Consider the following 144,179-nt stretch of genomic DNA (forward strand, 5'->3'; position numbering starts at 1 on the left):
ACTTAGACCGCTCAAGCAAGATTTTTTCCTAGCAAACATTGCTCTTGCTAAGAAGCTATTTTAGTTCAATTATTTTTTTTTTTTATTGCAAACAATCACAGTAAGGAACTTAAATGTTACCCATTAATGATTTGATATTTAGATAAAGGCGGTTGCACCGGGCCTTTAACACTCCCATGCCCTAGGCTCTAGTCTATCACTGTACTAGTTAAACAGCTTGGGAAACATTAGTGCGGATGAGTTGAATAACCTCCTCTTGATATTATTTTTTACAAGAGCTTGACAGCAGAACCTGACATCATTCTTTAAATCTTACACAATCTGTTCCTGAATAGAAGTGTTGAACGTTTGTACTCTAGAATGAATGGTGGCCAGTGCTTGAGAGAAAAAATATCTGAGTACAAAAGTTACTCGCACTTAAACCACAAAAAAAAAACAAGGAGGCCGAGATGCAAAAATATATTTAATGTAATCCATGCTCTAAAGAATGCAAACGGAGAAAGTGCATAGTGCCAAACAAAAAAAACAGCATACATTTAGGCTTTTACGCCTTCATCAGTGCTGTACAAACGAATTAAGAGGAGACACATACTTAAGACGCACCTGTCACAGGCGCAACAGGTGCAGGTAACGAGACGCACAGGTACGTCTTCTTAAGTATGTGTCTCCTCTTAATTAGTTTGTACAGCACTGATGAAGGTGTAAAAGCCTAAATGTATGCTGCTTTTTCTTTAGCACTTTTTAGCACTTTGCACTTTAGCCTTTTGTATTCTTTTGAGCATGGATTAAATTAAGTATATTTTTGCATCTCTGCCTCCTTGTTTTTTTTCCTCCTTCATGGTTTGTATAGAAGTGTTGAAAGTAATTTAATCCCTACAATCTTCCCTTTTAATTTGGATGTTTCCTCTTCAACTTTCCTCTTCATCTAGGCAATGTAAGCAAAAACAAAGCACTTAAACGACTCCTTATAAATGACAACAGAGGTTGAACATACAGTACTGGAGGGGAAATACGGTCTGGCTGTCCATGCTGCTTTTAAATCAAATGGCATCATCAGCCATGAATCAAATCTCTGCATTCCTACCGTACTAATCATACAAACTGATGAAGGCTGTACTGTACAGAACAGAAGGCTGTCATCGATAACTAAAAAGAGGGACAGGCCCTATACGTAGTCTGAATTTATAATTAACACCAGAACATGTATGAACAAGTGTTACGGAAGAGAGAGAGAGAGCATATAAGAGGTGATATAGGAGTGTATAATGCAAGGCCCTGTGTCCCAAGTCTTATCATGTTTCGTGAATCTTTAACTAGTGTTCTACAGGAAGTAGTGTGACCTGATGGTGTACAAGTACAGTAATTATATTGTCACATTATAGAAACGTTGGTTCCACTATAGACCATATACTATGGTAATGTGATGGTTATATTCATGTAAACTGAAAACAGGTATAAGAGTACTAGTTAGCTACCGGCAATGTAATTGCACAGTACTTACATGGGTATTACCCTGTAACTACTAGGGTAAAAAGAGTATGTTCAGTACAGTAGTACTGAAGGAGTAAGGAAGGAAGTTGGCCTGTCCAGATAAGAGATGAGATACTCTCCTTTGGTTACCTTTGTCTCGAAACCTATAATCCAATAACAACCGGCCCTGATTGGTGTATCACTGCCAATAGCGAGTGAGTGCATTGATTATTCCAGTTACTGTACTGTGTTCCTCATTGGTCCTCCTCACTATGACTCGTCCAGAAGTAAACCTGTTGATACACTAATCCCATCTCTTCCTGCTGTGAGGGCTGTGTTGCACAGCTAAATCTGGGATGTGTTCAATAAGCATAAAACAGAAAGAAACCACTTCCTACCTGCTAGTGTAGAGCGATTAACCAAAATGTTGGTTCTTTTTCATTTTTTAAAGAACTAATTGACCAACATCAGTTCAATTATTTTAAATCCATTTAATTTTCTGTTCTTTTTCTGTGAGCTCAATGTGCACATTGCACAGTTTCTCTAGAAATAAATCCGATCCAGCCCGAACTGTGCAATGTAGTAGGGAGTTCTAGTTTCCAACAAGCAAATGTACTACATAGTTAAGCGTATATAACGTGGTAATTAACTACAATGATCATAATCCATTGAGCATCTACGTGTCTGGTCTGTGTTTCTTTTACGACTGCTATGGAAGAGACAGAAGAATGCATGATCATGAGATGATATAGAGAGCAGTTGTTGCTTCATGAGGTACACTATATATACAAGAGTATGTGGACACCCCTTCAAATTAATGGAATCAGATATTTCAGCCACACCCATTAATGACGGGTGTATAAACTCGAGCACACAGCCATGCAATCTCCAAAGACAAACATTGCCTTAGTAGAATGGCCTTACTGAAGAGACTTTAAACGTGGCACCGTCATAGGATGCCACCTTTATAACAAGTCAGTTCATCAAATTTCTGCCCTCAGCCGCAAAGTGGTAGGCCACACAAGCTCACAGAACGGGACCGCAGAGTGCTGAAGCGCAGCGTGCAAAAATCTGTCTGTCCTCGGTTGCAAAACTCACTACCGAGTTCCAAACTGTAAGCACAAGGGCTTTTGGAAGTAACGTCAGCACAAGAACTCATCATCAGGAGCTTCATGAAATGGGTTTCCATGGCCAAGCAGCTGCACACGAGCCTAAGATCACCATGCGTCAGCTGGAGTTGTCACGTTCTGACCTTAATCCCTTTGTTATGTCTTTGTTTTAGTTTGGTCAGGGCGTGAGTTGGGTTGGGTAGTCTATGGTCTTTTTTCTATGTTGTGTTTATGTGTTTGACCTGGTATGATTCTCAATCAGAGGCAGGTGTCGTTCATTGTCTCTGATTGAGAATCATACTTAGGTAGCCTTTTCCCACCTGTGTTTTGTGGGTGATTATTTTTCCGTGTTTGTTCCACATGGGACTGTGTCGGTTTTCATTTATTTATCTTGTTCCTTTTGTTTTCTGTGTCCAGTGATATTTCATTAAAATATATCATGAACACATACCACGCTGCGCTTTGGTCCTCCTCTCCTTCCACCGAAGACAACAGTTACAGAAGTGGTGTAAAGCTCACCGCCATTGGATTCTGGAGCAGTGGAAACGCATTCTCTGGAGGGATGAATCATGACCTCTACCCCATCGAACACTTTTGGGATGAATACCGATCAGTGCCCGACCTCAGTAATGATCTTGTGGCTGAATGTAGCAAGTCCCAACAGCAATGTTCTAACATCTAGTGGAAAGCCTTACCAGACATAAATGCATGAAGTGAAAATATGTTTTCAGTGGATGTTATGATTCTCTCCTAAATAAAGTTTAAATCAAGTTAAATTACTAAAATTAAAGGCTTGTTTGGGAGTGATCCCAAGCCCCTGGGAGGCCTTCTGCAGCTGGCCCTCTAACCAGGCCAGGTCTCTCCGGTCCGGGCAGGCTGACACACCAAAGAACAGCTGGGTTGGGATTACAGTACATGTTAATGTTATTTAGATAATGTCATTATCAAGCTTTATGTATACAGAACATTTCAGACATGGAATGCAGAGCAATGTGCTTTACAGAAAAAAAACAAATAAAAAATATTGAAACTTTTACTACACAACAAACATAAGAGGAAAAAAAACCTAAAGAATAACAATAAAAACTGAACGACTAAAAAGCACACTAATATCTCTTTACATTTCCACAGTTTTGGCCCCTTTAGGTTCTCTGGCAGGCTATTCCAGAGGCTGGGGGCATAGTAACTAAAGGCTGCCTCTCCATGCCTCTTGGTCCCAGGCGTTGGGATAGTTAAAAGGCCAGTGCAAGGGAACCTGAGGGACCTACTGGGTACATAACTTAAAAGTATGTCTGACATATATTGGGGTGCACAATTGTGGATTGATTTAAAAACCAATAGAAGAATCTTAAAATGAATTCTAAAACTCATTGGCAGTCAGTGTTGTGTGCTCTCCCACTGGTCTTGGTCACTACCCATGCTGCAGCACTCTGTATATTCTGCAGTTGACCAATGACTTTCCTGGGTAGACCAGACAGGAGACCATGACAGTAGTCAAGCCTGCTTGTAATAAAATCATGGATGAGTCTCTCTGTATCAGCCTGAGAGAGAAACAGCCGCACAATCGAAATAGAGTTCAGAATCTAAAATGACACCTAGGTTTTTTACCCTTTCGGAGCATCATTTGTGTGACTGTCCTTTGTGTGACTGTCAGTTTTTTGTTACTTGTCATGTGTTGTGTTATTTGTGGACCCCAGGAAGAGTAGCTGCTGCTTCTGCAAAAGCTAATGGGGATCCAAATAAACAAACAAAACAGTAGTAGCCTAATTCATATTGGATTAAAGTGTTAGCTAAGGGGTGGCACTCTGCCCCTGCCATTCATGCTATAGACCAATTGTTTCTATCTGGGTCAAAATTACCAGTGTTTATATAAGGGACTGTAAGGGTTTTGTATAATCTCCTTCTACAATATGTTTTCATCTCACTCTAGCCACCCACCAAGAAGCTGAAGTAGTCATCTCCCCAGGCGTTGCCTGGGCTACAGTCTGCTGGGTTGGTGTGTTACCCAGGTCATGGTTCTCACTGACAAACACCAGAGGGATGGAGCGGTCTGTACCCCTCGGAGCCACCTTCAAGTCCCGCGCCTGCCCCTCCCGGAACGGGGTGCCTGCGTGGGGGAGAGAGGACACACTCACTGTTAGGGGTCGGTAAGTGGCGACCTGTGGGCTAGAAATAGCCCAAGCCTGCCTTTTATCCGGCTTGAGAATTGGTGGTATTATTTCTAACTTCCAAGGTTTTTTTTCTCCATTTAAAGTTTCGATGGATATTATGCCCCCCTGCCTGTTTACAACATTCATTACCATCCACATATTAAAAACTGAGAAATTGAACAAAGTGAATATATCTGCTCTGTGAATAAAGTAAGGAGAAAGAGTAAAATAAGTCTATTTATAATTTACAATCAAACAAACCCATCAATGCATAGCAAAGTATTTCTTCCTTCCTTTCTTCCGGTTTTTATTTTTCCATTTAAGTAATTATTTTACTGCCCTACTTTTGGAGATAAAAAATCCTTAGAAGTTTGGATAGGGTTGGTTTCATAAGACGAGCATTTCCGGCAAAAAAAACAAGTGACCTTTACCCTCCTTGCTATAATTAAGTGAACCTTTCTATACTCCGACACACGCATGCGCACAAGCACACACACACACACACACACACACACACACACACACACACACACACACACACACACACACACACACACACACACACACACACACACACACACACACACACACACACACACACACACACACACACACACACACACACAAATGGGGAAAATAGGATAGCTCCTTCTGTCATTTAAATCTGGTGCTTGTATTCCCCATTCAAGCAGCTGTGGTGTCTGTACTGTATCATCAATCCCTGCATGCATTGACTTTATTAACATTTGGGGATCCTCGTGGGGTGGGGAGCCAATCAGCCCATATGTCCTGCAGAAAGGAATGGACGAGCATCTAATTATCTGATGACTGATGTGGAGACCGGAGAGACTAAACCAAATCAGAGAGCCATCTGGACTAATAGTTACAAGACACTAACATGATTTAGACGAGAGGAACATTTATCATATAGAGCAACAAAAATAGTCAAGTAAGAAAGAATAAGAATTAAATGAGGTACAACGACTGCCAACTGACTGCTGATTGCTGCTGTGAACAAAGGGACAATACAGGGAGTCTGGTCTGAGGCTTTCAACAATGTGTCATTATGTTAAATCCAACTGGTAAATAAATGCTCCTGTCCTCTTAAATACATTTTCAAAACAATAATACAATTATAAAAAAAGGAGCCTTCACATACAGACACCAATAGACAAACAGGCTACTGTTGTTAGATCCACCACACTACACCATACAAGGCTACTGTTGTTAGATTTGCATCTTTTAGTACAAACTCAAAAAAGTTCTGGGACACTGTAAAGTCCATGGAGAATAAGAGCACCTCCTCCCAGCTGCCCACTGCACTGAGACTAGGAAACACTGTCACTACCGATAAATCCACAATAATTGAGAATTTCAATAAGCATTTTTCTACGGCTGGCCATGCTTTCCACCTGGTTACCCCTACCCCGGTCAACAGCCCTGCGCTCCCCACAGCAACTCGCCCAAACCTCCTCCACTTCTCCTTCATCCAAATCCAGATAGCCGATGTTCTGTAAGAGCTGCAAAATCTGGACCTCTACAAATCAGCCGGGCTAGACAATCTGGACCCTCTCTTTCTAAAATTATCTGCCAAAATTGTTGCAACCCCTATTAGTAGTCTGTTCAACCTCTCTTTCGTATTGTCTGAGATTCCCATAGATTGGAAAGCTGCAGCGGTCATCCCCCTCTTCATAGGGGGAGACACTCTAGAACCAAACTGCTACAGACCTATATCTATTATAGCCGGCCTTTGTAAGGTCTTTGAAAGCCTGACTTAGAATATGTGGACAACTACAAATACCTAGGTGTCTGGTTAGACTGTAAACTCTCCTTCCAGACTCACATTAAGCATCTCCAATACAAAATTAAATCTAGAATCGGCTTCATATTTCGCAACAAAGCATCATTCACTCATGCTGCCAAACATACTCTAGTAAAACTGAAGATCCTACCGATCCTCGACTTCGGTGATGTCATTTACAAAATAGCCTCCAACACTTTACTCAAGAAATTGGATGCAGTCTATCACAGTGCCATCCGTTTTGTCACCAAAGCCCCATATACTACCCACCACTGCGACCTGTATGCTCTCGTTGGCTGGCCCTCGCTTCATACTCGTTGGCTCCAGGTCATCTACAAGTCTTTGCTAGGTAAAGCTCCACCTTCTCTCAGCTCACTGGTCACCATAGCAGCACCCACCTGTAGCAGGTATATCTCACTGGTCACCCCCAAAGCCAATTCTTCCTTTGGCGCCTCTCCTTCCAGTTCTCTGCTGCCAATGACCGGAACGAACTGCAAAAATCTCTGAAGCTGGAGACTCTTACCTCCCTCACGAGCTTTAAGCACCAGCTGTCAGAGCAGCTCACAGATCACTGCACCTGTGCATAGCTCATCTGTAAATAGCCCATCCAATCTACCTCATCCCTATACTGTATTTATTTATTTTTCTTGCTCCTTTGCACCCCAGTATCTCTACTTGCACATTCATCTTCTGCACATCCTACCATTCCAGCATTTAATATCTATATTGTAATTACTTCTCCACCATGGCCTATTTATTGCCTTACCTCTCTTATCCTACCTCATTTGCACATGCTGTATATAGATGTTTCTACTGTATTATTGATTGTATGTTTGTTTATTCCATGTGTAACTCTGTGTTGTTGTATGTGTCGAACTGCTTTGCTTTATCTTCGCCAGGTCGCAGTTGCAAATGAGACATTTTTCTCAACTCGCCTACCTTGTTAAATAAAATGTAAAAACTTTCTCCACACTACACCATACTGCTGTTAGATCCACCACACTACACCATACTGCTGTTAGATCCACCACACTACACCATACTGCTGTTAGATCCACCACACTACACCATACTGCTGTTAGATCCACCACACTACACCATACTGCTGTTAGATCCACCACACTACACCATACTGCTGTTAGATCCACCACACTACACCATACTGCTGTTAGATCCACCACACTACACCATACTGCTGTTAGATCCACCACACTACACCATACTGCTGTTAGATCCATCACACTACACCATACTGCTGTTAGATCCACCACACTACACCATACTGCTGTTAGATCCACCACACTACACCATACAAGGCTACTGTTGTTAGGTTCACCATACCACACCATACAAGCATTAGCTGCTATGACACGTCCATGGATCAGCAGCCCCAAACCTGCTCAGCTACAGGTCCTGACAGAGATCGTTGCGGCGAGGTCAGCATTTTTCATGCAGCAGTTAGGAACGGGTGGCCAGACAGACAATTTTGGGATTCAAATATTTTTGTTGTCCCGCAGATAATTTGGAAACGACTTTCTGATTGGAATGCGTTAGCCTAGGCCTACTTATTGTATTGAAAGCACATCTTTGTCACATTATACACACGCTGCGTCAAGTTAAGGAGCTTACCTCTACTCTCCTAGTTGTGTGTGCAAGATCAGGTAAACCCAGTATATGTGTGGTCTAAATGAAATAGAGTAGGCTGCCTATGCATGGGTGGAGAATGTCATGGCAGTTATCTTTCCAAGGAAATTTAATTAAATATGATGAGTCTATAGTTTACTACAGTGTCTATAACTAAATAGTGTTAATGGACAGAAGTGGAGGGCGCTCAACCAACGTGAGTTGAGTTGCAATCCATTTTTTAAATCATAGTTTAAAAGGAAAAGGTGCATCGCCAGCATAGGCTACCCAGGGAGATCGTTCAAGACTGACATCGACATTGAGGACGTTGGGAAATGCCCAACCATAGGGGCAACAGTGAGAGCTATTGCATAAAGCAGGCTTGAGTTTTGCTCGGGCATTGTGGTGGTGGGTGTTGGAGGGGCTGGCGGTTGAGCATAATTCCATGACTCTGGATCAAAAGCTTTTGTGTTCAATCCCAGTTGTGGATAAGGATAATTCCATGACGCTGGATCAACAATGATTGTGTTTACCATTCAGAATGAGTGCCTAAACTTAACCCTTAAGTTCTAAATTTGACGTTTGGAGAAATGGAACGATACAGAGCAGCAGGAGCAACAGGAACACTTAAATTTGACCTTTGGAGAACGTGGATGAACGTCTAACTGAAGGGAGACTGTGAGAACTTGTTAGCGTGTGGTCTCAATTAAATAGAGTAGTCTAGCCTATGCATGGGAGGACAAGCACCTGGCAGTTAAGCACCTGACCAAGGAGCTATTGAAATTAGAAAGTTAAAAAATGTCATGTAATAAGGTGTGAGATGAAAATGGACAAACTGAAGGGTGTGCAATATAGAAGTGTAGTCAGTGGTCATTCTGAACCTTGTTTGAGGTCAGTAGGTCACATGACCAAGGAGCTATTGAAATTAGAAACATTGAAATTCATGTAAAAACATGTGAGATGAAAATGGACAAACTAAAGGGTGTGCAACACAGAAATGCCACGGATCCTGTGAGAGCAAGATGTACATATAGGGAGAAACATAACACTGTACCACAAGAGAAAGATACACTTAGAGTGCATTTGCCATTCTGGTAAAATGCATTGTCTATTGTATAGGACAGGAAGCCAAATTAAGGCCATGAAAGCATAGGACAGCTGGACATACCAAGGTCAGAGGGACACACAAAGGAGGGGGTCAGCCAAATGACCAACGGATGGACTATAGACATAGGACATATATTTTTAGGACATGAAGAGATGAGACACAGTCTACTAGTCCTAATAAGGACAAGCCAAACATAAGGGGCCCATAGGATAAGATGGGCATGTATTATTTTTGGGACATGAAGAGGTCCTGTCACCATTACAACTTGACTGAAAGCAGATATGGGCGTTATTGGGCGTGAACAAGCAGGATGCACAGATTAGGATATAATGGTGGCAGATGGACTGAGGGAAATAACTTCATTTGCATGTGGGATGCACTCATATGTTGTATGTGTATAAATACAGAGCCATTGTTCTGGAAAGGGTGTGTTCCGCGGACCATCTAGGCTTCTGATATGTTTGTATTAAAAGCCTATATTGAATTCACAAGTTCTTGTCAGTGTTATATTTTGTAACGATCCTCCACGACAATCCCTCTGGAACTTTCATTGCGCACACCTGGCCCCTATTCCCACTGATTGCATTTGTATAAATGTGCCCTTTGTTTACCATGGTGCTGTCGATGATTGTTACTATGTCCGATGGTGTGTGTGTGTGTGTGTGTGTGTGTGTGTGTGTGTGTGTGTGTGTGTGTGTGTGTGTGTGTGTGTGTGTGTGTGTGTGTGTGTGTGTGTGTGTGTGTGAGTGAGTACCTGTGCTGTGTGTTTTGGGCTTTCGCACCCTTGGGGATTGCGCAGATGATGACGGGTCTCGTCCCGTGTTCTAATCATCGTGCGTGTGTGTATTTATTCAAGGTTCTTCTCGCTCTTTTGTTTGGGTTTCAACCCTGTGTTTCTGTTACTTGTTTGTTTGGTCTTCGTCCCCGTGCCTTTACGCGGCACTCCGTAATTGGGTGGAATAAAAAAAACTATTACGCATTCTTGCGCCTGTCTCTCAAATAAATCATGCCAACGTGACAAGAAGGATAGTCAGTGGACATTCTGAACTTTGTTTGAGGTCAGTATGTCACATGACCAAGGAGCTATTGAAATTTGAAAGTTTTTAAAAATGATGTAAAAACGTGTGAGATGAAAATTGACACACTAAAGGGTGTACAATGTGTAGGGTCATTGAGTGTACATGCTGAACCTTGTTTAAAGTCAGTAGGTCACATGACCAAGGAGCTATTGAAATTCAAAAATGTAAATAAATAACTTAAAATAGTGTGAGATGTAAATCGACAAAAAAACAGTGTGTGCAATGTGTGCCTATGCCGTCGGGTTAGCTATAACCAGTTTGGAAAGTTTTAGGAGTAATGGTTAAAGAGCTATTGAAATTTGAAAAATTTGATTTGTCACTATGTTGACGGTCCCTAACTGCTGTTGGTAGACCTAAGGGAAACTACAGGTGAATATCCAACCTGAATCTGTCTTTACCTCGGTGGTGGGCGTCAGACAGAAATCCAGAGGGTGTGGGCAGGTGCGATATGAAAAGTTGTGTGCCGGAGCAGGATGAATAAATCGGTTCTGTGCAGCTGTAGCTCCAGTCCTGCTACAGTTATACCTCATCAATCTGCATTTGGGACAAGTCAATACCACGGTATCGGTGAGTGATGATGAGACTAAGATTTTTCACATTAGGGTACTAGGGGGTAACTAGCTGCCCCTAACAACAATGTCTAATTGCTGGCACAAAAAAAGCAATGTTTAGGGAAAAAAAGTGTATCTGGATGAAGGTCATGCTTTGGCGAATAAACTATAAAGGGACATAAATGGCTATTAAATGTTATTATTTACAAATTTGTAAGTAAGTAATACTTAAAATCTAAGTCTAGTTGTCATATTTTAATTATTTAAATCAAATGTGGGGGAAAAAATGGTGTTGCACATGTTACTATTAATATCTTCACTATGAGGAGATTTCATGTCAAGTCCCTCTTTAAAACTCACAGGCACATTCATTTTCTTTGTTGTTCCTTTTCCTAACAATCCATTATGTACAATTGCACTAAATATCTATTTGAATAATACAAGATTTTAAATCCCAGCAGCCTTTAAAATGACAATCAGGAGCAAAAGGTTTTCAATAGTTGTAACATTGTTGTTGCATCACTTATGCTCTGCTATTACACAATTCTAATTTGTACCTAGGTCACAAATAAAGCTATCCCCAGTACAATTGGAGCACAACTCATGAGCCCACCTCCTGCATTGCTCACACCTAATCCAGTCCTGTGACTGAAAACAGCTCCTCACAGAAAATACATTCCGCATCACCTTCTTTGGTGGCTGATGTGCTGCAACAACCTTCTTTGGTGGCTGATGTGGCTTGTTGTGCTGCAACAACCTTCTTTGAGACAACTTTTATTTGAAGAACCTGCACCATTTTCTTTCTCTCTCTCTCTTCTTGTTGATGTTTCTTTCGAGCCTTTTCCTCCAGCAACCTTTTGTAAGGCGAGGCTGTCAGTACAGCCGCAGACTCTGCCTTCCTCTTCCTCAGCCTCGACTCCTGTAGCCTCGACCTCAGAGACAGCTCCAATAGAAAAGCTGCAGCTGTTGGTTGTTGGTTTAAGCAAAAACAAACAAACAACAAGAATACATGAGTATTGGTACAATAAACACTTCTAACAGACTTTATTATTTTATTACCAACATTTGGACATAGGTAGGCTGCAGGGTGGAGGTTGTGGCGAAGATAGATGTGGTCGAGGTAGAGGTTTTGGCATTAGAGCTAGTGGCGGTGAAGGTAGAGCTAGTGATGGTGCTGGTAGAGGTGGCGGCGGTAGAGCTGGGGGCCGTATCGGTAGAGGTGGCAGTAGAGCACTGTTGAATGAATTCTTTACATTGAAAATAAACAACAGGGGGATCACGTGACCCTTGAACGAGATGGCCGCATGAACTAAGAGCTCCGCACAAGTAGTTTCCAATTCCTAATCTTACCTCCACTTTAAACTCCTTTAGCTTTAGTCAAAAAGTCATGGCTATATTACAGGTAACATTTTTACCCGGACTCGGGCATTAGCAACGGAAAAGGCCTCCAAGAAGCAGCTAGCTTCAGAAAAAGCTAGCGCCATTAGCAAAGAGCAAGAGGACCCGTTCCCTCCCGAAGCCCAACGAATGCCAACCCCACACTCTGTCGAAAACATCCTTTATGAGTTGAGATCCCAACGTACAGAACTCAACATTAAATTAGATGCCATTAACTCTCAGCTCAGTGCGATAGGGGGCAAGGTGACAATCCTGGAAAATGCCTTGCCTGACATCAACAACAAGAACCATAAACGCGGGGCACCTGGACGAGGCAGAGGGACGAATCTTATCCATGGAAAACTTATTGACAGACGCCATGGAAACAATAGCATATGCTAAAAAGAAAATAGAGCATCTGGAAGAGAAAACATAGGACCTGGAAAACAGGGAGCGAAGGAATAATGGTGTTCTATTAAATCTGGGCGAAAAAGAAGAGGGAAACATGCCACTGATCCGCTACTTGCAAGACAAACTTCCCGAGTGGCTCCACATGTCCACCGACAGGCCCATAGAACTCGAGAGAGCTCACCGAGCACTGAGGCCCCCACCAGCAGCCAGACAACCACCGCGCCCAATCACCATACGTTTCCTGAGATTCACCGACAAGGAACGAGTCCTACAGGCGGCGAAAATCAACACCATTACAGTGGGAAATGCCAAACTCACTTTACACCAGGAACTGTCAGCTGGAATACGCCGAAAGCGCAGAGAGTTTGACGAGGTGGGGGAGGGTTCGGAACACGGAATTGAGACTGAGCGAGGGAGGTGTTCAGAGATTGTTATTTTATGTACACCATTTATTTTCCTTTTATGTGAACACAGCTGTAACTATTATCCACCTTTACCCAGAGATGACTTGCACTAAAGTTTGATTACTGTTCGATGACGATGACTAGCACCTTAAATCTATTGACATGGAACTGCCATGGTCTAGGCCATGCAATTAAACGGAAAAAGATACTATGTGCTCTAAAAAAGGAAAAAGCAGACACCTCTGTGATGCTGAACATGCCAAACTCCGTAGAGCTTGGGTGTGACAGGTGTATTTCTCATCTTTCAAATCAAACCGTAGAGGTACAGCCATACTTATCCATACACATGTTCCATTCATAATTGACAAATACATATCTGATCCAGAGGGGAGATTTATTTTGATAACTGGGTCACTGTATGGACAACCAATTACTATCTTAAACATATACGCCCCTAACACAGATACTCCTGCTTTCATGTCAAAAATGATAAACCTGTTCAATGATCATTTTGTTTCCTTTTGCGTGGTGGCCGGAGATTTTAATTGTACGCTTAACCCAACCCTAGACAAATCATCTCAAATCCCCACCACAAATCCTAGATCTGCAAAGATGTTGAACTCTCTTACTAAAGAGATGGGACTGATATCTGGAGAGAGACTAATAGCTCATCTATGGACTATACATACTACTCTAATGTTCATAGCAGCTACTCCCGTATAGATTACATTTTTATCCCAAAGAGTTTCATAAATTCAGCCACGTGTACAATCAGACCCATAGCACTTTCAGATCACGCCTTTGTCCACCTCCGCTTGGACCTCTGCAAAAACATCCCGAGGTCAAAGAGCTGGCAATTCAACACCTCCATGTTATCAAACGAAGCGTTCCATACATTGGTAACTACATGGATAGACAACTACACACAAGACAACAAAGATTCTCCTGTTTCTCCGGCCACAATGTGGGACGCTGCTAAAGCCACACTAAGAGGTCATCTAATTGCATATGCTTCCTCTAAGAATGGAAGCACACAGGCTAGATCTTGAGAGGGAGCTAGAAAGCTGTGAAAGAGGACATAAACAATCCCCAGACAGCACCTCCTGGAGTCAACTTAAAGCAGCCAAAGCCAAACTGAATTTGGACTATACTTGGGAGATAAAATAAATAAGTTTTCTTTACTAAACAGAAATACCATGAGTATAGCAATAGGCCAAGTAGATTGCTTGCTTACCAATTAAAAAAAGAGCAGTCAGAGCGTACAATCATGGCTATCCAAACAGCAGAGGACGAGGTCACATACGACCCTTTTCATGATTTTTACTGCAAACTATATACCTCTGAGAGAAAACACACGGAGACAGAACTCCACTCCTTCCTAGAGGGAATCTCGCTACCTAAACTATCAGATACCGACCAAGAAGATCTCAACTCCCCCTTCACTCCTGAGGAGATCCTGGAGGCAATTACCTCCATGCCACCGAACAAGTCCCCAGGCCCAGATGGATTCCCCAGAGAGTTCTACCAAGCTTGTTGGCCCCAGCTTAGCCCTATCTTCATGCCAATGCTGGATTAATTTTGCAAAAACGGAGTTCTCCCAGACTCAATATACACAGCTCGCATTACAGTGTTGCTCAAAAAAGACAAGGACCCTCTATCCTGCTCGTCCTTTCGGTCCATAAGCTTGTTGGATTACGATTACAAAATAATTACCAAATTGCTCACCAAAAGACTAAACACTCTTCTTCCCAAAATAATAAAAGCAGACCAAACTGGATTTCTTAGAGACATATACTCTTCTGATAACATTCACCGTCTTTTTGATATTATTGATCAAGTAAACGCACAGAAGACCGCTGTCCTGCTGGCTTCACTGGATGCTGAGAAGGCATTCAACAGGATGGAGTGGAGCTTTCTGTTCTCAGTCGTAGAAAAGTTCAATATGGGCCTAAACTATATTAAATTGATCAAATCACCATACTCTCATCCAAATGCCATGGTGACTACAAACAGACTGAATCCTGACAGATTCGCTTTGGGACGGGGCACAAGACAAGGGTGCTCGCTGTCCCCCCTGCTCTACTTGTTGGGGACGGAGCCGCTGGCAGAGTTGATAAGGAGCAATCCAAGTATTACGGGTGTTTCTGCAGGCGGCCTGCAGCACAAGATTTCGCTTTACGCGGATGATGTCTTGCTCTACATATCCTCCCATTTGAGACACAATTGCTCAGTATGGCAAGTTTTGAAGTTATAAGATACATTTGAACAAATTCACTGTCTGTCCTCTCAATCTTACACTCACCAGCTCTATGAAGACATTCCAATGGAAGACACAGGTCTGAATAGCCTTTTCAAGGAAAACTGTCTTTCCCTCCTGGATCGAATCAAGAATGATCTCCAAACCTGGATCTCCCTCCCAATTAGCTTAGTAGGAAGAATTAATGTCATCCGAATGAACATCCTCCCTAGACTGAAATATTTATTTCAGATGCTCCCATGCCATCTCCCAGTTTCCTTTTTCAAAACAACTAACCAAAGCATCACCAAATGTATATGGGGCAATAAAAAACCTAGGATCAGGGTCTCCACTCTATCGAAACCTGAATCTAAGGTCTTGCCCTTCCCTCCCTTCAATTGTACTACTGGTCTGCCCAAATCCGCAACATGCTAACATGGATCACAAACAGACAAGAGTCAACATGGATTCAGATCGAAGCCTAATCCTGTGGTTCATTGCCACTAAGCTCAATTATCTTCATTAATAACTTTAGTGAAGTGGGCAACATAGCCAAAACCTTTGTAATTTACAGCACCCTACTAGCGTGGAGGGACTGTAAGAAATACCTGGGCATTTCCTCCCAAATATGTTCTCACTCGCCTATAGTAGGCAACCCAGACTTGCCAAAAGTCCTGAAGGATGCCAACTTTAATCTTTGGCATACTCTAGAAATCAGGACCTTTTCAGACCTATTTCATCAGAACACCACTACACTAAAATCCTTTCAAGAACTCTGCAGTGAATTCAATGTGCCAAGATCCCTTTTTTTATATCTTCAAATTAGACATGTCATTTCTTAATTTACCTCCAAGAGGAGGTTTAGAACTCAGTTGAATGAAGTTGAAACACTTCTTGTCACAGCACAATCCATTAAAGGCAAAATGTATTATATCTATAGACTCCTTTCTGAGAAAGGAGGCTCCTCCTTTACTCCTTTGAAAATAATCTGGGAAAAGGACCTTGGTCTGACTATCAGTGATGAGTTATGGGCGGAGGTTTGCGACAGGGTATACTGCTCCTCTACTAATGTAAAAATGAAAGAATCTAATTACACATTTTTGTACAAATTGTATTACACTCCTTTGAGACTCCATAGAATGAAAACGGACATCTCTCCTAACTGTAAAAGATGTACCTCTGAAAGTGGAACCTATATGCATGTATTTTGGAACTGTAGAAAGATTGCCAAAATCTGGCAATCTATACATACTGCTGCACAGAAAATACTAGATGTACAGTTTGATATGACCCCGTGTATCTATCTTCTTCATGCTCAGCAGGACTTTGTTCTTGATCCTGACAGAGAAAATTTGCTTATGACTATTACATACTTTGCTAAGAAATGTATTATTATATTGTAGGCCTCTAATACCCCTATTGTGGGCCTCAAATACCCCTCCTACATTTAAAATGTGGATTGACCAGATTGTTGACTTTCTCCCTCTTGAAAAGCTCACTTATGACCTCCACCTCCAGTTTGATAGACTCTGGTCTCCACTACTCAACTATATTTCAAATTGGACAGAGTGAATGGGGTGATTAGGGAAATGAGCAGATACATGTTGTGTAAGGTGCTGTAAAATCTAAAAACTAATTATTTGCTCGTTGTCTCAGCTAAGGCTGGAAATAGCTAATAAGAACCTTGATAGTGCTGCTGCAAGTTTTATATTGTTTTTTAAAAATAATTATATATAATTATATATATATTTTATTTGTAATTTTTATAATTATTATAGTTTTTTTTATATAAATTATTATTTTGTATTTCTATCTTTTAAAAGTCTGTCACATTAGTGAATGTGGAATGTGTTTTGTTGGTTGATTGAAAAACAAGAAACTTAATTTAATAAAACTTTAAATTGAAAAAAAATAAAATAAACAACAAAAACAATACATTGGTGTTAGTACAATAAACACTTTCTACCAAGTACGTGCTGCTTCTACCAAGTACATGCTGCTTCTGCAACGTTTCGTTAATTTGGATTATTTTTTCTTACCGGCAATGGGCCACTCTATAACCTCAGCGGACACAAAGTCTGCTTCTGTGAAGATGTCCTTCTCCAAAGGCTACAGCCCACTGGCCCGGAAGCCCCCCACTCCTCTCTCCACACTGGCCAACTTCTTATAGGCCTTTGCGAAGAGGCCAGACATTAGGTATATACCTATCGTTTTCCCAGGATGGGTCGTCATACACTACTGCCCTGTTGTAAAAGGCCTTCAGACCCTTGAAGACGTTACGGTCTAACGGCTGCATCTTGTGGCTGCAGTGGGTGGCAGAGTGATGAGAATCACACCCTGGCTTCTTGCCGTCAGAATAACCTCCAGGGTCTAACGGGAGGGGTGCCCATCGGGGATGAGGATGTGGGGTTCCTCAGGGATGCAACCAAAACTATGGGTGAAGTGGTGGAGCCAGACGACAAAGATGGTCCTGTCGACCCAGCCTGAGTCACTCACCCTTCCAACGGACCCTGGAGGGTCTCCAACCAGCAGCTGTTCTTTCATCCTCTTCCGGGGGAAGATGAAGAGGGGCGGTACGTACTGCCCCGCTTCACTGATAGCACAAATTACTGTGACTGTGAAGCCCCTCTCTGTGCTGGTCTTCCGTGCAACCTGTTTTTCTCCCTGGGTGGCCACCACAGGCAACGGTTTCTGGACACTTTGTTTTCCCATCTCATCCATGTTCCCAATCCTCATTGGCGAAATGTCCCTGACGCTGTTTTTAAATGTCCTCATAGGCCGTAAAAAAAACGGGTCAACCTAAAGCTCATTAAAGCCCACGGCCCTCAGAAGACCGGTTGGTTACAGTACTCAAACTGATAGTTGAGAGTTGCGCTTCGTTAAGCCACTGCACCAATCGAGCCCTGCATACCCCGTTCCTTTGCTGAACCTGTGCTCAATTCCCAACCTCTCTGTCAGATGGAAGGCGAGTCTTCTCACGTCCCATGATGTTAAGCCAAATAGGGCTCTTTCCATTTGTTGAATGTGGTTGACAAGGTCACTTTCATGCGTGGAAGAGAAGGCTGGCACCCCACCCATTTGGCTGAAGCCTGGGTTTTTCTCCTCCTTTCCTCTGTGGTGCTGTAGGGTTCTTGGTGGAATGTTGAGCACCCTGGTAGCCCCCTTTAAGGTCTGCCAATTTTCTACTGCCTTCAGGGCATGTTGTATCACCTCAGAGCCATAGCTTCCATAGTCTGTTTTCTTCTTGTATTGTCTCATCTGCAAATAAAAACATGAAATTATTTTAGGAACTGTAAGGAACTGACGCCTAATCTAACAGATGGCCCCTAACCCTAACTACCCCACACAGGACTGTGTACCTTAAGACAGGGCGGTTTCTTTCAAACCACCTGACTCAAAGTATTAATATTAACCTGCAGGGGGAAGAGGTGCCAATTTAATAGCCCTCTTAAAAACGTAGCTTGCTATCTAGCTATATGACATAAAATGCTGTGTAAAATAGCTAAAAGGCTATAAAGTACGACTAACTGTAAAGCTATCAGTCACTAGTGAAAACATTTACAACTGCAATTAAGTTATGTTATATTTTTTTATGTATCTTACCTCAGATGATCTTGTAGTAAGGTTGCTAGCTATCACTGCTAGCAGCTTACTGCTAGTGAGGTTGCTAGATAGCAGGTAAGAAACAACCATAACCATAAAGGGGCCAGTTACCCCCTAGTAGAGTGGGGCGAGTTGCTCCCAACACACTCATCCAACATATTACAACTTCACTCAAAAATGATCTAAATTTTTCTGGCTAAACAAGTTGATTATTAATCTTAAGGCTTCCCTACTTGTATAGTTTACAATTGGCACATTCATCCCACTACTCTCCTCTGTAACTGTTCCCCAGGTCATTACTGCAAATGAGAACGTGTTCTCAGTCAACTTACCTGGTAAAATAACAAATAAAATAAAATAAATATATATATACAATTGAAGTAGGAAGTTTACATACACCTTAGCCAAATACATTTAAACTCAGTTTTTCACAATTCCTGACATTTAATCCGAATAAACATTCCCTGTCTTAGGTCAGTTATGATCACCACTTTATCTTAAGAATGTGAAATGTCAGAATAATAGTAGAGAGAATGATTTGTTTCAGCTTCACATTCCCAGTGGGTCAGAAGTTTACATACACTCAACTAGTATTTGGTAGAATTGCATTTAAATTGTTTAACTTGGGCCAAATGTTTCAGGTAGCCTTCCACAAGCTTCCCACAATAAGTTGGGTGAATTTTGGCCCTTTCCTCCTGACAGAGCTGGTGTACCTGACTCAGGTTTGTAGGCCTCTTTGCTCGCACATGTTTTTTTCAGTTCTGCCCACAAATTTTCTATAGGATTGAGGTCAAGGGTTTTGTGATGGCCACACCAATACCTCAACTTTGTTGTCCTTAAGCCATTTTGCCACAACTTTGGAAGTATGTTTGGGGTCATTGTCCATTTGGAAGACCCATTTGCGACCAAGCTTTAACTTCCTGACTGATGTCTTGAGATGTTGCTTCAATATATCCACGTTATTTTCCTCCCTCATAAGCCATCTATTTTGTGACGTGCAAACCCTCCGGCAGCAATCCATCTCCAAAACATGATGCTGCCACCCCTATGCTTCACGGTTGGGATGGTGTTCTTCAGCTTGCAAGCCTCCCCCTTTTTCCTCCAAACATAATGATGGTCATTATGGCCAAACAGTTCTATTTTTGTTTCATAAGACCAGAGGACATTTCTCCCAAAATTACGATCTTTGTCCCCGTGTGCAGTTGCAAATGGCAGTCTGTCTTTTTTCTGGCGATTTTGGAGCAGTGGCTTCATCCTTGCTGAGCAGCCTTTCAGGTTATGTTGATATATGACTCATTTTACTGTGGATATAGATACCTGTTGTACCTGTTTCCTCCAGCATCTTCACAAGGTCCTTTGCTGTTGTTCGGGGATTGATTTGCACTTTTCGCACCACAGTACGTTCATCTCTAGGAGACAGTGTCTCCTTCCTGAGTGGTATGACGGCTGCGTGGTCCCATGGTGTTTATACTTGCATACTATTCTTTGTACAGATGAACGTGGTACCTTCAGGAGTTTGGAAATTGCTCCTTCAGGAGTTTGGAAATGTCAAGCAAAGAAGCACTGAATGTGAAGGTAGGCCTCCACAGGTACACCTTCAATTGACTCAGATGATGTCAATTAGCCTATCAGAAGCTTCTAAAGCCATGACATAATTTTCTGGAATTTTCCAAGCTGTTTAAAGGCACAGTCAACTTAGTGTATGTAAACTTCTGACCCACTGGAATTGTGATAGAGTGAATGATGAGTGAAATAATCTGTCTGTAAACAATTGTTGGAAAAATTTCTTGTGTCATGCACAAAGTAGATGTCCTAAACGACTTGCCAAAACTATAGTTTGTTAACAAGAAATATGTGGAGTGGTTGAAAAACGAGTTTTAAGGACTTCAACCTAAGTGTATGTAAACTTCCGACTTCAACTGTATATATACAGTATATATATATATTTATATATATATATATATATATAAAAAAAAAATTACATGAAAAATTGATCAACTTACCACAAAATTATTTTGTAGAAATATATCCAAAAGTTGTGATGCCACAGATGACATTTTTGGTTGAGCAAGAGCAGTGGCAGCCAGGTAAAGTGTTGGGGAAATAATTTGGTGACATCTTGTGGTCTTAATGTGAATTACAGGAGGGGGGGCAGCTACCCCAGGGGGCTAGTTACCCCCCTAGTACCCTAAAATGTGAAATGATTACAAAGTTAAAGAAACAATACAACTCTATGCACATGACTAATATTTTCAATTTCCACTGCAAATTTTACAAAAACATATTTAGGTTCACTTGAAGAACAGTGCAGATGCAAAGATGGGTAACAGGATGACACTTTGTGTTGTTTTAGTGCCATCATTCTGTTACAAAACTTTGCATCAGCACTGTTCTAAAAAAAATGAATGTGTAATACATTTTAAAGTGAAATATCGGAGTCTCAGCATTATTACCATGAAATTGCCCAACACGTCAATTGAGATTCATGAACCATGGCGAGCTGTGATTTCTGTAGACACAACCCCATTAAGGCATTGACAGCAACTGTAACCTAGAACCACATGTCTAGCTGTGATGCTGTGTTTCATTCACCCATTGATTTCTGATATTAAAGTTATGATGTATGTGGACAAAAGGAAGAGTAGCTGCTGCTTTTGCAGCGGCTAATGCGGATCCCAATAAATACCCTTAAATACCAAATATTGCAACGTTAGCTTCTATGAGGCCACTAGCTTCTATGATGGTATCTGAGCTGAGCTCAGAGAATATCTGAGAAAGAAAGGATTTTGACAGGTCTGGATAAACACATTCCGTTGGGACTCTGCTGAGAAAACTATAGTACTGTACTGTATACCACATCGTTGGCTCAAGCATTTAGGAGATTGAAGGGTTCTCCAGCTTCTCGTCCTTCAGTCAAGCCAAATACTGTATATAACCTATGTATCCATATTCATCAGACTGCATACTGTGCTTAACTTCATGTGCGTACAACCTTGTCCTTGAGAAAAAGTACAAAAATATGCATCACAATTAGTCTAAAAGATAAAAACTATATAAAAATGAATACATAATAGGCAATTCACAAGAGCTATAACAAAACAAGGGCACCGGCAGTATTACAAAGTATTGTATTGACTTCACTATGAATCAACTGAGCCAGCCAGTACATTCTGACACAGATGTACCAGAGACAGTTAGTTCTAACTCCTCTCTGTAGGGGTCCCCCCTACATAGTCTCCTCTCTCCTCCTCTCCTTTCCTCTCCACTGTCCCCAAACCCCTCATAAACACATTAGAAGCTCTTCCCATTGGACATCCCCATCAGCAAAACACACACACACACACACACACTCAGACACACACACACACACACACACACACACACACACACACACACACACACACACACACACACACACACACACACACACACACACACACACACACACACACACACACACACACACACACACACACACACACACACACACACAGTGCTGTGCACACACACAGAGCCTGATTTCCCCACTCTTTCTCCTGTCCAAATTATGCGCTGCTGCTGCTCAATTCCACAGAGTCCCACTTTATCTGCCTTCAACTACAATTAGAAGGCTTCCGCATGGGTGGAGGGGGACTGTATGGCTCAGTTGGTATAGCGTGGTGTTTGCATCACCAGGATTGTGGGTTCAATTCCCGGGGCCACCCATACGTAAAATGTATGCACACATGACTGGATAAATGCATCTGCGAAATGGCATTCAGCATATTATTATATTCTATACTACTGGGAGTCAGAGACTAGCCTCACTCTTCCCTTCCCCCATTCATGTGCCCTTCTGTCGTCCCCTAACCAACTGCTGAAGTCTTTTGTAGTGCTCATTAGGAGTGTGTTTAGTCCAGCATGTTGCTTTAATCTAATCATCCTTCCTTCTCTGAACGTTTCACGGCTCTTCATTCTCTGTGAGAGTCCTTGATGGGTCTCTCCCTCAGTCTCTCCTGGGATGGGATTACATTTTACTCATTTAGCAGACACTCTTATCCAAAGCGATTTAGAGGAGCAATTATGGTTAAGTGCCTTGCTCAAGGGCACATCAAGGGATTTAAAAGAGCAACCTTTCGGTTACCGGCCCAATGCTCTTAACCACGAGGCTACCTGCCGCCATGGGATCAGCGAGATTTGTCAATAATAGCAGCACGGAAAGGGATGGTGACAGGGGATATGTTTCCTCTGACAGCTGCTAGTTAGGGAGACCTGTGGATTTCTGGAGTAGGGGGTCAGGGATGGGCATTTTCATTGGGCCCAGCATGGAGCCTTGTGGCATACCACAGGTAGTTAACAAAGGTGATGGATGATCAAACTGTCAGTCGCTGAATCCTTCAAGGCCCTGTGTTTTCCTGATCACTACAGTGATAATGTACGTTGTTGAAGGATACAAGTAGAGAATTTAATTAATTATATAGCTTTTCTCCCTTTGTGGTGACTGAAGAATGGTGAAATAAGAGATATTTTCACACAATAAAGTGAGGTATGCAAACAAGTTGGGGAGGGAGATATTTACTCAAAGACACACCCAGCCAGGAGACATTTGGGGCCAATTTCCTGTCTTTCCCTGACAGCACTGTTTGTGGAAAGGCAACTTCCCCTGGCCAGCAAAAAAATTTTTTTTCTGTTTGTAAATAAACACAAACAGCTTTTTGGGGATTTCAAATGCCATTTGGGGAGTGTTGCCTGGCAGTGCCCCCCCCCCCCCCCGGCAGTGGGAGCCGTGGAAACGGCAGTGCATGTGACGGACGTAGCTTGTAATGCACCTGGCACACACAACCTGCTTAGGCTGCCTGACGGTAACTAAGAGAGACGGCAGGCCATTTAAAATGTCCCCAAACCCTGGGCGGTTAAACTATCACTATGCATTTGGTAGGGACATGTGAAATCACAGTGACCTATAAATGCAACTGATCAGGGAGGGATGGAGGGATAAAGGGGAATGAGAGGAAATCGTGCCCTACTTATCAAAATCAAATCAAAGTTTATTTGTCACGTGCGCCGAATACAAGTCAAATGTGCACCAGTGAAATGCTTACTCACAGGCTCTAACCAATAGTGGGAAAGAAAAAGGTGTGTGTGTGTGTGTAAGTAAAGAAATAAAACAACAGTAAAAAGACATTTGAAAATAACAGTAGCAAGGCTATATACAGACACCGGTTAGTCAGGCTTATTGAGGTAGTATGTACATATGTGTATGGTTAAAATGGCTGCAATCCCGTTAACAGAATGATATAACAACAGCCAGTGAAAGTGCAGGGCGCCAAATTCAAAGCAACAGAAATCTGTTGAAATTAAAATTCCTCAAACATACAGTACATGTATCTTATACCATTTTAAAGGTAATCTTGTTGTTAATCCTACCACAGTGTCCGATTTCAAATATGCTTTACAGCGAAAGGACCACAAACGATAATGTTAGGTCACCACCAAGCCACAGCCATTTTTCCAGCCAAAGAAAAGGTCACAAAAAGCACAAATGGAGATAAGATCAATCACTAACCTTTGATGATCTTCATCAGATGACACTCATATGACTTCATGTTACACAATACATGTATGTTTTGTTTGATAAAGTTCATATTTATATAAAACAAAATCTGAGTTTACATTGGCGCGTTACATTCACCAGTTCCAAAAACATCCAGTGATTTTGCATAGCCACATGGATTCAACAGAAATGCTCATCATAAATGTAGATGATAATACAAGTTATACACATGGAATTATAGATATACCTCTCCTTAATGCAACCGCTGTGTCAGATTTCAAAAACTCTTTACGGAAAAAGCAAACCATGCAATAATCTAAGACGGCGCTCAGAAAAATAATCAAATTTGCTGCAATGTTGGAGTCAACAGAAACCAGAAATTACATGATAAATATTCCCTTACCTTTGATGATCTTCATCAGAAGAAGAATCCTAGTTCCACAATAAATGCTTGATTTGTTCGATAATGTCCGTTATTTATGTCCAAGTAGCTACTTTTGTTAGCGCGTTAGGTATACAAATCCAAATGCTTGTGCAGGTCAAGCATTATTTTGGACAAAAACTTCAAAAAGTTATATTACAGGTCGAAGAAACATTTCAAACTAAGTATATAATCAATCATTAGGATGTTTTAATCATAAGGATGTTTTAATCAGGGGACTGAGCACGCAACCCTGGGGTGCTCCAGTGTTGAAGATCAGCGTGGCAGATGTGTTGCTACAGTGCCTTGCGAAAATATTCGGCCCCCTTGAACTTTGCGACCTTTTGCCACATTTCAGGCTTCAAACATAAAGATATAAAACTGTATTTTTTTGTGAAGAATCAACAACAAGTGGGACACAATCATGAAGTGGAACAACATTTATTGGATATTTCAAACTTTTTTAACAAATCAAAAACTGAAAAATTGGGCGTGCAAAAAGAGGGTAGCTCTGGGGTCATCTGTATGCACAGCATTTGTTATGTAAGCAGAAGTAAGATTTTTTTTAGCTAAATGTGCATTCTTCAAAATGTGAACAAACACTACAGAAAAATGATACCTTTTTATATAGTAGTAATAAAATCATGTTCATGAGAACTATATTGGACACATATAGTATACATCCCAGAGAAGACAGACAGACAAGCCTGGTGACTTCTGCAGATGCACATTAGAGCCAAATATTCCACAGATCCACCCTTGGAAGGCAAAGCACCCCACAGTCCCTAATTGTCAGGCAAAGGTAGTAGGGAAGCAGCACGTTGGCGTGCAACAATATTATCTCTGCAGTGGGTCTAGCCTTCCGATTCCTCTTACCCTGTTATCAAATTAGTCAGCTGGACATCAAACACTCACCAAGCTATAGCCGCTCACTTAATTACATTCACCACCAGCACCTGTTTCCCTGCTAATGCCTCTCAGGCATACAGAGAACACCACTCAAACTTGTTCTCCTCTTTAAAACCACATAGGGAAGGATTGGGTTTTACTGCATTTTTTCTTACATTGACAAATGGGAGTTTAGTTTTCCTTAAGGCCTTCTGCTTTCTCCCAAGCCAGACTCAGATCTATTTGAGTAGATAAAACTCATCATTTTTCCAAGATCTACCATTTGTGAAAAATTTCCTAGAGGCAAATACTTCCCTCATATATTTTTGATAAAGCATCACACAGATACAGTAGTGGGAGGGAGTCTACTGTTAAATCCGCCGGTATCAAGATGCGGCTCATTCTTCTGCCTCTCATAGAGAACATTCTGTAATGATTCCAAACACTCTTAACGTTCTCAAGAGTGCATACATTTAATCAGAACAATCTCAGTGGGGAAGGGGAATCCATTAATCATTATATAACAGCCATATTCCATTCCCTTTATAGACCCATATAATATCAGAGACTTTCAAACTGATTTATCAGAATGTCAGTAACAGTGCATCTGCATAGCTGCTGGGCATAAGACTGTTGTGGTCACACAACTGCAATGAAATGTGCCGTAGCAAAACTATACTCGTCCACTCCCAGTTGTTGTTATGAATACAAACGATGGCATCATGTCGGGGACAGTGACACAAAAAGGATCCCATCATTGTCAAAGCATGACTGGACTGCTCTCTTCTATACGGTATGTCTACCATATGAATAGAGGAAATATTCTCATGTTCACACCTTTTAAGGCTCAGGTGTCTTTCCTTTGAACTTTGTCTTACCTTGCATGGACCATGTCCCCACACAGCACCACGAACTTGGGCCTGCGGCACAGCTTTTTGACGGCCTCCACAGCCTGCTGGGTCAGTTGGACCTCTTCGGCCCACTCGTCCCCTCCCCTGTCACAGTCCCTGAAGCAGGATGGACCTCTCCATTCCTTCTGCTCTTCTGGGAAGGTAGGGGAACAGGGGAGAGTCATGCCAGAGTCATTGAAGAAAAGATACACTCAACATACGTTTTTTGACACCCAGTCTCTCCTCTGTTCGTGAAAGTAATGCTGGGGTTATAGTCCTAATAGCAGTATTCTTACAAAATGGTCCTGTAGACCCACAGGGGATTTTGTTCTAGCCCTTACTAATCAATTAATCATCAAGCCCTTGAATCGTTTAGTCTGGTATGTTACTACTGTCTGTAACAAAAAGCCTACAAACCCTGTGGGTCCAGGGCCAGGAGTAGAGAACAACACTGATGAAACAGTTATTGTCATAGACGTGTTTCCCCTCTCAATAAAGAAAAAGGTTAAATAATTGGGCCTAACAGAACTATGGATATTGATGTGTGCATGGCAAAGTGTTTCAAATAATCTGGACATTACATAAGGTGACCATAACCTACAATAATCTCACTCAAATGTTAATTTAAAAAGGCATTTGTTTTCACAGAGATAGGCAGGCATGCTGCGCCGCTAGTGAGTAGCAGTCAGGAGGACCCAAGACGAATCTAACATTGTTTTTAATGGATTGCCCTTGTTGCATAAAAATGGCCAGCAGAAACAGACATCCGCTGTTTGTACAATGTGTTAAGAGGAAGGACAAACAAACTCTCTCTAGTCTGGTCTGCATCCCTCATTCTGTTCTAGAAGCTCAAAAAGCTACACGCTGTGTATACACACACACACACACACACACACACACACACACACACACACACACACACACACACACACACACACACACACACACACACACACACAATACAGTACAGCATACACTCTCTCTCACACACATTGACACACACACACACTGTACACAGCAGGACTTCCTTTCTCATCAGAATCTTCAATGTTTAACAAGCAGCAAATGAGTGATGGTGATTCACAGTACTTGGAACAACAAGTCTTTGTATCTTCGTTTAGGAAATAATGAGGAACATTCCCTGCTTCTATGGTTAACAGTAAGGGCAATTCTGCTACATTTTGACCTCATATTAATTATCTCCAGCACCATACCAGTGTTTACATAATGTGACAATGGCACGTTTCTATGATCTGTTGTAAAAAAACAATAAGAAGAAAGGTCCTAAAAAAATGCTTCTCTGTGACTTCACAGGGTAGAATTAAAAGTAAGGAAAACTGCGATTTTTAAAACGTGCCACAAGCTTCTAGCCAGAGGGAGGTATTTTCTTGCTCCCCAAGTCACCACGAATGTCATACTTTGAAAATCACTGTTTTTAAAATATTGTATAAATATACCATTTTCATATATGTAGACACTGGTATTGTGCTGGAGATAATGAAAATGATGTTGAAAAGAGTTGGAATTGCCTTAACATGTCTTACTTGCAGGGTATTTGGAGGGATCAAGGTTAAGGCAATGTAAGGTCTGCTTCCAACTCACACCCTCAAACACGTAGATCCCCTGAACGCAGCTCACTTTCCAGACCACTTTCCAGCTCACACTCTCAAACACCTAGATACCCTGAACGAAGCACCCTCTCCAGATCCCAATCACATGAATTCTGATCACCTGTTCACACACCTGTATCTCTTTGTCACACACTATTTAGTTCAGTTCTTTGCACCCCATCACTGTGAGGTATTGTTTGTTTTGTGACACATGGCTTTTGGAGTGATGGGTTTCCTGTGAGTTACTCTTCCTGTGTATGGTAGTTTTTGCCTGCCTCACTAACGACGCCTATTCCCTGCCTGTTCTTTAGCATATTAGATTTCCTGTTATCTATCTATTGCCTGATCTCCCAGACTACGTTACTAGCCTTTTCCCTGCCTGTACTGTTGCCGTTTTGGACCCCCTGTGCATGACCTTCTGCCTGCCCCTGGACCCAGCAACCTGCCTCCTCCTGTGGTCCTTTGCAATAAACACCTTCTGTGCCCTGCACTTGAAACCAGCTCTCGGTCTCCCTCGTGTTCCTTACTGGCAAATACTAACTAATTTTTACATTACAATTTTCAGTTGAAGTTTATATCATTTTCACTGAAGACAGAATGTTGCTTGGGTACTTTTCATAGGTTGAAAACTTCCACGAACTTCTACAATTCAGCAAAATCCTTATGCTGTAAAGGTTTATGCTGCAATATAATGGAATATCCTGCATCAGCATATGGGCCTTAGTTCACTGATCTCTCCAGCACCAATTGGATATATGTGTTTCCTCCCAACCCTAGATATGTAACAGGCTAAGCCCTCTCTTTTTTACTGCCTCATATGAGACAGACGCATGATTTGTAAAGCTTTCATACTAGCCTTTAATCTCTCATTCTAGCCAAGCCTGGTACCTTTTAACATTAAACAACCTTTACAGTAGTGTGCGTCTCAGGAATCGCTGCTGTATGAACTATTTTAGAGGCAACTTTTTTTTTAAAGCATAAATAGTTTTTTACACAAGGAGCCAAAGCTCCCATGACCGCTGATAAGTACACGCAACTTTGTGCGGATGCACTGAGCGAGCACCACTTCAAACATAAATCGGAGAGATTTCTCAGGTGGTAGATGATATGTTCAAACAATGTTAATCATAATTCAACATGAAGCACTGAGGGGCTTTTTAATAAAAAATAAGAGGAATGAAATTTGGAACTTATATGGAATTTTCAATGAAGAGAAAAACCTATTAATTCCACCATCAGTTTGAGGTGCTGAAAAACTAACAATGTGTTAGAGATGTGATGGTGCAATCAGCAAAGCTGTCAGAGGAAGAGATTAGTCTGCAAATCTGATTAGTTTGAACACTCAAATGCCTCAGTCTGTAAGCGTGGCTAGAAATGGGACTATTCAGCCTAGTCCATTCACTGGTCAAAGGTCAAATGTCTAAGGTAGATAGGGTCTTCACTAGTTACCACAACTACAAAGTCATTATTAAGGCTAAACCTAAATTTAACCACACTTCTAACCTTATGCCTAACCTTAAATTAATGCCAAATAGCAAAATTTTTTTTTCATACATTTTTATGATATAGCTGATATACACCGAACAAAAATATAAACACAACATGTAAAGTGTTGGTCCCATGTTCCATGAGCTGAAATAAAAGATCCCAGAAATGTTTCATATGCACAAGAAGCTTATTTCTCTCAAATAAAATGCTCAAATTTGTTTACATCCCTGTTAGAGTTGGCATATCAGAAGCTGATTAAACAGCATGATCATTACGCAGGTGCACCTTGTGCTGGGGACAATAAAAGGCCACTCTAATGTGCAGTTTTGTCACACAATGCCACAGAGTTCTCAAATTTCGAGTGAGTGTGCAATTGGCAAGCTGACTGCAAGAATGTCCATCAGAGCTGTTGCCAGAGAAATTAATGTTAATTTCTCTACCAATGTCGTAATAGACCGCAGACCACGTGTATGGTGTCTTGAGGGCGAGCGGTTTTCTGATGTCAACGTTGTGAACAGAGTGCCCCATGGTGGCGGTGGGGTTAAGGTATGGGCAGGCATAAGCTACGGGCAATGAAAGCAATTGCATTTTATTGATGGCAATTTGAATGCACACGAGATACCGTGATGAGATCCTGAGGCCCATTGTCTTGCCATTCATCCGCCGCCATCCCCTCATGTTTGAGAATGATATCCCTTTTGCAAGGATCTGTACACATTTCCTGGAAGCTGAAAATGTTCCAGGTCTTCCATGGCCTGCATACCCACCAGACATGTCACCCATTGAGCAGGTTCGGGATGCTCTGGGTCAACTTGTTTCGACAGCGTATTCCAGTTCCCGCCAATATTGAGCAACTTTGCACAGCCATTGAAGAGGACTGGGAAACATTCCACAAACCACAATAAACCGCCTGATAAACTCTATGTGAAAGAGATGTGTCGCGCTGCATGAGACAAATGGTGGTCACACCAGAAACGGACTGTTTTTCTGATCTGCACCCCTACCTTTCTTTATGATATCTGTGACCAACAGATGCATATCTGTATTCCCAGTCATGTGAAATCCATAGATTAGGGCCTAATGAATTTATTTCAATTGACTGATTTCCTTATATAAAATCTTTGAAATTGTTGCACGTTGCATTTATATTTTTGTTCAGTATATATTTTTACTTTGTGTCTGTGGTAACTAGTGACAACCGATAGACAGTGAGTGGGTTCGATTAATCTCGCCCGTGTAGCCATGTTTTGCATCGGCTGAAAGTTGATTTTAATTTGAAACCGGGCTGCTTCCCGGGCATGAACCAGGTGTCCCGCTTTGTCCGACGGCGACGTCTGCTCAAAACAAAAGTTACTTAATTAAGCACGTGTTGTAATTAGTAACGATTCTGTGTTTTTACATGAAAAAGTGATTGCTTTTGATTAAAACCCTTTATCTGCCTTCCCAATGAAAACTAGTTTGAAAATTGTAAATGTATTTGATAGAAAGGAGTAGATGTATGTTTAAGCAATAAGGCCAGAGGCTATATGGCCTATATACCACGGCTAAGTGCTGTTCTTAGCCGTGGTATATTGGCCATATATCACAAACCCCACAAGTGCCTTATTTCTATTATAAACTGGTGACTAATTAGAGCAGTAAAAATAAATGTTTTATCATACCCATGGTATACTGTCTGATATACCATGGTTGTTAGCCAATCAGCATTCAGTGCTCAAACCAGACAGTTTATAATTCTGGACAATGCACCATGCTGCCTTGTTGACAACATGACCGAGCGGTGCAGATTACTGTTCGACTTGAGACGGGCAGTCCTCCTTCCCCACTTTCGCCCAATGATGTGACAAGCATTGCCCGGTTCAGCCCGGGCCAGCAGAAAAGAACTCCCACCCTGACTGACTTCCTATCACACCATGACTAACCAATCCTAACATAGGCCTGTTTAAAGTTAAAATCCTAAGTTGCTACAGCCATTTTTGGACTTATAAATTAATGATATATACCCATTGAATCTTGAAGAATGTAACTTATAAATGCCTCGTAAAATTGGTTAAACTGTCATACTCCATCAGAACCCCAAATATAAGCTTATTTTTCTTTAATGTTTCGAAACAATGTAAATTGAAACTAACACTGCATAGCCTCAAAACATGTTTAAAACTAGCTTATACATTTAATATCATCGAAGGTCAGTACTTGCATCCATAGCTCTGTCTATGAATTTGAGAGTGGTCACATTTTCTCCAGCCCTTCCCTTAGCTTTTTAACAAAACAGGGGTGGGGATGTTTTCTTATGATTTCAATTAGGGATTCTAGCTTAAAAAATATGATTTGAAGGTATTCCTAATGTGTTAATAAGTTTTCCATACAACACCACATGTAATATGCCATTGGTTTTGGGCAGAGACTCATTTTGAGGTTATGATAAGGTAGCTAAACGGCAATAATGCAACTCACATTTACAGCCATAGGCATTTGTAAATTATAACCTCTTGAAACTAGGGGGCACTATTACAGCCATAGGCATTTGTAAATCATAATCTTCAAAATCAAGGGGTATAACTCAGCAAAACAAAATTGCAAAACAAATGGATGTTAGCTAGCCTACTATATGGGTGGCTAGTTAGTTAGCTTGCTAGCTAGTTGGCTAGTTTTAGGTAGCAACCTTCAGTCAGTCTTGATGTTGTTCTTTTTTTGTCAATGTACAATGAGGTATTTGTGAATCCCAAACAAGGTGAAAGTCACTATCTGGCTAAGTAGCATAACAACAATGTCCGAACCCCTGCCTAGTTCTACAATTTCTACAACAACCCCCGGCCTTGTTGCTGACAAAACTCAGAGGGAGACTTCCAGAGAGTGACAATACACTCGTGAATTTAATTATATCATTCATATGAATTAATAAACGAGCATGAAATTCATATTTGTGATTCAGCCATAGACTCGTCGCTCGTGTTGAATCGACTATATCATCTATCTATTAACTTTGCTTGGCTGCATAACTTTTCTGTAGCAGCCCGTGTGAATGACTGACCGCATCTGGGAGCTGTACCTTGACTTTCTCTCTCTCTCTCTCTCTCTCTCTCTCTCTCTCTCTCTCTCTCTCTCTATATATCACATATGTCAGAGTCAAGGCCCGCGGGCCACATCCGGCCCGCGAGAAGGTTTTTTACGGCCCCTGGGATGATCTTGATTTATTATTAGAACCGGCCCGCAGACCGCAGCAAGCCGGCAGCCCGCAGATCTTTTACACGCACCAATACTACATTTCCCACAATGCAACGGTGACGCACCGAGCAGTAGGCTGCTTCATTTCAATATTTATTGGCACAGCAGTCGTCAGCATCACAGTAAAATTAACTTTCAGATACCCATCAAAAATGGCAAAACGGAAGGTGGACACTGAGAACCGGGGTTTCAAACAAGGTGGGAGTCGGAGTATATGTTCACGGAGGTAGCTGGAAAACCTGTGTGTCTTCTGTGTGGAGAAAGTGTGGCGGTACTGAAAGAGTATAATCTGAGACGACATTATGAAACGAAACACGCGGACAAAAACAAGAATATGGACATGGAACAAAGGCTACAAAAGGCAGAGGAATTAAAACGAGGCCTCAAATCTCGACAGGCTCTGTTCAAAAAAGCCAAATCACAAGGCCAGGCTGCTGTCAAGGCCAGTTTTATTTTGGCAGAAGAGATCGCTACATCAGCCCGGCCATTTACGGAGGGGGATTTCATCAAAAACTGCATGATTAAAGTTTGTGACGAAGTTTGCCCAGAAAAAAGGCAACTCTTTTTAAATGTGAGTCTGAGCAGAAACACCATTGCCGAGAGAGTAGACCAGTTGTCCATCAATCTAAAAGAGCAGCTTGTGAAAAAGGGAAAAGATTTCATTGCATATTCCTTGGCTGTGGATGAGAGCACCGACATTTCTGACATTGCCCAGTTGTCAATTTTCATCCGCGGAGTGGACTCCAGCCTAAGCGTGACAGAGGAGTTTTTGGCTTTACGTCCTATGCATGGCACAACTACGGGGCATGATTTGTATGAAGAGGTGTCAATATGTGTAAATGAGATGGAGCTGCCTTGGGAAAAACTCGTGGGTTTGACAACCGACAGAGCACCTGCGATGTGTGGACACAGGAGCGGACTGGTGGCGAAGATACGGGAAAAGATGCAAGAGGAAAACGCGACAGGTGAGCTGACAGCTTATCATTGTATCATACACCAGGAAGCGTTGTGCGGTAAAGCCTTGAAAATGGAGCATGTAATGAGCATCATCACGCGCACAGTTAACTTTATCAGAGCCAAAGGTTTGAATCACCGCCAGTTCAAGGCATTTCTGACGGAGTTAGAAACGGAGCATGGTGATTTGCCTTATCACACAGAGGTGCGATGGCTAAGCCAGGGAAAGGTGCTTCAAAGATGTTTCGAGCTTCGTGAGGAGATTTGTCTGTTCTTGGACAGCAAAGGGAAAGACACAACACAACTCCGAGACGAAATGTTTCTGTGTGAAATGGCTTTTCTGTGTGACATTACGAGTCATCTGAATGCAATGAACTTGCAGCTGCAGGGTCGGGATCATGTCATCTCTGATATGTACAGTACAGTGAAGGCATTTAAAACCAAACTGACTCTGTGGGAGACGCAGATGCGGAAAGAAAATTTGAGCCACTTTCCCAGCTGCCAGACCATGAAAGAGAAGCTCTCTACCAGTGCGTTCCCGAGCGCACAGTTGGCTGATAAAATAGGTATGCTTGCCGCTGACTTTCGACGCCGATTTGCTGACTTTGAAGCACAAAAAAGCAGGTTGGAACTGCTCGGTAACCCATTTGCTGTTGACGTGGAAAGCTCACCACCAAACCTCCAAATGGAGTTGATTGACCTCCAATGCAATGATGCACTGAGGGCAAAATATGCGGCAGTGGGTGCTGCGGAGTTCGCCCGTTTCCTCCCCGACACAATGCCCCAGCTGCGCATCCAGGCTGCTCAAACGTTGTCTATGTTTGGCAGCACATACCTGTGTGAACAACTTTTTTCTTTGATGAACCTGAACAAAACATCACACAGAAGTCGACTTACTGCTGAACACCTCCACTCAATTCTGAGGATTTCCTCAGCTCAGAGCCTTACCCGAACATTGATGAACTTGTGGAAAAGATGGGACACCACCAAGTATCACCCTCAACCTCAAACAAGTGAACATTACTGTGCAATCACATATTTAGAGTTTTTACTCAGTTCAAGTTTAAAAGTTAAAGTTTAATATTTGTTTTCACTGCATGTTACTTCTCCTTAAACAAAGTGTTGTTTTTGATTAATAGATTTTTGCACTTTATTTTATTGTATTTCAATCCAATTATATTTTAAAAATATTTCAGTTGAGTGGATGATAGAAAATTGCTATTATTGTTTTTTTCTTTGAAGTAAATTTAGCCCACTTTTGCTAAAATAGAAAATATAGGCTACTGATGGTGCCTTGAATACCGGTTTCTTTCATTTAATGTTCATGTTATGGGGATTTTTATATAAAGGAAATTTGTCTTTTGTGTCTGTTGAAAATTAAAGATTACTGACAGAGCCATAAGAAAATATTGCTTTATTTATCTGATCATATTGGAATATATTTGTTAGGTTTTCAGTAGGTTCAATTAGGTTCACTAGACTATATGCGTCATTTAAAAATTTTTCAATGAACATTCGAACAGTCCGGCCCTCGGCTTGTAGCTAAATTTTTTATTTGGCCCTCCGTCCATTTGACTTTGACACCCCTGCTCATAAAACTCAGCAAAGAAAACGTCCCTTTTTCAGAAGCCTGTCTTTCAAAGGTAATTCGTAAAAATCCAAATAACTTCACAGATCTTCATTGTGGAGGGTTTAAACACAGTTTCACATGCTTGTTCAATGAACCATAAACAATTCATGAACATGCACCTGTGGAATGGTCGTTAAGACACTAACAGCTTACAGATGTTAGGCAATTAAGGTCACAGTTATGAAAGAGGCCTTTCAGACTTTGAAAAACATCAAAAGAAAGATGCCCAGGGTCCCTGCTCATCTGCGTGAACGTACCTTAGGCATGCTGCAAGGAGGCATGAGGACTGCAGATGTGGCCAGGGTAATAAATTGAACATCACACCTGCGGGACAGGTACAGGGAGTGCAACAACTGCCCGAGTTACACCAGGAATGCACAATCCTTCCATCAGTGCTCAGACTGTCCGCAATAAGCTGAGAGAGGCTGGACTGAGGGCTTGTAGGCCTGTTGTAAGGCAGGTCCTCACCTTACCTGCAACAATGTCACCTATGGGCACAAACCCACCGTCGCTGGACCAGACAGGACTGGCAAACAGTGTTCTTCACTGACCAGTCTCACCAGGGGTGATGGTCGGATTTGCCTTTATCGTCAAAGGAATGAGCGTTACACCGAGGCGTGTACTCTGGAGCGGGATTGATTTGGAGGTGGAGGGTCTGTCATGGTCTGGGGCAGTGTGTCATAGCATCATTGGACTGAGCTTGTTGTCATTGCTGGCAATCTCAATGCTGTGTGTTGCAGGGAAGACATCCTCCTCCCTCATGTGGTACCCTTCCTGAAGGCTCATCCTGACATGACCCTTCAGCATGACAATGCCACCAGCCATACTGCTCGTTCTGTGCATGATTTCCTGCAAGACAGGAATGTCAGTGTTCCGCCATGGCCAGCAAAGAGCCCAGATCTCAATCCCATTGAGCACGTATGGGACCTGTTGGATTGGAGGGTGAGGGATAGGGCCATTCTCCTCAAAAAGGTCCGGGAACTTGCAGGTGCTTTGGTGGAAGGGTGGGGTAACATCTCACAGCAAGAACTAAAGCACCTTATACCACCCACCACTGCGACCTGTATGCTCTAGTCGGCTGGCCCTCCCTACATATTCGTCGCCAGACACACTGGCTCCAGGTCATCTACAAGTCCATGCTAGGTAAAGCTCCGCCTTATCTCAGTTCACTGGTCCCGATGGCAACACCCACCCGTAGCAGCTCCAGCAGGTGTATCTCACTGATCATCCCTAAAGCCAACACCTCATTTGGCTGCCTTTCCTTCCAGTTCTCTGCTGCCTGTGACTGGAACGAATTGCAAAAATCATTGAAGTTTGAGACTTTTATCTCCCTCACCAACTTTAAAGATCTGCTATCTGAGCAGCTAACTGATCGCTGCAGCTGTACATAGTCCATCGGTAAATAGCCCACCCAATTTACCTACCTCAACCCCATACTGTTTTTATTTATTTACTTTTCTGCTCTTTTGCACACCAGTATCTCTACCTGCACATGACCATCTGATCATTTATCACTCCAGTGTTAATCTGCTAAATTGTAATTATTCGCCTATGTCCTCATGCCTTTTGCACACAATGTATATAGACTCTTTTTTTATGTTTTTTTTCTACTGTGTTATTGACTTGTTTATTGTTGACTCCATGTGTAACTCTGTGTTGCTGTCTGTTCACACTGCTATGTTTTATCTTGGCCAGGTCGCAGTTGTAAATGAGAACTTGTTCTCAACTTGCCTACCTGGTTAAATAAAGGTGAAATAAAAATAAAATAAAATAGAACTGGCAAATCTGGCGCAGCCCATGAGGAGGAGAAATACTGCAATACTTAATGCAGCTGGTGGCCACACCAGATACTGACTGTTACTTTGATTTTGACCCCCCTGTTCAGGAACACATTATCCAATTTCTGTTTTCACATGTTTGTTCAGTTTATGTATCCGTTGTTGAATGGTGTTATGTTCATACAAATATTTACACATGTTAAGTTTGCTAATAATAAACGCAGTTGACAGTTGAGTTTATATACACACTACCATTCAAAAGTTTGGGGTCACTTAGAAATGTCTTTGTTTTCCATAAAAACATACTTGAAATGAGTTGTAAATATAGTCAAGACATTGACAAGGTTATAAATAATGATTTTAATATTTTAAAAAAAATTGTATCCAAACTTTGCGCTTGTCAAAGAATCCTCCATTTGCAGCAATTACAGCCTTGCAGACCTTTGGCATTCTAGTTGTCAATTTGTTGAGGTAATCTGAAGAGATTTCATCCCATGCTTCCTGAAGCACCTCCCACAAGTGTAGACATTGTTAATGTTGTAAATGACTATTGAACCTGGAAATGGCAGATTATTTAATGGAATATCTACATAGGCGTACAGAGGCCCATTATCAGCAACCATCATTCCTGTGTTCCAATGGCACGTTGTGTTAGCTAATCCAAGTTTATCATTTTAAAAGGTTAATTGATCATTAGAAAACCCTTTTGCAATTATGTTAGCACAGTATCTGGAGCATCAGCATTTGTGGGTTCAATTAAAGGCTCAAAATGGCCAGAAACAAATACATTTCTTTGGAAACTCGTCAGTCTATTCTTGTTCTGAGAAATGAAGGCTATTCCATGTGAGAAATTGCCAAGAAACTGAAGATCTCGTACAATTCTGTGTACTACTCATTACAGTGCAAACTGGCCCTAACCAGAATAGAAAGAGGAGTGGGAGGCCCCGGTGCACAACTGAGCAAGGGGACAAGTATATGAGTGTCTAGTTTGAGAAACAGACTCCTCACAAGTCCTCAACTGGCAGCTTCATTAAATGGTACCCGCAAAACACCTGTCTCAACATCAACAGTGAAGAGGCGACTCCGGTATGCTGGCCTTCTAGGCAGAGTTCCTCTGTCTAGTGTTTGTGATCTTTTGCCAATCTTGATCTTTCTTTTTATTGGCCAGTCTGAGAGATGGCTTTTTCTTTGCAACTCTACCTAGAAGACAAGCATCCCAGAGTACGCACTTCACTGTCACTGTTGTTTTGCAGGTACAGACATGGTTTTGCACAGTATTTTGATGAGTTGAGCTTTTTGAACAGGTGAAAGGCAGCGAGTAGAATATGATAGAATATGGGAAATATTAATTGTATATATGGGAAATCATTCCTAAAGGAAATCAATCCACAGAACTCTATAATCCAACGTTTGTGAGGCATAACAAATATAATTTTGTGATGAATAGAGAAACGTCTCTGTGTATGATGTCACTGTGCATGGAAAGAGAAGAGTGTTTGTGTGGACTCTTAGTCAGGCCAGTGTATAAAAGCATTAGTCTTCGAGTGTAAAAAATAAATACATACGGGTAGCCTATGCAACTCAGGTTGGCAAAACAACCCCTCTATAACCCTCTCTCTAATCTAATTTGGAAGTTACCATAACGGAAATGTCTGCATCCCGTGACCATGTTTTGTCCGTGCGCAAATTATAAGAAGGAAAAAAATGAATTGCTAGGCAGCACAACTCGATCCACAAATCGTAATGCGCGTTTTGGGCTGTCACAGACTCACAGATATGTTTAACAATACAGTAATCTCTCTTTCTTCTTCGGAATTCCTCCTTACCTTCTCTCCTCCTATCATTTTGCGCACCATGCTCTCCCACCTCAGCTCTTATTCGCTCACTCCAGCTCAAAACATTTGTGCAGTTAGTTCTAGCTCCATCGACTCCTGTGTGTGAGAGCGTGCTGATGGATGTGAGAAGTGAAGTATCCTAGATTTGATAACATCATGGAATTATTTTTCTAAGAACACCTGTAGAAAGATTGTGCACTGGGGAACTATTCTAAGAAGGACAATATCCATATAAATGCAACGTTTTATTTGGGAAAAATAACAACAAATGGTTATCTTTACCTTCATGGATGTCGAGGACATTAGTGAAAACAATCTCCAACACTGATGGCAGTGTTCTGCAATTTGCATCTATGTTTTTGGACTTTTCATAATACCAAGACCGTAAGCTCTTCTTCTTCTTCTTCGGGTGTCTTCTGAAATGCGTTAGAGGAGCTGAAAGGAAGGGGAGAAGGACAACACTATGAGGGGGAAATACTTTCTGCTCGGTTACTTGTTGGTCAAAGTTATAGCGCTGGTCTGCAAGGCGGACGGAGAACCAGGACAACTGGATGGCTTTGTCATGATGACGACCTCCAACGGATCTAGGGAGGACGAGGGCGCAGGCTTCTCAGAGCCCCCACACACGGAGGACCGGTGCCGGGGATACTATGATGTGATGGGCCAGTGGGACCCGCCGTTCGTTTGCAAAACGGGCGATTATCTGTATTGCTGCGGCACCTGTGGCTTTCGGTTCTGCTGCTCCTACAAGACCTCGCGGCTGGATCAGAGCACCTGTAAAAACTACGACACTCCGGTGTGGATGATGACAGGTCAAACCCCGTTTAAGAAAAATGACCTCCGGCACGACCCCACCAAAGATAAAACTAATTTAATCGTGTATATAATCTGTGGAGTAGTCGCTATCATGGCACTTGTTGGGATATTCACCAAACTCGGCCTGGAAAAGGCGCACCGACCCCAGAGAGAGAATATGGCTAGGTGGGTTTCTGGGGTTCTGCTGCTGTTGAGCGCGCCGCGAGCTCCTTTCATGCGCTTGTTTTCAAGGAGCTCGCTTGGTGCGCACGTGTAGGCTAGAGCGCGCGCAACAATAATTTTTAAAGCTCCTGTTCTAGACTCGTGCTTGCCAGTTTTATATTGGTAAACGACTCTATTGTAATTACCTTGTCACTGATAGTAGGAAGGATCCAATCTAAATGTGGCTCGTTTAAAATTATAATAAGAAATCCCCCGTATAAATTACTTTTACGCGCACAATAAGACCTCTTCGATGGACAGAAAGTAGCTGTCATCGACAGTTTATCAATTGGACTAGATTGCATAATGTCATCAGACACTTGGCTCACCTGTGTGGGTTGCTTGCCTGCTTCACTCGCAGAGAGCACGGGGGCGTGTGTCTCTTACAGTTGTGAGCAAGGCCACAATGCCCTCCACAACATGCGCATGCTATACCTTTATTTGGAGATCTTTCTCTAACAATGGACAAATTATGCCTATTAGTTTTCATCATCACCACTTATTTATTCTTAGAATTTAATATTTTCGAAATGATGTGGAACCCATTCAATTAACTAGTCAAATTAACTTATTCATTTGAAAATGTTAAATTTAGCTTTCTCTTGAACTCCCTGCCCTGTGCCTGGTCTCATAGACTAGACATATCATAGTAAATGTAAATCTGAGACACTAAAATGAGCATGATATGTTATGTTTGGTATGGTTACATAAGACAGGTGGTTACTGTTTGGTCAGGGTAGTCTAGCAACTGAAAGGTTGCGATTTTGAATCTCATCACGGACAAATTTATAATTTTAGCTATTTAGCAACTTTTCAATTACTTACTTATTTTTTCCTAATTTGCAACTACTTAGCATGTTAGCTAACCCTTCCACTAACCTTAACTCTTTTAGCTAACCCTATAACCTAACTCCTAAACTTTACCCTAACCCTAATCCCTAGCCTAGCCACCTAACCACCTAGCTATTATTCGTAACATATCATACGTTTTGAAAATTCGTAACATATTGTGCATTTTGCTAATTCATAACATATAATACGAATTGTAATTCGTAACATATACAAAATGGATGATGGACATCCACAAATGAATACATACTATACGAAACATAGCATATCATATTAAATGGATTGTCTCAGATTTCCTTACAGAATAATACAAAATGCTCTGAGACCAGGTTGCAGCACAGCGGTGTTCAGCATGAAATCATGCATTAGGCGCAATTCTTCATTCTTCATTCTCTCTCTCTCTCTCTCTCTCTCTCTCTCTCTCTCTCTCTCTCTCTCTCTCTCTCCCTCTCACACACACACACAGGGCTGTCCAAAGCGTGTTACAGGTCGGCTGTCCAGGTGAGCAGTTCCAGGGGGAGGACACCCTTGGCATGCAGGCACAGCACTATGACACAAGGGCCAACAACCTCCGTAAGTTTCACTGTTTTGGCCCCTATAAGCAGAGGTTTTTGGTGGTGATGGTTGTGGACAGCTGTGTGTGGATGTATCTGCAACTTCAGAGAAATTTGAGACTGGGAGGGTTGGCCATGAGGGCCCCAAACAGATAATAGCAAACGTAATGTGGGCAGGTTGCATTGTTGCATATTGTACACTGACTCTCAATGAAGCATTTGGTCTCTGTAAGGGTATGGGTATGATGCTTGTATCATAGCCAGATGTATTCGTTTCAAGTGTGGCATTCATTTTATAATCTTAGATGGAGTCAAGTGGAGGGAAACAAACCGCCTTATGCTTTAGAAATCCAGTGGTAATTCACAGTTTTATTTTGTCCCATGCCTACATGATTCAATGATTCAAAATGTGTAGGAGAGGGGTAGAGAGAGAGAGAGAGAGAAAGAGAGAGAGAGATAGAGAGAGAGAGAGAGAGAGAGAGAGAGAGAGAGAGAGAAAGAAAGAAAGAGAGACAGAGAGAGAGAGAGAGAGAGAAAGAAAGAGAGACAGAGAGAGAGAGAGAGAGAGAGAGAGAGAGAGAGAGAGAGAGAGAGAGAGAGAGAAAGAGAGAGAGAGAGAGCGCGCTGTGAATGGCATCTATTTCTGTTGCATCATGTGGGCAGCACAGTTATGGGCTTTGTGTAAACAACTCAGAAACACAGGAGAGGCTTAATCTGGAGTATTTCATACACATTCCATACCGCTGTACCAAGTGATTCTGATTCCAGTATGATTACATCACCACCTTTTGTGGCTGCATGTGTTTCATCCTAAAAATTGAAAAATTATTAAAACACAAAGCAAGCGGCACATCTAAGCCCCCTTCAACTTGAAAGGATGTATTTTGAGACATGCAGACTGAAACGGAGAGTGTAGCTGACAGTGCTGTTGTCAGTGGGATTTGTCCTATTTTCTTGATACTATCAAACACAATCTGACTGACACACCTTGTGATCCGGTGTGACTGTACTGGGCTCCTAACAGCTCTCCTTCGAATAATTTTAAAGTAGTGTCCTTTGTCTCTAATGTCTTCTGGGGTGCTGGTGTCTTCTGTCATCAATATCTATAAATAACTGCCACTGATGTTTCGAAGAGGCAGATGCACCAGGTCTACCTCAAAAGAAATAAAGGTTAAATATATAGAGATAGAAGTACCAAACATGGGGAGACGTGTGGAAATCTTAAACAAGTCTCTAGTCTAAAGCCAGGCTCTCTGAAGTATGCATAGTAATATATGTCTTCTGCTGCTGTGAGGGAACACAGAAATAGGATATTATCACCTGGGAGGCCTGGCTGGTGAAATAGTGATTATTATTGATGTGGAACCCTGCTTCACTCTTTAGTCTGGGGTCTTGTGGGTAATCATGTGGAGTGTTATTAACCCCTATGATCTGATTAGATCTCCAGAGAGGCTTCATATGGGTTTAGAGGTCTCGACCAGCCGGGAGACGGATTTATCATAGAGAGGGGGATGGATGAAGAGAGTTCAGCTGTGTACGTCTCTTGTTGATCACATTCTATTTTTAGAGTAGACCATCTATTGATTATAGCTTATGTCCAGATTACCCTATTACTGACATTATCAGTAGATCCCCATCTTAACTGTCCTCACCCAGCTTTGGAGAAGAATGACGAGGGCAGTTTGTATGGCTGATAGCCATAACAATGCCTCTTTCAGCATGGCAATGGTGGATAACAGCTTGGGATGAGCTACTTTCTCCCCCAAGCATTTTCTTCAAGCACCTCTGAGTATTAGCTAAGGACAAGACTAGAGCAATCGTTTTGTTCCTTACGTGGCTTTGTTTTGACATCATATGGGATGTAATGCGTAAAAACCCTTTATCATGTATCGCACATGTGACATGTCTCACACACCACATCAATGAGTAATACGTCAGATCTCTCCATGTTATGTTAGACCCCATGAGGACTGGGGCCTCTGCTCTGTACCCCTCTACATATGAAAAATTAACCGTTTAATCTTGGTGGCTCCACGGCCATGAACCAAGCAGCCCTCCCAAGCCCTGCTGGGCTGGTGATAACACTTTCATGTCATCTCAAAATGGGATACTTTTTAGAAATTCTTAAAGAGCTCAAAATCCCATGTCTCCGAGCCTTCAGCATCAAAGCACAAAGTGAGAAATGGAGTGAGAGACGGAGACAGAAATAAAGAGGCAGCGAGACACAGAGAAGGAGAAGGGGGAATTGGGAGAGAGAAAGAAAGAGAAGGAGAGAGAGAGAAAAGGAGAGAGGACAACATGTCAAGACTGTCGGAGAGGATCAGTGCAATGTCAACAGTCAAATATCTTTAGAGTGACAAAGTTGACAAACTGCAGGCAGAATGTAACCTCGTTTACATCTGTGAAGGGAAAAGTGTCATACAAACGACATAAAGTCACTGCTGCTTCTGGTAGATTTGTCCGACCTCAACCTAAACTCATGAGGTGGGACATTGAGAAAAATAGAAGATAGAAACGGTACTCCGGAAAAAATGAAATGTTATTACATGAGAGCCCCAGGAAGAGAGCAGGGTAGGCTTTCCATCCGTGAGCTGACTGAGAGTGATCTGTATTTACAACTCACGGTCACAAAGGTAATTACCTGCCCAGCAGTTCTAATCTTCCCTTAAACATCTCCAGATATGAAGTATGAAATTGCTAATAAGTAATTGCTTGGAGATTACAAAGCATGAAGAAAGGCTCTGTCTCCAAAACTCTTGATTTCTCTAACCTCATCTACTGTTGATTAATTATGCTGAAATATATCACCTGCAGCAATAGTGTGTGTGTGTGTGTGTGTGTGTGTGTGTGTGTGTGTCTGTCTGTCTGTCTGTCTGTCTGTCTGTCTGTCTGTCTGTCTGTCTGTCTGTCTGTCTGTCTGTCTGTCTGTCTGTCTGTGTGTGCAAGTGGGGGTGTGAGTGTGTCTAAAAAAATCAGATCACACAGTTCTGTTGAGAGATACAACTTTACCCTGACCTCTAAGTCACCCATCACCTAAGACTCCACACTCTTTCATCCTGAATCCTACACAGACAGGTATCCAGGGAAGCAGCTACAGACAGGCACAAAGCAAAGGAAAATAAAGAAAATTGTCATTTTCCAATCAAGGTGCAGGAACAGGAGCAAGCTAAAAAAAAATATAAAAAATATTCAGCAACTCTAGGGAGGACAATAAGAGTTCCAATCAAAAATAGTTCTTTATTATTGGCAAAAAACAACAATACAGAAAAAAAATCGATCCTATGTAGCAAAATTTGAAATCGTTTTTTACATTGGATAAAAGTACAGAATCCGAGCTAGAAAATGGTATATCATACTCTGCAGTTGAGGAACAATGAGAAAGTAATTCTGTTTCGAAAGTTGACCAATTTGTAGCCCGGTTTTGAGAAAATGGCCTGTGAATAGGTTGGTACTCTTCTTTGTCTACACCCATTCAGCAATGTTCACCCCATCTCTTTAAGGATTCATAGTGTAGTAAACAACCAAACATTTCAAGTAGTGAAAGTAGCAGCAAAAAGTAGCAGTAAAAATAAACTTCATCTAGTCCTTGGCCTATATTCTAATCTGACTTTGGTGCAGGTCATGATGTTCTTCACGTTACCATCTCTGGTAAACACACTATATCAAATCAAATCAAAGTTTATTTGTCACATGCACAGGATACAGAAGGTGTAAACGCTACAGTGAAATGGTTACTTGCATAACGGAGTCTTTTTGGCTAGCTAGTTGTAACGTTCATCGTCCTCGTCTGAGGAGGAGTAGGAGAGATCGGACCAATATGCAGCGTGGTACGTGTCCATGTTCATATTTATTAAACAGAGAACACTAAACAAAATAACAACGGCGAATGAAACGAAACAGTTCTGTAAGGTGACATACACTAAACAGAAAACAACTACCCACAAATCAAGTGGGAAAAGCAGGCTACCTAAATATGGTTCTCAATCAGAGACAACGATTGACAACTGCCTCTGATTGAGAACCATACCAGGCCAAACACATAGAAAACCAAAACTAGAACAACACATAGAATGCCCACCCCAACTCACGCCCTGACCAACCTAAACAAGAAACATAACAAAAGAACTAAGGTCAGGACGTGACACTAGCTAAAAAGTGAACCATAATCTCAACTCTAATGCCGCATTCAAAACAACTGGGAAGTCAGAAGAAAAAAACTTTACCTGTGAAAAATCTATTTGAACGGTCATCCAACTCGGAATTCCAACTCAGGAACTCGGGCCTCTTTCTAGAGCTCCTACACAGATCATACACATAACTTTAACTAGCGAGCCAGCCAGCTAACATTAGCTAGCTAGCTAACAGCACGCTTTAACTTGCAATGAAAATGATTTTCTGACAAAATTTGAAATTTATAATATCTGAAAATGTAGAGACTTACCCCTCCCTATACATGGATGGACGCTTCTCCCTCTGTCATGGATGCCATGGTTGCCCTTAGTTTGAAGATGTAATCTGGAGACAGGTGTTTTATACAACAGCCTTCTTTCTATGTTCTCTTTTTGGACTCTCTCCGCATTTGGCAATCATTGGGCATTCCACTGATTTCAAAACTCGGTTCACTTATTCCCTGACAACGACACCGTTTAGTCCCCAGCATTGTCATCAGAAGACTATACAATGTCTGGTTCAATGAAAATGCTTTTACCTAAATCAGGGATTTCCACATTCTCTGATTCATTTTCAGTCAGGTGGGAGTCAGCATGACACGATCATCGTCCAGAAAGTAGTCCATCACAATGTTTTCCCACTGATCTGTCGATAGCGCTATTAACTTCGGGGCAGCAATGTTGAGAGCAGTAGCAACTTTTTCAGTTCTACATGATATCTTTATAAAAAGCTACTGTAGACAGGATTATCCACACATACTTAGCAGCTCATGTTAAAGACAGACCAATCCGAACTCATATTTTGGCATGTCCAGCCCATCCATTATCTCGGCCAATCATGGCTAGCAGGAAGGTGCCTGTATTTTTCCTTGGCTAAACCAACTATGCTCATCATTTACCAATTTGATTCGCATTTACAGATGGCATACAAGTTTGTTATAAAGGCACATGAAAGTTTGCATGTTCCAGAAGGCCCCCCCCCCCCCCCGAAAAAACGTTCAAATGCTTCTCCTGTGAAGTAGTAATGAGAGACATACGCCTAGTTTCTTGGAACAGGTCACAAGTGTATACTGTGAACTTCCATTGTGTTTTTTTTAATCCATTGTCCTCCTAAAAGTTACAGAATGTTTTTTAATCTACAGACAGACCCAGGTCCAGACGTGCTCCTCCTGAGCCTCGTTCCCGTGCCCTTGCTAAGGCTAATTACACTAATATGGGTCCCCTCAGCAGCATCGGAGATCCATTAGGCTGTGTTCATTAGGGCTGTGGGCCTCCCAGCCTCCTCAGACGGCTCTGATCGACCAGACACAGTAATCAGAGTCATACACATGGGGAGGCTGGGACTCACTGCTCTTTGGAAGAAGTAGAGTAGAAAACATAGAAAAAGGAAGTGAGCTAAAGTTGAACAAGGGAAGTAGAATAGCCACACTCTGTTTAAATTAATTTAGGGATTAGTTAACCATCTAAGGATTTTTTTCATGGAGGGAAGTTCTTCTGTATGTCCTAATTGTCCTCTTTCTGACTGATTACTGATTAACGTATGACTCTGTTCCAATGTACTGTATAATCTGCCCTCTTGTTGTCATGGTGTAACAACAAAAGAAGCTCTAAGAAGGCTGAATATCTCAGGGTGTAATCAGCAGACTGCCCTCTGTCCTTGTACGACCCTGGGGAATATTAATCAGTTAATTTACAGCCTCCAATCAAATTTTTGACAGATAATTACGTGTGTGTTTGGCTTCTGCATGTGTGCGTGTTTGGCTTGTGCGTGCGTGCGTGAGTGGGTGTGTGCGTAAGTGGGTGTGTGCGTGCATGTGTATCTGCTCATGTGTGTGTGGATTGGGTCTGAGGAGGGCAAGTGAATAAGAGTCTGTCATGTCTTCGAGAGAGCGACTCATCAGACATTTGTATTACTACACCCATCTACATCAATATCAATAAAACGATGAGCATTCCTCCTTTGTATGTTTGAACAGAGGGAAATCCTTTGGATTGTAATTAAATGCTACAGTGAGTATATCTTATTACACAGTTTAATTCATTTGAATTAAGATCTTCACAAATATTAGGATTATGTGTTTAATCTGCAAAAGGAAATGATTTTTTCCAGATGTCCTCTGATTTGAAATGTCTTAAGTTTTAATGTAATGTAATGTAATACCCCAAGGAAATTAGGGCGGAAAATTGTTATTGATTGAGGCTCAGATTATGATGCATATGGAATACATCAATGTAGCTCCTACCGAAAGAAAAAAAAGATGCTCAAATGTCTGTTTTGATCCTCTGGGGTCCAAACAATTGGGGATCCTAATAAAATACAAATAGTGAAGCGAGGCAAATCTGAGAGAGACATTCTACCACTATTTAGCTTCTGTATGTGGCTACACAGTAGTATTTAGCTTGCCAAACATGTGGATGAGTTAGTATTAGTCCCCCTAGCATGTGGCTGTGCTACACAGTGAGAAATCCCCTTAATGTCTTACATCAAAATTCCATTTGAATTTCCATTCATTACATTTACATTATGTTGATGAACGCCTCTGTATGGAGGTTTGCATTGCAAAATTGTATTGTGCAGAAAGACTATACATGTTGGTTCTAAGCTCTGACGCTACAGAACATACCGGCACTTCTGGTTCAATCTCTGTTCATGGACTGAGACGTTTGGCTCACTTGCCCACTCAATCAATCACACACACACACACACACTCACTCACTCACTCTCTCACATACACTCAAACTCTCCCTCCCTCAGGATTTGCCCTGGGGGCAGGCAGCAGATTCTTTTGGCTAACTGACTAACGCCACCAGCGATGTCATATTATTGGCAGGGGGACCACCCACTGAGGGCAAATTTTGTGATGCACCACCTCCCTCTCTCTTAGGGCACGGCTCTATGGAGAGTTGGCCCCTTCTCCCCCGCCTAGAGATTCTCTGGCAGCAGCTCTCTGTATGCCTCCTGGGCTCTGGCCCAGCCCGGGAAACAGGGACATGTGGTGGCAGTGAGAAGTGCGTCACGGAGCTGGGCACATTCACAGGTCTACTGCTGATCTTATCTATTTAGGATTGGTGGTTACACACACTGAATCCTGCTGCTTTCTGGGTTTTGGTTTTGACAGACTTTGATCTGTAATTAGCTTGCAATTGATTTGGGAAACATTATCAGGTATCAAATCAAACTTTATTTGTCACATGCGCCGAATACAACAAGTGTAGGCTTTACCGTGAAATGCATACTTACAAGCCCTTAACCAACTGTGCAGTTCAAGAAGAGTTAAGAAGATATTTACCAAGTAGACAAAAATAAAAAGTAATAATAATAAAGTAACAATAAGAATAACAATAAGGAGGTTATATACAGGGGGCACCGGTACCGAGTTAGTGTGCAGGGGTACAGGCTAGTTGAGGTAATCTGTACATGTAGGTGGGGGTGAAGTGACTATACATAGATAATAAACAGCGAGTAGCAGCAGTGTACAAAAGGGGGGGTAGAAGCTGTTGAGGAGCCACTTGGTCCTAGACTTGGCGCTCCGGTACCGATTGTTGTGTGGTAGCAGAGAAAACGGTCTATAACTTGGGTGACTGGAGTCTCTGACAATTTTATGGGCTTTCCTCTGACACCGCCTATTATATAGGTCCTGGATGGCAGGAAGCTTGGCCCCAGTGATGTACTGGGCCATTCGCACTACCCTCTGTAGCTCCTTGCGGTCAGATGCCGAGCAGTTGCCATACCAGGCGGTGATGCAACCGGTCAGGATGCTCTCGATGGTGCAGCTGTAGAACTTGGGGCCCATGCCAAGTCTTTTCAGTCTCTTGAAGGGGAAAAGGTTTTGTCATGCCCTGTTCACGACTGTCTTGGTATGTTTAGACCATGATAGTTTGTTGGTGATCCCCAGGTATGTAGGGAGGTTTGTAGGAAGGTTCCATAAAGCATTTGTAAGTTATGCTGTACTTTGTTTTTTGGACCTTTTTGATTGATGTTTTTAATAAACTAGTAGTTTCTTTCATCAGTCGTGTATGACGATAAAACCTGCCACCCATGGCTAATCAATCAATCAAAGGTATTTATAAAGCCCTTTTTACATCAGCAGATGTCACAATGTGCTATACAGAAACCCAGCCTAAATTCCTCAAACAGCAAGCAATGCAGATGTAAAAGCACGGTGGCAGCCGTGTTTAGCACTAACTGATGTTTATTTTGTGCTTTATCTGGGTAAGCGGAGAGTAGAACATTGCAGTAGTCTAATCTAGATGTGACAAAATCATGGATTAGCTTTTCTGTATAATTTTTGGACAAAAAAGTTTCTGATTTTTGCAATGTTATGAAGATGTAAAAAAGCTGTCCTTAATATATTCTTGATATGTTCATCAAAAGAGAGATCAGGGTCCAGAGTAACGCCGAGGTCATTCAGAGTTTTATTTGAGATGACTGTACAACCATCAAGATTAATTGTCAGATCCAACAGAACATTTCTTTGTTTATTGGGACCTAGAACTAGCTTCTCTGTTTTGTCTGAGTTTAAAATTTAAACATTTGCCACCATCCACTTCCTTATGTTTGAAACACAGACTTCCAGGGTAGGCAATTCTTGGGCTTCACCATGTTTTATCGAAATGTACAGCTGTGTGTTGTGAGCATAGCACATAAAGTTGTCATTGTGTTTTGCATTTTTTTTTTTTTTTTACCTTTATTTAACTAGGCAAGTCAGTTAAGAACAAATTCTTATTTTCAATGACGGCCTAGGAACAGTGGGTTAACAGTGGGTTAAATTACATCACCAAGAGGTAGAATATATAGTGAACACAATAGTGGTCCTAAAACAGAACCTTGAGGAACGCCAAAACATACAACTGATTTGTCAGAGGAAACCATCCACAGAGACGGACTAATATCTTTCCGAGAGATAAGATCTAAACCAGGCAAGAACTTGTCTATGTAGACCAATTTGGTGTTCTTATCGCTTCAAAATAATGTGGTGATCGATGATGTGAAAAGCAGCACTAAGGTCTAAGAGCACAAGGACAGATGCAGAGCCTTGGTCTGACGCGATTAAAAAGCAATTTACCACCTTCACGAGTCTCAGTGCTATGAGGGGTCTAAAACCAGACAGAAGCTTTTTAGATGCATTATTCGTCTTCAGGAAAGCAGTGAGTTGCTGCTCAACAGCTTTTTCTAAACATTTTTGAGAGGAATGGGAGATTCAATAAAGGCCGATAGTTTTTTGACATTTTCCAGGTCAAGGTTTGGCTTTTTCAAGAGATGCTTTATTACTGCCACTTTTAGTGAGTTTGGTACACATCCAGTGGATAGGGAGACATGTATTACATTCAACATAGGAGGGCCAAGCACAGGAATTAGCTCTTTCAGTAGTTTAGTTGGAATAGGGTCCAGTATGCAGCTTGAGGGTTTAGAGGCCATGACTATTTTCATGAATGTGTCAAGAGATGCAGGATTAAAAAACATGAGTTGATCCTAGGTCCGGGCAGTTCTGTGCAGACTCAGGACAACTGAGCTTTGGAGAAATACGCAGGTTCAAAGAGGAATCCGTAATTTGCTTTCTAATGATCATGATCTTTTCATTGAAGAGGTTCATGAATTCATCACTGCTGAAGTGAAAGCGATCGTCTCTTGTTGAATACTGCGTTTTAGTTAGCTTTGCAACAGTATCAAAAATACATTTTGGATTGTTCTTATTCTCCTCAGGTAGGTTGGAAAAATAGGATGATTGAACAACAGTGAGGGCTCTTCGATATTGCATGGTACTGTCTTTCCAAGATAGTCGGGAAGACTTACAGTTTGGTGGAGAGCCATTCCAATTTTCTGGAAGCTTGCTTCAGGGCTCAGGTATTTTATGTATACCAGGGAGCAAATTTCTTGTGACAAATGTTTTTAGTTTTTTGCGGGGTGACGGCATCTAGGGTATTACGCAAGTTTACATTTAGATCCTCAGTTAGGTGGTTTACCATTTTTTATACTCTGACGTCCTTTGGTAGGTGGAGGGAGTCTGGAAGGGCATCTAGAGAATTTATAGCAAGGCTTTTGATGATCCTTTGTTGGTGTCTGAGCAGATTATTTGTTTGCGATTGCAAATGTAATAAAATGATGGTCCGATAGTCCAGGATTATGAGGAAAAACATTTAGATCCACAATATTTATCCCACGAGACAAAACGTCCTCTCACTGTCAACTGTGTTTATTTTAAGCAAACTTAACATGTGTAAATATTTGTATGAACATAATAAGATTCAACAACTGAGACATAAACTGAACAAGTTCCACAGACATGTAACTAACAGAAATGGAATAATGTGTTCCTGGACAAAGGGGGGGGGGGTTAACATCAAAAGTAACAGTCAGTATCTGGTGTGGCCACCAGCTGCATTAAGTACTGCAGTGCATCTCCTCCTCATGGGCTGCACCAGATTTGCCAGTTCTTGCTGTGAGATGTTACCGCACTCTTCCACCAAAGCACCTGCAAGTTCCCGGACCTTTCTGAGGTGAATGGCCCAAGCCCTTACCCTCCAATCCAACAGGTCCCATACGTGCTCAATGGGATTGAGATCCGGGCTCTTCGCTGGCCATGGCAGAACACTGACATTCCTGTCTTGCAGGAAATCACGCACAGAACGAGCAGTATGGCTGGTGGCATTGTCATGCTGGAGGGTCATGTCAGGATGAGCCTGCAGGAAGGGTACCACATGAGGGAGGAGGATGTCTTCCCTGTAACGCACAGCGTTGAGATTGCCTGCAATGAAAACAAGCTCAGTCCGATGATGCTGTGACACACCGCCCCAGACCATGACGGACCCTCCACCTCCAAATCGATTTCGCTCCAGAGTACAGGCCTTTTTACCAGTCCTGTCTGGTCCAGCGACGGTGGGTTTGTACCCATAGGTGACGTTGTTGCCGGTGATGTCTGGTGAGGACCTGCCTTACAACAGGAGGCCTGTAAACAATAGCTATAAAAAGTGATTGAGTAGGCTTCATAGATTTCATGACATGTTTTTTTCTAAATCTAAATTTGCTGTCGTAAATGTTAGCAAAACCTTTGCGGGATGCGACGGGAATATGGTCACCAGTGTAACTGGGAGGAGAGGCCTCATTTAGCAAAGTAAATTCATCAGGCTTGAGCCATGTTACAGTCAGGCCAATCACATCAAGAATATGATCATTGAGTATGACTGCCTTGGAAGTGAGGGATCTAACATTAAGTAGTCCTATTTTGAGATGTGAGATATCACAATGTCTTTCAATAATGACAGGAAGGGAGAGGGTCTTTATTCCAGTGAGATTGCTAAAGTGAACACCACCATGTTTAGTTTTACTCAACCTAGATTGAGGCACAAACTCATTCTCAATGGGGATAGCTGAGCTGACTACACTGAGTGTGCTAGTGGCAGACTCCACTAATCCTGCCTGTGGAGCTAGAGGAGTTAGAGCCCCGTTTATGTTGATAGATAAGATGAGAGCACCCCTCCAGCTAGGATGGAGTCCGTCACTCCTCAGCAGGCCAGGCTTGGTCCTGTTTGTGGGTGAGTCCCAGAAAGTGGGCCAATTATCTACATATTCTATCTTTTGGGAGGGGCAGAATACAGTTTTCAACCAGAGATTGAGTTGTGAGACTCTGCTGTTGAGCTCATCACTCCCCCTAACTGGGAGGGGGCCAGAGACTCTGCTGTTGAGCTCATCTCTCCCACTTACTGGGAAGGGGCCAGAGACTCTGCTGGAGAGCTCATCACTCCCACTTACTGGGAGGGGGCCAGAGACTCTGCTGTAGAGCTCATCACTCCCCCTAACTGGGAGGGGGCCAGAGACTCTGCTGTAGAGCTCATCACTCCCACTTACTGGGAGGGGGCCAGAGACTCTGCTGTAGAGCTCATCACTCCCCCTAACTGGGAGGAGGCCAGAGACTCTGCTGTAGAGCTCATCACTCCCACTTACTGGGAGGGGGCCAGAGACTCTGCTGTAGAGCTCATCACTCCCCCTAACTGGGAGGGGGCCAGAGACTCTGCTGTAGAGCTCATCACTCCCCCTAACTGGGAGGGGGCCAGAGACTCTGCTGTAGAGCTCATCACTCCCCCTAACTGGGAGGGGGCCAGAGCCTCTGCTGGAGAGCTCATCACTCCCACTTACTGGGAGGGGGCCAGAGACTCTGCTGTTGAGCTCATCACACCCACTTACTGGGAGAGGGCCAGAGACTCTGCTGTAGAGCTCATCACTCCCCCTAACTGGGAGGGGGCCAGAGACTCTGCTGTAGAGCTCATCACTCCCCATAACTGGGAGGGGGCCAGAGTCTCTGCTGTAGAGCTCATCACTCCCACTTACTGGGAGGGGGCCAGAGACTCTGCTCGAGAGCTCATCACTCCCCCTAACTGGGAGGGGGCCAGAGACTCTGCTGTTGAGCTCATCACTCCCCCTAACTGGGAGGGGGCCAGAGACTCTGCTGTTGAGCTCATCACTCCCCCTAACTGGGAGGGGGCCAGAGACTCTGCTGTAGAGCTCATCACTCCCTACGGTGAGGGGGCCATAGACAATTACTTGATGCCGACACATCTTTCTGGCTAATTTGTACGCTGAAGCTATGTTACTCTTGGTGACCTCTGACTATTTCATCCTAACATCATTGGTGCCAAACGTGGATAACAATATCCCTATACTCTCTACTATACTCTACTACACTCTCTAGCCAGCACTATCTTCAGATGAGCCTTTATGTCAGTAGCTCTGCTCCCTGGTAAACAGTGTATGGTCGCTGGATGATTATTTAATTTTTATTGCAGGTAATGGAATCGCCAATGACTAGGGTTTTCAATTTGTCATCGCTAATGGTGGGCCACTTCGGAGGCTCAGACCCCGTAACGGGTGGAGGAGAGAGCTGAGAAGGCTCGACCTCTGACTCCGACTCGTTGCTTAATGGTACAATATGATATTATTACAGGTTGAAAGTTCCTGTTGACTGAATGAGCGACACTGGTTGAGCCTCACCATAAGGTGATAGTTCTCCTGTATATTATGAGTACAGCAACTGCAATTGGATGGCATAGTGTTAATGTTACTACTCAGCTTTTTCAGCGGGTGGAGGTCCTGTAGAAACATATATAGCGTCCGGGGTGAAAACCTTTAATGAAAAAAGTTGAGCGAGGAAAAAAACGAAATGTTTGGCAGATAAATAGTCAAGTAGCAACAAATAGCACAGCAGCATGGTAACAAGTCCGGAAGTTTGTTAGGACTGTCTGGGAATGTTCAAAAATCAAAATAGCTGCTGTACAGAACTCATCCAAAGCGCTAAGTAGCTAGTAAACATGTTTTACAATTAACAGAGACATATACTGTATTTTACATTTTTATAGTGTCCTTTAAAGTAATAATATTTCTTCATACTGTCAGGTCGTAACAGTATCTCATTTAAAGCCAGATTTTCTCAGAGTGAAAAAAGTGTTTTGTTTGACAGATAATACTTCTATCAAAGGTCAGGACTGTCCTTCAGAAACTTTGATACCTGCCTCCTTGAATCTGAGACAATCACTCACAGAGACGCAGTATCAAAGAGATTGGTCAAAGTGTTTATTGTTACCCTTCCTGATTGCATGTATAACATCAAAGACATTCATATGACCCTGCCTTCAAAAGAAATCCAGGGATAAAATCTGTTTGAATAGATAATATCAAATAATATAATCTCAACCCATTATCATCTCTACATAGCTTGATCAATTATCATGTACAGTATATCATCCCCTTCACTCTTCTAATAGATTTCTGAGTGTGTGTTTGTGAATCTGGTGACTGTTCTGGAAATGCTGGCAGTTTCTCTGCCTTTTTGTCACCCACTATATTTCGTCTCATGCATATATGCAAATGCTACTACATGATACACCAATGTTCCCTATACCCATCATGAGTATGCTACAACCTAGCCTATGAATAAATGTTTACAATGTAGGTGCACACAGGTTGAGAGAAAATTTGATTTGACAGACAGTGACACATGGACAGACACATTCAATACCGCCTTGCATACTCTTTTCTGCATTTAGTTGATCTAGGGTGTAATCATTAGTCGAACAGTTGCGAACGAGAATTTTTATATTGGACAAATTCAGGTAAGTTTATCCTCATTTCGTTCCGTTTGCATCCGTTTAAGATTTCTTTTTAAACAGAATCGTCAGAATGAATACACCCCTGATCACTGGTAAACACAGTTCCCTTTCATAGCAGCCACGTTGTATTCCTTCTCACATCTATGCACTCGCCTCCTCTCACCTTTTCCCTTTGCTTGTGAACTTCAATGCACAACACATCAGCTGTATGTGACCAGGCAAAAACAACTTTCCATGCCAAACCACATCATAACCGCTACAGACAGCCTACATTGTTGCCACCATATTAGCTAAATTAACGACAGTCAGCATAGCTAATAGAACTAACGAGTTAGTAAACCCGCTACAACCATGCAGTAACATTACAGTGTACTGTCAGTAAGCAATTTAGAACTTACACCAGCGGCCCCGGTGGCAATATTTTTGAAAAACCAAAAGCTTACCTTGACTTGGAAGACTTTTAGTGTTGTGTTGGATATTCATAGACAGCTAGCTAACATAGCATCTCTCTGTTTGAGCAGGATGTTTGAGTGGGCTAAACTAGCTCTCTGCATTTGTTAGCTAAGTAAAAGTGAAACTGAAAGTTTAAAAAAATGGCCGTCTATATCTCTCTCTTGCTTGTCCTTTATTTTAGAAGGAGTTAATTTGTTCAAAACTGTTTAACTATTGTCTTTCTCTGTCTTTGAGTCAACTACTCACCACATTTTATGCACTGCAGTGCTAGTGGCTGTAGCTTATGCTTTCAGTACTAGATTCATTCTCTGATCCTTTGATGGTGCACCATGGTGCTACCCTACAGAGTGCTGTTGAGGCTACTGTAGACCTTCATTGCAGAACAGTGTGTTTTTATCAATAATTTGGTGATGTGAATATATTTAGTATAGTTTTATCTAAAAAGGATTTTTTTAAATTATGTTTTGCAATTTTAAAAAATACATGAAATCCACTGAGGAGGATAGTCCTCCCCTTCCTCCTCTAAGGAGCCTCCACTAATACAATATGATATTATTGCAGGTTGATTAATTACTTTATCTAGCACTGTCACATCATACTGTATCCAGCACGGTGACATATTGACACGTTTTGACTCTGACATTTTTTCTGTCTTTCAGTAGTACGTTTCTCTCTGCGACTTTACAGCGAATTTCCCCTTGGGGATCAATAACATCTGAATCTGCCTATCTATCTGTCAGTATGGCACACTGCAGAATACTCCAACCCTACTTTTAGGATTTCTGCCCTTTCCTCAAAGTGAAACATGCCCATTGTCTGAACATGCACAGGCTAAACTCAAGCAGGCAGTAAGTATACCACTCCCGCGGTCACACAACGTATAATCAAACATCTAGACATCTTGAAATCATAGAACAGAGAGTGACTGAGAAGGTACAAGTACTCTGTACAGTTGAAATTCAAACAGGGCTTGGGGAGAAAGAGCTCCAAAGGGAGAAGAATACCTTGGACGTCACTGTCATTCTCTCTCGAAATTATATCGAGTTTGCCCCTAGGATTCCTGGAAAATAAAAGAATACAGGACTTGAAAGGATCTTTTTCCCCGATATGGTTTGCAGCCCGAAGGGGAGTAAGACGTGTCACACACCCTCAGGAGCACCTCTCTTCAGAATATTGATCTGGGAGCCATGCTTTGCAGAGTGCCTGACAGCTCAGCTCGGTCACCTGGTGCTGGATTCTGACACAATGGGTGTTGTTTTGGTGACGGCTTCGACTGTCCTTACGTTAAAAAAAAACATGTTTTCATGTGATCACATGATCTCATGTGAAGTTAATGTGATAACATGTGACAACATGTAACACAACATGTGAAAACGTGATCACATGAGAAGTGTTCCAAAAATACGTTTTCATATGAAATTTCACATGAAATCAAATTATTTTCCATATGTGAAATCATGTGGTTTTTCTGTAAGGGTTTATAATTAGTCAATTATTCTCAGTAGGTAAAGAACTGCCCGAGCCCAATAGGAAATCCCTATTATGTCAAGTGTAAACACATTTGACAGGTAGATTTGACTGGCTGCGTCAGTCTATTAGAATTTCATTTGAAAAGATAGCAGCCAGTTGTATGACTGATTCCTTCAAGGCCTGCTGGGCAGTGTGTCTGTGGACGTCGTGAACTATTCTTGTGGGGTCCCCACATGAATATTGAACAAACAACAATTTTACCAACTGGGGACGTTTTGTTGGTCCCCGCAAGGTCAATTGCTGTTTCTAGGGGGTTTAGGGTTAAGGTTCAACTTAAAACTAAGTTTAGAGTTAGTAGCTAGGGTTAGTTTTGGTGTTAGGGTCAGGAGTTAGGGTTAAGTTTAGGGTTAGGGTGAAGGTTAGGCTTTTTGGTTATGGTTATGGTTAGGGTTAGGTTTAGGGTTAGGGGCTAGTGAAAATAGGATTTTGAATGGGGGCTGAATTGTGTGTCATCACAAGGTTAGCTGTACAAAACTGTGTGTGTGTGTGTGTGTGTGTGTGTGTGTGTGTGTGTGTGTGTGTGTGTGTGTGTGTGTGTGTGTGTGTGTGTGTGTGTGTGTGTGTGTGTGTGTGTGTGTGTGTGTGTGTGTGTGTGTGTGTGTGTGTGTGTGTGTGTGTGTGTGTGTGTGTGTGTGTGTGTGCGTGCGTGTGACGGTGTTGGTGTTTGTGTCGGTGTGCTCATGTGTGCAATTTGTTTGTGTGTGTCGGTGTGCTCACATTTGCAATTATTTTAGGATCATATAGAATTGCATCTATCCTGACCTCAGTCACTTAGCAGGTGTATGTGTGTATTGATTTTAATCTGTATTCCACCCCCCCCCCCCACACACACACACACACACACATCTCGGGTAAATGACTGATTGTGTGCCAGGATCAGCAGTCCTCATAAAAACGTAAATCATGTATAATTCATAGCATGTGCTGTATGTCTGGTTTCTGTTTTTGACCTAGAATATTTATCTTGTGGAAACTCTCTAGATTTTAATGTATTACTCACTTTTCTTGGGTGAAGTAAGAGAAACGGGAATATTATTTTACATGTTGTCATAGGAATTCTGCACTTGCTCTGGTTTTCTGTATTTAATCAACACTATAGCACAGTACTACAGTACTTACCGTGTACCCCTCAGTTTGGTAATCATGTAAATACGATTAACAAACATCAATGTTTCTCAATTATCTCCAAAATTGGCAGCATGTATGTTTATGTACCCAATTATAATTCATTACATACAGTATCATAACTTACATTGACATATCGTCCCGATAAAAAAAACAAGGACGTTGCATGTCTCTATTCTTCTGTCTCTCCTCTCCTGGACCACAACAGACAGCTGAGGGTTTGTTTATTTGTTAGTTTATTATCTAAAATGATTTACTAGCAGCAGGAGAAGGCCACAGGTTGTGAATGGTAATGAGTAGAGAGTCTGAAGTTCTACCATTGTGGCAGCATGTAATTTTCTCCCGAGGCAGTGATTGGCATTAATTACCTAACAGGTGTTAACTGGGATGAATCTCATAATTAACTATTTTAGAATTTTGTTCACTCGGAGTGTGTATCTTTGTGTGTGTGCGTGCATGTGTGCACTTGTGCGTGCGTGTGTTTGTGTGAATGAAAGCATGCATACCGTACATACACAGTTCCTTGCTGAAGGCGCTGAGTTAGTTTTGCAGCCCTGAAGGCAGTGGGGTTGAGCCGAACGGCCCAGGGATCCATATGGGGTTTCCTAGCGACCCACTTCTTCCTCCATAAAAAAAGTAGTCCCTCCCTGGCGCTGCTTCATGTTAGGAAGAAGGAGATCCTTTGTCTTGGACCAATATATTTTTCTCACCATAGCCAAGATGCCGCAATGGCAAAGCACACCCAAAACTACTGCTCATTCTGCTTGTGCCTTCACCAACAGAGCCACACGCTGTGTTCAGTAACCTAGTTTTCTCTCTGCTAAATGTGCCTGCTTGTATTTTTCTCCAAGGGAGTATAGTTGTCTTCTTTGAATTGATTTTCATCTCTCAGATCGCCACTAAGATACATGTTCAGTTTTAGCTAATAATAAAAATAATGTGCATCCATCTAGAATGTAGATGGATAGGCTTGTCCGATGCAGGGTGGACATCACTGGTGAGCTAATATGCCCTTCTCATTGCTGCATTCCTTTGGGATGCTTCTGCTCCTCCTGAAAGATATGCCTCTGCATCTTTTATGAGCTGTAGGAGAGGAAAGGTATCTGCTTCTGGAGTGTTGACCTCGTCTCTCTGTGTCAACAGACTTTGCAGCAACCTTCAACACACAGTGGCCCATCACTGCTTACCAAACAGAGAGAGAAATGAGAGCAAAGCGAACAGACGGACAAGTAGACACCCATGGACAGGTTGACAGACATATAAGTAGTCACACACGTGAACACACACACACACACGCACGCACACACGCACGCACGCACGCACGCACGCACACACACACACACACACACACACACACACACACACACACACACACACACACACACACACACACACACACACACACACACACACACACACACACACACACACACACACACACACACACACACACACACATCAAGCTCCCTATGTCCTTAAAACACAGTCCTGAGGTTTTAGTGTCTCTTATTATGATGTTTTTTAATAATAGCACTTTCTCTCAGTAATGGAAAGTGAACCTGTAAAAAGAGCAGCTTAATCATGTTCAATTTCAGCTAATTATAGTTTCACTGCTGCCTTTCACAAATGCTAATCCCCATGCTGGGTAAAACCTCTCCAGAAGATTCCTACCCAACTACCCTGTCTGGGCTGATTTAGAAAAACATCAGAACACAGATTAAAAGCATGAAGTAGCCTGAGGGCCCGAACAGGAAGAGATTGACAGTGTCGTTTAAAGAACAGGGGGACAGACGTACAGTATTATCTAAGTCAGATCTCACGGTTTTACCAATTTGATTCTGACGTTTATCCACGTTTCTCCAAGCGTCAAATTTCAAAGTTAAGGGTTGAGGTTTTTTATAGGGTTAAAACGTTACTTTTAGGCATTCATTCCGAATGGTTAAGTTTAGGGTTAAGGTTTGGGATAGGGTTCAAACAAATGTGTGTGTATCACTGGGATCAAACACGCAGCCTTTCAGATCTGGAGTCATGGATTTATGCCTAACCACCCTAGCAAAATCCAAACCTACTTGATGTAATAGCACTCACCGTTGGCCATAGTGGTCAGTTTTGAAGACCTTTCCTGACTTCCTCAGGACACAGACAGGCGTCCAATTTTAAAGTCAATCTTGAGCGATCTGCCTGGTACTGAAAGGCAAGCGGATGCTTTTGACTCACTTGTTTGGGATTTCACTCCGTTTTTTTTAACCAGAGATAAAATATATGTATTTATTCAGGTTTTTCCCAGTTTTCATATTTCATATTTTAATTGATTACACATTTCATGATTTACAATTTCAGAGGACTTCTTCCAGAGACATACTGTACATTTAGATGGGTCAGAGGGTCAGGTCTATTCAAGGTCATGTACACTTTAAAAGTCAGTGAGAGTATTACCAGAGATGATTTGATGTGAGTTTGAGTGCTAGGGTTTTGATGCTACCACCACACATTTCTAAACAGCCCCCCCCCCTTTATGATCCCTATGTAGATTCACTGGTGCATTTATTGATGAGTAGATTATGATACTTCAATGGACTGTAGGCTATCTCCAGCCTATCACCTCAAACTGTGCAATAAGAAGCAAGTTTGTAGAATCAATTGGTTTTTGTAAAACATTACAGACGTTTTTTTTGGACCTGGTGAAAGATCAGTTTGCAGCGTTGCCGTGTAAATAGTGGGCCCGTTTATTGTTTATTCCTGTTTGTCCCCTAAACCCACGTATAATCACTTGCCTCTCTCATCCAGCTTCTGTTGCTGAGGGATTTTTAAAAATATTTGTATTTTATTTAACTAGGCACGTCAGTTAAGAACAAATTCTTATTTACAATCAATCAATCAAATGTACAGTGCCTTGCGAAAGTATTCGGCCCCCTTGAACTTTGCGACCTTTTGCCACATTTCAGGCTTCACACATAAAGATATGAAACTGTATTTTTTTTGTGATGAATCAACAACAAGTGGGACACAATCATGAAGTGGAACGACATTTATTGGATATTTCAAACTTTAACAAATCAAAAACTGAAAAATTGGGCGTGCAAAATTATTCAGCCCCCTTAAGTTAATACTTTGTAGCGCCACCTTTTGCTGCGATTACAGCTGTAAGTCACTTGGGGTATGTCACTATCAGTTTTGCACATCGAGAGACTGAAATTTTTTCCCATTCCTCCTTGCAAAACAGCTCGAGCTCAGTGAGGTTGGATGGAGAGCATTTGTGAACAGCAGTTTTCAGTTCTTTCCACAGATTCTCGATTGGATTCAGGTCTGGACTTTGACTTGGCCATTCTAACACCTGGATATGTTTATTTTTGAACCATTCCATTGTAGATTTTGCTTTATGTTTTGGATCATTGTCTTGTTGGAAGACAAATCTCCGTCCCAGTCTCAGGTCTTTTGCAGACTCCATCAGGTTTTCTTCCAGAATGGACCTGTATTTGGCTCCATCCATCTTCCCATCAATTTTAACCATCTTCCCTGTCCCTGCTGAAGAAAAGCAGGCCCAAACCATGATGCTGCCACCACCATGTTTTACAGTGGGGATGGGGTGATGAGCTGTGTTGCTTTTACGCCAAACATAACGTTTTGCATTGTTGCCAAAAAGTTAAATTTTGGTTTCATCTGACCAGAGCACCTTCTTCCACATGTTTGGTGTGTCTCCCAGGTGGCTTGTGGCAAACTTTAAACAACACTTTTTATGGATATCTTTAAGAAATGGCTTTCTTCTTGCCACTCTTCCATAAAGGCCAGATTTGTGCAATATACGACTGATTGTTATCCTATGGACAGAGTCTCCCACCTCAACTGTAGATCTCTGCAGTTCATCCAGAGTGATCATGGGCCTCTTGGCTGCATCTCTGATCAGTCTTCTCCTTGTATGAGCTGAAAGTTTAGAGGCACGGCCAGGTCTTGGTAGATTTGCAGTGGTCTGATACTCCTTCCATTTCAATATTATCGCTTGCACAGTGCTCCTTGGGATGTTTAAAGCGTGGGAAATCTTTTTGTATCCAAATCCGGCTTTAAACTTCTTCACATAAGTATCTCGGACCTGCCTGGTGTGTTCCTTGTTCTTCATGATGCTCTCTGCGCTTTTAACGGACCTCTGAGACTATCACAGTGCAGGTGCATTTATACGGAGACTTGATTATACACAGGTGGATTGTATTTATCATCATTAGTCATTTAGGTCAACATTGGATCATTCAGAGATCCTCACTGAACTTCTGGAGAGAGTTTGCTGCACTGAAAGTAAAGGGGCTGAATAATTTTGCACGCCCAATTTTTCAGTTTTTGATTTGTTAAAAAAGTTTGAAATATCCAATAAATGTCGTTCCACTTCATGATTGTGTCCCACTTGTTGTTGATTCATCACAAAAAAATACAGTTTTATATCTTTATGTTTGAAGCCTGAAATGTGGCAAAAGGTCGCAAAGTTCAAGGGGGCCGAATACTTTTGCAAGGCACTGTATTTATAAAGCCCTTTTTACATCAGCTGATGTCACAAAGTGCTATAAAGAAGTCTAAAACCCCAAACAACAAGCAATGCAGATGTAAAAGCACAGTGGCTAGGAAAAACTCCCTGGAAAGGCAGGAACCTAGGAAGAAATAAGGCTGTCAGGGGTGGCAAGTCCGCTTCTGGCTGTGCCGGGATGAGATTATAACAGAACATGGCCAAGATTTTCAATTGTTCATAGATGACCAGCAGGGTCAAATAATAATCAATGACGGGCCTACCCCTGCCAAACAATAACCCGGACAACTCTGGGACAATTGTGCGCCGCCCTATGGGACTCCCAGTCACAGCCAGTTGTGATACAGCCTGGAATTGAACCAGGGTCTGTAGTGATGCCTTTTGCACTGAGATGCAGTGCCTTAGACCGCTGCGCTACTCGGGAGCCCAGCTTGGGATGAACTTCAGAACTGCTGGCAATTGAACCACTCTGCTCTGTCTTCTCTTCTCAGAGCCAAGAAACTCCCTCAGAGAATGGGCTTTGCCTGGCACTCTCTCACACCTGCCAAGGCCTACAACACAAGGCCATGCCGGCTGAGGCTGTCGGTATTAGTTATTCAACGCACAGTCGTTTCACAGGAGCCAGACTGTTACACTCTTGGTCAGGGATGGGCAACTTTGATAGGGATGGGGTCCAAAGAAAACCAGAGCTCATATCTCTCTGAGGATATTTATATCACGTCATATCCCTGCCTGTCTGTCTGTCTAAGGATGTTTTTGTCACTTCAATCCATGCCTGTCTGTCTTGCTGAGGATGTTTCCGTCACATCCCTGTCTGTCTCTCTGACGGCGAGGATGTTTTCATCACATCTCATCCCTGTCTGTCTCTCTGACGGAGAGGATGTTGTCATCACATCACATCCCTGTCTGTCTCTCTGACGGAGAGGATGTTTACATCACATCTTATCCCTGCCTGTCTGTCTCTCTCCGAGACCTGTAGGATGTTTTTATCAGCTGTTATTACGAAGGGTTGCTGGCTGCTGACTCATACAGCTGTCCAGGGACTTTGAGCAGGCAGGGAATATAACTCACCCTGACGGTGGCAAAGAGCTACTCAGAAGGCCAAAACAAAATGCTCTCAGCAGACCACTCAGGGAAAACCAAAGATGAACAACTGAACAGGGGTGACTGTCTGCCAGGCTGGCCCCCTTTAAACTCACAGAAACTCACAGAAACTCACAGAAACAACCATGGACCTTTTCTACGCATGTAGGGCCTGGAGAGAACACCTTGAACAATACGAACTGGACAGTTGTTGCTCCGGTCTCTGTGGTGCTGTGGTGGTCCATCACTATGATGAACGAGCTGCTCTTTGTCAATCCTATTGTTTAGTGGACCATTGTTTATCTATCTGTCTGACTGATGAGGCTGTCAAGGAGGAGACACAAAGGCTAGTCACAGGGGAAACAAGAGGGGGTTCCTGTTCAGTGTCCTACCTGCCCGGAAACCAGAGCATTTATGACCTGAGACAGAAAGCAAACGTGTCACCACCTCGCATGACAGAAACTGGATGTGTACATTTCATAACAAAATGTCTGTTGGAATTTATAAACTGTCCTTTTTGAGAGATACTATTTCTTTCCCTCATATTTAGGTTAGGTCCCTCATTATCCAATTCCTTATTCACCAGACAAGACAATGGTGGAGAAGGCTGCTTGTTTGTGAATCCATCTGGGAAGACGATATTCAATTGTGAGTGAGTAGAACAATGGAGATAATTATGTGGTCTACAGAATAGGGGTGGAATATTATGACAGGAGCCAAGGGGAATTCATAGCGCGATCCAACACGTCGTATCATAGCATAAAAGACACAGACAACTAATCATAGCATGAAAGGTGCGGGCAGGACAATGAAAGCAACAGAAGCCAGTGCTTTATCTGTGATCATCTCACTCTAAGCAAATATATGAAACCCTGCACATTTTGTATGCTTCTGTAACAGCATTGCTTCCCTCCCTCTCCTTGCCCCAACCTGGGCTCGAAGCAGGGTGTAACGGCTTTCGTCTGTCGAAGGAGAAGCGGACCAAAATGCAGTGTGGTGGTTATTCATGTTCTTTAATGAAATGACGAACAAAACAAAGAACAACCGTGAAAACCTATACAGCCTATCTGGTGAACACAGAGACAGGAACAATCACCCACGAAATACTCAAAGAATATGGCTGCCTAAATATGGTTCCCAATCAGAGACAACGATAAACACCTGCCTCTGATTGAGAACCACTCCAGACAGCCATAGACTATGCTAGATACCCCCACTAAGCCACACACCCAACAACACCCCAAGACAAAACACACCACAATAAACCCATGTCACACCCCGGCCTGACCAAATAAATAAAGACAAACACAATATACTACGACCAGGGCGTGACACAGGGGCCCTCTAAACACATCGACAATCAACCTCGAAGCATTATTACCTGCCACTCCACAAAAGCTGGATTATTTTTTATTATTAGCTAAAACTGAACATGTGTGGCGATCTGAGAGATGAAAATCATTTCAAAGAAGACAGGACCCTATGGGCCCTGGTCAAAAGTTGTGCACTATATAGTGAATAGGGTGCAATTTAAAACACAGTCAGGTTCTGTATCTTGTTCCCCTCTGAGTCTCCTTTAACTGTATTCTCATTCATGAATACATCCTGTCCTGCTAATGACAGATGATGAAGAGATGTACATATGGTGACGATAATGAGCACCACAATGTTTAGGAAACAAGCCATGTATTGTACAGCACCGTACTGTGGATCTCACACATTGTCTTCGCCAACGTACATTATGACTACTGCCGAACCTATGAATTTAAGCTTTACAGCACCTATGCAGACTCCTGATCAGCAAAAACAATGTATGGCCACCTTTATGTGAGAAATAGAACACAGAGTAATACCACAATCTGTACAATCACACATTTACGGATACAGATGTAGGATCTTAATTTGATCACTCTTTTGTTGCTGAGAATTTTTTTCCTGCACAGAAGAAAATCCAAATTTGTAGTGTATTCAAGGTTTAAAAATGCTTCTAAAGTTTGTAATTTCCACTTAAAAATGTCGGACTGATTTTCCTAAGACAAAAAGTGTGTCAACCCCTACAAAATATGTAAATTATTTATAATCCACATTATAATTCACATTTCCTGATGCTGTAGGGTTATTTACCTGCTGTATCAAACTGGCTCAAATTAAGATATGGCATCTGAAATGCCGAACACACACGTGTACACACACATAAAGTATACACTCACACTCTTAGAGATAGAGAAAACACACATAAATCCACATTCAAACACACACACACACTCACACTGACCTCACACTTCTCAGAGCAGATAAACCGGCTTAGAGGACAAGTTTTAGTATACATATACAGTGCATTTGTAAAGTATTCAGACCCCTTGACGTTTTCCACATTTTGTTGGATTGGATTAACTTGCATTCCCCCCTCATCAATCTACACACAATACCCCATAATGACAAATCAAAAACAGGATTTGAGATTTTTTTTTGCAAAAATAAAATAAAATACAAAAAATAAGAAATATCACATTTACATGAGTATTCAGATCCTTTATTCAATACTTTGTTGAAACACCTTTGGCGGCGATTACAGCGTCAAGTCTTCTTGGGTATAACGCTACAAGCTTTGCACACCTGTATTTGGGGAGTTTTTCCCATTCTTCTCTGCAGATACTCTCAAGCTCTGTCAGGTTGGATGGGAAGCATCGCTGCACAGCTATTAGGTCTCTGCAGAGATGTTCGATCGGGTACAAGTCCGGGCTCTGGCTGGGGCACTTAAGGACATTCAGAGACTTGTCCCGAAGTCACTCCTGCGTTGTCTTGACTGTGTCCTCTGGCAGGGTCATTGTCCTATTGGATGGTGAACTTTCGTCTGAGGTCCTGAGCACTCTGGAGAATGTTTTCATCAAGGATCTCTCTGTACTTTGCTCAGTTAATCTTTCCCTCGATCCTGACTAGTCTCCCAGTCCCTGCTGCTGAAAAACATCCCCACAGCATGACGTTTAGTGTTGAGGGAGTGATTTGTACCAAAAACGATGCTTTTAGTTTTGGAGATATTTAGCACCAGCCTATTGCTAGTTAAAAAACTGACTGGAGCTCTATATTAAGGGTGTTAGTTATTTATTTTACTGTCGTAGCCGACATGTATACTGTTGAGTCGTCAACCTACATAGAGACACATGCTTTATTCAAGGTCAGTAAAAACAGAAAAGAATAATGTCTCAAGCCGGCTTCCCTGCGGTACACATCCCTGACTGGGATGTCCCATCGCACTCTCGTGACTCCTGTTGCATGCTGACTTCGGTCGGCAGTTGTACGGTGTTTCCTCCGATATATTGGTGCGGCTGGCTTCTGAGTTAAGCGAGCAGTGTGTCAAGAAGCAGTGTGGCTTGGCAGGGTCATGTTTCAGAGGACGCATGGCTCTCGACCTTTGCCTCTCACGAGTCCGTATAGAAGTTCACGAGTCCGTATGGAAGTTGCAGCAATGGGACAAGACTGTAACTACCAATTGGATATCATGAAAAAGGGGTAAAAATTTAAATTAAAGAAAACCCTCTGTGTTCAGTTGTTGGTACCAGGTGGCTTGTCCTTATTTATCTGAATCCAAGATGGCGTAGCAGTCAGGCGTCTTTGTCTTCATCTTGTCGTTTCCCGTGTATATATATTATTCTTCCCATATATTTTGTATATATATATTTTTTTTTTCTAAATCTCAACTTCAACATACTCTCCTGCAACCCACCTCACCCAATGTGGTATGGATCTGCTATTTTCTGTACTTTAGAACCGGAACACCCAACTAGCTTCTTGCTAGTAGTCAGCTAGCCACTGCTAGCAGTCATCAGCTAACCTTTAGCCCGGACAACTCCTGCCAGTCTGCACAGCGCGATTCAATCCAGAGCATACATGAGTTATTTTTCTCCACATCTCCGGATTCCTAACCGCGAGCTCTGGACCTTTTCACCTGGATCATCGCAGCTAGCTAGCTGCTATCCGAGTGGCTACTCCTGGCTAACGTCTCTGTCTCAAAGCAAGCACCAATTATCCTGGAGCTAGCCTATGTTAGACCCATCTCCCGGCTCACTGAAGAGGTCCATCAGTCACTCCTTGGGCTACAATGCCTATTTTGCCGATTGGCCTGGACACCTTTTACTGCCGACACGAACCCCCACCGATCCATCACGACTGGACTACCGACGCAATCCGCCCGAGGAGGTTTTCAACCGGGTCCTCCGTCGTGACATCCCCCCATCTGCTAGCCTGCTAGCCGCAGCCCGCTAACTGTCTAGAGCATATCGGACTGTCAGTTGAAGAGGTCCATCAGCCAATTTCTTTGGCTACAATGCCTATTTTGCCAATTGGACTGGACACTTTTACTACACGAAGCCCTGCCAATCCATCACGACTGGTCTGCAGATGTAACCACAGGAGGGGGCTACAACAGATTTTTCCGTCACGACGTCCAACTAAGGCCCTTCTGCGAGCCCGCTAGCCCCGGCCCGCTAGCTGTCTGAATCACCGTGTCTCCAGCTCGCCTAGCTACTCACTAGACCCCATGATCACTCGGCTACGCATGCCTCTCCCTAATGTCAATATGCCTTGTCCATTGCTGTTCTGGTTAGTGATTATTGTCTTATTTCACTGTAGAGCCTCCAGCCCTGCTCAATATGCCTTAGCTAATCCTTTTGTTCCACCTCCCACACATGCGGTGACCTCACCTGGTTTAAATGGTGTCTCTAGAGACAATACCTCTCTTATTGTCACTCAATGCCTAGGTTTACCTCCACTGTATTCACATCCTACCATACCTTTGCCTGTACATTATGCCTTGAATCTATTCTACCGCACCCAGAAACCTGCTCCTTTTACTCTCTGTTCCGAACGTACTAGGCGACCAGTTCTTATAGCCTTTAGCCGTACCCTTATCCTACTCCTCCTCTGTTCCTCTGGTGATGTAGAGGCTAATCCAGGCCCTGCTGTGCCTAGCTCCACTCCCATTCCCCAGGCGCTCTCATTTGTTGACTTCTGTAACCGGAAAAGCCTTGGTTTCATGCATGTTAACATTAGAAGCGTCCTCCCTAAGTTTGTTTTATTCACTGCTTTAGCACACTCTGCCAACCCGGATGTCGTAGCCGTGTCTGAATCCTGGCTTAGGAAGGCCACCAAAAACCCTGAAATTTCCATCCCTAACCATAACATTTTCCGACAAGATAGAGCTGCCAAAGGGGGTGGAGTTGCAATCTACTGCAGAGATAGCCTGCAGAGTTCTGTCTTACTATCCAGATCTGTGGCCAAACAATTTGAGCTTCTACTTTTAAAAATTCACCTTTCCAGAAACAAGTCTCTCACCGTTGCCGCTTGCTATAGACAACCTTCTGCCCCCAGCTGTGCCCTGGACACCATATGTGAATTGATTGCCCCCATCTATCTTCAGAGCTCGTACTGTTAGGTGACTTAACTGGTACATGCTTAACATCCCAGCCATCCTACAATCTACCAGGTACAACCCACGACCACCCCTCATCATTGTCATATGCTCCCTAAAACACTTCAGCGAGCAGACCTTTCTAATCGACCTGGCTCGGGTATCCTGGAAGGATATTGATCTCATTCTGTCAGTAGAGGATGCCTGGTTATTCTTTAAAAGTGCTTTCCTCACCATCTTAAATAAGCTTGCCCCATTCAAAAAATGTAGAACCAGGAACAGATATAGCCCTTGGTTCACTCCAGACCTGACTGCCCTTGACCAGCACAAAAACATCCTGTGGTGTACTGCATTAGCGTCGAATAGCCCCCGCGATATGCAACTTTTCAGGAAAGTTAGGAACCCATATACACAGGCATTTAGGAAAGCAAAGGCTAGCTTTTTCAAACAGAAATATGCATCCTGTAGCACAAACTCCAAAAGGTTCTGGGATACTGTATAGTCCATGGAGAATAAGAGCACCTCCTCCCAGCTGCTCACTGCACTTGATGCTAGAAAACACTTTCACCACCGATAAATCCACAATAATTGAGAATTTCAAGAAGCATTTTTCTAAGGCTGGCCATGCTTTCCACCTGGCTACCCCTACCCCGGTCAACAGCCCTGCACCCCCCACAGCAACTTGCCCAAGCCTCCCCATTTCTCCTTCACCCAAATCCAGATAGCTGATGTTCTGAAAGAGCTGCAAAATCTGGACCCCTACAAATCAGCCCGGCTGGACAATCTGGACCCTCTCTTTCTAAAATTATCTGCCAAAAATGGTGCAACCCCTATTACTAGCCCGTTCAACCTCTCTTCAAAGGGGCAGACACTCTAGACCCAAACTGTTACAGGCCTATATCTATCCTCCCCTGCCTTTCTAAGGTCTTCAATAGCCAAGTTAACAAACAGATCCCCGACCATTTCGAACCCCACCGTACCTTCTCCGCTATGTAATCTGGTTTCCGAGCTGGTCATGGGTGCACCTCAGCCACGCTCAAGGTCCTAAACAATATTATAACTGCCATCAATAAGAGACAATACTGTGCAGCTGTATTCATCGACATGGCCAAGACTTTAGACTCTGTCAATCACCACACTCTTATCGGCAGACTCAACAGCCTTGGTTTCTCAAATGACTGCCTCGCCTGGTTCACCAATTACTTCTCAGTCAGAGTTCATTTTGTCAAATCGAAGGGCCTGTTGTCCGGACCTCTGGCAGTCTCTATGGGGGTGCCACAGGGTTCAATTCTCGGGCCGACTCTTTTCTCTGTATACATCAATGATGTCGCTCTTGCTACTAGTGATTTTCTGATCCACCTCTACGCAGACGACACCATTCTGTATACATCTGGCCCTTCTTTGGACACTGTGTTAACTAACCTACATACAAGCTTCAATGCCATACAACTCTCCTTCCGTGGCCTCCAACTGCTCTTAAATGCAAGTACAACTAAATGCATGCTCTTCAACTGATTGCTGCCCGCACCTGCCCACCCGTCCAGCATCACTACTCTGGACGCTTCTGACTTAGTATATGTGGAGAACTACAAATACCTAGGTGTCTGGATAGACTGTAAACTCTCCTTCCAGACTCACATTAAACATCTCCAATCCAAAATTAAATCTAGAATCGGCTTCCTATTTCGCAACAAAAAATCCTTCACTCATGCTGCCAAACATACTCTCGTAAAACTGACTATCCTACCGATCCTCGACTTCGGTGATGTCATTTACAAAATAGCCTCCAACACTCTACTCAGTAAATTGGATGCAGTCTATCACAGTGCCATCCGTTTCATCACCAAAGCCCCATATACTACCCACCACTGCGACCTGTATGCTCTGGTTGGCTGGCCCTTGCTTCATATTCATCGCCAAACCCACTGGCTCCAGGTCATCTATAAGTCTTTGCTTGGTAAAGCCCTGCCTTATCTCAGCTCACTGGTCACCATAGCAGCACCCACCCGTAACATGCACTCCTTCAGGTATATTTCACTGGTCACCCCCAAAGACAATGACTCGAACGTATTGCAAAAATCGCTGAAGCTGGAGACTCATATCTCCCTCTCTAACTTTAAAGCACCAGCTGTCAGAGCAGCTCACAGATCACTGCACCTGTACATAGCCCATCTGTAAATAGCCCACCCAACTACCTCATCCCAAATCAAATCAAATCAAATGTATTTGTCACGTGCACTGAATAAAACAGGATACAACCGAATACAAACTTACAGTGAAATGCTTACTTCCAGGCTCTAACCAATAGTGCAAAAGAGGTATTAGGTGAACAATAGGTAAGTAAAGAAATAAAAACAACAGTAAAAAGACAATGAATAATAACAGTAGTGAGGCTATATACAGTAGCGAGGCTATAAAAGTAGCGAGGCTACATACAGACACCGGTTAGTCAGGCCGATTGAGGTAGTATGTACATGTAGATATGGTTAAAGTGACTATGCATATATGAAGAACAGAGGGTTCGCAGAAGCGTAAAAGAGGGTTTGGTGGGTGGTGGGACACAATGCAGATAGCCCGGTTAGCCAATGTGCCGGAGCACTGGTTGGTCGTGCCAATTGAGGTAGTATGTACATGAATGTATATATAAAGTGACTATGCATATATGATGAACAGAGAGTAGCAGCAGCGTAAAAGGGTTGGGGGGGCACACAATGCAAATAGTTCGGGTAGCCATTTGATGACCTGTTCAGGAATCTTATGGCTTGGGGGTAAATACTGTTCAGAAGCCTGTTTGTCCTAGACTTGGCCCTCCGGTACCGCTTGCCATGCAGTAGTAGAGAGAACAGTCTATGACTGGGGTGCTGGGGTATTTGGCCATTTTTAGGGCCTTCCTCTGACACCGCCTGGTGTAGAGGTCCTGGATGGCAGGCAGCTTTGCCCCAGTGATGCACTGGGCCGTACGCACTACCCTCTGAAGTGCCGTGCGGTTGGAGGCCGAGCAAGGCCGAGCAACTGTCGTACAACCGGTCAGGATGCTCTCGATGTTGCAGCTGTAGAACCTTTTGAGGATCTCAGAACCCATGCCAAATCTTTTTAGTTTTCTGAGGGGGAATAGGCTTTGTCGTGCTCTCTTCACGACTGTGTTTGGACCATTCTAGATTGTTGTTGATGTGGACACCAAGGAACTTGAAGCTCTCAACCTGCTCCACTACAGCCCCGTTGATGAGAATGGGGGCGTGTTCGGTATTCCTTTTCCTGTAGTCCACAATCATCTCCTTAGTCTTGGTTACGTTGAGGGATAGGTTGTTATTCTGGCACCACCCGGCCAGGTCTCTGACCTCCTCTCTATAGGTGATCAGGCCTTCCACTGTTGTGTAGTCTGCAATCTTAATGAGGGTGTTGGAGTCATGCCTCCCCATACAGTTATTGATTTGTTTTGCCTCTTTGCACCCCAGTATCTCTACTTGCACATTCATCTTCTGCACATTTATCACTCCAGTGTTTAATTGCTAAAGTGTAATTACTTCGCCACTATGGCCTATTTATTGCCTTACCTCCCTAATCTTACCTCATTAGCACACACTGTATATATAATTTTCCATTGTGTTATTGACTGTATGTTTGTTTATTCCATATGTAACTCTGTGTTGTTGTTTGTGTCACACTGCTTTGCTTTATCTTGGCCAGGTCGCGGTTGTAAATGAGAACTTGTTCTCAACTGGCCTACATGGTTAAATAAAGGTGAAAAAAAAGTATTTATATATATTTTTTAATATATAACAGCAATTTTCTCACCTCTTCCACACCTACATTGTGGAACTCACAACTACAGTGTTTGCCTTTCATTATTTGGCCTTTATGCGTGAATATGAAGGCTCATCGTTTGTTGTTTGCATGTCATGCCTAGGTTTGCTGAACTTGGTTGGCAATATCAAAGGGTTTTGTTATGAACAAGCCATCTGCCTCAATGAAGGATGGAGCCGAGTTTATTTTTCATTTAAAGTAGTCCTGAGCTTTTTTCTAGCATTCTTTGTGTCATTTATCTTTGTTCCATAGTATAGTTCCTTCTCCTTGTTTAGTTTAGTTACGTGATTTCTCAATTTACTGTATGCCTACACTGTAGCCTGTTGGTATGTGTGGGCGATGCACACAAGACAGAAAAGAGCTCTCTCTCTCTCTCTCTCACACACACACACACACACACACACACACACACACACACACACACACACACACACACACACACACACACACACACACACACACACACACACACACATACACACTTCATGTTGCCATGACAAAGTGAAAGCGTGAGAACAGGAGAACATAAAAGCAATCAGTAGCTGAATCCTGGAGAGGAGGTTTATTATGACACAGCTCTTAAACACCAAACCAAACAAACACTGAATACCACATGCAGCTCGACATGAAGCCATGCCAAGCACTAAGCATGTAAATAACTCCCATGTACAGTGCCTTGCGAAAGTATTCGGCCCCCTTGAACTTTGCGACCTTTTACCACATTTCAGGCTTCAAACATAAAGATATAAAACTGTATTTTTTTGTGAAGAATCAACAACAAGTGGGACACAATCATGTAGTGGAACGACATTTATTGGATATTTCAAACTTATTTAACAAATCAAAAACTGAAAAATTGGCCATGCAAAATTATTCAGCCCCTTTACTTTCAGTGCAGCAAACTCTCTCCAGAAGTTCAGTGAGGATCTCTGAATGATCCAATGTTGACCTAAATGACTAATGATGATAAATACAATCCACCTGTGTGTAATCAAGTCTCCGTATAAATGCACCTGCACTGTGATAGTCTCAGAGGTCCGTTAAAAGCGCAGAGAGCATCATGAAGAACAAGGAACACACCAGGCAGGTCCGAGATACTGTTGTGAAGAAGTTTAAAGCCGGATTTGGATACAAAAAGATTTCCCATGCTTTAAACATCCCAAGGAGCACTGTGCAAGCGATAATATTGAAATGGAAGGAGTATCAGACCACTGCAAATCTACCAAGACCTGGCCGTCCCTCTAAACTTTCAGCTCATACAAGGAGAAGACTGATCAGAGATGCAGCCAAGAGGCCCATGATCACTCTGGATGAACTGCAGAGATCTACAGCTGAGGTGGGAGACTCTGTCCATAGGACAACAATCAGTCGTATATTGCACAAATCTGGCCTTTATGGAAGAGTGGCAAGAAGAAAGCCATTTCTTAAAGATATCCATAAAAAGTGTTGTTTAAAGTTTGCCACAAGCCACCTGGGAGACACACCAAACATGTGGAAGAAGGTGCTCTGGTCAGATGAAACCAAAATTTAACTTTTTGGCAACAATGCAAAACGTTATGTTTGGCGTAAAAGCAACACAGCTCATCACCCTGAACACACCATACCCACTGTCAAACATGGTGGTGGCAGCATCATGGTTTGGGCCTGCTTTTCTTCAGCAGGGACAGGGAAGATGGTTAAAATTGATGGGAAGATGGATGGAGCCAAATACAGGACCATTCTGGAAAAAACCTGATGGAGTCTGCAAAAGACCTGAGACTGGGACGGAGATTTGTCTTCCAACAAGACAATGATCCAAAGCATAAAGCAAAATCTACAATGGAATGGTTCAAAAATAAACATATCCAGGTGTTAGAATGGCCAAGTCAAAGTCTAGACCTGAATCCAATCGAGAATCTGTGGAAAGAACTGAAAACTGCTGTTCTCAAATGCTCTCCATCCAACCTCACTGAGCTCGAGCTGTTTTGCAAGGAGGAATAGGAAAAAATGTCAGTCTCTCGATGTGCAAAACTGATCGAGACATACCCCAAGCGACTTACAGCTGTAATCGCAGCAAAAGGTGGCGCTACAAAGTATTAACTTAAGGGGGCTGAATAATTTTGCACGCCCAATTTTTCAGTTTTTGATTTGTTAAAAAAGTTTGAAATATCCAATAAATGTCGTTCCACTTCATGATCGTGTCCCACTTGTTGTTGATTCATCACAAAAAAATACAGTTTTATATCTTTATGTGTGAAGCCTGAAATGTGGCAAAAGGTTGCAAAGTTCAAGGGGGCCGAATACTTTCGCAAGGCACTGTACATAAATCATATGTACTGGGCTGCTGTTAAACTGTCAGTTTCTTCAGCATGTACATGTTCTTACTGCACTGCTACTGTTTCAGCGGAGACGGAGCAAACGGCCAGATAGAGTACTGTTGTATTCGTGCCGCGATTCATGCAATTCAGAAACAGTGTGAAGGTGAGTCATTCGATACTCCATACAGACCCCAGAGGCACAAGTAGAGGAGTACAGATACAAAAGGTAATGCTCTCATACTGCAGAGTGCATCATGTGCCGTGCTGTTACTACCTATAAACCATGTGAATGTGTTGTGCTGTTACTGTACTCCCCTTGAACTCAGCCTTCTAACTGGGCCGACTCGTCATGCTGATGGACAGGCTGACATCTGTCACTCAGATGGGGGTTTGGATACACAGTGGATGAGATTGAGATGCTTACTGACTACATGTGTGTCGAGGTGGGACGGTACTGCAAGGTCACAGACTTACTGTGTGCGTGTGCGTGTGCGTGTGCGTGTGTGTGTGTGTATGTGTGTACGTTCATGTGACTAAAATGTAAATGTTAGTCTCCTGTGTTCTCTGTTGTGTGTAGATTAGAGCCAGATCAGAAGCAACCATTGAGCCATTCTATTCGGTGGTACACTGTGGAAATTGAAAACAATGCTGTTTACATTGAGGTATAAAAAGCGTTTACTCCTCTCACAGCATTCATCCTGATTTAACCTCTGACTATGAGGGGTTCTGCTGAAGTGTGTGTGAGTGGGCTTGAAGTTACGGTGTGGCTGCAATCACTCATTCTCCCTCTCCCTCCCTCGCTCTCTTTCTCTCTCTCTCGCTCTTTCCCTCTCTGTCACAGACACTGCATCAAGGGTAGATGATTAATTAGTCACAGCTTTAGCTGCCTGTCTGACAGGTGTGACGTGGAGGTTACAGGTGCTTTGATTGTTCCGCCACTCTGACAGCCCAAAGAGATGAAACAGAGGGAAACAACTGTCTGAATCAATAGGTGCTTGTTGCTGACATGGCTCCCCTTCCTCTGTCTGTCTCTTTGTCACGGGAGGAAGACAAAAGGGTGATGTCGCCGCTGCCGTAAGTAAAGAAGACCCCTGCCGCTCTCTCCTCTCTCTTGGGCGGCGCAGCGTTTAGCTCTCTGTAGGGCTCTCTGTTTGATTCTGAGACTTAAGCTAGACGAAGCTACTCGGAGTCGGTTGGGAATATTAATATGAGGACTGGGTAAATCCTCCGATCAGACATACAAAGCTCTTTCTTTTCTGCTCTCTGTCTCATTCACTCTTTCCGTCTGTATTTGCTCTCTATCGGCCCTCTCCCCTTCTTTTATTTTTTCCCTCTTGCTCTGCTCTCTCTATGTACTGTATCTCTCTCGCTCTCTTCCACTCCTTCTACTGCGCTCTCTCTCTCTCCCTCTCACGCTCTTTCTCTCGCTCTCTCTCCCTCTTATGCTCTCTCACGCTCTCTCTCTCCCTCTTGCTCTGCTCTCTCTATGTACTGTACCTCACTCGCTCTCTTCCAATCCTTCTCCTGCGCTCTCTCTCCCTCTCACTCTCTCTCTCTCCCTCTTGCTCTGCTCTCTCTATGTACTGTACCTCACTCGCTCTCTTCCAATCCTTCTCCTGCGCTCTCTCTCTCTCACGTTCTCTCTCTCGCTCTCTCTCTCCCTCTTGACCTGCTCTCTCTATGTACTGTATCTCTCTCTCTCTCTCTCGCTCTTTCTCACTCTCTCTCTCTTTCTCTCTCACGCTCTCTCTCTCGCTCTCTCTCTCGCACTCTCACCCTCTTACGCTCTCTCTCTCACACTCTCTCTCCTTCTCTCTCTCTCTCACGCTCTCTTTCTCGCTCTCTCTCTCGCACTCTCTCTCGCGCTCACGCTCTTTCTCACTCTCTCTCCCTCTCACGCTCTCTCTCTCGCTCTCTCTCTCTCGCTCTCTCTCCCTCTTACGCTCTCTCTCACACACTCTCTCTCTCTCTCTCTCCCTCTTGCTCTGCTCTCTCTATGTACTGTATCTCTCTCTCTCTCTCTCTCTCTCTCGCTCTTTCTCACTCTCTCTCTCTTTCTCTCTCACGCTCTCTCTCTCGCTCTCTCTCTCGCACTCTCACCCTCTTACGCTCTCTCTCACTCTCTCTCTCTCTCTCACGCTCTCTCGCTCTCTCTATTGCACTCTCTCTCGCACTCTCGCTCACGCTCTTTCTCACTCTCTCTCCCTCTCACGCTCTCTCTCTCGCTCTCTCTCTCGCTCTCTCTCCCTCTTACGCTCTCTCTCACGCTCTCTCTCTCTTTCTCTCTCTCCCTCTTGCTCTGCTCTCTCTATGTACTGTATCTCTCTCTCGCTCTTTCTCACTCTCTCTCTCTCTTTCTCTCTCACGCTCTCTCTCTCGCTCTCTCTCTCGCACTCTCATCCTCTTACGCTCTCTCTCACTGACAGGTGTGACGTGGAGGTTACAGGTGCTCTCTCTCACGCTCTCTCTCTCGCTCTCTCTCTCACACTCTCTCTCGCACTCTCGCTCACGCTCTTTCTCACTCTCTCTCCCTCTCACGCTCTCTCTCTCTCGCTCTCTCTCCCTCTTACGCTCTCTCTCACGCTCTCTCTCTCTCTCGCTCACGCTCTTTCTCACTCTCTCTCTCTCTCACTCTCTCTATCTCTCACGCTCTTGTTCTCTCTCTCTCTCTCTCTCGCTCGCTCTCCACTCCTTCTCCCTCTCCCTCTCTTAATCCGGCTTTCAAGGGCTGTAGTCTCTTATAAAGTATCACTTTACCTTGAGTAAGATGGAAATTAACGTTAATCTCCATTACAGTAGGAGGATGGTTCTAAATGAGAGCATGCTCTTTTTTACCGTCAATATCACAAGAAAAAAGACACTACCAGACCTGTCATGTACTTACCCAACAAAAACATCAAAATCACCAATGGTTCATTATTTCGGCCCATGGTGGTCTCACTCTCTCTCTCTATCTCTCTCACGCTCTCTCTCTCGCTCTCTCTCTCGCACTCTCACCCTCTTACGCTCTCTCTCATGCTCTCTCTCTCTCTCTCTCTCTCTCTCTCTCTCTCTCTCTCTCTCTCTCTTGCACTCTCTCTTGCACTCTCTCTCGCACTCTCGCTCACGCTCTTTCTCACTCTCTCTCCCTCTCACGCTCTCTCTCTCTCTCGCTCTCTCTCGCTCTCTCTCCCTCTTACGCTCTCTCTCACGCTCTCTCTCTCTTTCTCTCTCCCTCTTGCTCTGCTCTCTCCATGTACTGTATCTCTCTCTCTCTCTCTCTCGCTCTTTCTCACTCTCTCTCTCTCTTTCTATCTCACGCTCTCCTTCTCGCTCTCTCTCGCACTCTCACCCTCTTACGCTCTCTCTCACGCTCTCTCTCTCTCTCACACTCTCTCTCTCCCTCTCTCTCTATCACTATCTTGACTTATTGTAATGAGACTATGTTGGTACCAAAGCCCTCTAACATTACTCCATTTTGTGTCTTGTCTCTTCAGAGGGAGGTCAGATTAACAACACCGTGGGCCAGCCACACCCCTACCCTGCTTTGAGCCAGCTGGCTCATGTCTATGAACAGCAACAAACTGGGAAGGAACTCAACAAGTATGCCTCGCTCAAGCTCGTCGGTGAGTGTCTGCTCCTATCTGCTTTGTCCTGCTTTGTTGACGCTGTCTGTGTCTGTAGAGGCCTGGGTTCGACTAAGTAAGTAAAGCCGAGGACGAGTAAGCCTTGTTCAAGCCAGAACGGCCCAACAACTAAGTAGAGTATACCATTATGTATACAGTCGTGGCCAAAAGTTTTGAGAATAATCTTCACAAAGTCTGCTGCCTCAGTTTGTTTGATGACAATTTGCATGTACTCCAGAATGTTATGAAGAGTGATCAGATGAATTGCAATTAATTGCAAAGTCCCACTTTGCCATGTAAATGAACTGAATCCCCCAAAAACATTTCCACCGCATTTTAGCCCTGCCACAAAAGGACCAGCTGACATCATGTTAACACAGGTGTGAGTGTTGACGAGGACAAGGCTGGAGATCATTCTGTCATGCTGATTGAGTTCGAATAACAGACTGGAAGCTTCAAAAGGAGGGTGGTGCTTGGAATCATTGTTCTTCCTCTGTCAACCATGCTTACCTGTAAGGAAACATGTGCCGTCATCATTGCTTTGCACAAAAAGGGCTTCACAGGCAAGGATATTGCTGCCAGTAAGATTGCACCTAAATCGACCATTTATCGGATCATCAAGAACTTCAAGGAGAGCAGTTCAATTGTTGTGAAGAAGGCTTCAGGGTGCCCAAGAAAGTCCAGCAAGCGCCAGGACCGTCTCCTTAAGTTGATGCAGCTGCGGGATCGGGGCACCATCAGTACAGAGCTTGCACAGGAATGGCAGCAGGCAGGTGTGAGTGCATCTGCATGCACGGTGAGGCGAAGACTTTTGGAGTATGGCCTGGTGTCAAGAAGGGCAGCATAGAAGCCACTTCTCTCCAGGAAAAACATCAGGGACAGACTGATATTCTGCAAAAGGTACAAGGATTTGGCTGCTGAGGATTGGGGTCAAGTCATTTTCTCTGATGAATCTCCTTTCCGATTGTTTGGCGCATCCGGAAAAAAGCTTGTCCGGAGAAGACAAGGTGAGCGCTACCATCAGTCCTGTGTCATGCCAACAGTAAAGCATCCTGAGACCATTCATGTGTGGGGTTGCTTCTCAGCCAAGGGTGTGGGCTCACTCACAATGTTGGCTAAGAACACAGCCATGAATAAAGAATAGTACATCCTCCGAGAGCAACTTCTCCCAACCATCCAAGAACAGTTTGGTGACAGTTTTTTCCAGCATGATGGAGCACCTTGCCATAAGGCAAAAGTGATAACTAAGTGGGTCGGGGAACAAAACATCAATATTTTGGGTCCATGGGCAGGAAACTCCCCAGACCTTAATCCCATTGAAAACTTGTGGTCAATCCTCAAGAGGCGGGTGGACAAACAAAAACCCACAAATTCCGCCAAACTCCAAGCATTGATTATGCAAGAATGTGCTGCCATCAGTCAGGATGTGACCCAGAAGTTAATTGACAGCATGCCAGGGCGGATTGCAGAGGTCTTGAAAAAGAAGGATCAACACTGCAAATGTTGACCCTTTGCATCAACTTCATGTAATTGTCAATAAAAGCCTTTGATACTTATGAAATGCTTGTAATTATACTTCAGTATTCCATAGTAACATCAAAAAAAAATATCTAAAGACACTGAGGCAGCAGACTTTGTGAAACTGAATATCTGTGTCATTCTCAAAATGTTTGACCACAACTGTACACTACATTTCATAAAGGGTTTCTGTATATTGCCCACTTTCGCTGAAGTTAAAGACCGGTGGGTGTCTAATATAAAATTCTCACAGTCACAGTCCAAAACAGAATCAACTTGTTTGGTGATTGACATTCTGTACGTTCCATTCACTGACGGCATATTTGATTTGAATAGAGCCTAAACCACTTTTCAATTTCAATACCATAATACATACGAGCCAAGCATACAATAATTTATTTGAGTAGAAGTCGTGCTGAGTCTTCTTCTTTGGTATGCTAAAGGCAGCTCCCCCAGAAACAAAGTGATAGGATCCATCTGGCTCTGAGTACTGTATAATCATAGTCACTACCTCTGGAAAACACAACAGCACGGGAATGCAAAATACCCACATCTCATTCAGATGTTAAATGTAGGAGTAAAGCTCTTAATTTTAAATGCAATTCCCAATCCATCACTTTACCATTCCATCCCTGACTCATTTTGAACAGATTGTTGTGATTGTTTACACAAAGGCACTCCATTATGCTGGGGCATTCAGAGGGAGTAGAGAAGATGAAGTGTTTTTCTGTTTTCTGTTTATGCCACACAGTTTATATAACCATTAGCAATTCAATCTGAGACAATTAAGAATGGGAAATGTTGACTGATATGGCCCATGTCTCCTATGTTTGACTAATAAAGTGAGCTTGGTAGCTTGGTATTCATGAGGCTATCTGCATACTGGAGGAGGTCCACAATACCAGCAACTTTTTTAGAGACACCTATATTTGCTTATTTTTCCTCCTCCTCTTTACTCCCCTTCTTCCTCCTCCTACCCCTCCTCTTCCTTCTCCCCCTCATCATCCTTTCCCCCCCTCTTTCCCGTGCTCCTCTCCCTCGACCTCCAAGCCTAATCTCAATTTGATTCTCCTTTTCTCATCTTCACCTTTCCGCTCCCCAGGACTCTATCTGATTTAATGTCTGTAATAGAGGGTCTCCCACCCCCAGTATTCAGAGCCTTGACTACAGCCTAACTGATAGCTTCTCATTCTAGAGCCGCTCTCCAATGAGATGGCACAGGAGCTATTTTAATCTGCTTTAGAAAGGAATGGATGCACAGTCCCAAGAGACCATCTCCATCTCCTGGAGTCATGAACCGATGATATGCACGTGGAGACGCACAATAACGAGGGCAGCCGAGAGGGACAGAAAGAGAGAGAGAAAGAGAGAGGCACAGAGACAGACGATAAATGGTGTCTTCATTTGAGCTGTGTTATTGCGAAACTTTAACTGAGCACTTTTTCTTCTCTCCTCCATATTGCTCTGCCCTTATTCCACTCATCACAAGTGGCCTAAAGGAAAGAAACACTCTAGTTTGAAACCACAGTGTTGTTTTCCCCTTTTTTCTTTAATTGCCTTTCTGTCACATTCCCAACGGAAGCTACAGAATCCTTAGGCTGAGAGCTGATAAGCCACAATTCTGCAAATCAATATCTATCTGTACTGTCCCCAAGCGAATCTATAAGGTCACGCTATTGGATTTTAAAACCAGACATGGAGAGACGGACTAATAAAAGGGTACCCAAAACGTAACCCTGAAGACGGTTTGGATATCTCTATCTTTCACTGGAGCAAATGGCCAATTACTATGTATGGCATTGCAAATGCTTTTGTGTCTCACGACTCCACCACCCCAATACCATAGAGACCAACAGTTAGGCTATCTCGGGCATTTCTCAGATACTATTGTAGCCTAATTGGAGTTGACACATAATTTAGTCCCTACAGTCCCGACGCCAAGCATCCACATTTGAATTGTTTTTGTGTGTCTGTGGCCTTTTGTGACGGTGGAACTTACTCTGTCTGTCTGTAGTTATTCTGTTTCTCATCACGTTTTCCCTGTGAATGTGTGTGTGCCGTTGAGCTGACTGTTGCTAGATTGATTTATGTGTCGCCTGACTGAGTTTGATCCCAGAGGGAGTTTTCTTGCAGCCAGGCAGACAGGCAGACAGGCAGACGGGAGGCGAGCTCACAGTTCACAGTGCCTCGCCATGCCCTCCTGGCTCGTTTTCCTGCACTGGAAGGAGAGCAGAGCGATAAACTAGATGCATAGTTGCAGCGGCAAGTCAAACTCCCCTAGTATGTTAACTTTATCTTCAAGGATGTGAAAAGCGAAAGGCCATCCACCTTAACCTAAGAGTCACACTAGGATGCTTATTGCTCAACAGCTAAGGTTAAAGATTAATGAGTGAACCGGGGAATGTGAATCACCCAGTAAAAAGGACACATTTCTCAGTGATAAGAGCGATTACAGATTGCCGACATGAACGACAGAGAAATTAATGAGGTCAATTAAACGTGAATAAATTGATTAATGTAGGCTAGCTGGAGGGCACAGGTCTCGGGAGACAGGAAGCATATGAGGCAGAGAATGCTATAGCCTAAGACAACGTTCACCTGCCTAGAAGTGTCCTCATATCAATTGATCAGCAGAGTCCAATTTAAATTCTCCAAATTTACGGTATTTACATTACATGTGTAGAAGTAGTAGCCTGTGTCTGTATTATATCATAGGGTTTCAACCAAGCAGTCTGTGTTAATTTGATGGTTGGAGGCTGTCTGGGTGATTCCTGGGCCGTTGGAAAGTTTGAGCGAAATATAATTCCTTCTGAGCAAGTTTCTCCTCCAACAGGGTGAATTAGAAAACATGTTTTATTTCAGACTCAGTGCTCGATAAAGGAACTAACATTTGTAATAAAGTTTGGAATGTACCTTGAGAACGGCATGGCTGAAGTATGTGGATTCCTTATGATCTGAACAATGTTCCATGTTTGTTTTGGTATGGTAATTACAGTAGGGGAAAGACCCAGAGTTAAAAGTAAAGGTAAGTGCACAACCAGAGATGACTTTTGGGAGCAGAGGCTACTAAAGGTGCTACAGGGTAGTATTACTGTAGTGTTATGAACTACAAAACATCTTAAACATGTGAATCTGCCTCTATCTCCATGCAGCGGCCAAGGCCAACGGTGACTTCTACAACAAGCGGCGTCTGATGGTGGAACTGCCATCTGAAGGCGGCCTCCCCCTCCAACACATGAACGCCATGCGACCTATGAACGCCATGACCAACAACCCTATTTCCCACAACCCAATTAATAACCCCACCATGACCCACAATCCAATGAACAACCCTATGGCCCACATCAACCCCACTGCCCACATCAAGCCCATGGCCCACAACAACCCCATGGCCCACAACAACCCCATGGTCCACAACAACCCCATGGCCCACAACAACCCCATGTCTCACAACAACCCCATGGCCCACAACAACCCCATGGCCCACAACAACCCCATGGCTCACAACAACCCCATGGCCCACAACAACCCCATGGCCCACAACAACCCCATGGCCCACAACAACCCCATGGCTCACACCAACCCCATGGCCCACAACAACCCCATGACCCACAACAACCCCATGGCCCACAACAACCCCATGGCCCACAACAACCCCATGGCCCACAACAACCCCATGGCCCACAACATCCCCATGGCCCACAACAACCCCATGGCCCACAACATCCCCATGGCCCACAACAATCCAATGGCCCACAACAACCCAATGGCCCACAACATCCCCATAGCCCACAATCCCATTAATCCCATCAGCCCCCTGGGCTCTCTGGGCCCAGAGCCCGTGGCCACCTACATCACAGAGATGCCCAGCAGCTTGCCCATTCTATCCAGCACCCACCAGGGCTCCACCATGCCAGCTGCGCCCAAGCAGAACGCACAGAAGCCCCAAAGACTCAGCAGCAGTGGCTGTGGTGGTGACAGAGTCAGTAATAAAGGTTCAGGAGCCATGACTATGTCCAGCATGACTAGAACAGGGACTTTCCCGGGGCCTCACCGCCACACCGGGACGGTTCCCGGGCCTCACCACCAACAACAACACCACCACCAACATCAAGAGCAACAACACCACCCACTGGCCTACAGCTCCAACACCATCGCAGCCCCCAGGGGGATGGTGGGAGGGGTGGGTCTGAAGGGCTGGGACGGGACTGAGACGGTAGGCAGGAGGAAGGGTTACGGCTCCAAGAGGCCCCAGTGTACTGCGGAGCAGATCAACAAGCTGCACAGTCAGTCCCGCTCCCAGAGCCACAGTCAGCACTTCCTGCCCACTCAGCCTTACTTTGTGACCAACAGTAAGACGGAGGTAACTGTGTGAGAGAGTGGGAGAAGGGGACGAAGGTTGCCCAAAGCAGAGTCACCCAATAGACAAAGAGGGAGAGGACAGAGATGGTGGTGTGTAAGGCCCAGGTTGTTTTGTGTCTTTCTGGGAGCGGGGGCCAGAACAGTGCATCCTGGTGGTGTGGCAGTGTGCTTGCGTGTGCCGTCCAGTATGAGTGTGTAACTGCACATGTGACTGTCAGTCAATCCTACACAGATCCTCAGTCAGAGGGCAAAGGGGGCGGGATTGTATAACCATGGCAACGTCCAACAGAAGTATCAAATTCATTGTGTGTGTTATAATATCTCCTGTGTAATGACAACATTATCGACCAATGACAGTGAAACGTGAATCCAGCAACAGCAAAAGGAAACATGAGATTGCCATGGATTGCATTACCAAATCTGACAAGCAATATGAGATCTATGGACACCACAACAGCTGGGGCTAAAACATTGAGCAGGGAAACGACAAACTGTGGGGAAAGGAAAAGACATTCATTAAAGAGGCTCTCTCCTACAAAGCCATTGAATCAGCCACAGTTTTGGGGTTATGGGATATGGCTACGAACATTATGGGCTTTGTTCTGTGCTTGTAGCCTTGAGAAGTCTCTTGGTCATCAACACAGAGAATGGAGGCTGTTGTCCTGTATATTTGATGTAGAGTACTTGATCACAGCTGACCCGAAGGCAAGGAGGCTGAAGCATCATCTAGAGGATAGTACTGTACTCCTGAAAGACACATTAGTCCCAATGCTGTTCTCACATAGAATCAGAGAGAATCTGTGATCCAATATTTAAAGATGTGACTACAGACCATGGCCATCTGTAGTGATACCAGCAAGCTTTTATATTCCCCTTTTTCTCTCTCTTTCATTCTCTCTATCCCTCTGAGAAAAGGCAACCTTCAGGTAAAGACAAGGTAAAGAGAGAGAAAGTGGTTCTGAATTGGTTTTGTTCTACAGTGTATGGCGAGGCCCTTGATAAGAACTATGAAACCCGATTGAGAGATATCCCTCACCTGTATTATTGCGACACAGTATTGTGATTTATATAATGTACCAACATTTGTATTTCTGTTTGTATTTTTGTATGACTGTGTCCTCTTGACCTTTGGCCATCTCTTCACTCTGGTGTTTGTGGAAAATACTGTTGCTAGGGCATCCAAATATATAATGGTCTAAAAGTAGAAGATAAAACCTCTTCAAGCAAATCGAACAGTAAAATCTATACAAGCTGAATTTATAGTCCCATTTCATCCTACAGAAAGCATACTGCATTCATGTACTTATTGTAAACATCCCCCATGTATTTCTGATTGTAAACATCCCCCATGTGTTTCTGATTGTAAACATCCCCCATGTGTTTCTGATTGTAAACATCCCCCATGTGTTTCTGATTGTAAATATCCCCCATGTGTTTCTAATTGTAAACATCCCCCATGTGTTTCTAACTGTAAACATCCCCCATTTGTTTCTGATTGTAAACATCCCCCATGTGTTTCAAACTGTAAACATCCCCCATGTGTTTCTGATTGTAAACATCCCCCATGTGTTTCTGATTGTAAACATCCCCCATGTGTTTCTGATTGTAAACATCCCCCATGTGTTTCTGATTGTAAACATCCCCCATGTGTTTCTGATTGTAAACATCCCCCATGTGTTTCAAACTGTAAACATCAACCATGTGTTTCTGATTGTCAACATCCCCCATGTGTTTCTGATTGTAAACATCCCCCATGTGTTTCTGATTGTAAACATCCCCCATGTGTTTCTGATTGTAAACATCCCCCATGTGTTTCTGATTGTAAACATCCCCCATGTGTTTCTGATTGTAAACATCCCCCATGTGTTTCTAACTATAAACATCCCCCATTTGTTTCTGATTGTAAACATCCCCCATGTGTTTCTGATTGTAAACATCCCCCATGTGTTTCTGATTGTAAACATCCCCCATGTGTTTCTGATTGTAAACATCCCCCATGTGTTTCTGATTGCAAACAAACCCCTCATTTGTTTCTTTTCTTTATCTTCTTTGCTCATGTAAAGGACGTCACACTGCTTGTTTATCGAGTGCCACTTCCTCCCGATTCGGCCCATACCATTTTGCCTCCCGAGTGGCGCAGAGGTATAAGGCACTGCATCTCAGTGTTAAAGGGGGGGAGGAAAGCAAACCAGGCAGGCAAAGGAACTCAAACAGAACATATTTTGTCTGAGCAGTGCACCGCGAAGGCAGGTAGGGAGGCAGGCAGAGTGGCAGGTAGGGATGCAGGCAGAGAGGCAGGGAGGGAGGCAGGCGGGCAGGTAGGGTTACAGGCAGAGGAAGAGGCAGGCAGGCAAACCAGGGAGGCAAAGCAGCTCAAGCATAACATATTTTGTCTGAGCAGCATTCTGCACTCAGCATAACTTAATAGAGAATCATCCTTCACACTGTGTTCTTCCCAGCAGCAGACTCGGAGTGCATTCAGAGCACAGTTGGTCAGCGGGACTCACTCTGAAGTAGCAGTCAAACAGCTCTGAGACGCTGAGAGGGCAGGAGAAACTGGAGTATTACTAGTGTATTATATTACTACTTTGTCAATGATTGCCTTCTCATGACTGTCCTTATAGTAATGTTATGATATCATAGCTTTATCATTTCCATAGTTTTACCTGGCTTGATTCGGCCCACTCCGACAAAGTGACGGTCCCTAGCAGACCATTCCACACTGGCACACCATTTAGAATGCATGGCCATGCCAATGCATTCCCTCATTCTAAATGTGCCAGTCTGGATATTGGAATGGAGCCTAATTCCCCCTCATCACATCTGATCCTTTCTTCCCCTCTAAAGCCAGGTGTCTGAAATTAGCAGATCGCCGAGCCAGCCAGCTCCAGCCTACCCAGCCTCGTTCCTGATTGACCTGCTGCCAAAGAAAATTGTTTCTGCTTGGTTGAAAGGAGCAAAATTAAGACTGGATGGTGCGAGTGGCCTAATTAGTGGAATCAGACCCTCCCGTTCCCCCGCTCTGCTCTTGCCTCACGGTAGCAAATTGATCGAAGGAGTCGGGTGGTCGATACAATCAGGGCTGCCAGGCATGCAGCTGAAGTCTTGTATTAACTGCCTAGCTGAATATGATTTAGTATTGTGTAGTATGGTGTTGCTCGTTAATAACAACAATCACCCTGGATTTCTATATAGCTTGAACATAAACTGCCCCTGATTGAGAGACCAATTAACATAAACTACCCCTGATTGAGGGAGCAATTGAGGGAAAAGTGTACAGTACCGATTGTCACTCAAAGAGGACCTGTGTGAACCCGGAAATATTTTGTGTGTATAATAAATGTGATTTTGTTCATTTTCTTGGAAACCTGAAAAAGTGTTGAAACCATTCTTGTAAAGATGTCTAAAGGAAGTGACTCATTAGAATGTTGGGACGATGTTTGAAGCCACTACACCGTTATTCTCTCTCTCTCTCTGTCAAACTTAATTTGGTGGTTTCATTTGATTTTCCTCCTACAACCTTGAAGTGAGGAAGTTGAGATAATTACATATAATTACAATCTTGCGCCTATCATCTCAGAAAAGAAGTGACTGAAGGGAATCTGTAGAGAGAGAGAGAGAGGGAGAAAATAAAAACCTCTCTAAACCGTCAACGTCAGACTCTCGCGTTCTTTCAGCTGCCTGCTGTAACAGGGAGAAACTCCACCTGGAAACTCAACATAAAAACTAATCTTGGAAACTCGGTGTAGGGGGGTTTGAGGACTTTTTCAACCAATAAGATAAACAAACCAGACGAGATTAAACCTGACCTTAAAATACCTGCCATTACTACTTACCATTATTGACATTTATAATATAAAATCAGAAAACATCTGCAACCTACGCACACACACACACACACACACACACACACACACACACACACACACACACACACACACACACACACACACACACACACACACACACACACACACACACACACACACACAGTAATCAGCATCAGTAAAGGTATCAGGATTGTGAGCACTGAAAAATAATGGAAGTTCTCTAAATTCTTATAAAAGATTAAAATTGAGCAATATAGTCACCAGGATCAATTTTGCAGATTACCCAACCAAATATATTTTGAATAATGTATTTGTCCGTGAATGTTATGTTTGTATGATTTGATTGTACTGAGTATGTTCCACAGGTTACATCGAGCTTAAAACATAACGGAGGCTTATACTCAGAACAGAAATTGGAAGTGTATTAGATTATGCCCTGTTTACCACCATTCTGTACTAACCAGATAAACAAACCAGGTGGGGATGTCAGCAATTATTGTTAAACCATTCTGTATGACAGAGAAACATAACTGTATTTATCAAGCAGTAAAAAAGAATACATACAATGGGCTGATATTAAAGGACTTCTGCAGGTCTGATTTCTATAACACATTTTACACTGTTTATTTGGTTACCCAGAAGAGGTGAGCTGAATAAATTCCAGTTAATTCCAGTTCCACCCTGTCGTTGAAACTATGGAATGTTGAATCATGATTTTGTCTGCTCTGCCAACCTGTTGATTTTATGTCATTCTGCCTTCTATCAAAACTCTCTAAACTAAATATTGTACTGTATACACATGATGAGGGGGAAGATGTCAAACAACATCTGCAGTTTCTCTTACATCTGATTAAGGGGTTTGTTCCAATAGGAGGTATCTCATTAAGTTATTAGCTGATATCACAATCAATGGAAGGGTATCAAACCCATACAATCTGTGTGTTTGATATTTCTGGGGTTTGAACTCTATTGCGATCAAGGGCCAATGGATACAGTTACCATGGACTGATTCATATGCTTTCTATAAACTACAGTATATAAATATAATCCATAGAAACCACATGCTTTAATAGATTCTTACATTTATTAGATCATCTGAATTGTAATCATGCATTAATCAATAAAAGTCTGTTTTTGATGTTCAACTCATTCTATGATATTTATATATACTACTGTTCAAAGGTTTGGGGTCATTTGGAAATGTCCTTGTTTTTGAAAGTGAAGAGGTGCCTCCAGGATGCTGGCCTTCTAGGCAGAGTTGCAAAGAAAAAGACATATCTCAGACTGGCCAATAAAAATAAAAGATTAAGATGGGCAAATGAACACAGACACGGGACAGAGGAACTCTGACTAGAAGGCCAGCATCCCGGAGTTGCCTGTTCACTGTTGACGTTGAGACTAGTGTTTGCGGGTACAATTTAATAAAACTGCCAGTTAGGGATATGTGAGGTGTCTGTTTCTCAAACGAGACACTCTAATGTACTTGTCCTCTTGCTCAGTTGTGCACCAGGGCCTCCCACTCCTCTTTCTATTCTGGTTAGAGACAGTTTGTGCTGTTCTGTGAAGGGAGTAGTACAGTGTTGTACGAGATATTCAGTTTCTTGGCAATTTCTCACATGGAATAGCCCTCATTTCTCAGAACAAGAACAGACTGATGAGTTTCAGAAGAAAGTTCTTTGTTTTTGGACATTTTGAGCCTGTAATCGAACCCACAAATGCTGACGCTCCAGATACTCAACTAGTCTAAAGAAGGCCAGTTTTATTTCTTCTTTAATCAGAACAGCAGTTTTCAGCTGTGCTAACATAATTGCAAAATGGTTTTCTAATGATCAATTAGCCTTTTAAAATAATAAACTTGGATTAGCTAACACAACGTGCCATTGGAACACAGGAGTGATGTTTGCTGATAATGGGCCTCTGTACGCCTATGTAGATATTCCATAAAAAATCTGCCATTTCCAGCTACAATACTAATTTACAATATTAACAATGTCTACACTGTATTTCTGAACAATTTGATGTTATTTTAATGGACAAAAATGTGCTTCTCTTTCAAAAACAAACACATTTCTAAGTGACCCCAAACATTTGAATGGTAGTGTACATATGTGTATATTTATACATTGGACTGAACACTGCATAGTATGAGTGATTATTAGTCAAGCATATCTTATTATAGAGCCTATCCCATACTCTTGTTTGAACAGTAGCTATAAGAATACATTGCTGCCCCACTGTTGCCAGTCCTGACCTATGATTTGTGAGGTTCAGTTATGGGGTAGCTGTATTACTGTTACATTATAAATAGATATATAAAAATAAAATATAAAAATATAGCAAAGTTTTGTCCGAGAATATATTACTATAGTGTTGCTATGAATTTGTCTTTTTTAGTTTATGGATTGACTGGAGATTCTTCTTTTTTTCTTTTTTCAACAATTCATTTGATGTTGAGAAATGTTCATTTGTCATCTACAGATTACTATCAGTGTTCTATATTCAACTTTCTTATGTGGCAATAAAAAGATGAGTACATAACTTCTGAAAACACTGCATTCTGCCTGTTTCTTTTTCTGTTTATCGTCCTGTTTTTCTGTCCTAATCGTCCCCCAAGAGGTTCTCCCACTATCCCTGTCTCTTCCTCTCTTCCTCTCCTCTTCAAGCTCGCTGAGTCCATGCCAGTCAGTTAATGTTTCCTTGGAATTAAAACTGCTGATTGCTGCCAGCTACAGTCAAACCATACTGTTTGGTCATAAACATTGCTTTTACCTTCAAATGAACCGGCGATTCATGAGAAAACAAATACTGTCCTCACCTTTGCAGGTAGGAGACTGCCAGATTTTCAATGCACTAATGACAGCATGCTGCCAGCGCTACGAAGCTATAAAATAACAGCTGTAGAGGCAATCCTGGGTTTTCCAATCAATCAGGAAAAAATAAGACCTGAGTTTCATCCCACCATAGAAGCTACCTTCTCCTCCTGATCAACCGAGCCAAATAACACAGCAGTGAGGTAAATAACATAACAATGCACCAAATAAAACAACATTGAACTGTTTATGCAATATGTCGCTGAAGACAGGGATTTCTCTCCCTCTTGCCATTCATTCATGTCTTTATTGACGTCTGGTCCTCCACGAGTCGACCTGGAGTAATTGTGTCGGTGCCTGGCTCACAGTGGCTCATTTCCTGAGAGAGAGGATAGGGAGAGAGGCCCACTGATGAGCCATGTGGTATCCAGGTGCACTGACACACTTCCATGGTCCTTACTGCCCGTATTCACGTGCACCGTATACAACAGGTGTAGGTAGACCTTACAGTGAAAAGCTTACTTACAGGCCCAAATCAACAGTGCAATTTTTAAGTAAAAAAATAGGTATTAGGTGAACAAAAGATAAGTAAGGAAATAAACAACAACAGTAAAAAGACAATGAATAATAACAGTAGCGAGGCTATATACAGGCACTGGTTAGTTGGACTAATTGAGGTAGTATGTACAGTTGAAGTCGGAAGTTTACATACACTTAGGTTGGAGTCATTAAAACTCGTTTTTCAACCACTCCACAAATAGCTTGTTAACAAACTATAGTTTTGGCAAGTCGGTTAAAGCATCTACTTTGTGAATGACACAAGTACTTTTACAACAATTGTTTACAGACAGATTATTTCACTTATACTTCACTGTGTCACAATTCCAGTAGGTCAGAAGTTCGCATACACGAAGTTGACTGTGCCTTTAAACAGCTTGGAAAATTCCAGAAAATTATGTCATGGCTTTAGAAGCTTCTGATAGACTAATTGACATCATTTGAGTCAACTGGAGGTGTACCTGTGATGTATTTCAAGGTCTCCCTTCAATTACAGTGCTTCTTTGCTTGACATCATGGGAAAATCAAAAGAAATCAGCCAAGACCTCAGAAAAAAATTCTGGTTCATCCTTGGGAGCAATTTCCTGTACAAACAATAGTATGCAAGTATAAACACCATGGGACCACACAGCCGTCATACCGCTCAGGAAGGAGACGCATTCTGTCTCCTAGAGAGAAACATACTTTGGTGCGAAAAGTGCAAATCAATCCCAGAACAACAGCAAAGGACCTTGTGAAAGATAATGGAGGAAACAGGTACAAAAGTATCTATTTCGACAGGCCGCTCAGCAAGGAAGAAGCCACTGCTCAAAAACCGCCATAAAAAAGCCAGACTACGGTTTGCAAATGCACATGGGGACAAAGATTGTACTTTTTGGAGAAATGTCCTCTGGTCTAATGAAACAAAAATACAACTGTTTTGCCATAATGACCATTGTTATGTTTGGAGGAAAAAGGGGAAGGCTTGCGAGCCGAAGTACACAGTGAAGCACGGGGGTGGCAGCATCATGCTGTGGGGGTGCTTTGCTGCAGGAGGGACTGGTGCACTTCACAAAATAGATGGCATCATGAGGTGGAACAATTATGTGGATATATTGAACCAACATCTCAAGACATCAGTCAGGAAGTTAAAGCTTGGTCGCAAATGGGTCTTCCAAAAGGACAATGACCCCAAGCATACTTACAAAGCAAGAAGGCCTACAAACCTGACTCAGTTACACCAGCTCTGTCAGGAGGAATGGGCCAAAATTCACCCAAGTTATTGTGGGAAGCTCGTGGAAGGCTACCCAAAACATTTGACCCAAGTTAAACAATTTAAAGGCAATGCTACCAAATACTAATTGAGCGTATGTACACTTCTGACCTACTGGGAATATGATGAAAGTGTCACACCCTGACCATAGTTTGCTTTGTATGTTTATATGTTTTGTTTGGTCAGGGTGTGATCTGAGTGGGCATTCTATGGTGTGTGTCTGGTTTGTCTGTTTCTGTGTTTGGCCTGATATGGTTCTCAATCAGAGGCAGGTGTTAGTCATTGTCTCTGATTGGGAACCATATTTAGGTAGCCTGTTTGGTGTTGGGTTTTGTGGGTGATGTTCCTTTTCCTGTCCTTATGTCTGTCGTGTGCTAGTTTGCATCAGTATTAGGCTGTTTCGGTTTTCTTGTTACGTTTGTTGTTTTGTATTTGATTCGTGTTTACTTTTGTTTAATTAAACATGGATCGCAATAGACACGCAGCATTTTGGTCTGACTCTCTTTCACCTACAGAAACCCGTGACAGAATCACCCACCACAACAGGACCAAGCGGCGTGGTAACGGGCAGCAGCAGGAGCAGCGTAAAAAGGACTTCTGGACTTGGGAAGAAATCCTCGACGGGAGAGGACCCTGGGCTAAACCACGGGAGTGTAGCCGCCCCAAGGTGCAGCTCAAAGAGGAATGGACATGGGAGGACGAACTGGACGGTAAAGGACCCTGGGCACAGCCAGGAGAATATCGCCGCCCCAAAGAAGAGCTGGAGGCCGAAAAAGCGGAGAGGTGCTGGTATGAGGAGGCAGCACGGCGACGCGGATGGAAGCCCGAGAGTCAGCCCCAAAAATTTCTTGGGGGGGCTCACAGGGAGTAGGGCGACGCTAGGTAGGAGACCTACGCCAACTTCCCGTGGTTACCGGGGGGCTAGAGAGACTGGGCAGGCACTGTGTTATGCTGTGGTGCGCACGGTGTCCCCAGTGCGGGTGCATAGCCCGGTGCGGTACATTCCAACTCCGCGTATCGGCCAGGCTAGAGTGAGCGTCGAGCCAAATGCCATGAAGCCGGCTCTACGCATCTGGTCTCCAGTGCGTCTCCTTGGGCCGGCTTACATGGCACCAGCCTGGGGAACGGTGTCCCCGGTTCGCCTGCTTAGCCCAGTGCGGGCTATTCCACCTCGCCGCACTGGCAGAGCGACCGTGAGTATTCAACCAGGTAAGGTTGGGCAGGCTCGGTGCTCAAGAGCTCCAGTGCGCCTGCACGTTCCGGTCTACCCAGTACCACCTCCACGCACCAGCCCTCCGGTGGCAGCTCCCCGTACCAGGCTTCCTGTGTGTGTCCTCGGCCCAGTACCACCAGTGTCAGCACCACGCATCAGGCCTACAGTGCGCCTCGCCTCTCCAGCGCTGCCAGAGCCTTCCTCCTCTCCTGCGCTGCCGGAGTCTCCCGCCTGTTCAGCGCTGCCAGAGCCTTCCTCTCCTGCGCTGCCGGAGTCTCCCGCCTGTTTAGCGCTGCCAGAGCCTTCCTCCTCTACAGCGCTGCTGGAGTCTCCTGCCTGTTCAGCGCAGCCAGAGCTGCCAGTCTGCATGGAGCAGCCAGAGCTGCCAGTCTGCATGGAGCAGCCAGAGCTGCCAGTCTGCAAGGAGCTGCCAGTCTGCAAGGAGCTGCCAGTCTGCATGGAGCAGCCAGAGCTGCCAGTCTGCAAGAAGCCGCCAGAGCTGCCAGTCTGCAAGAAGCCGCCAGAGCTGCCAGTCTGCATGGAGCAGCCAGAGCCGTCAGTCAGCATGGAGCAGCCAGAGCCGTCAGTCAGCATGGAGCAGCCAGAGCCGTCAGTCAGCATGGAGCAGCCAGAGCCGCCAGTCAGCATAGAGCAGCCAGAGCCGCCAGTCAGCATGGAGCAGCCAGAGCCGCCAGTCAGCCAGGATCTGCCAGTCAGCCAGACTCTTCCAGATCCGCCAATCAGGCAGACTCTTCCAGATCTGCCAGTCAGCCAGGATCCGCCAGTCAGCCAGTCTCTTCCAGATCCGCCAGTCAGCCAGTCTCTTCCAGATCCGCCAGTCAGCCAGACTCTTCCAGATCCGCCAGTCAGCCAGGATCTGCCAGAACCGCCAGTCAGCCAGACTCTTCCAGATCCGCCAGTCAGCCAGGATCTGCCAGAACCGCCAGTCAGCCAGACTCTTCCAGATCCGCTAGTCAGCCAGGATCTGCCAGAACCGCCAGTCTGCCAGACTCTTCCAGATCCGCCACTCAGCCAGGATCTGCCAGAACCGCCAGCCAGCCAGGATCTGCCAGAGCCTTCCTCCTCTCCTGTGATGCCGGAGTCTCCCGCCTGTCCGGCGCTGCTGCCGGAGTCTCCCGCCTGTCCGGTGCTGCCGGAGTCTGAAGAGCCCCTCTGTCCCGAGCTGCCCCTCTGTCCCGAGCTACCCCTCTGTCCAGTGGGGTTATATAGTAGGGTCGTCGTAGTTAGGAGGCCAAGGAAGCAGACAAGGTGAGGGACAAAGACTGGTGAAGTGGGGGCCACGTCCAGCACCAGAGCCGCCACCGCAGACAGATGCCCACCCAGACCCTCCCCAATAGGTTCAGGTTTTGCGGCCAGAGTCCACACCTTGGGGGGGGGGGGGGGGGGGTACTGTCACAACCTGACCATAGTTTGCTTTGTATGTTTATATGTTTTGTTTGGTCAGGGTGTGATCTGAGTGGGCATGTTATGTGTCTGGTTTGTCTGTTTCTGTGTTTGGCCTGATATGGTTCTCAATCAGAGGCAGGTGTTAGTCATTGTCTCTGATTGGGAACCATATTTAGGTAGACTGTTTGGTGTTGGGTTTTGTGGGTGAAGTTCCTTTTCCTGTCCTTATGTCTGTCGTGTGCTAGTTTACACCAGTATTAGGCTGTTTCGGTTTTCTTGTTACGTTTGTTGTTTTGTATTTGATTCGTGTTTACTTTTGTTTAATTAAACATGGATCGCAATAGACACGCCGCATTTTGGTCTGACTCTCTTTCACCTACAGAAAACCGTGACAGAAAGAAATAAAAGCTGAAAGAAATCATTCTCTCTACTATTATTCTGACATTTCACATTCTTAAAATAAAGGTACAGTTGAAGTCGGAAGTTTGCATACACCTTAGCCAAAAACATTGAAACTCAGTCTTTCACAATTCCTGACATTTAATCCTAGTAAAAATTCCCTGTTTTAGGTCAGTTAAGATCACCACTTTATTTTATTGGTGCTTTGTCTGTTTGATGGTTCGTCGCAGGGCATAGCGGGATTTTTTATAAGCTTCCTGGATAGAGTCCCACACCTTGAAAGCGGCAGCTCTACCCTTTAGCTCAGTGCGGATGTTTCCGGTAATCCATGGCTTCTGGTTGGGGTATGTACGTACAGTCACTGTGGGGATGACGTCCTCGATGCACTTATTGATAAAGCAAGTGACTGATGTTGTATACTCCTCAATGCAATCGGAAGAATCCCAGAACATGTTCCAGTCTGTGATAGCAAAGCAGTCCTGTAGTTTAGCATCTGCCTCATCTGAACACTTTTTTATAGACCGAGTCACTGGTGCTTCCTGCTTTAATTTTTGCTTGTAAACAGTAATCAGGAGGATTTACCAAATGGAGGGTGAGGGAGAGCTTTGTATGCGTCTCTGTGTGTGAAGTACAGGCGATCTTGATTTTTTTCCCCTCTGGTTGTGCATTTAACAAGTTGATAGAAATGAGGTAAAACTGATTTAAGTTTCCCTGCATTAAAGTCCCCAGCCACTAAGAGCGCCGCCGTTGGGTGAGCGGTTTCCTGTTTGCTTATTTCTTTATACAGCTGACTGAGTGCGGTCTTGGTGCCAGCGTCCGTCTGTGGTGGCAAATAAACAGCCAGGAAAAGTATAGATGAAAACTCTCTTGGCAAATAGTGTGGTCTACAGTTTATCATCAGATATTCTACTTCAGACGAGCAAAATCTAGAGACTTCCTTAGATTTCGTGCACCAGCTGTTGTTCAGCTGTTGTTCACACCACTCAGACCGAGACTTTCATAAAAGCTACAGAGACAGGATGACATCAATAAAGGCTGTTTAGAAACACCTTTTTCTAATAATCCCAGATTTCTAAAGACATACAAAGACCTGTATTGGTATTGTCTGTCCTCTGAAATGAACGTCAATCTCGTCTCGCCTTTTCTAAACTTGTTCTGAATATACACTGCTCAAAAAAATAAAGGGAACACTAACATAACACATCCTAGATCTGAATGAATTAAATATTCTTATTAAATACAGTTTTTCTTTACATAGTTGAATGTGCTGACAACAAAATCACACAAAAATTATCAATGGAAATCAAATTTATCAACCCATGGAGGTCTGGATTTGGAGTCACACTCAAAATTAAAGTTACAGGCTGATTACAGGCTGATCCAACTTTGAAGTAATGTCCTTAAAACAAGTCAAAATGAGGCTCAGTAGTGTGTGTGGCCTCCACGTGCCTGTATGACCTCCCTACAACGCCTGGTCATGCTCCTGATGAGGTGGCGGATGGTCTCCTGAGGGATCTTCTCCCAGACCTGGACTAAAGCATCTGCCAACTCCTGGACAGTCTGTGGTGCAACGTGGCGTTGGTGAATGGAGCGAGACATGATGTCCCAGATGTGCTCAATTGGATTCAGGTCTGGGGAACGGTCTGGGGAACGGTCTAGACCTCCAGCCACATGAGGTCTAGCATTGTCTTGCATTAGGAGGAACCCAGGGCCAACCGCACCAGCATATGATCTCATCTTGGTACCTAATGGCAGTCAGGCTACCTCTGGCGAGCGCATGGAGGGCTGTGTGGCCCCCCAAAGAAATGCCACCCCACACCATGACTGACCCACCGCCAACCGGTCATGCTGGAGGATGTTGCAGGCAGCAGAATGTACTCCATGGCGTCTCCAGACTCTGTCACGTCTGTCACATGTGCTCAGTGTGAACCTGCTTTCATCTTTGAGGAGCACAGGGCGCCAGTGACGAATTTGCCAATCTGGTGTTCTCTGGCAAATGCCAAACGTCCTGCACGGTGTTGGGCTGTAAGCACAACCCCCACCTGTGGACGTCATGAAGTCTGTTTCTGACCGTTTGAGCAGACACATGCACATTTGTGGCCTGCTGGAGGTCATTTTGCAGGGCTCTGGCAGTGCTCCTCCTGCTCCTCCTTGCACAAAGGTGGAGGTAGCGGTCCTGCTGCTGGGTTGTTGCCCTCCTACGGCCTCCTCCACGTCTCCTGATGTACTGCCTGTCTCCTGGTAGCGCCTCCATGCTCTGGACACTACGCTGACAGACACAGAAAACCTTCTTGCCACAGCTCGCATTGATGTGCCATCCTGGATGAGCTGCACTACCTGAGCCACTTGTGTGGGTTGTAGACTCCGTCTCATGCTACCACTAGAGTGAAAGCACCGCCAGCATTCAAAAGTGACCAAAACAACAGCCAGGAAGCATAGGAACTGAGAAGTGGTCTGTGGTCACCACCTGCAGAAACACTCCTTTATTGGGGGTGTCTTGCTAATTGCCTATAATTTCCACCTGTTGTCTATTTCATTTTCCCAACAGCATGTGAAATTTATTGTCAATCAGTGTTGCTTCCTAAGTGGACAGTTTGATTTCACAGAAGTGTGATTGACTTGGAGTTACATTGTGTTGTTTAAGTGTTCCCTTTATTTTTTTGAGCAGTGTATTTTTCAACACCAGCGATTCAGTGATTCATTTGATGTTTCATGTTATGAAATTATTTAGGAAATGCTCTTTAAAGCCTTAAATCAATTGAAAACTATTATCACTAGTTTTCTGCGTTATTTTCAACACCTATTTTCCCAACTGAGATGCCAAAGGCCCCTGCATTTATTCCCCTCTTATAGAACATATTGAATGACTCTGTATAGTTAGGAGCTAATGGGAAAGTCCTTTGGTGGCAGCCACCACTGTGCCCTGTGTGCACCGTGACAGCACAAGCACACACACACACACACACACACACACACACACACACACACACACACACACACACACACACACACACACACACACACACACACACACACACACACACACACACACACACACACACACACACACACACACACACACACCCACCCACCCACCTGTGTGGTGCCCTTTTCAGTGTCACGGTGACAGCACCGTTTATTCACCCCGCTCTGACGAGGGTACCCAGGTGCCCCATGTGCTGGCTTCGTGTCAACAGACTGAACACTCCATATTTCTAAAGGAGGCACTCATGTTGTGCCTCTCTACTTATTCTGCGTCATGCTAACTGTGGTTTTATGACAGGGTGGAGGGTGATGTATGCATACAGACACAACTCTGAGAACACAGCCACCTGGGGGTGATACTAATATGTGCAGTTTATCTGTCTTTATCCACCCTGAACTTTAAAACTGGAAATGTACTTTGTGTGTATCTTTCCATTTTGGTTTAAATACCTTATACATATACAGTAAAGTGGCCAGAATAATGTGGCTAAATGTGGTTCTCTACTCATACCCTGCAACTGTACAGTGCAAGCCTACCCCATCAATCTCTCCTACCCCCACAGCATTTCATAGTGTTTCCAAACCCTTAAATTATAACCTCATCAATAGAGATACCACTGCTTCTTTTGTGTTTTCCAGTCAAGTGTGAGTGTCTGCTGGTGGTCAATTTGACAGCTGAATTTGAGGAGCCAGAGGGGTTGCAGGACTCAACAGTTCCTGGATGAAAGCCAGCCGTTGCCAGGGTGACCGAACTTGTGCCTCCTGTGAAGAAATCTCTTTGTATTGTTTCCAAGGCAACAACTGTAGAGAGAGAGAGAGAGAGAGGGAGAGAGAAGGAGGCTGAGGGTAGAGTGGGTAGAGCTATTGGGTTTGGTTAGATTTTTCTTCCCATGTCTGTGTTGTTTATGTTCAGTAGTTGTTTGCGTGGGCAACCCCCCAAAGCAATGTAACTCAGCAGATTCTATTAAGTCAGGTGCAATGATATAGCTTATAGAGGGAAAGAGTAAGATACAATGGTTCTTGACGATGTTTGAGGTGTTTTTAAGTGCAGTTATTGAAGAGACTGTCAACCCAAAAGCTCTTTCCAGATTATAGAATAGGACATGAAAAACAAGATTTACTGCGGGGATGATTCCGTTTTAAACAAACAACAACTTCAAAGTCTTTATGAAACCTTAAAAAAAAAACATGATAAAACCTTCATAGATTTATTGTGGGGATGATTAAGAGCTGTGACATTTTGTCAGCCGGTTATTGTCATGCAAAAGACCTCCGGTCTCACGGTAATTGACCGTTAATTAACATAAACATGTTTAGCAGCTCCAGGCCTCCACAAATACAAGCAGCTGATGTCCGCCTTTGGAACATTTAAAAAAGTTGTGTCGCAGCCGGCCGCGACCGGGAGATCCATGAGGTTGCACACAATTGGCCCAGCGTTGTCCAGGTTAGGGAGGGTTTGGCTGGATGGGATGTCCTTGTCCCATCACAATAAATCTATTTTACTTTAGGCAGGTCTAAGATCTCTGGGTCGCTTGTCTTTTCAGTTCACTGCAGCTAGAGACTGGAACGAGCTGCAACAAACAAACTCAAACTGGACAGTTTTATCTCTTCATTCAAAGACTCAATCATGGACACTCTTACTGACAGTTGTGGTTGCTTTGTGTGATGTATTGTTGTCCCTTTGTGCTGTTGTCTGTGCCCAATAATGTTTGTACCATGTTTTGTGTTGCTACCATGTTGTGTTGCTACCTTGTTGTTGTCATGTTGTGTTGATACCATGCAGTGTTGTCATGTGTTGCTGGCTTGATATGTTGTTGTCTTAGGTCTCTCTTTATGTAGTGTTGTGTTGTCTCTCTTGTCGTGATGTGTATTTTGTCCTATATTTATATTTGATTTCTTTGTATTTTTAATCCCCCGTCGATGCAGGAGGTCTTTTGCCTAACGTCATTTTAAATAAGAATTTGTTCTAACTGGCTTGCCTAGTTAAATAAAGGTTAAACTTCCGGCGCCGACAGAGATGGCCGCCTCGCTTCGCGTTCCTAGGAATCTATGCAGTTTTTTTTTTTTTACGTGTTATTTCTTACATTAGTACCCCAGGTCATCTTAGGTTTCATTACATACAGTCGAGAAGAGCTACTGAATATAAGAACAGCGTCAACTCACCATCAGTACAACCAAGAATATGACTTTCGCGAAGCGGATCCTGTGTTCTGCCTTTCAACCAGGACAACGGAATGGATCCCAGCCGGCGACCCAAAAAAACGACTTCGTAAAAGAGGGAAACGAGGCGGTCTTCTGGTCAGACTCCGGAGACGGGCACATCGTGCGCCACTCCCTAGCATTCTTCTCGCCAATGTCCAGTCTCTTGACAAGGTTGATGAAATCCGAGCAAGGGTAGCATTCCAGAAGGACATCAGAGACTGTAACGTTCTTTGCTTCACGGAAACATGGCTCACTGGAGAGACGCTATCCGAGGTGGTGCAGCCAGCGGGTTTCTCCACGCATCGCGCCGACAGAAACAAACACCTTTCTGGTAAGAAGAGGGGCGGGGGCGTATGCCTTATGACTAACGAGACGTGGTGTGATCACAGAAACATACAGGAACTCAAATCCTTCTGTTCACCTGATTTAGAATTCCTCACAATCAAATGTAGACCGCATTATCTACCAAGAGAATTCTCTTCGATTATAATCACAGCCGTATATATTCCCCCCCAAGCAGACACATCGATGGCTCTGAACGAACTTTATTTGACTCTTTGCAAACTGGAATCCATACATCCTGAGGCTGCATTCATTGTAGCTGGGGATTTTAACAAGGCTAATCTGAAAACAAGACTCCATAAAATGTATCAGCATGTCGATTGCGGCACCAGGGCTGGCAAAACCTTGGATCATTGTTATTCTAACTTCAGCGATGCATATAAGGCCCTGCCCCGCCCCCCTTTCGGAAAAGCTGACCACGACTCCATTTTGCTGATCCCTGCCTACAGACAGAAACGAAAACAAGAAGCTCCCACGCTGAGGTCTGTCCAACGCTGGTCCGACCAAGCTGATTCCACACTCCAAGACTGCTTCCATCACGTGGACTGGGACATGTTTCGTATTGCGTCAGGCAACAACATTGACAAATACGCTGATTCGGTGTGCGAGTTCATTAGAACGTGCGTTGAAGATGTCGTTCCCATAGCAACGATTAAAACATTCCCTAACCAGAAACCGTGGATTGATGGCAGCATTCGCGTGAAACTGAAAGCGCGAAGCACTGCTTTTAATCAGGGCAAGGTGACTGGTAATATGACCGAATACAAACACTGCAGCTATTCCCTCCGTAAGGCTATCAAACAAGCTAAGTGTCAGTATAGAGACAAAGTAGAATCTCAATTCAACGGCTCAGACACAAGAGGTATTATGGCAGGGTCTACAGTCAATCACGGACTACAAGAAGAAATCCAGCCCAGTCACGGACCAGGATGTCTTACTCCCAGGCAGACTAAATAACTTTTTTGCCCGCTTTGAGGACAATACAGTGCCACTGACACGGCCTGCAACCAAAACATGCGGTCTCTCCTTCACTGCAGCCGAGGTGAGTAAAACATTTAAACGTGTTAACCCTCGCAAGGCTGCAGGCCCAGACGGCATCCCCAGCCGCGCCCTCAGAGCATGCACAGACCAGCTGGCTGGTGTGTTTACGGACATATTCAATCAATCCCTATACCAGTCTGCTGTTCCCACATGCTTCAAGAGGGCCACCATTGTTCCTGTTCCCAAGAAAGCTAAGGTAACTGAGCTAAACGACTACCGCCCCGTAGCACTCACTTCCGTCATCATGAAGTGCTTTGAGAGACTAGTCAAGGATATCACCTCCACCCTACCTGACACCCTAGACCCACTCCAATTTGCTTACCGCCCAAATAGGTCCACAGACGACGCAATCTCAACCACACTGCACACTGCCCTAACCCATCTGGACAAGAGGAATACCTATGTGAGAATGCTGTTCATCAACTACAGCTCATTTAACACCATAGTACCCTCCAAGCTCGTCATCAAGCTCGAGACCCTGGGTCTCGACCCCGCCCTGTGCAACTGGGTACTGGACTTCCTGACGGGCCGCCCCCAGGTGGTGAGGCTGGCAACAACATCTCCACTCCGCTGATCCTCAACACTGGGGCCCCACAAGGGTGCGTTCTGAGCCCTCTCCTGTACTCCCTGTTCACCCACGACTGCGCGGCCACGCACGCCTCCAACTCAATCATCAAGTTTGCACCTACACCACCCGATGTTACAGGAAGGCCATAATGATCATCAAGGACAACACCCACCCGAGCCACTGCCTGTTCACTCCGCTATCATCCAGAAGGCGAGGTCAGTACAGGTGCATCAAAGCTGGGACCGAGAGACTGAAAAACAGCTTCTATCTCAAGGCCATCAGACTGTTAAACAGCAACCACTAACATTGAGTGGCTGCTGCCAACACACTGACTCAACTCCAGCCACTTTAATAATGTGAATTGATGGAAAAGGATGTAAAATATATCACTAGCCACTTTAAACAATGCTACCTAATATAATGTTTACATACCCTACATTATTCATCTCATATGTATACGTATATACTGTACTCTATCATCTACTGCATCCTTATGTAATACATGTATCACTAGCCACTTTAAATATGCCACTATGTTTACATACTCATCTCATATGTATATACTGTACTCGATACCATCTACTGTATCTTGCCTATGCTGCTCTGCACCATCACTCATTCATATCTTTATGTACATATTCTTTATCCCCTTACACTGTGTATAAGAAATTAGTTTTGGAATTGTTAGTTAGATTACTTGTTGGTTATTAATGCATTGTCGGAACTGGAAGCACAAGCATTTCGCTACACTCGCATTAACATCTGCTAACCATGTGTATGTGACAAATTAAATTTGATTTGATAAAACATTTTAAAAAGTCTAAAGAAACATTATGATATAGAGAAAATGTATTTTTATAAGAACAGAATATGAGTTGGCTTGTATGTTATCTGACTGTGCACCATGGCATCAGCTGTAGGCTTGCTCATTCAGCAGACAAGATATGCTTAGAAGTCCCATGCCATTATTTTATATTATATGATTTTATAATAAGAAGAAGTATAATTGAACTTAGCTGAATAAAATAGAAATGATATATTTCCCATACCAGAGCTAGTACGCATATGAAGTGGCTATGCTGAGCGTTAAAGGGATCATTTGAAACAGGTCCTAAATGCCAGATTTAGAGTTATTTGGCAACTTTAGTTGTGAATGATACAAACCTTAGAATGGCTCAGAAATCAAAAGCTCTATGTGCTGCGTGATGCGGCTATAGGTTATTGATTTAGGAAGTTGCGAAAAGAAAGCTTGCCTGTTCGTTGCCTCAGACTGTACACGTTGTTCTCTCATATTTTCACCAATCACACTATTCTCAATTGAATATTCTCTTTAATAATATGTAATATTCGTTTTGATTTAGAATGGCACATTATCAAATGGGCAGAAAGAGGAGCAGGAGAAAAACATCTGTCATCTGTATGCACTGGAATAGCGAATGGAGGCCACTTTCCTGGTTCATTTTTCACTCATGTCAGGTAGGCTATTCCGGTTATTTCACTCCATGCATCAACCCCTGTTTCAGGAGCAGGCAGCATCTGGCTGTGTGACAGGTGATATCCCCACCCAAACTCTGCCATGGTCTCGCCAACCCTGTTCCTGCAGAGTGTTTCATTTGGGAAACCAAGTTAAATCTGTCTGGGATTATTGACAGTAGCGTGTTTTCACAACAAAACATATTTCATTGAACTGTTGACAGCTGCTCTTTCTGTCCGCTTTAGAAAGCAATAAAGGAGAGAGGGGAGGAGATGGAAATGGATGGTGGTGAGATATTCTGTAGCTGAAGGTAATGTGTCAGCATATTAATTATGGGGGGGGGGGGGGGGGGGGTAGCTCTATTACTAGGCTATTCAAAATCAAATACAAATTCACTTTAATTGTATGCCAACTTGAAATTTGTTTAATTTAGGCTATCAATTATGTACCAAAGATATTAAATACATGTTTTAATGTGTTTATGCCGTGTGTAATATGTCTAGTATTGTATAACATCACAATCATTATTTATCATTTATCACAATCATTTAGAGGCCTGTGCTTATGCATATTAGAGGCCTGTGCTTATGCATATTTATCGGACTTGGGCTCATTTAGAGGCCTGTGCTTATACATAGGCCAATATATTTTTGTTGTGTTAGACTTTGAAATAACATCCACAACGACCATGTTCTCCACTCAGTTTCGGCCTGTTGTTGAACTTCTTTCTTCAAATTGATCAATCACAGTGAGGTGAGTTTTAAAAGCATGATACTGTTTTGATGATAAGTGTTTGTGTTTTTAGATTGTATTTGCATTGATGTCAGAGTGGTTAGCGGGACAATAGAGCCCTGAGTAGCAGACCATTAGGACCTGATGGTCGTTAGCGAGTTGGATACTACTATGTGCATAAAAGGAGATTACCGTGACTCAAGCATCACTTAGAATTTTACTGCTGTCATGAATCATAACCGCCAGCGAGGTGGTAATATGGTCACTGCAACAGCCCTAGAGATTATTCCATTTTAAACAAACAACTTTAGAAGCTTCATGAAGCCTTTATGAAACCCTTTATAAAACTTTCACAGATGCGTCATAAACCATTCTGAGAAAATGTCATGATATAGCCTTTAGTAGATGGAAAAGGGACATCGTCCTATATTTGGCAAAGCACCTCTCATATCAAAACTTTATTTAGCCTGAACAGTTGTTGATTTTAATTGGGACAAAAAATATATATATATATTTTTATTACAATAGCTCTTTAATATAGAGAGGAAATGGATTCTGCTGTTTGATAATTGATTGCATAAATTTAGCAGTGATTTTACAGTTGATTAATAATGTTGTGAGTTCTTCTCTCGCATATAAAACTGGTTTACCCATACCAACAGATTCCACGAAGACACTCCTTCTTTCCTCAGTAGAATCTATTCTGTAATATATAACTTACGTTTTGTTCAGGTCCAGTAATTTGTTACTTGATTATAGAGTATGTATGACTTCATTTAGATAATGCTGGACAGTCTACCATTAAACGAAAGGGATTGAAAGTTTTTGCCATTTAGTTTCTCACTATCTACAAATGTACTGTACATGTGTGGAGAAAGAATGAAGAGTGGATAAAGACATGCGCACACACACACACACACACACACACACACACACACACACACACACACACACACACACACACACACACACACACACACACACACACACACACACACACACACACAAACACACACACAAACACAAACACACACACAAACACACACACCAGAATTCAGGAGATCTTCAGGGGAAGATGGATCTATACCTCTGGGTGAATATTATCCAAGTCTGGTATTATATGACATGATTAGCACAATAACTTGCAGAGAAAACCCTAGGAGAGAGCTGAACGGGCTGAAGACTCAATTCCAACTTTTCAGAAAATCTCCTGGGGCCGTTAATTAGTTTGTTCCCCCGGCTTCTATCCATGTGAGGTTGTTTTCTCTCTACAGAGACACATACAGCACCCGACGGCAGCCTTGGAATGTGAAGCTCTTCACCATGAATATTCTGAATGAGGCCATGAAAATTAAACTGTCAGGTAAACCCTGTTATCTCAGGGAGATTTACATATACCCTGTGAGGGTACTGCACCACTTAAACCCCAGGATCAGGCATCTTTCTGAACATCCCACTCCTCCTCCTTTAACTGTGACTGTTGGGGTTTAATCAGGCACAAGGCTAATGCCGTAGCTGGGGTAGTCAGCCCTCTACCTTTATCTATAAGCCAGACCATAGAATAGAAGGTAAAGCACTATGTTGAATCAATATAGCCATGCTCCTTATCCTGGGCATTACACAGACATTAGTGAATGGGTTGTTGCCACCCCTAATTCCGAGTACACACACACATGCACAGAGACACACACAAACACACACATGCAGGCATTATCACACACAAACACACACACACACACACACATACACACACATACATACACACATGTACATGTAAATACACACACACACACAATCACCATCCCTCTTAATTTTTGCTCTGCAGCTACAGCGAAGCTCAGCACAGAGTGATAATCAAGTGTTATTCCACAGGGACTCAGTGCTTAGTGGAGAAGACAAATAGAATCGCATGCATCTCTTACCAACCCACTCCCTCCACAGGCGCACACACACACACACACACACAAACACACAGGCATGCACGCACGCACACACACAGACACACAATCCACCTGAAGGAAAGCATTTTCTGCATCTGTGTAACAACGTGAGACACACTCTTCCACACACTCTTCCACACACTCTACTTACAGTAAGCTGAAGGGGAAAACATCCATATATAGCTAACAGATATGTGTTAGCAGATAACAACACCAGCACATTATTTTCAAGAGGGAATGCATATGGCTGTAAAAGCATACGAAATCTCCTCAGTGTACCTTAGAAACTGTTTTTTTCAATTGCTAACAAGCATCGGTCAATACTGAAGCCACTTTTTCAAAACTTTTCACACAGTCTGCATTACCAACATGCATCTTGAACAAACAGGTCATCTCACATCCAAAACTCTCTCAGACCCCCAAAACACTTCATACATGTCTCACAATATTCTCGTTCGACCAGAACACTGACAACAATTCTCATTCAGAAAGCATACATTGTCACTCATAACACATTGACCTAAAAAACACTAACAACAGGGAGCATTACATAAATTATGAAGTTCTCTTTGAAGTTTGAATGATTGCACATACTGTACAGTACTGTGAGGGTTTTAGTTCTCCCTCTCTCTTGCATTTGGCCACAAGTTCTCATCAACATCACATCTTATGTCTTCTCTGGCAATATGCATCTTGGAAAGTGTCTTCTGGAATATATAATCTAACCCTGGCAGTCTTCAGGAGAAGTGTCTCCACACCCTGTCAGTCTTCAGGAGAAGTGTCTCCACACCCTGGCAGTCTTCAGGAGAAGTGTCTCCACACCCTGGCAGTCTTCAGGAGAAGTGTCTCCACACACTGGCAGTCTTCAGGAGAAGTCTCTCCACACCCTGGCAGTCTTCAGGAGAAGTCTCTCCACACCCTGGCAGTCTTCAGGAGAAGTGTCTCCACACCCTGGCAGTCTTCAGGAGAAGTCTCTCCACACCCTGGCAGTCTTCAGGAGAAGTCTCTCCACACCCTGGCAGTCTTCAGGAGAAGTCTCTCCACACCCTGGCAGTCTTCAGGAGTTGTGTCTCCACAACCTGGCAGTCTTCAGGAGAAGTCTCTCCACACCCTACATTCATGGTGTCCAGTAAAGACATCTGGTCATGTGGATGGTGGTCATAAACCTTCCACCTCCATGCAGAGAAAAACTCCTCTATGGGGTTTAGAAAGGGGGAGTATGTAGGCAGGAATAGTACTGACATCCTGGGATGTGTAGCAAACCAGTCTGTGATTGCAGCAAGTGGTGGAATCCCACATTATCCCACACAACAACGAAGGTAGGGGAGTTTATTGCCCCTCTCTCCTCCGCTGGCACAATGTAGGTCATCCAGAAAAGAAATGAGCATCTGTATTGTAGTGGTTTGTGTAACAGCAAACCATCATGGGACAGTGCTGCACACATTGGGATGTTACCTCCTCTCTGGCCTGGGACATCCACGGTTGCTCTCTGTCCAATCACATTTCTTCCCCTGCGGCATGTAGGGGAGGGGAGTTGAATCGAGCTTCATCTCACAAAGATGAATGTATGTGCAGTTTGCCTGGTTTCCATCTCCATTACTCTCTAAAATACAGTCAATCCACAGTAAATCCACAGTTTTACCATACTTTACATTATGCATAGCTGTGTACCCTGTTCTTGAACAGACATCTTACCTGGACATATTGTTACCGGAGTTCTTTCACACGTTCACCGTTTCTGATTGAGAAAAGAGTTCATAGATTTCGGAGAATGTGGTCATTGAATGCATTTTGCGTGAAAGCTGTCAGGATTTGGCCAGGGTTGTTCCGGGTTTTGGTCACTAGATGCCCCCATTGTGCTTTTTGACCTTATGTTTTTTCCCTTGTTCCCCATTATTATTTGCACCTGTGCCTCGTTTTTCCCCTGATTGTATTTAAACCCTTAGTTTCCCTCAGTTCTGTGCTCTGTGTTTGTATGTTAGCACCCAGCCCTAGTGTTCTGTGTATTCTTGTCGATTCCGGTGGATGCTCTTGTGGAATTCTGTTTTTGTTTTTTGAGTATCTCTTGAGGCTTTTTTGTGCTATTCCTACCACCTTTTGGATTTGCCATTTTTTTGTATTGAAGGACTTCTCCTTTTTACTTTATTAAATACACCGTCTTAAGTACTGCTGTGTCTGCCTCATCTTCTGGGTTCTGCTGACTATTCGTGGCTCAGTTGGTTAAGTGGCTGTTTCTCACTCCGGAGACCCAGGTTCGTAACCGGGTCCTGACAGAAACACAGAGCCAAAAATGAACCCAGAGGCAGCCAGTTCCCAGGACCTTTTTGCCATGCTGTCCCACCACCAGGAGACTGTCCAACGCCACAAAGCCGCCCTGGTTCAGCAAGAGGCCTTAATGGCTAGACATTCTCATCTTCTGTCGGAGATGCTGACTTCCATTAAGCAAATATCTGATCGTCTTACCCCGGCAACAGTTCCCGTCCCAGTACCTCAGATTCACGTACCCATGGCAGTTAACCCCCTGGCTGAACCTCGTCTTCCACCTCCCCAACGGTTCTCAGGTGATCCAAGTGCTTGTAAAGGGTTTCTCACCCAATGTTCTCTCTCCTTTGAGCTACAACCCTCGTCGTTCCCCACCGACCGGTCTAAGATCGCTTATATCATCACCCTGCTGTCGGAGAAAGCCCTGGCCTGGGCTACTGCTGTGTGGGATGCCCATAGTTCCTGCTGTGCCAGCTACTCTGCCTTTGCTGAGGAATTCAAACGAGTGTTTCAAGGCCCAAGCAGTGGTTCTGACTCAGCCAAACAGCTCCTGACTCTCCACCAAGGTTGGCGCAGCGTGACGGACTATGCCATCCAGTTCCGCACGGTGGCAGCAGCAAGTGGCTGGAACAACGAGGCGCTCACGGTGTGCTTTCTGAAAGGCCTTTCCGACACTATCCAAGATGAACTGACCACTCGGGAACCACCGGACAATCTCGAGTCCCTGATCAAGTTGGCCTCACGCATTGACCAGCGTCTGAGAGAGAGAGAACTCAACCGTAGACCTCTAGCCCCTATCAGTCCCAGCTCCGAGTCCCCACCTTTATCCTCGCTGGCTCCATCGGAACCCATGCAGATTGGACGCATCTCCCAGGCTGAGAGAGACCGCTGGATGAGGGAGCGACGCTGTCTATATTGCGGCAAACCGGGCCATTTCCGTCCCACGTGTCCCGGGCTCCAGGGAAACGCTCTGTCCCGTACAGACCGGGAGGAACTGTAACGGGAAACATAACCTCCTCCCATCCGTCCAACTCCCGTCTGCTCATTCCAGTCACCCTCTCCTGGGACAACCACAAGCTTCACCTTCAAGCCTTGGTAGACTCTGGAGCCGCAGGTAACTTCATGGATGGTGTCTGGGCGAAGGAGAATGGCGTTCCCTCTGAACCTCTAAGTGAACCCATGAGGGTCACTACATTGGATGGAAGCCCTTTGGGATCTGGACTTGTCACTCATGTCACTACCTCCTTGCGACTTTCAGTTTCACAACACCAGGAATTGATGAACTTTCATTTGATCTCCTGTTCCGAGTTCCCTCTCGTCCTTGGATACCCCTGGCTTCACAGCCATAACCCTCACATCGACTGGTCTGTGGGCACTATCAAGCAGTGGGGTCCTACGTGCCAAGCTACTTGTATTTTCCAGAATTCCCGAGTTCTACTCCCGAGTCTTTAGAATCCATCGACCTGACCCGAGTTCCCGAGCGTTACCATGACCTCAAACTGGTGTTTAGCAAACAGAGGGCCACCATGCTACCACCCCATAGACCTTACGATTGCCCCATCGACCTGTTTCCGGGCACTTGCCCCCCAGGGGTCGGATCTTTTCCCTATCTCCACCCGAACGAGCTGCTATGGATACCTACATCAAGGACGCTCTGGAAGCAGGCCTCATGCGTCCATCCACCTCCCCGGCGGGAGCAGGGTTTTTCTTTGTGGCCAAGAAAGACGGTGGATTACGTCCTTGCATCGACTACCGGGGACTCAATGCCATAACCGTCCGTAACCGTTACCCGCTACCCCTTATGGCCACAGCCTTCGAGCTGCTCCAGGAAGCAGTTGTTTTCACTAAGCTTGACCTGCGGAACGCATACCATCTTGTGCGGATCAGACCTGGTGACGAGTGGAAGACCGCTTTCAACACGCCTACTGGTCACTATGAATACTTGGTGATGCCCTTCGGCCTGACCAACGCCCCAGCGGTGTTCCAAGGGCTCATAAACGATGTGCTTAGGGATATGCTTAACATATTTGTGTTCGTTTACTTGGATGACATCCTCATCTTTTCGAGCTCCCTTCAAGAACACACTAAGCATGTCAGACAAGTACTCAAACGCCTCCTGGACAGCCATCTGTACGTTAAGCCGGAAAAATGTGAATTCCATTCATCCCGAGTACAATTCCTGGGATTTGTAGTGGAACCCGGTCGAGTCCAAATGGACCCCAGGAAGGTAGGGGCGGTAGCGGATTGGCCCACCCCCAAATCCGTTAAGGAAGTTCAGCGTTTCCTGGGCTTCACAAACTTTTACCGCAAGTTCATCAAGAACTTCAGCTTGGTGGCAGCCCCTCTCTCAGCTTTAACCAAGGGTGGCAATGCAAGGTTTTTGTGGGGAAGAGAAGCTGAGACGGCCTTCCAAGGACTCAAGCAGCGCGTTCTCTCTGCTCCCATCCTGATACTACCGACTACGGATGAACCATTTGTGGTGGAGGTAGACGCATCAGAGGTTGGTGTTGGAGCTGTCCTGTCTCAGAGGGGTGAAGACAAGAAGCTTCATCCGTGCGCTTTCTTCTCCCACCGGCTTACCCCGACTGAGAGGAACTACGATGTGGGGGATCGTGAACTCCTAGCGGTTAAGATGGCATTGAAGGAATGGAGACACTGGCTCGAGGGGGCTTCTCACCCGTTTCAAGTGCTTACGGACCACAAAAATCTGGAGTATATCCAGCAGGCGAAGCGGTTGAACTCTAGACAAGCTAGATGGTCTCTTTTCTTCAATCGATTCCAGTTTATCCTCACCTATCGGCCCGGGTCGAAGAATCTCAAACCGGATGCCCTGTCCCGAGTCTACGCTCCTGCCATTCGAGATGACACGGACATGCCTGTCCTTCCTGCTGCTAAGATTGTGGCTCCGATCTCGTGGCAAGTTGAGGATACCGTGAGACGTGCTCAAGCTAGCGAACCGGACCCGAAAGGAGGTCCTGCCAATCGGTTGTTTGTCCCCAAGGCAGTGAGGACTCAGGTCCTTCTGTGGGGGCACTCCTCTCGCCTCACCTGTCATCCGGGCGTAGGTCGCACCTTGGAGTTCATCCAGCGTAAGTTCTGGTGGCCTACCATAAGAGAAGACGTTGCCACTTTCGTCAATGCCTGTCCCGTGTGCTGCCAGGGCAAATCTTCTCACCTCCGCCCTCAAGGACTCCTTCACCCTTTACCTGTTCCCCACAGACCCTGGTCCCATATCTCATTGGACTTTATTACTGGACTTCCTCCATCCCATGGCAATACTACTATCCTAGTCATAATCGACAGGTTTTCAAAGGCGGCCAGGTTCGTCCCTCTGACTAAGTTACCTTCTGCCAAGGAAACGGCTGAGTTGGTAATTAATCATGTGTTCCGAGTCTTCGGCATTCCTCAAGATATGGTTTCTGACAGAGGTCCCCAGTTCGCCTCAAGGTTTTGGAAGGCCTTCTGCCAACTCATGGGGGCTTCTGCCAGTCTATCTTCAGGGTACCATCCGGAGTCCAACGGCCAAACAGAGAGAATGAATCAAGAGCTGGAAACCACCCTCCGATGTATGACTCGTGACAACCCGTCCACATGGTCATCCTTTATTGTTTGGGCCGAATACGCGCACAACACCTTGCGCTCCTCCTCCACTGGTATGTCCCGCACGAGTGTCAGTTTGGCTATGCTCCTCCATTGTTCCCGGACCAGGAGGCAGAAGTCAGAGTGCCTTCAGCCTTGAAGTTCGTCAGACGCTGTCGGCTTATGTGGAGGAAGACCCGTCTTAATCTTATGCGTTCCTCACAGAGGTACCAACAACAAGCCAACAGACGTCGCCGTCCCGGGCCTACCCTGCGCCCCGGCCAGAGAGTCTGGCTCTCCACAAGAGACTTACCTCTACGGGTGGAGTCTCGCAAGCTGTCCCAAAAATACATCGGTCCCTTCAAGATTGCCAGGAGAGTTAACCCAGTTTCTTATCGCCTACACTTACCCAGATCCCTTAAGATTAATCCCACATTTCACATTTCATTGTTAAAACCTGTTGTTTTTCTCCCCTTGTCCCGGCAGACAGACCTCCCCCTCCGCCTCGTGTCATTGGAGGCCAGCCGGCTTATACCGTCCATCGGATACTGGATTCCCGCCGGGTGCAGCGGTCCTGGCAGTATCTGGTGGACTGGGAAGGCTACGGTCCCGAGGAGCGCTCCTGGGTTCCTGCCAAAGACATCCTGGACCCTGACCTCATTCATCAGTTCAGGGCCCTCCACCCTGAGAGAGCTGGTAGGAACGTCAGGAGCCGTTCCTAGGGGGGGGATTCTGTCAGGATTTGGCCAGGGTTGTTCCGGGTTTTGGTCACTAGATGCCCCCATTGTGCTTTTTGACCTTGTGTTTTTTCCCTTGTTCCCCATTATTATTTGCACCTGTGCCTCGTTTCCCCTAATTGTATTTAAACCCTTAGTTTCCCTCAGTTCTGTGCTCTGTGTTTGTATGTTAGCACCCAGCCCTAGTGTTCTGTGTATTCTTGTCGATTCCGGTGGATGCTCTTGTGGAATTCTGTTTTTGTTTTTTGAGTATCTCTTGAGGCTTTTTTGTGCTATTCCTACCACCTTTTGGATTTGCCATTTTTTTGTATTGAAGGACTTCTCCTTTTTACTTTATTAAATACACCGTCTTAAGTACTGCTGTGTCTGCCTCATCTTCTGGGTTCTGCTGACTATTCGTGGCTCAGTTGGTTAAGTGACTGTTTCTCACTCCGGAGACCCAGGTTCGTAACCGGGTCCTGACAAAAGCAATGAAAAACGATTCACAGTTTGGTCCATATACACAACTGTTTCGCTGACTGTGTGAAGAGTTTGACAATGTGACTTCAGTTTTGACCAATGCATGTTAGAAATTGAAAAAACTGTAAATGTATGCCAGGAGATATCATCAAATCAAATTTCATTTGTCACATGCGGCAAATACAACAGGCATTACCGTGAAATGCTTACTTACAAGCCCTTAACCAACAGGTGTAGACCTTACCGTGAAATGCTTACTTACAAGCCCTTAACCAACAGGTGTAGACCTTACCCTGAAATGCTTACTAACAAGCCCTTAACCAACAATGCAGTTCAAGTAATAATAATAAGAAAATATTCACTAAATATTTATTAAATATACTAAAGTAAATACTTTTTAAAAAAGTAACACAAGAAAATTACATAACAATAATGAGGCTATATACATGGGGTTCCGGTACCGAGGCAATCTGCGCTGGTACAGGTTAGTCGAGGTAATTTGTGAAGTCGTCACACCCTGATCTGTTTCGCCTGTCTTTGTGCTCGTCTCCACCCCGCTCCAGGTGTCGCCCATCTTCCCCATTACCCCCTTTGTATTTATATCTGTGTTCTCTGTTTGTCTGTTGCCAGTTCGTTTTGTTTGTGAAACCTACCAGCGTTTGTTCCCTAAGACCCTGCCTGCTCTGACCCTGAGACTGCCTGCCGTTCTGGACCCTTTGCACCCTCTCTGGATTACTGACCCCTGCCTGCCTTTGACCTGTCGTTTGCCTGCCCCTGTATTAGAAATAAACTTTTGTTTCCTCGACACGGTCTGCATCTGGGTCATACCTGAAACGTGATAGTACAAACTGGTCATGACTGACCCAGCAGACTCAGACCAGCTTCGCAATGCCCTCTCCTCCCAAGGAGCCACCATTGGATGTTGCTTCGTGGTCTTTTGGAACGGTTCCAGACCTTAGCCGAACGCCACGACCAAGCATTGAACACATTTCTAGAGCAATTCCGTGGGTTGTCTACTATGCAGCCTACCACGACGGTAACCTCCCAGCAACTCAGTAACCTGGGTGTTATCAGCGCCGTCACACCGGTTCACCAGGAACCCCACTTACCTCCCCCGGAGCGCTTAGATGGAGAGTCGTGGACCTGTCAGGCGTTTCTCGCTCAGTGTTCACTCATCATCAAGCTGCAGCCCTCCTCCTTCCCCTCGGACCGCTCTAAGATAGCAGACCTCATCACGCTGATGTCCGAGAGGGCTCTCGCCTGGGCTATGGCAGTATGGGAACAACAGTCGGTCGTATGCTCCAGTCTAGAGGAGTTTGTTTCAGAGGTAAAGAATGTTTTCGATGCTCCATTGTCCGGGAGAGAGGCTGCCCGGAAGTTACTCCAGCTTCGGCAAGGCTCCTTCAGTGTGGAATACTACGCAGTGGATTTCCGCACGTTGGCAGCTGAGAGTGCCTGGAACCCGGAAGCACTGTTCGACATTTTCCTGCACGGCGTTTCGGAGGAAGTAAAGGATGAGCTTGCTGCCCAGAAACTACCGACTGATCTCGACTCGCTCATCGCCTTGACCATTCGAATCGATGGGTGACTATGGGAACGAAGGAAGGAGATTGGATTTCACTCGCCCGTCCAAAGATTCCACCTCGCCTCCAAGGTATCCCGGACGTCCCCGAAGGCTACGTTTCCGAGAGAACCCGAAGCTACCCGAGTTCCCCTGAGAGTCTCCGAAGGCTGCCAATTCACCTCTCCCCGAGCCCATGCAACTAGGCAGAGCTTGCCTGTCTCCAGCTGAACGACTATACAGGCTTCACACTAAGAGCTGCCTGTGTTGCGGGACTACTGGTCATTTTGTCTCCACATGGCCAATAAAAGACCAGGCTCACCGGTAGGAGCAACTTCTCTGGTGGGACTGCGGGATTTATTGTCTCCCACCCCGGGGACAACTGTACTCTCTGTCGGGTCCCGAGACCAAGGCTATGGAGACCTACATTGAGGATTCCCTGGCCACTGGGTTCATCTGTCCTTCTGCCCCTCTGCTGTTCGTCTTCTGTTGCCCCGTACCCTTCGTGAACATCCCACCTTTCATGTGTCCAAAGTTAAACTCTTGTCTCACAGCCTTTTGTCTCCTGTCTCCTGTTTGCCTGCCGTTCTGGACCCTTTGCACCCTCTCTGGATGACTGACCCCTGCCTGCCAAACCTTTCGTTTGCCTGCCCCTGTATTAGAAATAAACTTTTGTTTCTTCAACACTGTCTGCATCTGGGTCATACCTGAAACGTGATAAAAGTGACTATGCATAGACGATAAACAGCGAGCAGCAGCAGTGTTAAATAATCTTAAAATGAATTCTAAAACTCAGGCAGCCAATGCAGAGACCTTAAAACTGGTGTAACGTGTGCTCTCCATCTGGTCTTGGTCAGTACCCGTGCTGCAGCATTCTGTATGATTTGCATTCTGTATGTTTTGCATTCTGTATGACCAGACAGAAGAGCATTACGTTAGTCAAGCCTGCTTGTAATGAAAGAATGGATGAGTCTCTCTGTATCAGCCTGAGAGGGAAACAGCCACACCTTGTCATTGTTCCTCAGGTTGTAAAAAGCTATTTGGGTCACATTACTAATGTGTGATTTAAAATTGAGTTCAGAATCTAAAATAACACCTTGGTTTTTTATCTTTATTGCCCGCAAATTAATATACCGCAGGTATATTACTATCACATACGTGTGTATGAGTCTGCTTCCGCTGCTGCATATTTAACATCCAATTACCGTTGTGAAGTAGAGAAGAACAACACACTTCCCAGGTGCAGATTAAAATAAAAAAGTTAGTATGACTTCTATTCTTAACTCTTGCAAAGTTATGGAACTAAAATGTGTTATAGAAATAAAGAAAGTTGCACACACTATGCTCCCAACAATTGCATTGGTAAACCTAATAATCAAATGGGATATAAACATACAGTGCCTTGCGAAAGTATTTGGCCCCCTTGAACTTTGCGACCTTTTGCCACATTTCAGGCTTCAAACATAAAGATATAAAACTGTATTTTTTTGTGAAGAATCAACAACAAGTGGGACACAATCATGAAGTGGAACGACATTTATTGGATATTTCAAACTTTTTTAACAAATCAAAAACTGAAAAATTGGGTGTGCAAAATTATTCAGCCCCCTTAAGTTAATACTTTGTAGCGCTACCTTTTGCTGCGATTACAGCTGTAAGTCGCTTGGGGTATGTCACTATCAGTTTTGCACATCGAGAGACTGAAATTTTTTCCCATTCCTCCTTGATAACAGCTCGAGCTCAGTGAGGTTGGATGGAGAGCATTTGTGAACAGCAGTTTTCAGTTCTTTCCACAGATTCTCGATTGGATTCAGGTCTGGACTTTGACTTGGCCATTCTAACACCTGGATATGTTTATTTTTTAACCATTCCATTGTGGATGTTGCTTTATGTTTTGGATCATTGTCTTGTTGGAAGACAAATCTCCGTCCCAGTCTCAGGTCTTTTGCAGACTCCATCAGGTTTTCTTCCAGAATGGTCCTGTATTTGGCTCCATCCATCTTCCCATCAATTTTAACCATCTTCCCTGTCCCTGCTGAAGAAAAGCAGGCCCAAACCATGATGCTGCCACCACCATGTTTGACAGTGGGGATGGTGTGTTCAGGGAGATGAGCTGTGTTGCTTTTACGCCAAACATAACGTTTTGCATTGTTGCCAAAAAGTTCCATTTTGGTTTCATCTGACCAGAGCACCTTCTTCCACATGTTTGGTGTGTCTCCCAGGTGGCTTGTGGCAAACTTTAAACGACACTTTTTATGGATATCTTTAAGAAATGGCTTTCTTCTTGCCACTTCCATAAAGGCCAGATTTGTGCAATATACGACTGATTGTTATCCTATGGACAGAGTCTCCCACCTCAGCTGTAGATCTCTGCAGTTCATCCAGAGTGATCATGGGCCTCTTGGCTGCATCTCTGATCAGTCTTCTCCTTGTATGAGCTGAAAGTTTAGAGGGACGGCCAGGTCTTGGTAGATTTGCAGTGGTCTGATACTCCTTCCATTTCAATATTATCGCTTGCACAGTGCTCCTTGGGATGTTTACAGCATGGGAAATCTTTTTGTATCCAAATCCGGCTTTAAACTTCTTCACAACAGTATCTCGGACCTGCCTGGTGTGTTCCTTGTTCTTCATGATGCTCTCTGCGCTTTTAACGGACCTCTGAGACTATCACAGTGCAGGTGCATTTATACGGAGACGTGATTACACACAGGTGGATTGTATTTATCATCATTAGTCATTTAGGTCAACATTGGATCATTCAGAGATCCTCACTGAACTTCTGGAGAGAATTTGCTGCACTGAAAGTAAAGGGGCTGAATAAATTTGCACGCCCAATTTTTCAGTTTTTGATTTGTTAAAAAAGTTTGAAATATCCAATAAATGTCGTTCCACTTCATGATTGTGTCCCACTTGTTGTTGATTCTACACAAGAAAATACAGTTTTATATCTTTATGTTTGAAGCCTGAAATGTGGCAAAAGGTCGCAAAGTTCAAGGGGGCCGAATACTTTCACAAGGCACTGTATATCACAACAGGAAGTGACGTCCCTGAGACCTGGACTTACAGATTTACTGTGAGAACAGAGATTCCAGTGCTCACACGTAAGCCAGACATTCAACACCTCTTAGTGGAGAGAATACAAAATAAGTATGAAGGAGGGGAAAGCACAGGCAGGTATAGCCTTCTAAATGTAGGGCCAGTCATTTTTCTTGGCAAACTGATTCGGAAGAATTCTGTGCCCTAGTAATGAAATGACAGTAATAAAATGAATAGTTGCTATCACTAGGGCTCAGAGTCTATTCTTATCATGTCAGCTAGCCAGGAACCACTCTGACCCTAACTATACAGTATTCTCTGACAGAGACCCACACAAATGAAAATATATACGGTATTTCTGAGCTCAAACTTTGTGTGAAAGTAAGTTAAATTATTCCTACTCTGCTTCCCTCGTTGCTAATGGGCTTATCCAGTAGCCTGAGGATAGAGAAAACCAGTTTAATGATAATGAAGTATATGGGCTATTCTGATAGCCACACTACACCAGAGGTTTAGGATAACAGAGGCAAGTGCTTAATTGCAACAGTTTCTTCAGAAAAAGCTCATGGTTTTACATGATGTACAATAAGAGTGCATTAGGAAAAGGGACATCTCTGGTTGTGCTGATGTTCCTGAAAAAAATGTGTTTTGTGATGCTGGTTTTTCCTACCCCACATTTCTTGGTTGGTTCTTCAACATTCGTAATGCGTTCTGTCTTGATGTAAGATGACCTAACTGGGCTGTTCAGAAATGTTCCTAACGAATTGCTCGAACAGCCATGCAGTGTGAACAGACACTACATGGCCAAATGTATGTGGACACCTGCTCGTCGAACATCTCATTCCAAAACATGGGCATTAATATGGAGTTGGTCCCCCCTTTGCTGCTCTAACAGCCTCACCTCTTCTGGGAAGGTGTTCTACTAGATGTTGGAACATACTTTGTATGTGGACACCCCTCCAAATTAGTTACTATTACTATTTCAGCCACATCCGTTGCTGACAGCAGTATAAAATTGAGAACACAGCCATGCAATCTCCATAGACAAGCATGACAGTACAATGTCCTTACTGAAGAGCTCAGTGACTTTCAACATGGCACTGTCATAGGATGCCACCTTTCCAACAAGTCAGCTAGTCAAATTTCTGCCCTGCAAGAGCTGCCCCGGTCCACTGTAAGTGCTATTATTGTGAAGTGTAAACTACTAGGAACAACAACGGCTCAGCCACTAAGTGGTAGGCCGCACAAGTTCACAGAGCGGAACCGCCGAAAGCTGAAGAATGTAGCGTGTAAAAATTGTCTGTCCTTGGTTGCAACACTCACCACCGAGTTCTAAACTGCCTCTGGAAGCAACGTCATCACAATAACTGTTTGTCGGGAGCTTCATTAAATGGATTTCCATGGCCGAGCAGCCACACAAGCCTAAGATCCCCATGCTTAATGTCAAGCGTCGGCTGGAGTGGCACAATGCCAGGAGAACTCTACCTGCCCCAATGCATAGAGGCAACTGTAAAGTTCGGTGGAGGAGGAATAATGGTCTTGGGCTGTTTTTCATGGTTCGGGCTAGGCCCCTTAGTTCCAGTGAAGGGAAATCTTAACACTACAGCATACAATGACATTCTAGACGATTCTGTGCTTCCAACTTTGTGGCAACAGTTTGGGGAAGGCCCTTCCTGTTTCAGCATGACAATGCCCCTGTGCACAAAGCGAGGTCCATACAGAAATGATTTGTCGAGAATATTTTTTACATTTTTTTATCCCTTTTTCTCCCCAATTTTGTCATATCCATTTGGTAGTTACAGTCTTTTCCCATCGCTGCTACTCCCGTACGGACTCAGGAGAGGTGAAGGTCAGGAGCCATGCTTCCTCCGAAACACGACCCTGCCAAGCCGCACTGCTTCTTTTCACACTGCTCGCTTATCCCAGAAGCCAGCCGCAGGAAACAGAGGAAACACCATACAACTGGCGACCAAAGTAGCGTGCATGCACCCGGCCTCCCACAAGGAGTCGCTAGAGCGCGATGGGACAAGGACATCCCGGCCATCCAAGCCCCTCCCTAACCCGGACGATGCTGGGCCAATTGTGTGCCGCTCATGGGTCTCCCGGTTGCCTGTCCAGCTGCAACACAGCCTGGGATTGAACCTGGGTCTGTTGTGACGCCTATAGCACTGCGATGCAGTGCCTTAGACCGCTGCGCCCCTTGGGATGCCCCAGTGTGGAAGAACTTGACTGGCCTGCACAGAACCCTGACCTCAACTCCATCGAACACCTTTGGGGTGAATTGGAACGCCAACTGCGAGCCAGGCCTAATCCCCCAAAATCATTACCCGACCTCACTAATGGTCTTGTGGCTGAATGGAAGCAAGTCTCCTCAGCTATGTTCTAACATCTAGTAGAAAGCCTTCCCAGAAGAGTGGAGGCTGTTATTGCAGCAAAGGGGGGACCAACTCCATATTAATGCCCATGATTTTGGAATGAGATGTTTGACTTTTGGCCATTTAGTCCATTTAGCCTATTGGCCATTTAGCCAACTGTTTGACATTCAATATTAACATCCGTTTGTCCTTTTATTATGTTAAAAGCTCACATAATCATGAGCCCTGCTGTTGACTCAAACATGACCTTTTCAGCGAGAGGTCTGATAAAAAATACATGACTCCTCATCACATCTCTAACGGTCACATCTGTCTGCAAACCTCGATCACGTTTCGCTTCACAGCCTGCTGACAAGCCCACAGACTGGGATAACACACAGACCAGGATGTGGGCTTGGCTCCATAGCCAATCAAATCTCAGCATGGATAAACCCCTCAAAACTATGATCCACAATGCTGCACCCATTTACTCTACTCCCAAATCATAAAACTCACTCACTCATCATCATCATAATCCTTTCACCTTAAAAAGATTACAGGGTAAGTGAATGAAGTACATAAGATATGTGTTTAAAACTATTTTAAGTCTCTTAACTTTCTCTCTCTAGCTCTGTTACTGTTCTAATTCAAGCAACACAGTACAGGAGGCCTACGTAGGGATGGTCTAAAATGACATATCATATAGTGGACTACTTTTGATCAGAGCCCACATAGAGAGACATTTCAGAAGGAGCCTAACCTCACGTCACTGGACACAGCAGGACACAGTCAGGTTGGATCAGTCTTCCTGCCTAGAGAGGGCTCAAAGTTTTCATCATCAGTACAGATTCATCTACAATAACTAAACAAACCACACGGGACTGTTGTGACTGTGATGACACCCAATAGGGCCCCACTATCCATCCCTCCATTCCCCCCCCCCCCCCACACTGTCCCCATGTTTAATCTCATCATAACTACAGTACCGTCAGTAATTACCGGATTACACTGTAATGAATGATGCAATGCCACCACCACCAGTGGAGTCACTGAGATGGATGGAGGATTACTCTGTTACTCCAGACAAATTTTATACCATCTCACTCCAACAAGCTAATAAACACATGGATTTTCTCCCTGCACATAATTAGTGGCAGTATTCCAGCTTAATCCATTTTTTTTACACACACACACACACACACACACACACACACACACACACACACACACACACACACACACACACACACACACACACACACACACACACACACACACACACACACACACACACACACACACACACACACACACACACAACCGTATAAATTGCCCTAAATCTTCAAAAGCATTAAATAAAGGATGATTTATCTAAATCATAACACTCTGTTATGAAAATGACAGATTATTATTTTTCCAGGACAGTTTGTAAATGAATTAGAACCAGCTTCTGCTCCGCAGTGTGAAAAATAACACTACATTTACAAGTAAACAAAAAAAGAATGTGAAAGCTTATTTCAGCATTGCATTTCGTAATTTGCCATAGTAAGAGAGAGGAGATTGTATTAGTTTCAGGTTGTCCTCTACTCCTTCATCGATCAGTGTTGTGTGTGGAGGCAGCAGGCTTCGTAATGATAAAACTGCAGCGTTAGATGGAGACTCCAGATTGCAATGTAATAATGTGGTGTTGATGTGCTGGAGGAGTTATTACACATGGAGGATTAAAGCTAGAAGCAGATGAAGTAGCGTGGCTGGACCCAGTAGACCTCATATCCTGCTTTTGATTTAGGAGGGAAGTCTCCACAGACGAAATTAATAAAACAATAAATCATCAGCCTTGAAGAGAAATCAGGATGACCTTTTGGAAAGATTGATTCGCAGATTGATTCATCCCTGCGCTAATCTTGATTTATTTAAACTACAGTAAAACATCAAAGAAAAAAGAAAAAAATCCGATCATTACCAGTGAGTGTGTTTATTCTGTCCATTCTCTTCATTCAAATCATGGCACAAAAGATTTTCTATAGATGTTGATGGAATTCCATCCCTCAGTTTGAGTATTCTAAATGTCAGGATCCTCTCAAAACTACTCTAATCTTTCTGGAATGTGTTTTGTTCCACTGAATCAAAGATGGATCAACATTCTCGCATACACAGTTTAAGCATAAAAATAGATCAAGATTTTAGCACTATGGATTCTAGTGGGTTCTATGGAACAATAAATGAGATGGACACAGGAGCAGACATAGATCTTTACGGTGTGGCCTGCTGAGGCTACAGCTGGAGCTAGCATCTCATCTTGTAACCAAGGGTACAAGCGACAACTCAGAAAACAATGGCGAGAGAAAAAGTTTAGTAGGTGAGTATTACAAAGAGGCTCGACTGTTGAGGAAGTCTGACATATGGAGTTTCCTTGTATGTTGTTTGAATACCTACACAATCACAAGGCGAGGCAAATCCGAATCGGAATCTCCTTTACACATCTACACGCTCTCAGAAATTTAACTTGAGTAGTTTGACAGATGTGTTTTTGGAGTTGCGGTCAATAGTGTGAGAGTGAGTAGAGTAGGGTGAGAGCATGCATCCTTGCAGAGCTCCGGTGCTGGGGGACACAGTGGCTTCCCAAAATATTTGACTAAAACAAAAATAAAAGTTATTCAATGATTTATCTTTCATCTGTCTGTATTTTCATAATTTTCCTTCAATTCGCAAGCTGAAATCTCACTAGAAAAATGAACAGAGTGAGGGAAACAGAGCCCTTCTGTCTCCGTATGTGTAGCCCATGTATCTGATGCTGTCTGGACCAAAAGAGTATGACATGTTGCACCATAGCATTTGATTGATTGACACAAGCAAGCTTTTGGCTTCCCTTGATAAAATAAAATATTAAAGAATTAGCATTAAAGAATCAACGTTTAGCTGAGCTCAACAACGGGTTTTCCTGGCGCAGCAAAATGCCCCCCAAGGGAGGCCAGTTTGGATTTGAATCAAATCAAATCCAAAGCAACACATCATTGTCAGAAAAACGTGTCTGTTTCTGGTCTGCTTGTGTTGATGTCCTGCCGTAGCTAGCTTGCTAAATCAGCCCTTTCCTAAACCATGACTGAAGATGGGGATTTGGACGTGGTTTTGATTTAATTTTCTGTACAGTTCAATGATTATAAGGAGCAATTTTGGTCTAACCATAAATGTTTATACAGTTGAATTCGGAAGTTTACATACACCTCAGTTTTCACAATTCCTGACATTTAATCCTAGTAGAATGATTTATTTCAGCTTTTATTTCTTTCGTCACATTCCCAGTGGGTCAGAAGTTCACATACACTCAATTAGTATTTGGTAGCATGGCCTTTAAATTGTTTAACTTGGGTCAAACGTTTTGGGTAGCCTTCCACAAGCTTCCCACAATAAGTTGGGTGAATTTTGGCCCATTCCTCCTTACAGAGCTGGTGTAACTGAGTCAGGTTTGTAGGCCTCTTTGCTCGCACACACTTTTTCAGTTCTGCCCACAAATTGTCTATTGGATTGAGGTCAGGGCTTTGTGATGGCCACTCCAATACCTTGACTGTGTTGCCACAACTTTGGAAGTATGCTTGGGGTCATTGTCCATTTGGAAGACCCATTTGCAACCAAGCTTTAACTTCCTGACTGATGTCTTGAGATGTTGCTTCAATATATCCACATAATTTTCTTCCCTCATGATGCCATCCATTTTGTCAAGCACACCAGTCCCTCCTGCAGCAAAGCACCCCCACAACATGATGCTGCCACCTCCATGCTTCATGGTTGGGATGGTGTTTTTTGGCTTGCATGGCTTCCCCTTTTTCCTCCAAACATAACAATGTTCATTATGGCCAAACAGTTCTATTTTTGTTTCATCAGACCAGAGGACATTTCTCCAAAAAGTACGATCTTGTGCAGTTGCATGTGCAGTTGCAAACCATAGTCTGGCTTTTTTATGGCGGTTTTGAAGCAGTGGCTTCTTCCGGTCTTTCAGATTATGTCAATATAGGACTCGTTTTACTGTGGATATAGATACTTTTGTACCTGTTTCCTACAGCATCTTCACAAGGTCCTTTGCTGTTGTTCTGGGGTTGATTTGCACTTTTCGCACCAAAGTATGTTCATCTCTAGGAGACAGAACGCGTCTCCTTCCTGAGCGTTATGACGGCTGCATGGTCCCATGGTGTTTATACTTACGTACTATTGTTTGTATAGATGAACGTGGTACCTTCAGGCAATTGGAAATTACTCCAGACTTATGGAGGTCTACAATTTTTTTCTGAGGTCTTGGCGGATTTCTTTTGATTTTCCCATGATGTCAAGCAAAGAGGCACTGAGTTTGAAGGGAGGCCTTGAAATACATCCACAGGTACACCTCCAACTAGCCTACTAGAATACAGGCTACATATTGAACTTCAATCGTCTCAGGCCAGTGGCACAATGCAGTTAAAGTCGGAAGTTTACATACACTTAGGTTGGAGTCATTAAAACTCGTTTTTCAACCACTCCACAAATGTCTTGTTAACAAACTATAGTTTTAGCAAGTCGGTTAGGACATCTACTTTGTGCATGACACAAGTAATTTTTCCAACAATTGTTTACAGACAGATTATTTCACTCATCATTCACTCTATCACAATTCCAGTGGGTCAGAAGTTTACATACACTAAGTTGACTGTGCCTTTAAACATCTCGTAAAATTCCAGAAAATGATGTCATGGCTTTAGAAGCTTCTGATAGGCTAATTGACATCATTTGAGTGATCATAGCATACATTATATCAGATCCATAGACCGTTTTGCCAACATGAAAGAGAGGAGGATGGAATTGGTGTTCAACAAGTATGCAAATAGGGTGAGTAAAAGTAATATTTTTTACTTGCTCGCACATGGTTTTTTTCAAACTTGGGCTGTGATGTCAAACCTCAGTCTTTTTATTATTCCAGCTGCACTTCTTTGATACAATATGTCAAGTTAGAAAGTTGAAACAGAAGTCAAAGGGATGATGAATTTTTACTCAGGTTTTTACACCTTTCATACAGGGATTTCATGACATTGAGTGATCACACACACACACACACACACACACACACACACACACACACACACACACACACACACACACACACACACACACACACACACACACACACACACACACACACACACACACACACGGGTGGGTGGGATTTAATTTAAGGTGAGAGTATCTCCTCTCACTTTCAATTGTACCTGAAGAAGAATAAGTTCCTTTGAAGATAATGTATTTCTTATGGTTCAACAGACAACAGGCAAGATGGACTTAGTGGTGGAATAACATTTCTCGTTAATTCAGTGTTATCTCAGTACTGAAGATCCAAAGCTGTGATTACTGCAGGTTTATTTTACACATTAATATTGGATAAAATGATCAGCCTGATGTTCTTGGTGCTACTATGTTTCTTAGATAAAGCATACTGTCCTGGTGGCATTAAATGATTTATGATGATGACACATGCTAAAACACAGATAGTGGGAGAAACCAGTTGATGCCTTAAAATAGGTAGTAGACAAGTTCATTAAAAACCTATTTCACTGAAGATGTACAGCTTCAGTTCTCTCACACTTGGCTTGCATGGTTTCAGACTTCTAACAACCCAGCAAAGACTCATTGAAGTAAAAAAAAAAAAAGCTGTTTATTTGCAATTATTTGAAATTAGTGCTGTCTGCATTAAGTATGTTGCCGCTGCCAGTGACTTCTCAAACAGCCCCAGTGTGCAAGTCTATTCCCTCAGTGAGATCAATTGACTTCAATGGACATTCTTTCATCACTGGCTGGACCTTTGATCAATAAGAACAGAAAGGTTTTTAGAGAAATTATTTGCATGGCAAGGAATGTGTAGTCATTGAGTTGGTCCCCCTGCTTTTATGATGTTCTACAAGAAGTCAATTTCTCCTTCATCGCAACATGAAAAACATATTCATATTGTACACGAGGACTTTGAGCTTGTGCTACAGTTGAAGTCAGAAGTTTAGATACGCCTTAGCCAAATACATTTAAACTCAGTTTTTCAAAATTCCTGACATTTAATCCTCGTAAAAATTCCATGTCTTGGGTCAGTTAGGATCACCACTTTATTTTAAGAATGTGAAATGTCGGAATAATAGTAGAGAGAATGATTTATGTTAGCAATTATTTCCTTCATCACATTCCCAGTGGGTCAGAGGTTTACATACACTCAATTAGTATTTGGTAGCATTGCCTTTAAATTGTTTAACTTGGGTCAAACGTTTTGGGTAGCCTTCCACAAGCTTCCCACAATAAGTTGGGTGAATTTTGGCCAGTTCCTCCTGACAGAGCTGGTGTAACTGACTCAGGTGTGTAGGCCTCCTTGCACGCATAACTTTTTTCAGTTCTGCTCACAAATTGTCTACGGGATTGAAGTCAGGGCTTTGTGATGGCCACTCCAATACCTTGACTTTGTTGTCCTTAAGCCATTTTGCCACAACTTTAGAAGTTTGCTTGGGGTCGTTGTCCATTTGGAAGACCCATTTGCGACCAATCTTTAACTTCCTGACTGATGTCTTGAGATGATGCTTCAATATATCCACATAATTTTCTTCCCTCATGATGCCATCCAGCGCGCACCAGTCCCTCCTGCAGCAAAGCACCCCCACAACATGATGCTGCCAGCCCCGTGCTTCACAGTTGGGATGGTGTTCTTTGGCCTGCAAGCCCCCTCCTTTTTCCTCCAAACATAACGATGGTCATTATGGCCAAACAGTTCTATTTTTGTTTCATCAGACCAGAGGACATTTCTCCAAAAAGTACGATCTTTGTCCCCATGTGCAGTTGCAAACTATAGTCTGGCTTTTGTATGGCGGTTCGGAGCAGGGGCTTCTTCCTTGCTGAGTGCCCTTTCAGGTTATGTTGATATAGGACTCATTTTACTATGGATATAGATACTTTTGTACCTGTTTCCTCCAGCATCTTCACAAGGTCCTTTGCTGTTGTTCTGGGATTGATTTACACTTTTCGCACCGAAGTACATTCATCTCTAGGAGCCAGAACGCGTCTCCTTTCTGAGCGCTATGATGGCTGCTTGGTTCCATGGTGTTTATACTTGCGTACTATTGTTTGTACAGATGAACGTGGTACCTTCAGGCGTTTGGAAATTGCTCCCGAGAATGAACCAGGCTTGTGGAGTTCTACAATATTTTTTCTGAGGTCTTTGCTTATTTCTTTTGATTTTCCCATGATGTCAAGCAAAGAGGCACTGATTTTGATGATAGGCCTTGAAATACATCCACAGGTACACCTCCAATTGACCCAAATGATGTCAATTAGCCTATCAGAAGCTTCTAAAGCCGAGCTGTTTAAAGGCACTTAGTGTATGTAAACTTCTGACCCACTGGAATTGTGATACAGTGAAATAATCTGTCTGTAAACAATTTTTGGAAAAAGTACTTGTGTCATGCCCAAAGTATATGTCCTAACCAACTTGCCAAAACTATAGTTTGTTAACAAGACATTTGTGGAGTGGTTGAAAAACGAGTTTTAATGACTCCAACCTAAGTGTATGTAAACTTTCGACTTCAACTGTGTATATACTTTTGTCTAAACATAGCTGACCAGTGGTTCCCAAATGGCGAATGGTGGGTCGAGAATTTAGACCGAAGCTTTGAGATGAATGAACAGTGGACAAAGTGTGGACTGGGCTGTTATCTTTGTTACTACTGGAATATAGCAGGGGGAATTCTAATTTACATATATCTCATCAACTCTGCAAGAGGACAGACATCAATTAGACATCGGCACGGTTATCGATTAAAACGCAATCTGGAGTACAATCCTGCTAGATTGTTATTCTTATAAGACCCTATGAACACAGATGATGCAGGCTTCATAGAATTAGAATGCTATGAATTCAAACATGAAATGATTAAGTAAATGGATGTTATTTGCACCTGGGTCATATTAATTGGGAATCCAGGGTAGCAGGGTTTTGACAGCCAAGTTGCCAAACCTAAAACCAAGTTGATTTACTCTACAAAATCTCTCTCCAAAAGTGTTGATTAGCGTGAAAAAATAACTTTGCCAGCGAGAGATGTATATAGAATTCAAAATATTAACTGTGAATATGGTCCATTCCATGATTTATTCAATTGAGTTTCCCTACAGTGTGATTAACACAGTACATTCAGAAAGTATTCAGACCCTCTTCCACATTTTGTTACGTTACAGTCTTATTCTAAAATGGATGAAATTATAATTTTTCCTCATCAATCTACACACAATACCCCGTAATGACAAAGATTTATAAAAAATAAAAAACAGAAATACCTTATTTACATAAGTATTCAAACCCTTTGCTATGAGACTTGAAATTGAGCTCAGGTGCATACTGTTCCCATTGATCATCCTTGAGACGTTTCTACAATGTGATTGGAGTCCACCTGTGGTAAATTCAATACATTGGATATGATTTGGAAAGGCACACACCTGTCTATATAAGGTCCCACAGTTGACAGTGCATGTCAGAGCAAAAACCAAGCCATGAGGTCGAAGGAACGTAGAGCTCCGAGACCAGATTGTGTCGTGGCACAGGTCTGGGGAAGGGTACCAACACATTTCTGCAAGATTGAAGGTCCCCAAGAACACAGTGGCCTCCCTCATTCTTAAATGGAAGAAGTTTGGAACCACCAATACTTCCTAGAGCTGACCGCAGAGTGAAGCAAAAGCAGCCAACAATTGCTCAGCATATGTGGAAACTCCTTCAAGACTGTTGGAAAAGTATTCCAGGTGAAGCTGGTTAAGAGAATTCCAAGAGTGTGCAAAGCTGTCATCAAGGCATAGGGTGACTACTTTGAATAATATAAAATAGATTTAGATTTCTTTAACACTTTTTTGGTTACTACATGATTCCAAATGTGTTATTTCATAGTTTTGATGTCTTCACTATTATTCTACAATGTAGAAAACAGCTAAAATAAAGAAAAACCCTTGAATGAGTACCACTTTTGACTGGTACTATATGTCACAAGCAGTGGCGTGTATTCATGGATGCCAAGGGAAACCAGGCTTTCCCCAAAAAATGAATTAGTAAAAAAATAAAAGACATAAAATAATTGATCTTTCGTCTCTCTGTGTTTCATAAATTTCCTTCAATTTGCAAAATCCTGATGTATCTCACTAGAGAAAGCATCTGAGCAAGCGAAACAGTGCCCCTCTGTCTCTGTATGTGGCCTCCCTTGATAAAAAGTATAAAAAAATTGCCCATCAGTGTTGAGCTAAACTGAATGAGCTCAACTGTGAATGGTCCTGGCGCACCAAAAGAAAATGTGAAGTGAAGCCAGTTTGGATTTGGCTTCACAACAATCACATCACATCAAAACGTAATTGTTGCATCTTGTTGTGTCGTTGTTCTCCGGTTGCTAGCTAGCTAGATAAAATTGTCCCTTTCCTAAATTATCCATGGATGGAGATAGCGATTTGGACTTGCGATTTTACTTAATTCTCAGTACTGGCCAATGATTTTAACGGTGATTCTGATCAAACCATTAATTCATACATTGTGCCCTGAGCTGAGAGGATGGAAGTTCAATATGTAACTAGATGTAGTAGGCTAATGTTAATTAGCTGGCTCATTGCTGCCCATGAAAGGAAGTCTGGCTAGTGAGCAAGCATTTTAGCCAGGTAGCCTAGGACAATAAAAACAAAATCGTGTGCTGTATGACGGAGTCAGAGACCATTTCGTCAACATGAAAGGGAGAATGACATTGGCGTTTCTCTACAAGTAGGTTTTTTTCTATTTGCATGAATGCATGCACGTGCACACACACACACACACACACACACACACACACACACACATAGAAATCAGAACCATGGGCAGCCAAATCATATGTAGCTTAAGTTGATTGGACACATTTTTGAGGGGTATTTTTCAGTTGTCACTGTATTAGACTAGCATAGGCGATTTGCTTATGTTGAATTGTTGAGGGTGAAATGGTGCTGGAATAGTGGGGGCAGCTCCTGTTTTCTTTGCTAACTCTCTGTGGTTCTAAATCAATAATTGTTTAGCAGTCCGAAAATGTCAGAAACATTACCTTGCTTGACCATTCTGTAAGTCATGTAACTGTTTGTTACATGCAATATTCTTTGTGGACTTCACCGGACAGATGTTGCTCTCCGGTTTTGTGATGAAACAAAGGTGTGGTTGAATTTATTCTGCCACTGTGTCTTCGTATTGTCTTGGCCTTAGGCCTATGTATGATGGTGGCAAGGCATATGAACTAACAGATTATATAGCAAACAATGCAATTATTACAACACAGGTTGTAATATGGCATTTGTGAGGGGCTTGGCTTCCCCAGTGATTTTACCCACACCCAGCTACTGGTCACAAAAGTGTTTTTGTGCAGTTGTTGCTTGCCTGTTGCATGATTATAATTGATTTAATTGGTTTATCTTACACCTTTCATGGTCATAGTTTAATGTAAGTTTAATAGTTTAATGTCAGGGTAAAAGTGGAAAGAAGGTTTGGGTGCAGACAACCATTCCTCTTTTGTTTTATGTAATTAGTCAGGCATGTTATCGCTGTGCAATTCTATACAAATGCCTACTCCATGGTGACATCACATTGACATGACAACTAACCTACATATAAGTCGCCTCACAACAAAAGAAAAGGCCCGGCTGTGTTGTCTTGTGTTTTGCATTTGATCAAAGTACTGTATGTGCCGTATACCTATAACTCTCACAGAGAGAACGCAGACCCAGTTTGGATTCATTTGATTACAGTTATACTCTTCTGGATGCACACATGGGAACATCTGCGTTCCCATTAAATCACAAATATTACGTTATTTCTCCTTTGATATGCTCGGTGTGCCACTGTCCCTCGGGACCATTTACATGTTCTCATTCCGGAGGGTATTGTCATTAATGGCGTTATTACACACCACATTGCTATCCTCAGCTGAAGGGAATCCAATCAAATTTCAAATCAAATCAAATGTTATTTGTCACATGCTTTGGTAACAATAGGTGTAGACTAACAGTGAAATCCTTGCTTATGGGTCATTTTTCAGCAATGCAGCGTTAAAGATAATGAAAAATCTATATATAAGCACAGTGAATAATGAGTAAAGTACCAGTATCGAGTTGATGTGCAGGGGTATGAGGTAATTGAGGTAGCTTTGTACATATAGGTAGGGGTAAAGTGACTAGGCAGGAGGATCGAAAATGGATAGTAGCAGCAGTGTGTGTGTGTGTGTGTGTGTGTGTGTGTGTGTGTGTGTGTGTGTGTGTGTGTGTGTGTGTGTGTGTGTGTAGTGTCAGTATGCATGTACGCACGTGTAATGTGTATGTGGGCGTATGTAGTTTTGTGTGTGTTGGGGTTTCAGTGTAAGTATGCGTAGGTAGAGTCTAGTTTGTGTGCATAGCGTCAGTGTAGGGGAGGTAGTGCAAACAAAGTGTATGTGTTAGGGTGTCAGTACGAGAAAGTTTTTTCTTGTTCAGCAGTCTTATGGCTTGGGGGAAGAAGCTGTTCAGGGTCCTGTTGCCGTACGGTAGCAGAGCGAACAGTATATGGCTTGGGTGTCTGGAGTCTATGACAATTTTATGGTCTTTCTCCTGACACCACCTGGAGGTCCTGGATGGCAGGGATCTCGGCCCCAGTAACGAACTGGGCCATACTTATGACCCTCTGGAGAGCCTTGTGGTCGTGTGCCATGCAGATGCTGTACCAAGCAGTGATGCAGCCAGTCAAGATGCTATCGATGGTGTAGGATCTGAGTGCTCATGACAAATCTTTTCAGCCTCCTGATGGAGTAGAGGTGCTGTCATGCCCTCTTCACAACTCTGTGGGTGTGGACCGTGTTAACCTTTTCCTGCAGTGGGCTAAATCAGGGTCACACAGAGTGTTTCTTGGTAGTCTTAAACACATTTGCTCTTTTTTTAAAGTATACACCTCACACATATGGGTATGGTCCTAATAAAAGAAGACACATGTACCATGTCAGGTGTAGAGTTTTCACCCCAACCCAATATTACACTTTATACACATCATAGAAGACTTAAATATAACAAAAGTGTTTGACATAGAAACACTGGATGGGATTTTTATGAATAATGACTAAATGATGTATACATTTAAATCAGAACTATAACTTAACAGAATACTACTATGTTACTGTATGTATGTATGAATCTTATTATAATCATAATACTGAATGTAATGTGTGTAGTTTTCATCAGGAATTAGAACAAGTACTATCGTCAGACTGGCTGGAATGCTGTGTTCCTTACAGGACATTCTGTCTCTACCCAGGGAGGGGAGAGACCTTGGGCTAGTAGTAGATGGTTTAACAGGTGGCAGACAATATGGGAAGGCTTGTGAACTATATTGCCATTGTATCTGAGAGGAGGAGAGACATTTATGACGAAATGTGAGGTATATAAACTAATGTACATGGTATTATGAGCAGCGCTCTCGAGAATAAATGCTATTGGCTAATTTTGGTAGACTGGTCTCTGTCCATTTTATGCAAATAAGGATCTTACAAATTCTTAGAAGTGATTTAAATTGAATTGGTTAATGAACACATACAGGAATTGTGAAATTCCTTTAACATAAACACAATTATGTTAATGAATTATGAAATTATGAAAAATATGAATAACATTCCACTCATGAGGCTGAAAAGGGCTGCTTCCTTGGTGATGTAGACACAGAAGAACTTGATGCTATGTTGATGGTCAGCGTGGCAGATGTGTTGTTGCCTACCCTCACCGCCTGCGGGCGGCCCATCAGGAAGTCCAGGATCCAGTTGCAGAGGGAGGTGTTCAGTTCCAAGTTCCTGAGCTTGGTGATGTGCTTGGAGGGGACTATGGTGTTGAATGCTGAGCTGTAGTTAATGAACAGCATTTTTACATATGTAATCCTTTTGTCCAAGTGGGTGAGGATAGTGTGGAGTGCAATAGAGATTGTGTCGTCTGTGGATCTGTTGTGATGGTATGTGAATTGGAGTGGGTCCAGGGTGTCTGGGATGATGGTGTTGATGTGAGCCATGACCAGCCTTTCAAAGCATTTCATAACTAAAGATATGAGTGCTACTGGGCGCTAGCCATTTAGGCAAGTTACATTGGTATTCTTGGGCACGGGGACTATGATGGTCTGCTTGAAACAAGTTGGTATTACAGACCGGGTCAGGGATATGTTGAATATGTTAGTGAAGACACTTGCCAGCTGGACAGAGCATGCTCTGAGTATACATCCTGGTATTCCGTCTGGCCCCGCAGCCTTGCGGATGTTAACCTATTTAAAGGTCTTGTTCACATGAGGCTATGAGAGCAACATCATACACTTGTCCGGAACATCTAGTGCTCTCATGCATGGTTCAGTGTTGCTTGCCTCGAAGTGAACATTGGTTTGGTAGGCTTCGCGTCGCTGGGCAGCTCGTGGCTGGGTTTCGCTTTATAATCCATGATAGTTTGCCAGCCCTGTCACAGCCTTAGAGCATCAGAGCTGGCATAGTAGGATTCAATCTTAGTCCTGTATTGACGCTTTGCCTGTTTGATAGCTCGTCGGAGGTCGTAGCGGGATTTCTTATAAGCGTCCGGATTAGCATCCCTCTCCTTGACAGCGGAAGCTCTAACTTTTAGCTCAGTGCGGATGTTGCCTGTAATCCATGGCTTCTGGTTGGGTTATGTACGTGCGGTCACTGTAGGGACAACGTTGTCGATTCACTTATTAAAGGATCCGGTGGCTGATGTGGTAAACTCCTCAATGTTATCAGACAAATCACGGAACATGTTATAGTTTGTGCTAGCGAAACAGTCCTGTAGCTTAGTATCTGCTTCATCAGACCACTTCCGTATTGAACACATCACTGGTACTTCCTGTTTGAGTTTTTGATTGTAAGCCCGAAAGCAGGAGTTTAGAGTTATGGTCTGATTTGCAAAAGGGAGGGTGAGGAAGAACCTTGTCATTTCTGTGTGTTGAGTAAAAGTGATCTAGAGTTTTGTCCCCTCTAGTTGCGCAATTGCCATGCTGGTAAAAATTAAGGAAAACAGATTTCCGTTTCCTTGCATTAAAATCACCGGAGATATTATGTACCAGCGCTCCGCACTGCTAAAGCTAACTCTCTCTCCTCTGCTCTCATCCTTCTAGACCTATCGGCTGCCTTCGATACTGTGAACCATCAGATCCTCCTCTCCACCCTCTCCGAGTTGGGCATCTCCGGCGCGGCCCACGCTTGGATTGCATCCTACCTGACAGGTCGCTCCTACCAGGTGGCGTGGCGAGAATCTGTCTCCTCGCCACGCGCTCTCACCACTGGTGTCCCCCAGGGCTCTGTTCTAGGCCCTCTCCTATTCTCGCTATACACCAAGTCACTTGGCTCTGTCATAACCTCACATGGTCTCTCCTATCATTGCTATGCAGACGACACACAATTAATCTTCTCCTTTCCCCCTTCTGATGACCAGGTGGCGAATCGCATCTCTGCATGTCTGGCAGACATATCAGTGTGGATGACGGATCACCACCTCAAGCTGAACCTCGGCAAGACGGAGCTGCTCTTCCTCCCGGGGAAGGACTGCCCGTTCCATGATCTCGCCATCACGGTTGACAACTCCATTGTGTCCTCCTCCCAGAGCGCTAAGAACCTTGGCGTGATCCTGGACAACACCCTGTCGTTCTCAACCAACATCATGGCGGTGGCCCGTTCCTGTAGGTTCATGCTCTACAACATCCGCAGAGTACGACCCTGCCTCACACAGGAAGCGGCGCAGGTCCTAATCCAGGCACTTGTCATCTCCCGTCTGGATTACTGCAACTCGCTGTTGGCTGGGCTCCCTGCCTGTGCCATTAAACCCCTACAACTCATCCAGAACGCCGCAGCCCGTCTGGTGTTCAACCTTCCCAAGTTCTCTCACGTCACCCCGCTCCTCCGCTCTCTCCACTGGCTTCCAGTTGAAGCTCGCATCCGCTACAAGACCATGGTGCTTGCCTACGGAGCTGTGAGGGGAACGGCACCGCAGTACCTCCAGGCTCTGATCAGGCCCTACACCCAAGCAAGGGCACTGCGTTCATCCACCTCTGGCCTGCTCGCCTCCCTACCACTGAGGAAGTACAGTTCCCGCTCAGCCCAGTCAAAACTGTTCGCTGCTCTGGCCCCCCAATGGTGGAACAAACTCCCTCACGACGCCAGGACAGCGGAGTCAATCACCACCTTCCGGAGACACCTGAAACCCCACCTCTTCAAGGAATACCTAGGATAGGATAAGTAATCCTTCTCACCCCCCTCCCCCTTAATGATTTAGATGCACTATTGTAAAGTGGCTGTTCCACTGGATGTCAGAAGGTGAATTCACCAATTTGTAAGTCGCTCTGGATAAGAGCGTCTGCTAAATGACTTAAATGTAAATGTAAATGTACCAAAAAAGTTAAGATCAGCTTATAATAATAGCCCGTAAGATGGCTACTATCCACTGCAGAGCCATCTTCTCATGAATATCAGATGATGATGATGAGTGTGTGTGTGTGTGTGTGTGTGTGTGTGTGTGTGTGTGTGTGTGTGTGTGTGTGTGTGTGTGTGTGTGTGTGTGTGTGTGTGTGTGTGTGTGTGTGTGTGTGTGTGTGTGTGTGTGTGTGTGTGTGTGTTCAGACACTGGTAGAATCTATGCCATCACTTTTCTTTAATTTTGGCAGTTTCCTGTAGCTTCTTTGTTCGTAACAGTATCTAAAGACATGATAACATATTAATATCTATTCAAGAACATGCATTGTTTATTCCTCTGTCTTTGGGGATGGAAATAAAGTATCTAAGAAAAACTCCCGTGTTATCCCACTACAATACATAGGGATCAAAAGCTGAAAGATGTACAGGCTGACATTCAGACAGCCATTTGCTCTACATTCATTCGCTCTACATTCACATATCATCTTTATAGTCCCATAGATCACACCCTTGCTCTGTACTGTAGGTCTTTGTGTGAGTATTGAGTGTACAAAACATTAAGTACACCTTCCTAATATTGAGTTGCACCCCCCCCCCCCTTTTCCCTCAGAACAGCCTCAATTCGTTGGGCATGGACTCTACAAGGTGTAGAAAGCGTTCCACAGGGAGGCTGGCCCATGTTGACTCCATAGCTTTCCACAGTTGTATCAAGTTGGCTGGATGTCCATTGGGTGGTGGACCATTCTTGATCCACATGAGAAACAGTTGAGCGTGAAAACCCAGCAGCGTTGCAGTTCTTGACACAAACCGGTGTGCCAGGCACCTACTACCATACCCTGTTCAAAGGGGACTTAAAACGTTTTTCTTGCCCACTCACCTTCTGAATGGCAGACACACGCAATCCATGTCTCCATTGTCTCAAGGCTTAAAATCCTTATTTCACCTGTATCCTCCCCTTCATCTACACTGGCTAAAGTTGATCAGTAAGGGATCATATCTTTCACCTGGATTCACCTGGTCAGTCTATGTCATGGAAAGAGCAGGTGTTCTTAATGATTTGTACACTCAGTGTAGTTTATTAATGGCATCTGTAATGTTTTGTTATGACTGAGAGAATTCTGAATCCACAATCAGTCAGTATAAACACCTGTAGGCCTAACCCTATCTACAGCCACACAACCTAACCCTAACCCAAGCCTCAGCCATAACACAAACCCTAACCCTAACTAACCATAACCCTAACCCTATCTACAGCCACACAACCTAACCCTAACCCAAGCCTCAGCCATAACACTAACCCTAACTAACCATAACCCTAACCCTAACTAACCATAACCCTAACCCTAGCGTAGGAAATTCCACTCCATGTAGGACATTTTGCCTACCTCACATGACTAACTTTCCCACTGACCAATCTCCATCCACTCCCGCGGTGGGACTTCTACCACACCCTTGCCACCTTAAATAGACTCACTGGTGGTTAATCAGTGTGGCCGCCTGACAAACTCCCCCCAAAATGTACCTAGCTTCATATCCACATCCCGGTTCAACCCTTACCCTCAGCCTAAACATAACCATTAATACCCTAAGTTATGCAAGGACACATGGAAATAGCTGAAGGTAGTCTTATCATTGCCTCCCCTATGAATGGATATACAGAAGCCAATAGGAACTGTCCATGGTGCTGAAAGAGGATAGAATATGCAAAATAACATTTTGGTCTGTTTTCTGTGGAAATTAAGCTGCCCTGTAAGCAGGGTTGTCAAACTCACAGTTCTCTAAAGAATTAGAAGCTTTTATAATTAGGTGCACAGTAGACGTGAGTCGGCAGAATTGACTAGACTTGTCAGAACTTGAGTTAGGAAAGGTAGGAAATCTCTAAACATGAATTCTCCTTCCACTTCTGAGGAGCAGAGGAGAGCAGAGCTGGAGAGGAGAGAGAATGTACACACGTCCAATAAATCCATTACCTTATTTTACACCTGCTGTCCAATGAGATGCATGAATATTCGAAACGTTGGACAGATAGAAAAACAACATTATGCATTCTGCAGTTATGCATACTTCACTTCATGGTGGTGTGGGAGAGTGAATACATCTAGCAAGCAAAAAAAAAGAAGATTGTTTTGTATCAATAAATAACCATTATTGAATGATATTCAACCTGTAATTAGTGTTGGCCTACATCAATATTGCTTTCTGTAGATCTATATAAGGCCGAGTTTGAAGTTGCAATGACTAGAAACCTCATAGTAATAAAAAAATAACTACAACTAGGGCTTGGAGTTCTTTCTGGTTTGTCTACTGGTCTGGGAAAACTCATAGCATTAGATACACTAAAGTATGAGGACACCCCTATTAACATTTGTGGATTCAGTTATTTCAGCCACACCCGTTGCTGACCAGTGTATAAAATCGAGCACACAGACAGGCAATCTCCACAGACAAACACTGGCAGTAGAATCGCACGTACTGAAGAGCTCAGTGACTTTCACCATCATAGGATTCCATCTTTCCAACAAGTCAATTCGTAACATTTCTGCTCTGCTAGATCTTACCCGATCATCTGTAAGTGCTGTTATTGTGAAGTGGAAACATCTAGGAGCAACAATGGCTCAGCCGCGAAGTGGTAGGCCACACAAGCTCACAGAACGGCAACGCTGAGTGCTGAAGCGCGTAGTGTGTACAAAATGTCTGTCCTCGGTTGCAACATTCACTACCAAGTTCAAAACTGCCTCTCGAAGCAACGCTGTTCATCTGGAGCTTCATGAAATGGGTTTTCATGGCCAAGTAGCCGCATACAAGCCTAAGATGTCCTCAATTCATCCACTGGAGTGGTGTAAAGCTCACCGCCATTGGACTCTGGAGTGATGAATAATGCCTCACCATCTGGCAGTCCGACAGACGAATCTGGGTTTGACGAATGCCAGGAGAATGCTACCTGCCCCAATGCATAGTGTCAACTGTAAAGTTTGGTGGAAGAGGAATAATGGTCTTGAGCTAGGCCCCATAGTTCCAGTGAAAGGAAATCTTAACACTACAGCATACAATGATATTCTAGATTATTTTTTACTTCCAACTTTGTGGCAACAGTTTGGGGAAGGTCCTTTCCTGTTTCAGCATAACAATGTGCACAAAGCGAGGTCCATGCAGAAATGGTGTGTCGAGATTGGTGTGGAAGAACTTGACTGGCCTACACAGAGTCCTGACCTCAACCCCATCGGACACCTTTGGAATGAATTGGACCGCAGATTGTGAGCCAGGCCTAATCGCCCAACATCAGTATTATAGCACCAAAGGGGGGACCAACTCCATATTAATGCCCATGATTTTGGAATAAGATGCTCAAAGAGCACGTGTTCACATACTTTTGGCCATGTAGTGTATAACCTTATATTCTAGTGTTCCACTCAGCGCCTCCATGACACAAAAAGGGCAGAAGCTATTTCCATATTTATTGAAGTGTGGCTGTGATGAACAAATCAAAGCCCCAGCTAATGGCCTTTGCACATTCCTTAATAAATCTCCTCTTTAATGTGCATCATTAAGTACTCGCCTGTGTGTGGCTCTTCAAAAGACCAAGAGTGCTTTGTTTTCATTTGCTAAAACATTCCTCTTTCTTTTTCTCTGCCTGTTGTTGTTGTGTTGCTGTTCTCTTCTGTCTTGTTGCTTGCTTCTTGCTTATTCTACCATCGCCATGATGACTGGGTCACAATCACTGCTAGCTGCCATGATTAAATACCATGTGTAATCAGCCAATTAAGATATACTGGTGTCCAATTAGTGATGTAAAATCACATGTTGCATCAAACTCTGTCAGACAGAGGAGGAGGTCTAGGGTACCGCTCCATTTGATTTCAAGACCGCCCCTGACATCAGCTCAAACATGTTACTAGCATCCCATTAGTCAGAAACACTTTATTTACTTATCACTCAGACTGACTCAGCTCATCCAAATAAATGTGAGGAATTATGTAATTTCTTTAATGGAATGTTTCATGTAGTACAGCATTAACAAACTATGTAACCCTAGAGACAGCACTAAATAAATTAAAATGGTCATTTGCCAAGCTGTATGCATATTAATTGTCACATCTGATCTTTTCTGAGTGTGCTCTCCATGGTTAATATGCCAGGATATCTGCACAGCCACTGGGACAGGAATGCTTCGAATATGAATTTGCATTTGCTTTCTGAGAGAATTGTAAAGTTTCAGGAGCTGGGAGATGGAGTGTGAATGTGAGAAGAGCCTTGCTGGCTGCGCGAGATGGGAGCATTGTAGCACGTGTGAAATGGGAAGCTAGGTAGCTGGGCTGGGTATTGTTCAGGTAGGAGAATGGATCTCTGAATGGTGTTCAGCAGGAGGTCGGAGGCCTAGGGTTCACACAGGCACAGCTTCCTCTCTCTCCTCTCCTTGGGTGAGACGACACACACACACACACACACACACACACACACACACACACACACACACACACACACACACACACACACACACACACACACACACACACACACACACATATAACAGCACCCCATCTCACACCATCTTCTCGCAAATAGCACATTTCAAGACACGAGAAGGGAGCTAAACTAGAAAATTCATGGAGAATGGATGCTCAGCAAGAAGAATTTAATAATTTGAATATCTATAGACTTCATTCTAACAAGGCTCTAAACATGGCTGGCTGCTGGCAGGGGAGAAAATGCACAGCCGAGGTACCTTCCAAAATGTTATACAACACAGCAAGCAGCAGTTGCAAGTTGATTTATCAATCATTTAAAATATGTCAGAAACATTGAAATGCGTCAAGCAAACTCCTGGAAAGCATTTATTCATGAATATATTGGATCCAATTGTTCAGGTCTCCACGGTAGTACTTTGAAGGAGGGAGTGGAGGAGAACTGAGGGATTTGAAGAAAGGTTATGAGACAAAATGAGAGGACAGAAGGGAGAGGACATACAAGGATAGGTAATAAAACAAATGAAGCCAGAGAAAAGGAGAGAAGAGAATTGGAAGTGTTATGATTTTTATGAATAATGACTAAATGATGTATACATTTAACGTAGAACTATAACTAACTGAATTCTATCCTGTTTTTCTATATTGATAAATAATGTTAGTTCATAAGAAAGAGGTTATGTAGCATGTGCCTAGGAAGTGAGGACGGTATGTGTGTGCCTAAAGAAAACAAAGTGGATCATTAAACTATGTTTGAACAGACCCGGCTATAACTCTGGGGAGATAGGACAGGGAGAGCCCCTCCAGATTTCCCGTATCTGGAGAGGACTGGAACTGTCAGCTGAGTGGTAATAAACTTTGGAGAGACTCCAGGAGAAAAAGAGAGAATACAACGTTTAGTGTGTATGTATGTGCGTAGGTTAAGAGAATATATTATAAAAGGAATGTTTTTGTATATGCACAGCAGCGCTCTCGTAAATACACTTTGCTGACGAGAGTATGTTTCATTTCAATAAGAATCTTACAAATTCTTAGTAACAGACAGAGTATTTTAAGTGAAGTTCAGTTTATGAACATTGAGAACAAAATTCTCATAACAAGAAGAGAAGAGAAGAGAAGAGAAGAAGGTCCTTCGGGTATACTTGACATGGCTGCATGCCTCATTGCCTCCTCCACACCGCCTTTGCCTCCCAGCTTCTCCTCACCGTCTCCTCTCCCCGCTTCCCCTTTCACCTACTCCCCACTCACATACTCTCTTTCATCTTGTCCTCTTTTCAATTCCCCCCATGTATTCCCAGCCTCGTTGCCTCGTCGCCTCCCTGCTCCTTCCTTCCCTTCCTCCTCAGTTCCTCCCTCTAACCGTGTCCTCTCGCTGCCTCCCTCCTTTCTTTGGGTGGCTGTGCGACTGAGGCAACGCTATGTGGCTGTGTGGCTAAGGCGGCGGTGCAATGCCAGGTCAGCTGTTCTGCTCCATTTGGCACGTTTGTTGGGGCTGGCATGTCTCAATGACACCCAGCAGCGCTAACATTCTTCTGTTCCCCTGCACCACAGTCACCCCAGCACCACAATCTACACAGCACCAATACAATTAATACAGAGACCCAGACCAGTCCCCTGCTCCTCCTTCCGTACACACAGGAGCTCAGGCTACATCTGTGTCTGTAATAAACCATTTAACTTAGCTTTGAACTGATTGTATGCAAATGGGTGCTCAGAATCCAGGGGTATACAAATTCAAATTTTCTTAACAACAAGATGGTTGCACAACAGTGTTCTTGGTGTTATGGGACAACAGAGATAAAATGGTTAGAGGGGCAGTCCATGAAACGATCTGCCCTGGGACATCATGGGGTGACATTGGAGAAGGCCGGCAGGGAAGGCACAGCGTAGTGGAGGAGAGAGGAGAGGAGGAGGATGAAGTGGGAGTGCTGGATAACTGGCAGAGAGACAGAGTGTGTTTAGTGA

At 43.6% G+C, this 144,179-nt stretch overlaps 2 protein-coding genes across 2 annotated transcripts; one reads left to right on the forward strand and one right to left on the reverse strand.

Annotated features, from left to right (window-relative positions):
* Positions 1-3,345: 3,345 nt before the first annotated feature.
* Positions 3,346-30,280, reverse strand: cpped1 (calcineurin-like phosphoesterase domain containing 1). Its single transcript, XM_064952766.1, is given in 6 exon segments — positions 3,346-3,502; positions 4,510-4,552; positions 4,555-4,686; positions 12,307-12,311; positions 26,643-26,808; positions 30,193-30,280. Coding segments are annotated over 6 exon segments (591 nt in total).
* Positions 30,281-39,261: 8,981 nt separating this feature from the next.
* On the forward strand, positions 39,262-87,004 carry shisa9a (shisa family member 9a). The gene is made up of 4 exons (XM_064950521.1): positions 39,262-40,158; positions 41,510-41,616; positions 79,553-79,681; positions 84,352-87,004. The coding sequence occupies exons 1-4, from the start codon at positions 39,641-39,643 to the stop codon at positions 85,572-85,574; spliced, it is 1,977 nt and encodes a 658-aa protein (XP_064806593.1). The 5' UTR covers positions 39,262-39,640; the 3' UTR covers positions 85,575-87,004.
* The last annotated feature ends 57,175 nt before the right edge of the window (positions 87,005-144,179 follow it).

The sequence above is a fragment of the Oncorhynchus masou genome, chromosome 31 (assembly GCF_036934945.1).
Source record: "Oncorhynchus masou masou isolate Uvic2021 chromosome 31, UVic_Omas_1.1, whole genome shotgun sequence".
Taxonomy (NCBI): Eukaryota; Metazoa; Chordata; class Actinopteri; order Salmoniformes; family Salmonidae; genus Oncorhynchus; species Oncorhynchus masou.

Bases quoted from the DNA above. Each gene is read 5' to 3' on its own strand.
- shisa9a (XM_064950521.1), top strand. From the start codon at position 39,641: ATGAGGGGGAAATACTTTCTGCTCGGTTACTTGTTGGTCAAAGTTATA. The intron at 40,159-41,509 runs GTGGGTTTCTGG...ACACACACACAG, and splicing joins CAGAGAGAGAATATGGCTAG to GGCTGTCCAAAGCGTGTTAC. The intron at 79,682-84,351 runs GTGAGTGTCTGC...ATCTCCATGCAG, and splicing joins TGCCTCGCTCAAGCTCGTCG to CGGCCAAGGCCAACGGTGAC.